At 39.2% G+C, this 121896-nt stretch overlaps 2 protein-coding genes and 1 long non-coding RNA gene across 4 annotated transcripts; 1 reads left to right on the top strand and 2 right to left on the bottom strand.

The window, feature by feature from the left end:
• Positions 1-540: 540 nt before the first annotated feature.
• Positions 541-6743, bottom strand: trim47 (tripartite motif containing 47). Its single transcript, XM_066699798.1, has 8 exons — positions 6532-6743; positions 6131-6342; positions 5655-5700; positions 4981-5076; positions 4626-4850; positions 4488-4510; positions 4288-4403; positions 541-4067 (listed from the first exon to the last, which is right to left on the bottom strand). The coding sequence occupies exons 1-8, from the start codon at positions 6709-6711 to the stop codon at positions 3541-3543; spliced, it is 1425 nt and encodes a 474-aa protein (XP_066555895.1). The 5' UTR covers positions 6712-6743; the 3' UTR covers positions 541-3540.
• A 930-nt stretch (positions 6744-7673) lies between these two features.
• On the bottom strand, positions 7674-97105 carry LOC136746922 (FRAS1-related extracellular matrix protein 2). Its single transcript, XM_066699797.1, has 24 exons — positions 91932-97105; positions 89205-89294; positions 54633-54779; positions 50434-50664; positions 44422-44547; positions 42156-42407; positions 27100-27249; positions 24208-24417; positions 23012-23209; positions 22450-22614; positions 21433-21615; positions 20955-21085; positions 19547-19705; positions 19156-19459; positions 18857-18988; positions 18131-18462; positions 13802-13994; positions 13285-13389; positions 12992-13119; positions 12514-12648; positions 12277-12403; positions 11815-12002; positions 11273-11419; positions 7674-10949 (listed from the first exon to the last, which is right to left on the bottom strand). The coding sequence occupies exons 1-24, from the start codon at positions 96961-96963 to the stop codon at positions 10440-10442; spliced, it is 9375 nt and encodes a 3124-aa protein (XP_066555894.1). The 5' UTR covers positions 96964-97105; the 3' UTR covers positions 7674-10439.
• A 107-nt stretch (positions 97106-97212) lies between these two features.
• LOC136746923 (uncharacterized) lies at positions 97213-102222 on the top strand. Of its 2 annotated transcripts, none has more exons than XR_010816446.1 (3): positions 97213-97301; positions 98034-98234; positions 98442-102222. It is a non-coding gene; the product is annotated as an uncharacterized LOC136746923 (long non-coding RNA). The 2 variants fall into 2 exon arrangements; XR_010816445.1 differs by having other exon boundaries at positions 98034-98238.
• The last annotated feature ends 19674 nt before the right edge of the window (positions 102223-121896 follow it).

Genomic DNA, 121896 nt, shown 5'->3' with positions numbered 1-121896 from the left:
TCTCCGGACAAGCAACATGTATGGGCTCTGCAAGTCAATGCAAAGGCACCTTCTGATGACTCAGATCACATATCTAATAGCACATCTAATAAACAACTCTATTTCTTTTAATAGACAATGTGACTGCAGTCAACTCTGGCTTCTCTTCAGGTCGTATAAGCCTTTCACCTTTTACTACATGCGCCCTGGACCCTCTCCCAGCTCGCCTCCTCCAAGCGGCTGCTCCTGATGTGCTGTCCTTCATCTCACTGCTCTCTGGCTGTTTCCTCCGTTTCAATCAAGCAGCTGTGATCCCACTCTTCAAAAAAAAAAATCTAGTATGGTGTCCATTTGAGGATGTCCTAAAATGGACACCGTACCCTTGAACCAACCTCTCCTCAGAACTACCACGAGAGCACGTCAATTCGTCCCCACGATAATTCATCCCCATGATACGTTCTGTGCATGAACATTTGTGACCACGTGGGCATTACTTTTTGTAGAGCCATAGAACATGGCTCACTGGTGAGCTGATACATCAAGCAGTAAGGACAAAAGACAAACTTTTAAAGTCTTTATTAGCAAGAAATTTGTCTTGATTGCAAAAAATCCACTTAAAAAAAATAATAATTATGAACAAACAATATTCTGGCCTCTGTGTAATTGCTGGGTATTCACAGATTTGCACAAAGGTTACAATGCACATGGGTTCTAAAGCATGGGTTTTTCTACTTAGGAAAATACATTTTACAGCAAGCTAACAAGCATACAATGTCTTTGTAAAGTCCTAGTGTCAAAGCAGACCATTTAATAAGTTAAAGATCATTTAAAACACTCAAGACTAGCACCTTTACAAAACAAATTTATACATGATACAATTACATAGCAAAATACTAAAATAATAATAATACAGTGCCAGCACTTCAGGTTTCAGTGTGTTCACAACCTCCTAAAACTAAAACAAAAAAAGTCAAAAAGGTTTGCTTGAAAATCATATACATAAATTATAGGATTAAAAGAACGTACTGTTTGTTCTCACACTATCTTGCACCAAAAACACAGTATTGGAGCACTTCACAGCTCATGTACTAATATTGTTAAGAAATAAACATTTAACATTTAAGTCTACAGTGATTATTTACATGGCACATTTTTAAAGAACATTTCAACCAGGCTTTAATTTCATGGTAATATAGCCAAGTTTTTAATCACTTGACTACAATTTCCTTTACTCTGCCTTGTGTCCGATGGGTTAGGTGGACAAAACAGTTTTTCAGCGTGGTCAGCACTGAACAAAGCGGTAATTGAAAATGGACAGAAGTCATTTTATTTTTGGTGTGGTTCACGGTCAAAAATGTTTCATACTAATTTAGATGTTTTCTCCATGGTCTATTACAATAGTTGTTTACAGTAGAGAACTTAATTTTATCATTTATATTAATCTGGGGGGAAAAATAGAAGTCATATCACTGCATTAATTTTCTGATTTCTGTATTCCCCCCTCCCCCATCTCTTAAAAACACTATTAAAAAAAGCAAACCTCAATATGAGGGATGTTCAATAAGTAGCATTCAGAGGAGCCTATAGTGGCCTCTTGGGGATGGAGGACTGAAAACAGATTAAAAATCCAAAAGCTGAGTAAAACACAACACCCAAGCTATATTGTAACGCAAAAGTACAAAAAAATGCTGTGCAAAAAGCAATGTAACAATTTTTTTTATTTAGATTCAATGAAAAATGTATTGGTAAAACTAAAAAAAAAAAAGATGCCATAAAAATCTCATAGAAATGGGTCTCCATAAAAATAATAATAATAATTAAAAAAAAAAAACATTCTGTAAGACTTCAGAAATACAGATCCTTATAACAAAAAGGTAATTTTAAACCAAATTCAAAGCTGAGGTTTTAAAGTTGGTAATGCGGTTTTAATATACACTCACCTAAAGGATTATTAGGAACACCTGTTCAATTTCTCACTAATGCAATTATCTAACCAACCAATCACATGGCAGTTGCTTCAATGCATTTAGGGGTGTGGTCCTGGTCAAGACAATCTCCTGAACTCCAAACTGAATGTCTGAATGGGAAAGAAAGGTGATTTAAGCAATTTTGAGCGTGGCATGGTTGTTGGTGCCAGACGGGCCGGTCTGAGTATTTCACAATCTGCTCAGTTACTGGGATTTTCACGCACAACCATTTCTAGGGTTTACAAAGAATGGTGTGAAAAGGGAAAAACATCCAGTATGCGGCAGTCCTGTGGGCAAAAATGCCTTGTTGATGCTAGAGGTCAGAGGAGAATGGGCCAACTGATTCAAGCTGATAGAAGAGCAACTTTGACTGAAATAACCACTCGTTACAACCGAGGTATGCAGCAAAGCATTTGTGAAGCCACAACACGTACAACCTTGAGGCGGATGGGCTACAACAGCAGAAGACCCCACCGGGTACCACTCATCTCCACTACAAATAGGAAAAGAGGCTACAATTTGCACAAGCTCACCAAAATTGGACAGTTGAAGACTGGAAAAATGTTGCCTGGTCTGATGAGTCTCGATTTCTGTTGAGACCTTCAGATGGTAGAGTCAGAATTTGGCGTAAACAGAATGAGAACATGGATCCATCATGCCTTGTTACCACTGTGCAGGCTGGTGGTGGTGGTGTAATGGTGTGGAGGATGTTTTCTTGGCACACTTTAGGCCCCTTAGTGCCAATTGGGCATCGTTTAAATGCCACAGCCTACCTGAGCATTGTTTCTGACCATGTCCATCCCTTTATGACCACCATGTACCCATCCTCTGATGGCTACTTCCAGCAGGATAATGCACCATGTCACAAAGGTCGAATCATTTCAAATTGGTTTCTTGAACATGACAATGAGTTCACTGTACTAAACTGGCCCCCACAGTCACCAGATCTCAACCCAATAGAGCATCTTTGGGATGTGGTGGAACGGGAGCTTTGTGCCCTGGATGTGCATCCCACAAATCTCCATCAACTGCAAGATGCTATCCTATCAATATGGGCCAACATTTCTAAAGAATGCTTTCAGCACCTTGTTGAATCAATGCCACGTAGAATTAAGGCAGTTCTGAATGCGAAAGGGGGTCAAACACAGTATTAGTATGGTGTTCCTAATAATCCTTTAGGTGAGTGTATAGGCAACCTGACCAAATACCACCACCCCCCTCTACTTTCCTACAAGTAAAGCATTTACTTCAAGATGTAGTTGGTTATCCAATTGAAAACCATGAAATGGTTCTGTAATGATTTGCGAGATCTGTTAAAAAATAAAAATATGACCAGCTGGATTTGATGGATTCTGCATCAAATTTAAGATTTTTAAAAGTCAGGTTATACTGTTAAAAGGGTATGTTTAAGGTATTCTAAACAGAAGACCACACAGATACAGTATGGCAATAATCAAATTTCATCCTTCATCTAGTTTGACGATCCAAGAGGAATGACTTCACCAGGAATGGTTCAGAGGTTGGAGATCTTTTGAGAACAAATCTTGACCTTGCTAAAATGGTGCATTTATTTCTCTCTTGCCTGATCCATTAGTTAATAATAATGGCAAATTTGCAGGCGACTTCCAGGGTCGTTTTTCCCTGGGCTGAAAAAGGGGCAAACAGGGCCGTCAAAGTAGGCATCAAATGTGTACAGGCGCTTCATGTTGGTGGCATTGTAAAACGTCACCAGCCCCTTCTCATAGTCGATGTAAATGCCCACTCTCGGGGAGCTCCAGCCCTCGTCGATCAGGACGCGGTCCTCCTCGTTGGCATACAGCCGGTCTTGCAGACAGAGGCTCCAGTAGCCGGCACTTGGACACAGGTTGACGAAACCCTTTCGGTTGCTGTCGAGGTCAGTGATACCCAGATACCACACACCTTTGTCCCTCACATCCACCTCCCAGTAGTGCCGCCCGGCGCTGTACTGTGTGGTGGACAGCACGCCGAAAAAGCGAGTGAATTTCTGAGGCAAGTCCGGCTCCAGGACCCGGCCTCGACCCTCCTCCACCGTAGTGCAGAAATCCGAGATGATCAGGTTAGGGTGGGCCGTATCCAAGTCCAGGATTAGATTTTCGGGGCCTGCAAAAGATTAAATTTAAAATAAGGTACTCGATGACAAGCAAGCCGGCATATGAAAACTAGGTAAGAGTTTTTGCACATATCTGTATTCATAACCTCAGTCAACTGATTTAGGTTTTGTAGAATTATTCCAAAAGAGAAACAGCTTGGAATGGGCTAACCCTGCAGAAAAGCTTTTTTAAAAAGGTGTTCCTTTGGTCTTGTTTCAGTCAGTCAGTACCTGGCCTTAACATGTTTAGCATTTTCTTCCAGAATATGACTTGAAGAGGCCCAGTAAACTCATCCCACTCAGGGTCACAGGGAGAATTGGACACAGAGCTATTAATCTGAAAGGGGCTAAAAAAAATTGCATAAAGTTAGAAAAATAACCCACACATGCAATAATGATCTTTAAAATAACATCTCAACAACAAAAATTACCTTGAAATTGTCCGGCTGATTTCCTAGAAGGAAAGAAACGAAAAGTTACTCAGATATTCATACTTATTGAAATGTTACTGATAAATACCCATAATAACTAGGTCATGAATCAAAATATGATTATAGAAATGTACATACCTCAAAAGACGACTTATTTTTCAGAAGGTTCTCAAGATCAGTGATTGCTTTTTCCACACTGGTGAGCTCTTTCTCCACATTCTTGATGTTGTTCTCAATGGCATGGACCACGGACTGCTCTTCAGCTTCCAGATTCCCTAGCAGTTCATCTTTTTCATCCAGCAGGAACTGGACAAGCTCTCCTACTTCAATTTCAATTCTATCTCTCAGATGTTCTTTCTTCATCTGTTGAACACAAGGAAAACATTCAGGAATAAGTAATCTCAGCTGCCGTTACATCCAATTTTTGAATTGTTCCTGCAGTAGATGTAGTTTGGAACCTGATTATTTTGCAGGATTTCCGAGGATCAGGTACCTTAATTTGTGTTCTGGCATCATCTTCCTCAGTTTTCACCCTGCTACACAGTGATCTGTGCCATTTTAACTTGACGAGTCTCTGTCGAAGCTCCGTCTACAAGAAATAGAAGAAACAAAAACACCTTTAAAGTTGAATTTCAACATTACAGTTGACGATGCACGGTACACCCCATTGTGTGAAACTTTTCATACCAACGACCCCAATATTACCATTTGAATCTTCAGCAAGGGTGACAGTCTGTAGAAGGCACTTCTTAAAGGCACAAGATGGCAAACCGCATAAGTCCGACACAGAATGTCTTTCAAACTTTAACAAAGACTGTTTTCAGCAAGCGGGCCCGGTGTTATCTCAAGGTTGTCTGCAATTGCAGAACAATATTAACAATACATTTCCTACAGACTCTCAAGGATTCTTGTAAGGTTGGGTTATGAAAAAATAAAGCCTTTTTCATTTGGGTACTGAGACTTGAGAACATGTTAGGAGCCACAGAAAATGAATCTGTATTAGCCTATGATTGACTGGATATGGATGATCTAGTAATAATGAAATACAATTTGGTGAGCAGATGTTTCAAACTGAATATAGGGGGGGAAATGCAACACTTCAATATATAATTATATATATATATATAAAACCATTGATGTATTTAATTTACATAGCAATGCACTCACCTTCATATCCTCAATAACCTCTGGTATAGGAGCAACATCGTGATACCTGAAGAAGTGAAAAAGACACGTTTAACATAACCTCTCTCAATATATGATCCTAACCTGAAATATGTTGCATAAACTCAATCGTTTTACAAAGGCAACACTGTGTGAACTCTACTGCTCGGCAATTGTCTATTTCATCATCCCATCCACTGTGCAAAAGACTGATCTATTGACTTGGGCAAGAAAATCAGTTTTTTGAATTGCACACCTCTAGGGGCGCAACTAGAACCACAACCCCCTACAAACACACCTCTACCACGTGTTTGACATGCTACACGCCCCATGAAATGTAACGATAAACAACAACATAGCAGATACAGTTACACAACCATAAAAAGACCAACTGTGCCGACTAAAATGCATTTGCATAAAGCTATAGGGTCAACATACACATTTTAATAATATGCCTCAATTAGAAATGGTAACATTACCGGTGAGCTCTGGATTCCCTGCAGATCACACAGATGGGCTTATTGTCGGTCGTGCAAAACAATTTCAGATCTTCGTGGTGTTTCTCACACGTCCCCTCTGGGACCTGCTTAGCTGGCTTGGCTGGCCTCGACCGCAGAAAGTCCAGCTCGTCCAATTTATCCACCAAGTTTTTCACCAGGTAGTTCTTGGTCAAACTTATTTCCCAAAAGAGCTGCGGAAAGGATTGAGGATGCATTTGTTTAGACACGGCATGCATGATATTTTACGCCAGCTTGGTAATTATGAACGAATTACACAGATCGTGTTCGGTTTACGTGCATTGATTTCATAGTAATACTAGTTCAGACCATCCGCACTTTTGCGTTAACTTTGTAGGATCACGGAAGCGTTTTGCACATACCTGCCTGCATTCAGGGCACCGATAACCAAACTCGTCGCTGCCGTTCTCCTCCCAGTGCATCAGGATGCAGTCTCGGCAGAAATTGTGCCCGCATTTTAAAATCACAGGATCCTGGAAGAAATCCAGGCAAATGGCACACACCAGCTCCTTTTGCAGCTCTCCCGCGTCCGCCGCAGCCATGTTTCCAGCCTGTGCAGCGCTCTGAACGCGGCGGAAGCGCAGCCGCGAATGGCATCATGGGAGTGAGGGGGCGGGCTTATTGCGCGCCTGCGCTGTGAGACGCGTTATTTGCGGAAGAAACGTGAAGTACAGCCGCAGCATAATTACATCATTCAAATTCAGCATGGGAGAAATAAAGACGTCTGCACCGGCATAGTAATGGTGTAACGGGGGCAGTATTGTTGAAATACTTTTTTTTTTTTTCAGTCAGTGTTGTTAAATCAAGAGTTTTAAAGTTTAATACTGCCATTTGAAGGTAGAGCATCTGAACATTTTACACATACATGTGTGTGCATCTGTGAATTATACTATTTGAGCCATTTTTATTATACTAGTATCTCCATTAAGCCCACTTCCATCACCTGAAGTTTTTATGTAGTTTTAAATAAATTAAGAACACATTATTTTTCACTGTTTCATGATATTATTCTGAATAATGGGTAACAAATAATGTCCATCAGTATTAATTCTAATAATTGTTCAAGTATTCTTCAATTAAATGTATTTACAAGTAGAACATATCACTGAAGTCGAAAACGCATTATGAAAGTTGCATGTAATTATCTACAAATGCATGTATGTGTTTATATAAAGATAGAAATTAACACATTGGAAAAACAAATCTTTATTTTGCAGACCACATATAGTTTGTGCTTCAGAGGTCTATGTTACAAATAATTACAGTACATAACCAATATTTTAACACTGACCACTCCCAAAACATCCAAGCTATACTATATATATATATATATATATATATATATATATATATATATATATATATATATATATATATATATATATATATATATAAGTGTAATAGATTTCAGTCTCTTACTGAAATTAACATATCACCGAGTTAGGGCTGTAGGAGATATGTGGATACAAATGACATAACAAATGAAGCTGTAACAAAATACATATGAGGAGGAAACACTTAAGATTATAAGGATGCAATACTATGAATAAATTGTGTTACACTATAGATTGCATAGCATTCCTATTTTTTACATGAAATGTGGCATAATATAAAGACACACAGCACCAGAAAAATACAAGATAAACAAAACAAAAAACAAAAAACCTTGTTTGAGTTGTGTTCAAAAGTGCAGCGGTTAAACATGGTGTTAAAAAATGAATCAATATCAATAATAAATGTTATCTACTACCAGTCTTAAAAAAAAAAAAATCTTCAAAACACTGAGCTGAAGTACTTGTCATGGTAAGGTAATGGTGTAATACAGAAGCTTTTAAAAAGGAGTGATCTCTTCTGATTTTACATAAGAATTATTTTAGTTCAGATTAATGGAGTCAATTCTGACACTGCAGTACGCCTACAGTATTTTATCACACTGATATATCTATTGGAGTTTTCATAACTGACAGAAAAACTGTCAAGACATTGCAAACCTTCTATCTTTGATATATATATTCCTGTTTATTCTATTTACTCCTGTTGGGAGTGTATTGCTTACTGTCTCTTTATTGAACCTTCAGACTAATATCATGGGACCCAGTTTAAAAAATTTGAAGAGAACACTTACTAAAAACGAGAAGGTCTTCTGCAAAGTGTGATGTTATCTGTCATTCTCTCTCTCAATCGCTTAGTTTTTCTGTAAAGTAGGTTACTTGATATGCAGTAGGTAAATGTGTAATAAGCCTGACTTTATGGTGAAACAATTTAAGAAACAAATTTAAAAATGGTGGGTGTATAACTATATAACATATATTGACCTACCTCTGTAGATAAATGAATGTGCAGCGATAATACTTGTAATACCATTTGCACCACTAATCCAGTACAATAATTGCTGTCAGTTTTAAAAGGACAGTGCTTTGTGTATATACAATCAACTTCTTTTTTTTCCCTTTAACAGATTCACACAAAATTTCCTTGAAGCAAAACCTCTTCAGAATAATCCTTTTCAGTGACTTTTAGGTTACAACAGTGTCAAAGACCTTGACAAACAACGTGACGAAAAAACAGTGAATTACACCGAATGTGTGGCTCTGAGTCAAAATTAACTTTAATATCCATGTCAAAACAATGGTCGTCTGATGGTTTTTGGAAGTAACAACATGAGAAACTACATGCAAAATTAAATGGCTCCTACAAAGATGCATTAGATTGCTTAAAAAATAACAAACAAAAATAGTGGTTTATACACAATAGTGGTTTTTCAAAGGGCACAATTATTATGCCTTTTTTAATCCCCAAAACTAGGGGTTTAAGTGAAGCTGCTCCTACTGGATCTGAAACTGCAATGCAGCAGCCCAGCTGTCTTGATTGCTATCCTTCAGCAGCGATTGATCACCGCTCTTGGCATTCTAAAATCAGTGCGTAATTCTCAAAACCAGAATGGAACAAATCACAGTCTTCTCAAAATATGAACTGTATAATTTAATAATAATAATAATAATAATAATAATAATAATAATAATGTAATGAAAGCAGTGTTTCCTCAACTAGTTACTAGGTAAATAAAAACATGTTTAAAAGTGTAGATCGCTGCAGATGCAAGGTGTGTTCATTCAAATCAGACACAGAGAGGTTTTGTCTAGATGGACCATTTCTCCTTTGACAAACCAAAAGCAGCAAACATGCAGAAACCATACACAGTTAGCACATTGGCAGTGGCAGATGTGAGAATATTTAACAGTACATAGACATCACCTCTGGTGGGGTTTGGTAAACATTACAGCGAAGATGGAGTTCTTGTTCCCGAGTTACAGCGCCCATAGCACACCGTTAACACCCATTCGTTAAAAAAAACAGCCAACTATTGTTTTCAGGAAATGTGTCATTCTCCCATTTAACAGCATTCAAATAAATATAGGATGCATTACCTCTGTTTAAGTAAGAGATAATGTGATATAGCCATACGTTACATGATAACCCCTGATACATAAGAAAACATCTTCCAAATTAAAACATCCTGATCTCTCTCACTTTAAAAGGTACCGTGTTCCTCCCCCACTATCCCTCTTTAGCAGATTTGCCTTTTAATCAAGTATCTTCTCTCCCAGAAGCTGCAACTGACTGTTAAACGTGACACAATCATACATCAATGTTAAAGTTGTGTTATAATGGAATAACATTGACCAGGTCTCATAATACTTAAAGGAGAGCAGGTTACTGAATCCTAAAACCTGAAAACACAGATTTCTATTTTTGTTTTTAAAGACAAACACTCAAGCAAACAGACTACAGAACTCATTTACAATTATAAATGGCCACTTTTACAACTAATTCTTCTGTTTTATTGACCCATGTGTATAATCTTTGTTCCTCCAACATTAACACTACTCTAATCATCTGTTGTCCCCTGTCCAATTTGAAAAGGAGATCTTTAGCACCTTTGTATAACTTAAAAACATTATATTTCTGGGGAAAGGAGGGGTAGAGAAATCAAGTGCCTCTTGTTGTAAGGGATGACCTTGCATACCGAGGGAGATGCTTTTATGTTGTTGTTGTTGTTGTTGTTGTTGTTGAAACAGCCAAAGCAGCATAACTGTAGCTGCAGTTTGTCAAGTATACCTTGACGACATCTGATTTTCATTGTAGGAGGTTAGAGATGGCAACAAAACTTGTAGTGTTGGCATTTTATAAAGATGCTCCCAATCTGTCCCAACATACTTGTTTGAGGCACTTGTGAAAGTTGAAATCTCCAGTAGCCTGCGGTGACCCATCAAACCTCTGAGTTGTCTTGACTATGATAACCGTGAGACATCATTGGTTCTGTGCTGGAGGACCCCTGGGGGGCTTCCTTCTTGGACTTCTGCTTGGATCTGACCAGCAGAACGATGATGACGATAAGGCAGATGGTGAGCACCAAGCCTGCCAGCCCCCCCACGATGGTCACCAGGTTATCCTCGTCGTCTTTGCTATTCAGCTCTCGGGGGATTATGCCATTGGCGAATACCTCCCTGTCAGGGTTTTGCTTCTTGCTGCTGTGATCGAGCGCAATGTGTAGGATGTTGGTTCCCCTGCTGTTCTCCAGTCCAATCTCCTCCGCCACCTCTTGGACGCCCCTGGCTGCCCTCTTAGAGCGAGACCTGGCCACTGAACTGAGCTCACTGCTGTGCACCAGTGAGCTATACTGGTACTCAAGACTTCTCTTGCCAATGCCCCTGTTGGCATTTTCTCTTGAGCGCACTGTGTAGATGGTGTGGATATACCACTCCCTGCCAGTTGACACCTACAAGAGAAATGAGTTTGTCAGAGGTGACATCAATGAGCTTTTGTCAGACACAGTCAGCTACTTAAAAATGATTACATTATGTGTTAGGGTTATTATGAGCTTTGCTTGAGATATTACATTCAAATCATAAAGTGGTGTTAAGCTAATTAGTTATGAAGTGCCACTGAGTCAGGAAAAAATATGTATATTGGAGAATTTGTATTTCCTGCTACAGAATTAAAATAATGAACACACATTTTGAATACCTGTGTGCTATTATTATTATTATTAGTCAAAGAGAAGAGCATTCAAAAGTATATTTTGCTTAGCACGGCACAAACCTGGAACATGGCTGTGGAGTCAATCCTGAAGCCATCTGAGCCAGGTTGTCTGACCAGAGGCAGTGCTTCTGGGTCATCCACAGCCAGGCGTGCATTGAATTCCACATTGCCGAAATGTCTGGCTTGTGTCTCCGGCTGAGCTTTGTCCTGCACACAGGGAGAAGACGGGAGGTTTAGCTGTGAAAAGGATTTCAGCAGGTACACAGCTCTTTACAGAGTTGGAAATCTCTTACAGATGATGTGGCCTGTTTTGCTAATGGGTCAAAAAGCTACAGAACAAAATGAGTCTTATTTCCCACCAGGTCTAATATTGTTCCTTCCTATCTCCACACCAGAGTCTGTTCTGAGTTTTTGTAGGATGTAGGTGTTGTTTTTCTTCACAAAATGAGGTGGACAATTTAAATTTAAATTTCAATCTAATGGTACATTGCACTGATTGTACATTCCTCTTTGTTTCAACTGTCAAATGATGTCTGCTGTGTCAAAATAATAATACATTAACGGTATTTATAAAGCAGTACGCCTCGATTGTGGTCACTTACAATGATCTTAAATCTGTACAGCAGAGAAGGGGAATCTGCCAGACAGCCAAATTCAAAGTTGGTGGGGTTGTACTTGGGGACGTATCCATCGGCTCCGGTACACAGGAAGACTTTCTCAATGTTACAGATGAAGGAATCTCCTAGGTTCTGCACAGGGTCAACCATCACACGGCCATAGATGATATCTCCTGTGGAAAGAAAAACCCAGCTGGTAAAAAAAAAGAAAAAGAGAAAACAGACCACTGCTAGTATAAGTTTAATAGTCAATTTTCCCACTAAGCAAAGTACAAAAAATATTTTTTATTATTATTGACGGAAAGAGAAAACGATCTGACACTGGAGCAGAGAACATCTAAACTGTTGTTTGATTTTTTTGATGTGTGGTAACACTCTGACCGTTGATTTCATTAAGGTCTCTAATTTCCAGTGAGCTATCGTATCTAGCTATCTTAAGAACAATACCTTCTGTGAAAGCTGTGTCACTCTCTTGTCCAAAGCCCATGGAACCATCAGATAGCCAGAGGGCTTTCTTGGACAGCAGGAACATCTGTGTGTTCAAGCTGAATTCAGCGGCCACTGGGTCACTGACCTTCAAATAATGAAAACAAATATGTTAGGCCATCTGCTCAGAAAATCCACCATTAACATTATCCATTTAAAAACAGAAGTTACGAACAACAACAATACTGAAGTTGGTACCTGTTGGAATCGGATGTCAATATCGAAGGTGATGGGCTCTCTGGGGTTGCAGACTGGAGGGATGCTGTACTCCAAAGAGGGAGAGGAAGTGCAAGGAATGAGCTTCACGGTGTACGTGCCAGAGTAATCTCGCACCTATGGAGATCAGAGGGGAAAGGAGAGGTTAGCATGACATGACCCAGGACAGTAGAGGTAGCTAAGGAAACTGAGTCAAGCTGTAGGTGAAACTAAAGACAAGCAAGTTCACCCATCTCTAAACCCAATGCATATCTTCACCTAGGGTTGACCTCCACTTCCAGTGAGCTACACAAGGAACTACACAACCAAATGGAAGTAGGATAGAGAGCCAAGTTGGGAGGGGTAAAAATCTGGCTTCCAATAACAAGATCAAGTATGAACACTCCCCATCCCTAAGGTTTAGGTCAGTGCTGGATGCTTCTGAATAAGTTATCTATTATTGAAGACTGAGTGATCTTACAGCAAAATCGGAGACAAAGGTCCACTGCTGCGTGGGCTGGTTGTAGGTGGGCTCGCTGCGGACCAAACTCAAGGTGAAGGTGAGTCCCGGGTGGTCGGCACACATGACCATTGAGGACAGAGACGAGGCTAGAGCAAAGAGAGTTACAGCCGGTATCAAATAGAGGAAAACAGTTGAGCCCAATATATTTATTTAAAAAAAAATCTACAGCCACAAAATAAAAACTTGTTTTTGGAGCACATTAGGCATTTCCTACTAAAGAATGTGGTATGTAAAGCTGCAGGTTTACTCACCAGAGTGTGTCGTGACAAACAGACCCCGGAACCGAGCTTCTGTTTTGAAGTTGACTACGAGGCGTCCCTGCTCGTTGATGCGCATACTGGTGGGATACAGTGCACCTACAGCACACAACAGGAGAATTATAGAAATCATCCTGATAACAGAATATAGGAGTTCTGATGCTTTGAGTCACATTTGTTTTCAAGAGTGAAAAGGCACAAAAGACTACATACTCTTAATTTGCAAAATAATTAACTTAAAGCACTTAGAATGTGCTGAAACCACTTAAATTGTTGCCTAAACATTTTATTTATGAACTTATTTGTGTGCCACATTCACTGTTTCCCTCCGTTTGGCTGTCCTTTGGCTTTTTATATGAGCCTTCATAAGGCACATCACATCCTCGACAGAAAGTATGATAATACATCAGAATTATGATTTTTCAGAATGGGATTAGCAATCAAGATCCCAGCTTGGGCTCTGCTGTGTCTCTCCAGCAGGATCCTCAAGACTCAGTCCGATTTCACTTGCCTTGCAGTTCAGCTTCAGGAGGGCTCCCGATGCCGTCTTTCCACAAGATGGCGGTGTCGTACACGAATGTGAGACGGAGCTCTGACTGCAGGTCAAAGTGCTGCCAGCCGCCCGCGCCCACGGGGGAATGGAACACGTAGGACACGTGGAGGGGCACCCGCAGAGTCACGTATGACTGGACCAGGTTGAGCACCTGAGGTCAAAGACACAAGAAAAGTCCCTTTAACAGTGAGGCACTCCCTCAAGGAAAAAAACACAACAGTGCCTGCCTCATCAGAAAGAAACTTGTGCTAGCCCAGCTCCCGGTGTGGCATTTCAGCAGTATTTCCAACTCCGTTTACATGCCAAATTCACAGAAGCTGTCAGTCAGTGCAGTCTACTTCTAAATTCTCCATCCAAGCTTTGTCAAAAACAAAGCTGCAGCTATCTGAGTATTAGCAGCTCAGTCAAAGGATTAATAAAATAAAACAAAATAATAATAAGTACACTCAAAAAATATCGAACATAAAATATTGCATTGTTTAATATATATATTTACTGTCAGAATGCTTCAGTAAATGTTTGGCCAATCTCTCTCACTACCATTTCACTCAGAAAGGCTCTCTTTCTTTACTGAAGTTCCTGTTACATTTGTGAACACATTTAATGGGAGAAAATTGTTGCCAAGCTAAAAAGCAACAATACTAGTAAAGAAAAAACTGAAAAACACTGAAAAACATTCCTTTTAAATTAGGTATGTTATTTGTATCACCTTTGAACTAAAACCTCTCACAAAAAAGCTACCCCTCGAGCATCACATTTAAAAACAAAAGAACCTTCTCCCAATTGTCCTGTGGTGTGTTGCGACCCTTTCACATGGTTCTCACTGAGGATTTATAGCTAAGGGAACACAAATCCTGCCAGCCCTCATCCACATCTTGCAAAACATCACCAAATCAAACAAATGCAAAAATAAACAAACTCCTATTGTAACTTCAGATTCAAATAACTCAAATGAATGAAACCAGCTTTTACTAAGGATTCATGGCCATGTTTAAGTTGAAGTTGCACTATTCATTTATTTAGTTAGTTTGTTTTTGCAGTGAAACACAGAAAATCTATTGGTGTTTCAATGCAAGATGGTGGACAGTGGACTTTAGGACTATTTAGGACAAAAGTTTGCATTGGGGAGAACCAAAGCAGGTTTTATTTTGTCTCAATACAAAATAATTTGATGTACTCCTCAAAACAATGTGTCCGACTCTCAAGGATATATTTGCTTGTACCGGTGCAACGGTCATGCAAAGACCTGTTCTGTCTTGAGTCGAGATAACTTAGGTAATAAATGATTTGCTACAGGGCCTCTGACACCAGATGCTTTACCTAAATGGATTCCTGCAACTCTCTCAAGCTGTGAACAAAACATTTAACCCCAGCCAAGTCCTGTAGGCTGATTCCATACACCTTATGTCTGACAAGGAAAAAGCCTAGCGTTACAGGTCACTGACTTGAGCTTAATCTGCTTAGAAAATTACTGGCAGCAAAGAATACATTAACATAACAAGATTTACAGGGGGAACTCTTTGAGAGAAACAGTTGTAATGGCAACAAATCAAGGTAGAAAGCTTGTAAAAGAAGAAATGAAATACAGCAGTAGAAAGATTAAGTAAAAAGTCTTCTACAACATATATTTTCACATAGATAGTCGGCACAACCAAAGAATGCTAAATGTGAATGTAAATTATATACACTGACTGCTTTCTTGGTTTAAACACAAAATTATAAGATTACAGTTCATAAATGAGTTAAACGTCTTCTCCAATGTTGTGGAAATTATGAGATGTATCTGTAAAACACAGAATCATTGTTCAATATGACTATGTAAAGGACAAAAAAATAAGTGATTTACGTCTACAAATAATACGTGTGAAAAAGCCACAAAAGCAACAAAACATTGACACACAATCCAGGTTTCTACACTTCTTGCTGTTAATATTCAACAGACACATTCCTGACGACGCAAAAAAACGTGTACCTTGCAGTCTCTAAAATGAACGCCTTCTACCAAGGGAGTCTGTTTGTACAACACAGATATTTCACAGCAAAGACCCAAACCGAGCACGTCTGGCAGGCCAAAGGTGGAGTGTGGGGCAAAGCTTTTTGTGTAAAAAGAATTTAATCTGCGAGGAGTAAAAAAAAAATGAAAGTTTTGAGGGGGTAGGGCAGGTGGGTTTTGGAAACAGGGGGGACTAAGTGTCTTTCTTAAGGTTACAACATTTAGGAATGGTGAACCTTTAACCTGTTTTATACACAGCAATGCACCTAATAATTCTTTGAAATAGTGACAGTGAAACAAAACACCCTTTTTTGTTTTGACAAATAAGCCTTTGGGCTCCCGCAACAGCAATGTTACGTTTTCTGCAAGTCTTGTTTATTCAGCACACTCCCTTTCCTCTATTTAAACAAGGGCCATGAAATTGAAATCCAAATTCTACAAGATGAACACTTCCATATGTTGAAGATTCCTTGGGAACCATTGTTTACATCAACAACAAAAAGCACTAACCTGGTTGTCAAAACATTTCACTATTACTGGGCTTGTGTGTTATTAGCATCCTAATGGGAAATATTTGAAGGAGGTTGAGTTTATTTAAACAGGAAGAGGTTCAAATGAGCACCGCCAACCACAGTGGCAATGTCCAGTTTTCCCACAACACGCAAATAGTATAAAATCCCTGTCTGTGTCAGGGCTTACTAAGGGCTGGATAACACTTAGTGGGGTGTTTGTGTCTGCTCTGCTTTGTTCTATCACCTACATATAACCTCATTTTAATAGTGTGGGGTAAGAACCAAACCAAAAACATAATGATCAAACTCTGGTGAACTTGATGCAGAGTAATCTTCAATATTATGTTCTGTAAACATTTTCAGTAATGACAGAATTACACTAAAAGCTCCACTAGAGACCACTCTTTGCCTTCAAACTAGTCTGCAGTGTATGGCTACAGGATCTGTCATGGCAGACATCCACAACCATCCTGTAGTTTGTCACAGAAATTAATGACATGTGTGCTTGGCAATAATTACTTCACACTATTTTTTGAGGGAGGTTTGTTAGTTTGGGAATTAATGATCAACGCAGAGAAGAAAGGATAATCTGTAAAAACAGGCCATTAACCAAGACATTGCCAGTACTGCAATCGTAAAAAGTAATCCTTCAACAATTCTGCAATAAAAAGAAGAAACTGTCTTCAAAAGTGAATTATGTTCCATTGTTTAACCGCTTTGTCCTCTATGAATTAATTAAGTACTGATCCCAATCTGTTTTTAGTATATTTACAGGATTCAACTGTTATGGTTGGTTAATGATAACAAACATAAACATAACATTAAAAACAACATTAAATCTACTCAGAAGTCATAGATAAATAACACACGTCATTACTCCAAATAAAACCACGGGTATCTAAAGAAATAGACATCCTATTGTGTTGGGACATTTAGGAGCAAGGCTTTATAGTTAAGTCAACTGCTGAAAAATAATAAAGTCTCCAGGGTTCGGCAGTAAATATTTTACAAACAGTCCGCACACTCAAACAACTGCGAGAGGAAAGAGCTCCTCGGCAGACAATGTGCAGCAGGGTGCCTCACATGTACTAATGTGTTTGGCTTTTATGTGCTTCAGTCTTATTTTAAGTACTTTTAAATTAAATTAAAGTACTTTTAATGAACTTTTAAATCCGCTCTAATTGCTAGAGGGAAGAGTTTCCAAGGTGACCATTTGACTTGCTTGTGCACTGAGGCAGCTACAGGAGGAGACAAAAAAAAACTATGAAGCAAGAACCCCTAGTTAAGTAGAATGGACACAAAGTATTTTAACTGCTGTTACGGTGTTTGATTGACCTTTTTTTCCAATGCATTGTAGATCATTCTGCGTTTTTGCATCCCCATGTTGGTAAATAAAACAGGTCCCTGCCATAAACTTCTGTCAGTGTACACTGTTGTGAAAAATATATAAAATACACACTAGCATTCATTGTGCCTTTAAAAAACACCCAACAACTACAACAACCCTTTCTGGCATATAACAACAATCTGCTATTTGTTCTTGTGAACTCTAAACTTTCACAGACTAGGAAGAGGACAGTCTAATTCCCCTTGTGTGGATGGATGTGAGTGACTGTAAATAACTGCACTGCGACAAACATTAACTGATAACTTATCTAGAAAAAAACTGCAGTCAAGCATCTGTGGAAAAACAAACTTCAGAGTTAGAAGCTCTGGAGTTTTTTTGTTGAGCTGTCTGCCCAGAAGAGATAACGCCACCGCGGGGTGGGGGGGAGTCTCTACCTGTCCATCCGTGCCGATGGTGCCCCCGCAGTCAGTGAGGAGTTCGGACATGTCGTAGTAGCTGACGAACTCCCACAGGCAAGCCTCTAGGTTGAGGTTTCTGTAGAAGCGGAGCGTGCTGGAACCCCTGAGCCCTGGGCTGTACTGGTACGGCGAGGTCTCTCCGATCACTTCCGGGTTCTTGGTGGCGTCCGTCAGGAAGCCGTAGCGGGTCTTCACCTCGTTGAAGTCCAGCAAGTTGGAGCACCTGTGGTTCCCCACCCGGGTGCCGTCTGGGCTCAGTGTCAGCTCGAAGTTGGACAGAGGTCGGGTGGACACCACTGGCAGCATGCCTGAGGGGACGAGGCAAAAGCTGAGCGTGTGAGAGAGAGGACTGGAAGATTGCTGCTGCAGTGCGGTAGGAATTTAAACGATTTGAGCTACTTGATTTATTTACCTGTAAAAGCCTGTACAAATCTCTATAGCAGTGTGACAAATTGGGCTGCACTGTACAGTGACCATACGAACATATACATCTAAAAAAGCAATTTTATTGAATGTTTTTATTGGTTGCTGGGAGCTTAATGATGCAATGTTTTGCTGAAGACTCGTCATTAAGAAGCAAGGATTTCTAGGCAGCTGTGTTGCTCCAAACACTTGAGATCCTTTGGGGAATACAAGGCATTAAGATAAGAGCTTTGCAGGCAAGCGGTAGACATCTTATGAGCGGGTGTCTCAGTGTCTCACCATCAATGTGAGGCATGGTGACCGTGAGCTTGATGAGGTTGGGGTGGTCCGGGTCTTCAGCCCCCGTGTAGCGCAACTTGGCTGAAAAAGGCTCGGCCCCGACCGTTCCCACCACACGGGGCTGGCACATACCTGTCAGGGAACAACGGAAACATCCCGTCTGAATATGAACAACAAGAACAACAATTATTTTTGCTCCAGTATCGTCTCAACCGAGATTTGAACTTGCAAACCATCGTGTTACACGTCCAGGGCCCTCTCCAGAGCTCTCCACTGCTGTTCCTCATAGCTAGCCTTACCCTCCTCAATGCTGATGGTCACGATGCTGCTCGTCAACTCCAGGCCCTCATCCCCATTGGAGTTGACGGCCCGGGCGGAGCACTGCACCCGAGAGCCCGCCTGGAAGTAGATGGAGTCCAGCGTGATGAGCTTGGAGGAGGTGAAGAAGGTGTTGAAGTCCACCTCCCTCATGGGGCTGGTGACGCCATCAGGGCCTGTGGGGGCGCTCACCATCCAGCGGTAGCGCGTCAGGGTGTCGTTGATGTGTTCGCTGGAGCAGATGGAGCCCGTCTTATCGTAGTCGGAGTACTTTGGGTTGCAGGCCTATCCGGGAGAAAAAAGCGAGTGAGAAAGGAAGCTCGTCCCACTAAGCCTCACCGCTCTCAATGGAGATCTCCGGCGCTCACTTACTGTTACGCAGACGACAGGATATCCAGCAGTTGGGAGCTGGCTGTCCTTGGTCCGGGCTGTGTCATCATACAGCAGCAAGGACACCACTTGTGGTATAGATGGGAAAGTCACGTCAGCCATGCTGTTGGTCTCTTCAATGTAGATGATAGCTTTGTTTATCTGCGCAATAGTTCAGAATGAAAAAATACATACATTCAAGAGTTGACAAAATCACTATTGTTAATTCTTTTGAGTAAATACCAGAGGCCGGTTGCATAAAATAATATTAGACTTGTCTCATCCATTAGACTGGTCTTAATTTGACAGTAAGACTAGTCTAATGCAAGTTAGTCAGTTGCATAAAAATTAAGATGGATTAAGATTAGCCTGAAAAAGTAGCATCCTCACCGCCAGGCTAACTAGAATTTAAGCCTATCTTCCCATTCAAACTGCTTGTCTGATACTACGGCGAGACTGTCACTGATGCTGATTGACAGAGTCTCCCATTGGTTCACACACACTCTACTGTTCTCCCACTGGCAATCCCCCAAAACATCAGTTCCCCCAAGTTATATATATTTTGGTAATATATTTCAATAACTAGCATATATTTTCAGTTAACTGGAAGTGTTGCTGTTTTTTTTCTTCAAGTGTCTTACAATTCCCAGAATGCCTTGCGTGATTGACTAAGTAACACCAGTCTAAGGAAAGACTGTTTTATGCAACGGTTTTAACTGTCTATCGTTAGTATGACTTATAATTATACTTACTAATTATACTTTGTCTATGTATATGCAACCGGCCCCAGGCTAGAATGGCATAAGCTTTGGTTTAGGGTGTATATACTGGCTGAGGTCAGTCTTGATTACTTTGTGTAGTTGAGCTGATAACTCAGCAAATAAAGTTGTCCTAAACTCCTCCAAATGAGCAAGCTGTTGTGAAATGACTGCTTTAAAGGAACTACCTTGTGAAATGACAACAAACAAAGCATGAAGAGAGAAAAAAAAAGGCAAAAGGCAGATGTATTTTTTTTAACTCAAGAATGAACCATTCCCTTGAGTTCCCAGGACGGGAATATCAACATTGTTAGCGCTGAATAGAAAACTACAAATTAAAAGGAAAAGGCCGACATTGTGTTTACACAGAATATTGGACTAAGCAGTTTCACAATTTTTTATTTTACTGTTGGCTTAACGTATTTTCATTCAAGGTGCAGTTCTTGTAACATCATTTGCAGTCGCTAGAGAACTATTACATTCATTCAGTTAATCAATTATTCATCCAGAATTCAGAGACACAGACCAATTAAGTAACTAGGAACTTGGCTGTAACAAAAGCCTGTGGACCTCCAAGAATTCAATTAATCACCGTTCTCTCTGCTAGGACATTCCACTATTGGTCCCAAATGTAAATATTCTTCCATACAAACCTGAGTCTCAGCTACCATGTTCTCATCAGGCTTCAGATGGACGGTAAAGGCCTCCCTCATCTCTCGGATGCCGTCAAACAGAATCTCTACCTCTACAAAGTGCTGTGTTTCCCCTTCCTTGAATTCAATATCTATGAAGGATGAAAAGTCAGGCACGTGTTTAAGCGCATTTCAATGCTTTCCTGGAATACAGAGCTGTGTAAATGCTAAACTCACAGTGTACACTGACACAACGGAAGTCCATACCCAATGAACACTACTATGAAACCCATTTGGGTCACTTGACTAGACTGTGGGCTGATATTTTTTTGCTTTAGGCCAAAGCCTGTAAAGAAGACATTTGTAATGTAATACAAAACAAAACAAACAAACAAAAAACACTGGCAATAAATCAAGTCATTACATTGCAACAAACAAAATACTTAAGGGTCTGAAACATGCTCAATAGAATATAGATATAAATAGAATCTCCTCAGACCTTCAGATACTGGGTGGTAGTCCTCCCCAGAAGTTGCGGAGCCGTCCTTGGTGTGAACCCTCACTACTGACACTTTGGAAGTGTCTCCAACACGCAGGACTGGGATTTTCACCACTGTGATCTGGCCAATTTCCTTTGGCTCGCTGACGCTGAACTTTGTCTCTCCGAACTTGATGATGGCCTCTGTGATGAAGAGAATGTAGCTATTATTGTTTAAAACCGCATTCTCAGCAACCAGTGTGAAGTTTTACTGCTTTTGTTCTGTGATTGGGGAAATGTCTTTCAAACAGAATCATTCTTTGACTCCAGCGCTCAATGCATCTGGTCATTTATTATAATTTTAGATGCATTTAAAAGGCATTTAGAAGATCTTTTGAAACTAATTTGTGACTATAAAGTTTGATTGCCTTTTTGAAAGCACTGCAGTTAATTCTGCTAACGACTGGGAGAAGTTTGAAATCTGCCGTTTCAGTGGAGGTCTGGGAAAACAGCTGAGATTTACACAAGTATTATGTAATTGTCCTGAATTGTCCTGAACACAAGTGCCCAGCTGATAATGTATCCTTCAATGATGTAATATAAATGAGTGAGGAGTGTTAAGATGATTATTGGAAGCTTACAGATTCCTTTGATGGTTCCCTCTCTCATTCAGAAATATATTATCCATTATAAAGATAAGCCCATTGAGGCACCTATTATATTTAAAACAATTGATGAAAGCAGTTGACATTGTTTAAAAACGGTTTCATTATGTCAAGCACAGTGAAAGTGCAGCTTAAATCCGTTAATTGATGCAACTGGCTGGCTTTAGACGTCCTATATAGAACCCATGGCTTCTCATCCTTCTTTTCGATACACAATACTTAACGTCTGTATACTCAGTCTTTCCTGTCCATCATCCCAGTGTTTGGCAACTTAATCATACTTAATTCAGAGAGATTGTTCTGTTATGAAGCAAAGTACCAGGCCAGCACTGAGCCGAGCTGGTGGCTTTATGGAGGGAGTGGCATCTCTTACTGTCTCCGTTGTCTTTGATCTTGATGAGGGTCTCATTCTGCTCCCCAATGGAGGCACCAAAGGGGGACTCGCTCTTGGGGTTTCCCAGGACCAGCCTCAGCTCTTCATCTTCCTCATGGACTGTGTCATCCACCAGGCTCAGGACGCATGGTTTCTCAATCTCTCCTACACACAGAAAAGTGTAAAAAGTAAAAAGTAAAGTAATATAAAAAGTGAAAAATTCCCCAAGGCAAACAATTATCCACCACTGATACACAGACAGACAGGTCATGGTATTGCAGAAATGTGAATAATATCACAGTGTGCAGTAACAACTATTGAACTAAATCACTTTCCCTCGTCAGTGTTTTTGACCCAAGGACACACATTTCTGTGACTGTGGTGCCAATGGATTTCCAAGCTGCTGCCCAGGACTATAACTAAATAACATCTAAAGTCCACAATTAAGGTTTACAGAACCTTGAATACATTCTAAATTATGATAAATAACAAACAAACAAACAAAAAAACAAGGCCCACCAACAGTAGTCTCCACTACCATCTCTGTACAGCTGGTGCTTACCGGGTAAGAAGGTAATAATAGAAGCATCAGTGTTGGGCCGTTCATCAAAATCCATCATGACCTGTGCGGATCCTTGTCTGCTGTAGCAGCGCACGGTGGATTTGTAGCTGATGTCTCCGCTGCGGTACACTATCGCCAATATCTGGCCATCCGCCTCATTCCCCATGAACATCGGCTCTCTGAACTGGACTTTGGGCACTTAACAGGCCAAAGAAAGAAAACAGAAAAACATTAAACTGCTGCACTCATTATGACTGCAAAGTAAGAACCATTTTCAAGTAAAGGAAGTTAAGGAAATATACTGGGAGGTAGACTGCCTATGTCATGACATCATTTTAAATTGCTACACAGCTCAAAATCATGCCCTTTTAATGTTGCATGCTTCTAGGTGAACTGCCTTACATTTGAAATGTGTGACACTTCATTTCACCAGAGTAAATACTAACTTTTACCAATGTACTCTCTGGCTGTCTGCTAACAGCCTTCTCTAGTTATCTGACAGGCATAAATATGTGTGGTCTGAACCTGACAAGGCTAAAACCTCCAAAGCTAATGTTTACAAGTTTAAGAACATAACTGCGATGAAACGGCGGCAAACCACTTGGCACACGCTTGTATGTGTGTGTTTATAAAAAGTCAAATTAACAGTTTAAACTTTGGGAGCTTATGTTAAGTATAACCTTCCTTCACAAGAGAAGTTTCCATAAACACATCCTAGACAATGTACCCTACGCTACGCATTAATTGCAGCTCTTTGAAGCCAGATCCAAATGGTTCTCTGTTGTTAACAGATGTCCAAGACAGCAGGTGATGCCACATTTCTGTTGTCAAAATGTAATAACATTTAACTGCATTTCAAGGGGGAAAAAGAAACAACTGGCCATATTGTAAACACTTGGGTGGGGGTGGGGGTAGTACTTTCATTTACAGCAGAGAAAAATGTGATTGTTTTAATGTGTAAAGCAGCTAATGGGTAATTTTCACATGAAAATGAACATGAACAGGCTTACATGCATTCTGTATTCCCTATGTACAAACGGGAAGATTGTGTATTCTTACTGCCTATTCTTATAGATAAACTTCTACAGGATGCAGAAAAAGAGCAGAACTGACCAGAATTGCCTTCCATAAGCTCTTTTGCCACTGTGACACCTTTGACTACTTTCTACAGATCTACTTTCCACAGGACTACTTACAGTCAGAGACAGAGTCGTTGATGAAGATGGTGGCTTTGCCCGGTTCGCCAAGGATAGCATTCATGGGCATCCGCAGCACCAGCTCGAACCTCTCGGTGCCTTCCAGGACCGGTTGCCCAAGGTCGTCCAGGATGGTGACGCGGAAGGTCTGCATGTTCACTCCGGGGGCGAAGTCCAGGTTACGGCTAATCCCCACATAGTCTATACCAGCTGGAAAGAAAATAAGTGATGTTGGGACTGGAATTGGCTGCCTAAAATGTACATAATTCATAAAGAAGGAGGAAAGGCCATTCTGTCATTGTCCTTCAGTTCAACTGGAGAAGAACCGATAGAAGTTAAAACGCACATGAAATCCAGAACATCCACTTGTGTTACATTTTCGTAATTACCTAAAATTTTACTTACAACCTTATTTATTGAATTCCTCAGGTCAACACCTTCTTCCAAGGCAGCTAAAATTCAAAAACCAATGTATAACTATAAAATAATTATTTCAAAAAACATTTAAAAACTACATTCTTAACAGCATGTTTTGAACCTCACTGCTAAGGCACTGACTAATGTTTAGTGGAGGGCCACATATCAAATTGCCAGGGTCCATTTATCATCCAAAAACATATTTTCAAAAATAAATAGAAGGCTACTGAATACTGAAGCACCTATTCTGTTACCGTAGAGTACTAAGCAGTTCAGGAATGTTTTAGAATTGGAAATCACTTTCAGTCACAGTGAGTTCCGCATCCCAAATTCCATTAGACATTTCTCAATTAACCCTATTGGCCTTATTTTGTATATTACCTTAACTTAGGACACAACATTGCGCATGGGGCAGAAGGAATTGCTGTTTTAGTGTTCATGTTCAATGGAGAATAATGTACCAAGGCACATGCAGGAAAATGAGCAAAAACCATTGATAAATGCTGAATGCACAAAAAAGATCACAGAGTTAGGTGTGTAAAGTGCTGTTCTCAGTGTCTGGCTTTAAAAAATGGAAGCACAAAAGATATTTTCATTCTAAACCTATACTATGTGCTTAAGACTCAGTAATGTGAATTGGCTTATGTCTACAGATTCAGTACATTTCTAGAGATAAGGCAATGCTGAGAAAATATATTTTTTAAATGCTAAAAGCAGAGAAAAAAAGAGTGAGGTTAAAAACAAAAATGGAGGGAGCAAGTGCAGAGCTTTTCAGAGGTTGCAGATATACAGGGGGTTAAAGAAGCAGACTCCTGACTTTCCGTGAAGGCTGTCTTTTGAAGATAAGAGTGTGCAAACTACAGCGGGGATAGAACTTTACATTCCATTGACTTGGCATTCATTCAAAACAGGACACACCCACCAGCACCCTGTCCCATGCCTTTCCACAGCACAGACAGACTGCACTGACTCCAAGGTGCTTGCATTCCTGGGCTTCTGTGATTCCCCACAACTATACCACTAATTTATTTTCCCGCTACTTGAAAGAAAACACAGAACAGTCTCCAGACTACTGCAGCCAGCGACAACTATTATTCAACATAAGCCCCACCTTGACAGAATATCTTTTCATGTATAAAGTCAGCTTTGCCTTAAATCCCCCTAACGCGCTGCCAAGCTTTGCTTAACAAATACGGTCATAATGAAACCCCTGTGACTAGGCCTGAAATACTCCCAAAACAACCTGGGGTAACTTACAATTTCCCTGCAGAGTGATGCTTGTGACAGCTGCAAAATGCCTGCTGGAAACGTTATAATAGTAAAATAAAAACTCTACAAATCTGAGGTCAGGTGATTTCAAGAAATAACACTTTGAATGTACAACAAACTAAAATGACCTCAGGAATTCTTGTAAGAAGCTTTTATCCCTTGGTAGAGCACATAGGATCCCCCCAGAATGAAACAAAAGAGACCAATAAGAATTATTTAGAGATACATTTCACTGGTGAAATGATCCAGATGTTAACCTTGCCTCCAAATTTGAAAGGCTAAAGGGAATGTAGTGACATGAACTGCTAGGCTGAAACTCATGTAACTCATTCCAGTCTTACATTAACTTGAATTTTATATCATCTAGCTGTTTTAGAAAAACACTTTCTGTAGTTACCAGACCAAACTGCACCTGTTCAATTTTTGCCTGGACTCTTCGTAGGCAGCTGTCGTGGGGAAACTTGCAAACTTTCCCGGGACAATTCATGTTTTATTGTGCCATTTCTCTGCATCGCTCAGAACAATACATTTATATGTTCCTTATCTGCCTCGGTGAGATATTCCACTGCCCATGATATATAGCATGCCTTATTATTAATATTAATTACCATACAATATTACATTCTCACCTTTTATTGGCTAGCTACACAACAGCAAGAGCAAATTAACTTTGCCGAACAATCACAGTCAAGTGTTACCTTGCCTCTTACCTTACACTGTCGAGTACGGAGAGACGAATTTTGAGGACTTATCTACCTTGATCAGAATTGCAATGGTTGGCGAAAAAAGATGTGTAAGTGGTTTACTTGATCACAAACGTCCATATCTATGGAGTTGGCATAGTAATACACGAGCAGTTTATGTACACAGTTTATGTTGCATGTTGTTTTTGTTATGAATTGACTTTGGTGTCATGTTGTACATCAGAGATGGCAAGCTTATCAACAGCAGGCGTTTTGACCATGAAAATTCCCACAAAAGACGATGCCATAGCTCTACTCAAGTCTCATAGCTCACTTCCTTCTGCGTTTTATTTTGGTGTATACAGAGAGTGGTCTTCAATCAACTGGATTTTGCTTAAAGACCACACTTTAAATCAATCCATTCAATGGGCTTGGGCTTCTAGTGATTTTAGAACAGGATGGTGCTAGTGAGGAACTATACATCTGCATGGTGTTGTGTTACCTTTGTGGGTTATAGTCTTACCTTCAGCAGACACTGGGTCAGTTTTTCGGGAGCGCACGGTGACGGTGGCGGTCCTCGAGAGGTCTGTTCCAGTCCTCCACACCCGCACCTCCACGTAGCCGTCGCTCTCATCGACATGGTACTCGGTGTCTCCAAAGTAAAAGACAGGTGCTGGAAGAAGAGAAGAAAGAAGACTGGATTAATGCCAGGAATATGCCACCAGGACCCTGTTGCCCACTGCAAAGAGCAAAGTACTGATGATTAGGCCATGTTATTGATTGAGCAAAAAGATAGAGGCATTTAGGCAATCAATTACAATGATCAGCTTTTACAGATACACAAAATCACAAATTGTCAGCCACTCTTTCTACTGCAGGACTCTTCTGTTTGAGGAATATATACTGCATGTATACTAATAGTGATATTTTAAGGAGACGACAATGATATCAGCATTTTTCTTTGGAGTTGTTTTCCATTTCATCTTTTTTGTTCGCGTTTTGGGCACTGTGAGTAATCACTTGCTGTCTCTTCAGTTTATTTCCCATTCTCCTGAACCTTGCCAGCAGAAAACATTCCTAAAAGGACTTCTGACAGATTAAAAAAAAAAGTAGAGGGAAGTACAGTCGTGTCACTCTATTATTCTTTAGAAAGGTCTAAAAATGGCAAGCAGATGTACTTCCATGGAACATCTTCACCAAAGACGCTCTGACGACAATTTTCAAAAGCCAGACTGAATGGTAACTCTGCACAGGAAAAAATAAAACTACCGAGACAGAATAGAAAAAAAAAAAAAAAAGAATAAAAGGATGCAGAAAATGAATAAGTACCACACGCTTGATAAGAACAGTGCCTTTAGTTATCCAAGTTCAAGGCTGTGAAGCATTGCTTATGCTTTAATTGCTGGCCTTCCTCAAAATTGACAGTAATCAATGGTAATTATATTCCTCCAGCAAAACGACTTGAAAATACATTGACGTTATTCAAAATTAAATGGCTGTCTAGGCTGTCCTTTCGAAATAATTCTGTGACACAAAGGTTGCCATTTTAGGAAGTAATTGGAGAAGGCAGAGCGGCAAATGGACAGCGAATACACATCTCTTTTCCTTTTCATGTAAACACACACACACACACACACACACACACACACACACACAATCCAAGTGACACACACTCCTGGCAGACTGGGCACGGGCACCTCTGGAGCGCTGTGGATATCCTGTGCAACTTGAGAGCAGCTGAAGGAAGCCACGCTAATGGATCTGTCAGCCCCGGCCTGACCTCAATTAGCAAAAACCACATGTCATATTCCTGCTATCCGAAACGCACCGCTCTTCAAGACAGCGGAGACGATGTGCAAACACAACAGGAATTAAGTAAATGTGAGACTGTTTGAAGGAGCTTTGCTTTGGAAAGTATTCAAACCCTTCTTTTGAAACAATGTTAGTCAGTGATTGATTTAGTTCACTGTTTTTATTCTTATATTTCTTAGCAGACACCCTTATCCAGGGCAACTTGCAATTGTTACAATACATACAATGACCTATTTATACAGCTGTGTTTTTAGTGGAGCAATCTAGGTAAAGTGCCTTGCTAAAGGGTACAACAGCAGCGTCCCCCACCTGCGATTGAACCCACAACCCTCCACACAAGAGTCCAGAGCCCTAACCACTACTCCACACTGCTGCCATATTTATCAATGATATTGTGATAGCATTTGATAGCATTTATTGAACACCTATTTTTGAAACCCTAGATTCCAGTCACTTGAACAGATATATGGAAATAATGGCAGTGAAAAGTTTACACTTCCCGAGATTCAGTTCAATATGATAAATCAGACCCAGGAGCCTTTGAGGCTGTGAGGTGAAGTTGTTGGTTTTTGTATACACTTTTCAGAGCTGCCCCCTTAACATTGTTTGGTGTGGTCTATTTTCAGGGTGTTGCTAATATATTTACACATATTCTTCCATTGCCCCAAAGAAATACATCCTTGATGTAACATTTTCACTACTACAGTGAAGAGCTGTATGAGTGTCAGGTGCTGAGTTTGGACAAGTCAATGCTTCTGGAGGTGGGGGAGGTCTGGGTGATGAAAGAACTTAAAGTCCTAATAAGGGGCGATCAGGGAGTCATGGAGAATAAATAGAATGATTCTAAATTGATTTGAATAAATATAGACTGGGACACATAAAACTTTGATACTCATGGCAACTCATCCACGCTTCCTATGATATTCACCAAGGGTCATATGATTCATTTTGCTGGACTTGCCTCAACAGCATCACCCCACAACTCTCAACACTGAGCCTACCACAATGGCACACACCAACTGTGGTGAGGCTTTCATCTGGTAACAAGCCTATATTATGTTTCTACCACAATGAACATGACAGGTTGTATTTAGTTTATGTTGTTGTAGTTGCCTAAATAGCCCATTACTCAAAAAAAGGACTTTGTTATGTATTCTATTAATGACTCACTTAAGCAAAGAGTTTTACATCTTACTGCACAGCCACCTAACAAGCATTAGAGCATCAAACAACACTTTGGATCTTTTTTAATGGCCTGAGCTATGAGAAACCTAATGGGATATATGTACACGACAAATTAAACACCAGCAATGAAAGCTTTAATGTTTGCATTAGCAAGAATGAAAGGCAAAAATCCATTGAGATCCGTTTTCAAAAGGGTCTGTGACTGTCATCTAACTGTAATGGATGTCTAAGACTATCATGTAAAAGCCTATAGTATTATACAATGATTTATATAATGTATATATAGAAGAATAATAGTTGTCTCTCTTATACATTTCATATTTAGAAGTGCATTTTTTTACTTTTAAGGATTCAAACAATGTAAACATCTGCATGTAACAGACCATGGGAAAGTTAACATTGGTCTTTTTTCTTTTATACACTAACACAATAAGATATTATTTTAATCTTATAGTAACATTCATACAGGACAGCATATGTGAATTAGCCCAGGCAAACATATTTTTCTCCCCTTATCACACTTGTAGTGACATTTATGAAGAGTGTGCAAAAGGAAACGAGCAAGCACTTGAAAGCCACGCAATCAGACTGTGGTGTCGGCCGTCGCAGACAAATTAAACAACACTGGGAGCGGGAAAGCCATAAGGTGACCTCACATGCTTCTGAAATAATAAGACCTGAAAACCCTCTGGTTGGCGACAGGAGCCTAGCTGCAGTCACACCGGACTGCTATCAGATAAGGATCATTTTTAAAACAGACAAATAACAGGCTTCAAAGGGGTATGGTCCATTAGCTAGATGATAAACCACTGGCTCCTTCAACTCCTTCAACTCTCAGCCCCACCCTGATAATCTTGATGATGACAGTTAACTTCTAACTTGACATTTCCTCAGAGAAAAATCTCCCGTGTTTGGAGAACACGTTTATTTCTTGAGGTCAGATGTCCAAAACCCTGCTCTTGGAGAGTCTTCTGGTTTTCAGTCATGGTTTTCAAGATTTTTAATTACTTAATTGTATCCATAGTTGGTTAATTACTGCAGTTGAGCATGATTTCCCTGTCTCTACTCATTGACCATTTGAATTCACCTATTAAACCTGAAGGACTATGGGTGGCCAAGTCAGGTTCTAGTAGTAAATTCCTGTGAAAAGAAAGCCCCCAACAGATACAAGAAGTTTGTGATCAACCGTGCTTCTGATTCGAATTATGCACAGGAAATGTGCCCATACCTATGCCGAACAACTTTATACACCATCTGTGTTTCGGAGCAGTGGACCAAATCGGGAGTGGTTAACCGCAATAAAACTGTTCTCAATGAACAAAAGGTTAGTTCTACATAACTTTATCAACAGTAGATTTAACAACATGCCAATGCTGAGGAAATACAAAAGGATTATTAAATGTGAGAAGATTGTTAAAATGTTTTGTCTTGAATACCCTGCACTGACTTCACCACTAGTGCAGCAGCAGGTGTTTAACTGAAGATAGTCATTTGTGTCAGTGCATTGGGCAACCACAGGCAGTTAGAAGCAACTAGAAAGGTTTACATCCATTAAGCCATTTTAAACACAGCTAACTCCAGACGGATAGAATTACTTATCTCTTAAATGTTAGTAATTTGATGGTCCCTAAAAATAGGACGTCTCAATAAAAAATCAACTATAATTGCATCCAGCATACACAAACACACTCCCAAACACACCATAACTAGAAATAAATGCCCAATTCAGTGGAAAATGTCAGTAATGAATGAGAAAGGAAAAAAAAAACAGAGAACCATGAAGTTTAAATCTGTAAAAAGGCATCCAAAATTATTATAATTAAAGCATTTGATTCTGTCAGTGGCAGAAGGGATCATTTCAAAATCCACACTGCTATCCTTTTGAAATGTCACAAATCCCTAGCATTTTATTAAAACTTATTTTCTGAGAGCTATATTAGAGGATATGCATTCACGGAAATGAAAGAGATGTCAAGCTGTTTTCATAGAGTTGCCATGAAATTACTTTTGGCCCAACTTAGCAGTGAAAACGATGTGCTACGATAGTAAACCCAGGAGCCATATTCTAAAGACGCTGAGCATATCAGAATCAGCGTAGTCTTATAACTTAATTAAAGATAATATGTCACCAACACTGACAAGAGAAGACACCGAGTGGGAAGAGGCAAATGGGAGGGGAGGGGGGGACACATCGGCATGACGAAAATACGATGAATTATTGTTTTATCTGGATTGTTTTTCCTTATCTGCCACATGATTTTATTCATCCGAGAAAAATATGTTTTTGCCTGTTCACTTGTTTAACAAGGTGACTCACAGAGCCCGGCTGACAATTTTATGACAGCCACGTACAAGATAGAAAAAAGCACATTAGATCATCATGTTCTAATGTGATATTTTAATAATTTGATATATTGTAAGAGTTGTCACCCTGGATAAGGGTGTCTGCTAAAATATATGACAATAATAATAATAATAATAATAATAATAATAATAATAATAATAATAATAATCATCATCATCATCATCATCATGTTTTACAATCCAATCCATCTATATCTATATATATTGCCCATTTACAACACTTTTTCTTGTTAGAAGAGATTAAGCTGATGATGATAATTTGTATTATTATCCCCCAAGGTTTATCTAATTTTCCATTATACTGTTTAGGACTTCTTCAGAGTTCAACACTCAATCATCTTGTATTCTCTTGCAGTTTTCAATTTTGCATGTTGTATAATAACCTGTACTCAGAAGGTTTTGAAAAGAGGGATTATGCATTTTTTTGTATTGAAATATTTGTTTTTAAGTCCAAATAGTCTAAACCCAAAAGCGGTAAGCAATTAATTAAAAGCAGGCCGGGATACCGACAGCAGATAAGTGCATGTTGGGATATCTCAGCCAAATGCTCTTGTTTTATCTGGGCACAAAGAAGAGATGTGATGGCTGTAAAGTGACGCTCCATGTGATTAATTATTGTCAGATAGCTATGTAATATGTCTGTAAATCCACAAGGCATGACAAAGTGGAAACAGCACACAACTGATCTGGCCTTGTTTGTATTTTTCCTCTGAAGATATATCACCTATTCTCAACAAGTGGTCCTCCAAACAGAATAAACTGCATTTTAGGATCATAAGAAAAACTATTCTCCATCCTGCGACTTTATAATTATCACAAGGATATGAAGTAGCAAATATTGTAATAGTTAAAAAACACACAACTGACTTAATTGTATTGTATATCAAAAGCTTAAAAGCATAATTTAGCTCCAAAAGGCAATTTGTTTAAATAAATAGTTGAATATAGGACAGATCTTACCTATTGTCTCTAAAGCATCGCTAAACTGAATTTGCTAGCTGCAATGGCATGTTCCAGGCAATGAAGCTCTCCATCTTTACATATTTCATAACAGAGCCAATTCATTACACTGACTGAAACCTGGGTTTCAAGCTGTGACCAAAGCACCTCCAGGTTTCCATGCACTTGTTGCTGGCAAATTAAGCTGTTTGGCCACAGACTGCAGTCTCTACATCTGGGATTGATATAAAAGAGCACAGCAGCAGTCACAGAGCAGGTCTCTGCCAATAGCACTTACCCTTGGCGTAGATTAAGGAGAGTGAAATATGAGTTTCCACACTTCAAACACTCTGCCTCTTGGCCTGGAGCAGATTTTGGAAATGCTCGGAAAACAAACAAAAAAACAAGACCACGGTACCATTGCTAATCCGAAAACAAAAGCCAAGAGCCATAAAACTTAATTATCACAGGGGAGAAATTATACTCCTTTGAACCTTTTAATTAGTTTTAGGTGTGTCGCTCTTTATTACCTATAATGCAATATCCACCTTATCACTGAGGTTCTTTTTAGGAGTGGAAAAATACCATCAATATTTCAGCATTCAGCTTACAATAAGGGAATTGCCTTTACGCAAACCAAAATTTACCAGTTTACCGCTTGACAAGGTTCAGATAATTATCTGCATTGGTCCTTTTGAGTGATCCATAAAGTTTCTTCTTGGTAATTGGCCTGTCCATTTCATTAACAGCCCCCGTTTATGATTTCATAGGTTACATAAAGTCAGTAGAGTGGAAAACAGACATTTTCAAATGAGGTTCTTTTACATCTCCTTGTGTCCAGCATCTGTTAAACTGGGCAGCCACCACCCAGGTAATCACTCTAGAGCCACCCTACCATCATATTTCCTCTCTAAATAAACTGAAATGTAATGTAAAATGTAATGAAAAGCGGCAGGGCCCTTCATATCGGCCCTGTTTATAGATCCCCCTGATCCTAGTCTTCGCAGACCCACGCATCTGCTATTTTAAGTGAGTAATCATATGGTGTGCTAGAACACAGATTATATGTGAATGACGTGATACCGCCAATACAAGATTCTTATCCTGCTCTACATGCATTCTCATGTTTAACAGCCCTTTTGGTACTCTGGTACTTTCAATCACAGGCAATTTATTTTATATTACACCGCTGATATGGGTGCATGAGTGTATATGTCTCTCAATGTCAGCAAAGGACGTGCTACACTTTGGTGCAGGAGATCCTGAGGTGAAGCACAGCATGGCATTGTGGTAACTACCAAAGTCATCTTCAGGGGCTGCAATAGCTGAAAAGGTACCCTGGTAAAATTCAGTTGTAGTGGAAAGTATCTGAATATTCAGTGATTCCTTTAGTTTTAGTAAAAATAAGCATCCATACAGGATACCCAACTCTGTTCAGTTTTCTCTAGGCCGACTCACTGTTCAACAAACTCCGGAAAGCTATCACTGCTAGATAAGTATAGTTTATTGGACATTATTTAGTAAACGAAATGGATTACAGTGTTTCAAACGAATGGCGAGAACACTTTCATTAACAGCTTCCAATCTGGTTGTTTTGAATTCATGATGCACCAGAAAAGGCTTTGCGAAATCCCAGCAGCCTCTGCAATTCATAGAACAGCAGAAGGCATTCCAAAGACAGCTGACTTGGCAACTGGAAAGACCATATGATGACGGGCAAATCTGTGCCCTCTATGTCTGAATACAGCACTTCACCAGCATTCCTCGACTAACTTCGCTTCATGAAAAGCCAACTCTGGAGACGGTGGTGGTGGAGAAAACCCTTTGATCACGTCTTTGCTTGGCCAGACCACAACTCCCGATAATTGCAAATCTTTCATACATCTGCCTAAATACAAGGGATGTAACAACCAACCCTTTCACATAACTGTAAGATTAATTTAATTTAATTTGGCAATATTTGAGAACATTCAGGATTGCTGCATGATCTTGAAAAAAGATTGCATTGATAATTAAAAGAAAAAAATAACATTAAAATATTAACATTATTAGTAGTAGTTGTAATACTACTAGTGCTACTACTGATAAGTCAGTTGAGTAAATTAACTACATATTTGTAAATATGGGGGGTAGAAATATTCACATTGGCGAGTTTTGAAAGATCAAAATGTAAGTAAGATTCAATTCTGCATCAATCGAAGAGTCTTGAATATTCTTCTGTTCAGTAGGGGGCAGTATCCTCCTTCTGTTTCACACAGGCCGTCAATGGGCAGACTGTACAGCTGCTTAAATACAACACGCCAGACAGGAAACGGCGGCAGTCCTCAGTGGCAGTAACAGGTGCTGTAAAAAATATCCCCTGGAGTAATAAATGAGACGTGGAATAAATCCTTTTTATATTATCTCCTGTTGCTGAAGGTACACCGGTAAAATGACTTCCACAAGGCATAAAAGAAGGAATCAAGGATTACATTTGCCTTGTTCTGGTCTGAAATGAATAAAGGGACAGCAATAAATAATTAATTCACAATTATTATTATTGGGTAGGGAGTCTTTTCTCTAAAGAAAGGTCACAACTCCTCAGTTGGCTGTGGTTCAGTCTCATCATCTCTTTGCAGTGAGACATACTTGAACGTTAAACTAAAGTTAAATGGAGAAATGATGTTCACAAAACACAACTGACATCGCAAAGTATGGTCGATATATACATTGCTGCTCCCTTTAAACAAGATCACAATTATTGCATGCTTGACAACAACATGCGCTGTACAGGTCTGTTCAATAATAATAATGGCAAACAAAAATTAACTGTGCATTGGATATTGCACCTACAATTAAGATTCGAGATTTTCTCTGCAACACGGGCCCTAACAAAAATAAGATATGGAAAAAATAATAATAATAACTTAGCCAGGGTTCTTTAAACCAGTGTTGTCAATGTTTGTACCAATCTCTCAAGCAAGGTCACTGAGTTCAGTACACTGGGATCCTTCAAGAACTTGATAGATGAGGAAAGGGCCTCAAATCTGATCCTGGAGGGCTTACTAGGTTGACTAGGTTTTATAGATCATTACCTGATTTATTAGACCTAGCAAGGGAAAAGGGTTAAACAGGTTCAAGCAAAGTGAACAATTAGATCCATTCAGAATAACTAGAGGAACCTAGCTGTCAAAGACAAGGACTGAGGATCACCATGTTGTATAAATGTGATATTGTGAAATTGCCATTTGGTTTTCACCTGATGAAATCTAATGGCGCTGTGGTGATGAGTCAACACTTCTGCGAAATGACACCCTGTATGTTCAGAAAATAGTAGAGTCTGATTTAGTAATTGTCTGCCTCTTCTATTAACATAACAGGGCGCCTCAGACACAGTTTCGTTTAGAAGACAAATGGTAAACATTTATTGAATTGAAGGCTATCACACTGAGCAGATTATACCTCTCTACCTTGTCAAGGCAAATGATTCCTGGGCTTCAAAAAAATAAAAACATTGAACAATTTGAACTAAATTCTCAAAGTGATTTTAATTGTATAGGTGCCTCAACAAACCAAGGCCTCCCTAGTGAGACCTGCACATCACACCCGAATCAGCTTACAGACCTGTTTGTTTTTAAACAGTTGATCAGGTTACACATGCCCCAACAACTAGATCATGGAAACAAAGTAAAAAAAAAAGCTTTCAGACACTAGCCTCAGGATATTTTTTTTTCTTCAAAGTTCTTGACATGAGATGGAATCTGTATTTTTTCTTTCCACAGGTAACAATAAAACAGTAGAAGATGCGTCTTTCCACAATGGATCTCTGTTTCCTGTCCTTTCGCTAAACTCTCCTTTTAATCTCCTACGCTAAGGCTGGCATGTTATTTCAAATTATACTTTAATACAGCTATTCTGGACTAATGAGATTTATGTCATTCAAACAGACTTATCTCGAAAGGAGGGCATTAAATAACCATCTTTGTTTCTTTTAAGTTTGCCCTGGAAGAACATGATTAAGGATTAGCTTAGTGCTCATTATGGGACAAATGATGGGTTTGATACAAATACATGCTGCTCTTGTTTTTTTAATTGCAACATGTCAACCTAGAACATAGCAAGCTAGAGGAGATGTATCTACACACTAATAAAACTGACTCAACCAATCCTTTACTGAGGCTATTTACATGGAACGGTTTGTAAAGGAGAAAATGAGGAAACGAACGATACACAGTGTAATTATTCTTAGGACTGACACACAATTTAGATGCTATTACGTGGGAGAAAATATTAGAAGTGGGCATTCACGACCTAAACACGTCCAATAACCGGTACGAGCTGAGGGTTTCCAGTTATTACCTTTATACAATCTAGAACTCATTTCCTCTCCTTTCCTGGGACTTTTCGGATTAAGAAAAGAGTGCAGACGCAAGCCTTTTCAAATAAACAAGGAACACTCTGACATGCAGTCCCAAGTGGGAACACAGAAGTGCAGAGAAGCTGAATACTTCCCTTTTGCTTTTTTCACGGAGCCCTCCCGTTGAGAACTGATAATGCAGCGCTTTTTGAGGGGTCCCGGGTCTTACAGGAAGGGCCTGTTGTAATGTTATTAAACGCCTGACCTTTGTTGCTGTTAGACTCCCCTGTGATCACACATTGATTAATCCACTCTCCTCAGCCCTTATGAGAAACTACGCCATACGGTGCTGGTTCACACCCCAGCACTGGCAGTGTTTTTATGTGTTATAGGAATGCTTAGCGGTAATATAACGAGCACTTTCTGAATGACAACTGCCAACAGAAAGGAGAGTGAGTCAGAGGTAACTGTGCAAGCTTTACCCATAAACCCCGACCCCCTTTCTGTCAAAGAGGAAAAGGAAGGGTGGATGGCGGTGGCTGACGAGAAACAATACGTTTCTTCATTCCCCAAACTGGGAAGCCAAGTCGCATTTGCATAAAGGGTGAACGGAAGGTCAAATCATCTTCTGGAAACTCGAAAAGAAGAAAAATAAATAGATATTTGAAACATGATAACTTTAGTGACGCGGCTGTCACACAAGTCTTCCATTTACTGTAATCTCTCAGCGAACCGTGCTCCTCATAATGGCAGCGATTATCTGTCAGAAGGCAGCTTCGGAGACATTAATGCCCCCAATTAAGATATGTATGACAACTTACAATTAGGTTCCAATCTGGTTTTGTGGTCCGGGGTATTCTATCTTGAACTAATCTGTGGCATTTGTGCTCCAACCATTAGGGTTGGCATTGGATCATGTGAAGAAGCAAAGATCTACTACCAATTTTTTTTTTTTTTTTACCAACACAAGGCAGCTGTCATGCCACTCTGAATGGATTATTAGGTCAAGGGCTAATGCATACCATGTTCAGTCTCCCAATAAGCCAGTAACTGTACAGCAAAGTGAGAATTTCAAGGAACTCTCTTTTCCCCTATGAGTGCAGTAAAAGGCCCCAATTAATCCACATTTGTCATGCTTTTAAGGTTTGACCGCTTCTTTGCTAAAAGGTCCCAGAAGTGTAAAGGGAAGTAAACAGACCTACCACAGCACAAGCCTGGGAATTGAATGGACTGAACTCTTCTATAATCCGAGACTTACTGCACATTATTCTTATCAATTCCAAAGAAAAATTATGTTGTATGTTGTAATGTCGCCCTGGATAAGGGCGTCTGCCAAGAAATAAAAATAATAATACAAAATAATGACAGAAAAATGAAATACACAATTGTCCGCAATTTTAAGCAGGAATACTAGTGAGATATTAAGTGTGGTATGAGGCACTGTATTGGTCAACTGACGTTGAAGTTTATAAAAAAATTAAATAAAGTAGAGGCCTTTATGTACAGAGTATCTTCATTTATAGGACCTCTAGCGAATAGAACATCCTTTTGTCGGTTTTATGTTCAAACGGATGAATTGATATATATATAACTGACAATTCCTTTATCTTCCTACAAGTGATTTTCTTGACAGTGTGTTGAGGTTAAGGCCATATGAAGCCCAATTGAAATCTATAATTTATTGTACCATGTTTTATTGTCATTTTAGCTAGAGTGGCACAAGCAAATCATTTCACAGTCCATAGAAAGGTGCCTACTTCAGACAGGTTACTGTTTAAAGGTGAGGGAGAGAGGAGACGATTTGGATGGGGAGGGGAAGAGGGGGAAAAGGAGTGAGAGGGGGAGGGGGAGGGAGAGAGAGAGGAAAGGGAAGGAGTAGGAAGGTGAGAAAGAGAGAGAGAGAGAGAGATGGCATAAAAAAATACCTGCATTACTTGTAAAATGTTTGAAAAAATTATTAAACAGAAAATAGAGGCGCATTTTAATGAAAACCATATTCTTGGAGATAGTCAACATGGGTTTAGATGAGGCAGATCATGTCTTACTAATTTATTTGAATTTTTTGAACATGCAACTGCAGCTGTAGATCATGTGAAAGCATATGATATGATATACTTAGATTTCCAAAAAGCTTTTGATAAGGTTCCACACCAAAGACTGATCCTCAAATTGGAGGCTGTAGGCATTCAGGGTAAGTAGATGGATTATGAACTGGTTGATGTATAGGAAGCAGAGGGTGTCGATTAGAGGAGTTGCCTCTAACTGGAGTGAGGTTGTTGGTGGAGTTCCACAGGGATCAGTACTAGGGCCTTTGCTTTTTCTAATCTATATTAATGATCTGGACTCTGGGATAGTTAGCAAACTTGTCAAATTTGCAGATGATACTAAAATAGGTGGCTCAGCAGATACAATCTCGGCAGCACAGGTTATTCAAAGAGACTTAGATAATATTCAGTTGTGGGACGACACCTGGCAGATGAAATTCAATGTGGACAAGTGCAAGGGAATTAAATGCAGGTAACAAAAATGTCCACTATAATTACATTATGGGAGGAATAGAACTAGATGAAGTAACACATGAGAAAGAACAAATAGTCTATGTGGACTCCTCACTTTCTCCATCCAAACAATGTGGGGAAACACTAAAAAAGGCAAACAGGATGTTAGGGTATATTGTCAAAACTGTAGAATTGAGAACAAGGGCAGTAATGTTCAGACTGTACAATGCACTAGTTAGAGCTCATCTGGATACTGTGGACAGTTCTGGGCTCCACACTTCAAGAAAGATATCGCTGCTCTAGAGGCAGTTCAGAGGAGAGCAACCAGACTTATTCCAGGTCTGAAGGGAATGTCCTACTGAGAGACTGAGGGAACTGAACCTTTTCACCCTGGAACAGAGGAGACTACGTGGGGACTTGATCCAAGTCTTCAAAATCATGAAGGGCATCGATCACATCAAACCAGAGGAGCTTTTCCAGATCAGCAGGGACACACGCACCCGGGGACACAAATGGAAATTGGGCTTCAAGGCATTCAAGACAGAAAACAGGAGACACTTCTTCACACAGAGAGTCGTCACAATCTGGAACAAACTCCCCAATGATGTGGTTGAAGAGACAATTTGGGAACATTTAAAAATAAACTGGACAGGATCCTTGGATCACTTAGTTATTAATGGAGACCAAACGAGCACAATGGGTCGAATCGCCTCCTCTCGTTTGTAAACTTTCTAATGTTCTTATGTTCTTATATTGGTCTGAGCCCGAGAGATCCCTTTGAAATGCATCTTTGCGTATCAGTTTGGTTTTGTTCACAGATCTCTGAACACATCTAAAACACAGTCAGTTGGGAGGATGGGGAGAAAATGCCAGGGAAAGTACGCCTGCGTGACAAGCAATCTCCTACTTGAAAAGCTCCGGGTTTTGCTTTTAAGAAGAAAGAATTAGATTTGGTGCCTTTTTGGTGTTTTTTTTTTTTTAAGACTGGGTTCTTAAGCTGGTTCTTGTCTGCAATGGAAGAAATAGATTACACGATATGCACAACACATTTCCTTGTTCAGGCAGAGCTGCTGTGAGGAGTGTTTTTTTCCCTTTTCACTGAAAAACACGGCATAATCATTATTCATCAAGGGGGCTGCTCTTCAGAAATGTGAAGTATGCAGGGAGTTTCACACCCATTTTTATTTTCCCTTACTTTCAGTTTTATATCTCTTCTTTCTAAATGCAATGAAAGCTGTTACCCATGGTCTGTCTTTGTTCTTCATGTTTTATCACAATGTTTTCTGTCTATAAAGAAATATTATAAAGCGTCTATCAGATCCTGTGTCAAGAAAGGTAGAAAAAGATGAGGTGGACCATTCTTAGGCATCTTCATTCCTTCCAAAGCTTGCCCTCCAAACGAATCACTTACATTCAGAACCAACATGTCCGCTGACAACCAGCTGTGTTTGTATATTGACCCGAGAAGCGTACCTACATAAACAAAGCAGAAACGTAACACCTCCCAAAGATGGCATTTAAGGAGTTATTTGTGTTATACTCCACTTCAAAGGGTATGTACAACTTCCTTTCTTCTTTATAAAAAATTCAATAATAAATTACCAGGGAATCAGATCAGATTTACACTCCTTCTTTCCCACCTTTTGCTCTTTGAATATTTTACACAGCAGTCGTTCCTGAGATAGCTGAAAAGACATACCCCGGAGGTGCTGACGAACAAAGAGCTAAAGCAGGGAGATAAAACCAGATTGCTCAGTGCCTCTGCCTGGAGATGCATGATAAGGGGCTCCTTGAAGGCATATGGAAAATTAAAAGTGCATGCCACAACAGGGGCAGAATCACTCTTTTATAGCTCTCCAGGTTTTTCACATCCTGTCACCTTCATCTCCTACAGAGCTTCTTCAGAGCTGCAAACTTCACTCTTATTTAGTCTGAGAAAATGCACAGGAATTGTTACTTCAGGAATTGTTACATCACTCGTCAATGTTCTCTAAAATGTTGTATTTCTTTTATTTAATCCAGAAATAGATGGTGCTACCTTTGCCCAAAACAGAATTTACGGTTCAAGTCTCATGTAGAACTGTGTAGCTCAACACTTCTCTATCACTTCAACACATTCCAGAGACACAGAAGAATGGGTCCTTGCCCTTTCTTTCAGCACAGGAGTTAAGACCAATCTAAGCCTCAGCATTAGAACGATGATTTGAGGAATGACAGCTTCGCATGAACAGAAAAAAAAAAAAGTAAACATGACAAATATGCTTGTTGACATGACGGGAACAGAACCCTGCCAGAAGCCTGTGAGATAATGAGAGAAGAATTTCTTCAATGTGGAAAAACATTGACTAACTCTGCTTCTGTTCTGGATTCTATTGGCTTCCTTCATGGGATGATGAAAGCCTAGCATTTTTTTGACCGGCGATTAATGAAAGCAAGTCGCCTTACCGTCATCCAGGTCTGCCAGGATGGTGACTTTGGTGGAAGGGTACTCCTGGCCCACGCGGCCCCCCATGGGCATGCTCAGGGTTACGTTGAAGGACTCCTCCTCTTCATACAGTGAGTCGTCGATGATGACCAAGCGGCAGAACTTCTCCGTCTCGTCCTTGTCGAAGCGCAGCACGCTGGTGTGGTCCTCGGGCCGGGAGATGTAGTCAGAGTACGACAGGACTGTGGAGGGAATGGTGCCTGTCGCCGTGCCTTTACAAAAAGAACAACAGATACCAATAAATAATAATTGTGCTGCATACATCCATTTCAATTCTGTGTACAGTATATTATTTTATGAAGGGCTTCAGCCATGACCTGGGAACTTGAAGATTTTGCATTTGATTCTTTATCTTGACCAAACATCTTGATAATACAACAGGTACATAGAAAATGACACGAGTCGTTTCTGGTTTGGTTTCATATCAGTGATCTTCTTTCTTTGCCTGCTCAACCCTTATCTCATGTCCCTCAGTAATACAGGATCGATGTACTGAATACATAACAACAAAACACTTTCTATGGAGAATGTCGATACCAAATGTGCAGACAGAAGAGTGCATTTACTTTCTTTTCATCACTTCATACTTCAAAATGATAGTGAAAGAGTCAGGTTTATGTAATCAACGTATCTCTTTACTCACTCACTTTGACTGGATACACATTTTCAAGGCCAAGTTTCCAGGTTTTATAAAATATTTATCCAACAGGACCATTTCAGAATCCTCACAGGATTAATACATTAATAGATGTTGTCTTCTTGGGACAATTCAGGAGACCCTAATGAATTAAAAAAAGGCCCATACACCTTTTTTATAGATATTATTTATATAGATATTTACTTTTCTTTTAGATTGTAGTTTTATTTAGCAGAAGCTATGTAATCCGTCTTAAAATTCCAGTGGGATTAATAAGTAACATAACAGCAGGATCACTTAAACACTTAGATAAGCCTTACGATCATGAAGGGTGCTTCATCGGGTTTAAATAAAGCAAGACATGTAATCAAAAACACTTCAATCAATCAAATGGTGTCTGCTAGCGTTTAAATCACATCTGCAGGATACACTGGCCTTTGCAATCCTGCTTGAGCTTTCAACACTGTTCAATGACTAAGTCGTGGTTAGGGAAGGCAACTGGAATCAGAACTGCATCTCAGCAGAAATCTTCCCTGTTCTAGTTTCTTAAGAATGTCTATAAATACACCTCCTTAATGCCGATTAATAATTGAATTAAAGGTATCTTCTATATGATTTATGGGGGTACCTCCTTCAGTATTCCACAGAACATATGTAGGGTGGAAATGGTATCTGCTTGGAGAGGCAAAGGTATTTTTCGAACCTAATCATGACAGCTCAATCTGGAAACAAGCTATTACTTTTGCTGCCCTCCAAAGGGAAAATAAATCTTTCTAAAAATACATATGAAGATTTAAAGGCTGTACTACACGTATTTTCCAGTTTTGGCCTAAACCATTTTGTTTCATATTCAGAGTATCCTCTGCGCTCACTAACCAAGGTTTCTCAAAACTGGAGAAAAGTATTACAGGTGTCAAAAATAAATCTTTGCTTTGTAAGCCATGATACTATACCTGAATACATGTTTCTTGTACTAAAATAACACATTTCCTGCACTGCGTATGGAAAGTAGTTTCTCAAATTTAACATTTTTAGATTAATTCAAAACTTCGACTGACCTATCAATTACCAAACCCAGTACTTAGAAAGTTTACAAATGAGAGGAGGCCATTCAACCCCATTGTGGTCGTTCGGTATCCATTCAAAATAATGGATCAAGTCCATTACTTGACAAGTGTCCTTTTGTTTACCAGTGGTTTATTGCTTCTAGCTTACAGATACCTGACCCCAATTATGGATGGGTGAGAATTATGGACTACTGTGGGCCTAAATTAAAAAATAGATTGAACAACCCAAACCCCAGTAATCCAGCAATACTACAGTGTGTATGGGTTGAGTTCTTGTGGGATGAAACTAAAAAGGACAGTGAATTGTCTAACTACGTCATCCATTTGTTTTCTCCAAACGTGAGGATAATTCATTTGAAACTGAAACTGAAGCATCTGAGAATTTCTTCAGTACACAAACCATGAAATTACACAACAACGCAGAAACAGTAGGAAAGTGCAGATGGTTTTTGACTTATGTTCAATATTAAACTTGCTGTGTCCTGACAAGGCAAAGAGGAGTAAATTCTGGTCCCACATTACCTTGCTGAGTGTAACAGATAACCATGAGCTCTTGACTGGCATCTCCACTTCTCTTCACTGGGATCAGTAGCTCTCCGATATCCTCCTCAATGGTGTAACTGGACTGCGGGATATAGACTGTCGACTCTGTGGGAAAACAAGCCATAACGTTTAACCAGAAAACAGCAGGGTACCCTAGCATTCTTGAGGAGTGTGCGGTAATAATGGGAAAGCCCCAAAGGGTTGAGTTATGTTTTGTTGTATCAGGCCCATATGTTGAAAGTTATGTATTGTGTTTGCTTAAAAAATAGTATTTTTATTTTCCTTAGTTTTGTTTTTGCCTCCTGGGTGCCAGCTATCTATATAGATATATTATAGATGCTAAGTATTTCAATACACTGCATATCAAAAATATGCCTTCAGAAAATCTGAAGAGTTTGTGTTTCATATGGAAAGCTCATTTCAGATGTACAGAGGTAATATATACCTGCTGTCAAAGTCAAAGACACATCGGCTCCTAACAACTTTCTTTTCAGCTCGCTTGATTCAATCTCCTTAAAAGATACTGCTTTGTGCTCACTTTAAAAATATGGCCCTGTAATTGTTAAGTGAGAAACTTAAATTCCTACTCCCTTAAGTTTTTCAAACAAAAGGCTCCAATCTGTTGTGTGGGAGAAAAAGGGAGATCTGTATAAAATTTTACACAGAGGATAATTCTCATTCTTGACAAGGCAAACTGTGCTTATCAAAGTGATTTTCTTTTTAGACACTCTGAACTAAATTATTTCTTGCCATCTGGTACTGCATTAAGCTATCTCGATTTCAACCAGGCCTCGTGGACCCCTGCAAGCATGAAGGAGATTTCTGCAGTAAACTTGTAAATTTGTACTTGAGTTTAGGGATGTTATTGATTTCTCTTTGCTATGACTAACAATTCATTTAGAATAGCACATGAACATTAGCCTACTCGAGTTCAGTAATTCCACACTTATGCTTTGCCAAATGCTTTGCTATGGTTTTTCAATGTTTGTGAAACGTCTCCTCACAATGATTTCTGCTTTATCATTATGTCAATGGGCTTTATTAGATCTTGCCTTTTTCTGTGATATACCACATTTGGTTTTTATAAAGAACTTGACCAAGCTTCTATGGAATAACATTACAGCACTGCTAAAAATACATATTGTCTTCCCACCTGTACTCCTTAGTATACTTTTGTTGGCATTTTCCTTTTGGTCTGACCCTAATTAACTGGAAGAAAGTACTGTACTTTTGTGATATCCCAGTGACTAGTAAAAATAATTGAATAAGATGCTTTTTTATAGGACATAAGACATTTTTGGGGTAATTCAATCTAAGTTGTCTCTTGAATGGGAAAGATTTAAAAACAAGGGACCCACGCTGGTGTCTATAAACGTTCCTCCAGACATGGCTGTTAAAAATGTGTTGAAAAATGACAGCTTGGGGAACATAAAAGTCGTTCTTCCATTGGGAGTTCTGGTACCAGGAAAACAAGACTCTTCATTCTGCCTCCTTGTTCCAGATTTCCGTTTCTCAATTTATTTGTCGTCTTTGATCTGATCCATTGTCACTGTATGCTATTTCTCTAAATATATCCTGCCGTTCCCCAGAACAAAACCTAAATCAATTACTAGGAGACTTTGCTAACTTTAAGAAGCGATGTGACTGAATTGTGTATGAGAGAGAAGGAGAGGAAAGCTTCTTTATAATTGGAGAGGAGGGAGAGGGATGCTTAAAAAGAGCTCTAATTATTTAAACATCTATCTCAGGCATGGTCGATGATTACTGACGAAAACCACTTTCTTTAATGTGAACACCTACGCAACGTGTGGGCAAATGTGTCGTCTCCTGTGCCATCTCTGTGCCGTTCTTCTCTCAAAACAATAACATCCGCACAGAAGTCAACTGCTCTGCCCCACTTACCGAGATAAAAGTAATCTTAAGCTTGTCTCTGTGGTGAAATCCCAAGAATAACCCCCGCACCTATATTTTATATATTCTAGGCATGCATGCTTGCAAGTTAAAACATGCATTAAAACTGATGCTGAAAGTAAGTTCTCAAGTCAAGTGGATACTTAATATAGAAACATATCAATAAACATTGATCTGCTGCTCTCGTCAGTTGACAGACCATCATTGTCAGAAGTGAAATATGCTTTGAGAGGCTTTTAAACATTAATGGTCCCATAAAACATCAGTAATACAATATTGAATTAGTGTGTGTAGCATGCATCTGTACCTGCAAAAGGTATTTTGATAGAAAACCATAAATGAATATACCACGCTCCCATTTTTTATAGTCAAGATGCGCATGCCTCTGAATATAATTAACCTCAATATTTCTAAGCACATTTTTGTTGTAATATACATAGGCTACTAAAAATGCACAGTATGGTATTACTGTTACATTATGGACTGTATTAGCCTCCTATTTCTTTCCGTGTTTCTAGATGCATTGCTGCCCTGTTTATAATTTCAGAGGCCTGCAATAAAACTAAAGCTTTGTTTGGTGTCTCGGTATATTGTGTCCCTCAAAATATCACGTCTTTTTATGGGACCCCAACACCAGCTATATAAAGAGGCGGTGGTGCAGTTCTATTTCAACATATTTTAAGCATTCAAAATAAATAAATAATTCTGCTAACTGTTTTAACTGTTGTACTAGTCCCGTTTTATTTTTAAATCCCCATTCTTCTGCTGCATAGGCTAGGCTGCATGCAGGAATACAAAAAAAAGGTCAAGACACACGGGGGTAAGCTGTCAAAACCCCATCTAACGGCTGGCGTACAAAATGAGGCTGTAATTTTCGGGCCACGTCTCTAACAAGCCTGTAGCCGCACACCTCATCTGTAAATCCCCAGGGCCCTTTCAAACGAATTGCAGGGTACGATCCAGAAAATCAACTGCAGATGTTGGCTAGGCAGACATAATGCAGTGGCTGCTCTTATCTGGAGCCCTCCTGCCACAATGCCAATGTATTTCCCGACCACTCTTGGCATCGACGCCTATTGATTTTTTTTCCTCCCCTTTCATTTATTTTTATCACACTGAACATGAAACATATGGAGAATAATTTTATTTCTCTGTGGTACTCTTCATTCCAGCTGAAACTCAGTTGATTCTGACAGTTATTGCATTTCTCTCCCTCTCCCCTCTCTCTTTCTCTCCCTTTCCTTCTCCTTCTCCCTCTCTCTCTCTTCTCTCTCTCTCTCTCTCTCTCTCTCTCTCTCTCTCTCTCTCTCTCTCTCTCTCTCTCTCTCTCTCAAATCAAACACACACACAGTAAACTTTCACCCAGACTGTGCTTGCATGTGGAGAGCAAGATGGGGAGAAAGCATTAAGTGGTGTCATGGGGGCTTTTATAAGCATTTATACATGCATCATACATTATATATAAAACTTGATATATCTTGAAAAGAACAGGAGCAGCCATAAAAATCTCTATATTAATAATAATTCGGAAAGTGTAAATAGAGTATACAATCTAATGTCAATTCCAAATCTGCCCTTGTGTTTTAACCAATCAGAACACATATTAATAAGTAAACCAATCATCTGAAAAACAGAAATGTTCACTGTCCAATGTAATCCATTTTTTAATATCAATTTAGATATCATAATAGGGTTTTGAAACAGTATTTTCTATTGAATGTTCTGACACTTTATATGCGTCAAACTTTACAATTATTTCCAAATCATTTAGTGTGTGTTCAGATTGTGTTGCACTTTCAGGACAAATCCTATTGCTTGGCTAGAAAGCCTTCTTACTTTACACTTACTTTCCCTGACTTTTGGAATAAACCTGGATCCCGAATGCATTTTTTTTCCTCAAGATCTCATTCATGTTGTTTAACTGAAACATAAAAAGCTATTTTGTATCCTGGAAAATGAAAAAGATAAAAAATATACATCTTTCAACATCTGTTGTACCAGCAGTAGTTCAAGGCTAAATACAATTAGATCATTTGGCCAAGAGTAAAACAATTTTTTTTTTAAACTAAAAGAGTAATTAATTTATGAAGTTCAAACATTGCAATGGCACCTTTACACAGAGAACAGAAAAAAAGACTCCTCCACTCTTAACGCAATTTGAAAGATAACAGGTTCTTGCTGTTACTTTGGCAGGTTAAATAGAAGGTAAAATCAGCCTTTTAATCCCAGGAAAGACTCCCTTTTATATTCTTTAATTAGCTAATGCAGTTATTGTGATATAGTTTATTTTGTAGCCAGAGCTAATTGAACACAAGAGGGTAGGGCTTCTTTAAATGTTCCTTTTTTATGGGTGGGTATTAGCATTAAAGGTCACAAAATTTAGCAAAATGGGAAAGCTCCCTGAGGTACTTTGTTGCTTCTCTCTCTCTCTATCTCTCTTTCTCTCTCTCTCTCCCCCCATCATATATCTATTTATTATTATATCTGCTGTGAGATTGTATTTGTTGAAACTGTCTTTTTTTTATTCACTGTTTTGGTACAGTTGCATGGAATACAGCAAATAAATAAAGAAATGAGTTGATGCCTTGCTGAACTGTATCACTTTCATATTTATTCATGCATTCATTTTACGCTGTGCCCAGATTCGAGCTTGCCATCCCTGCTGGGAATGTTCCCTCAGTTCAGACATTCACAGTTCAAGAATCCTGGAGGGACTCCAACTAGGTGAAGCTTAAGCCTCATTTTAAAATATCTGTTTACTTATTTAAGCCTCGAGTGTGGAAACACAGGCCATGTGAAGGTTTGCTTTTTTATCGAGGATGTCTGTGAATCCTAGACTAGCACCAATTCCGGGACCGATTTCTGAGCACACAACAAAGTCAAGACACATTGGCTGTAACAGAAATGTAAATGTAAATGTAATGTAACATAATGTAAATGTGCTGTAAAGGTATTGCTTGTCTGACGCAACAGGGAAACTGCTTTTCTTTATTTGAGCACCACAGCATGTAGACCCACAAGGGATTTTCAATATGGAATTGCTTCAGCCAGAACATCTGAAGCCTCTTTTTGAACACAACACAACAGACAGAATAGAAAAGAGGAACGCTAGTGTTTAACTAACAGTCTAAGAGGCACTGTCTCCCTCATGCTTCCTGACAGAATATCAACCTGCCCATCTTCCAGCAACTCTTGCTGACAGTATAATAAATCTGTTGTTGCATCGAGCTTCTCCCCACTTGCAGGATACACTTTCCAACACTAAAATTAAATGGGGAAAGCACCAGAAAATAGGTATCTGCTTCAGGTTTCATGCTGCAGGTTTGCTCCCCTTCCTCAAAGTGCCCTCACATGAGCCTCCCTTTGGTGAAATCGCTTGTAGGGATTATTTGCTTAAACCTGGCAGGAACCGTTTCAAAATGCAACCCCTCAGATGAAGAGAGCAGTACAAAAGACGAGCTGCAGTAAACTTAGATGGTTGGACTCTAAACTGCTATGCCCCCCTCAAGCTGTCACCTTCAATCGTTTATCTCCTCCTCTGTCCTCTATAAGTTTACATTTATACATTTACCAGATGTAGATTTTTGCACTTTCAACACATTTTGAAGTTTTGCAGGTTCTGACAATGCCAAACATATCTGCTAGTTTACCTTGGTAACTCTAACATATGATGCTGTGCACTTTAAACATAGTTATACAGCGGCTTCCTATGGATCAACATGTCTTCAATTTGCTGCCTTAGAGATATTAATTATGGTATATCACTGTATTCCCACAGTGAAGGTATATGGAATCAACTGGAAACTAATGTAAAACGATTCCAAAATCATATGTTACATTTAACAAGGTAAACTAGCTAATATGGATCAGAACAAGATCAAAATTCATGTTTAAGACTGGCCTCATGTCATAATGTATATATGTTGTATTATTTATCTCATAATGTGCTATTTTAAACTGATGATGGAGACAGTTATGTTTATGGAGAAATTCAGCAGTATTGGGTCCGATGCTTTTTAATTAAGCTCCCCCCCCCCCCCCAAGATAAAGAAGGATATAATTAAGAAAATGGCATTTTACCATCGCCTGGATCCAGGATCTCAACTGTGGCAACTTCGGGGAACTCCAGAGCGCCCATCACTGGCTCGGACAGGACGATCTGAAAGGTCTCCGACTGCTCAAACTCCTGGTCGGTGAGGATGCGCACTTTCCAGGTGGCTGTGGTTTGGCCAGGGTTGAACTGCACTTGCTTCTGCGACTTCCCCCTGAAGTCTTTGTCTTTCTCGGCTGTGCCATCTTTGGTGCCAATGCCTATGGGAAAGAATCGAAAAGGGAGGAGCCCATTAACATAGCTACAGCACCCAATTAGAGAAAACTCTAAGATTCTATGTCCGACTCTATGGCAGATTCTATGGCAGCCAACCTGTGGTCAGATTCTGTGCCACTCACACCATCAAGCAGAAGAAGATAAGTTACTTATGAGGAGATAGAAAGCCAAGTATACAGTACCTGTGGGAAATCATAGCGACTATTAATTAGGCTCACCTCCAGCTCCAAACTTGTATTATTATTATCAGTTTTTCTCATTTTCATTTTGAAAATGTCTGGCTTCTAACTTCGTGTTCTCCTGTTACAATGTTCTATCAAAAGATGACAAGATTCTTTCTTCTCTTTTTGTGTCAAAAAGGTTATGTCTACCAATGAGATGTGATAATCAATATCCTGTCAGCATGGACAGAAAAGGCCATTTGTAACACTGTCAATCCGGTCACTCGCTACAACAGCACTGTTCTTGCATCCCCTTTTCCAAGGTGCTCCCCTGCTCAGCTGGGGTCCTGCCATGCCTGCTGATTGCGGTTTGATCACAAACAACTTCAAGCTGGGGAGCTGGCAGTGTACCTTCTGTCTGGGCTGTTATGACAGATGCTGTGCGGTACACGAACTCTGCTCGGCTCGGGCTGTGTTTGATTGCAGCACACCACACAGCAGGGCTCTGCCTATTAATAAAACATTAAACCTCAGGCCCTTAGCTATCTCTAAGGTCAGTACAATGGTGGCTGTTTTGATGAAGCTAAAGTGTGTCGCAAGACTGGGAGCACATCTGCAGCACCGACCGCACTGATTTACTGAAAGACAGATAATGCATTTTTCCCCCATTGGAATACATAGACTGGTGTGTAAATCCATTTAAATATATATGTTTGTGTGTGAGTGTGTATGTATATATTTACACTGACACGTATATGAATATATAGTGAGTGTGTGAGAGAATGTAAACGATGGAAGGTTAATGCTGACAGACCTAGTCAAAAAGCAGCTTTGATACGCAAAAGATTTCTACATCTGAGGAAGACATGCGAGTGCCTGGCAGGGCGTACACATCAATAAAAAGAATTAAACACAAATCTTCAAAGTGAAGCCTTGAGTAAGAAGAACAATTTTAACATCCACACTTGTTCTCACAGTAGGGATCGGATTCCCCAGGGTGAGAGAAGTTCAGGAAAACTTTGCTAAGGCACGGCAAGTCAAAGAGATAGCAATTATGGGGGAAAGCAGCAGTGGAGGGAGCGTCTTGTGATATCAAACACAGTGAAGTTGCACCTCTTGAGAGATCTATGGCGAATGCATCACTTTCTCTAGTGTGATGTTTTCCAGTGTCTTCAAACCAAGTTTCAACACATGGAAAAGTCTTGTTTTCTTCCCAGCAATTTGCGTTACAACAAATCCACCAAATCTTGTAAGTAACATAGGATGTCTTCTTGTTCTTGCAGTAATTCCATATGCATTTCAGGAGTCTTACTTCAAATGTATGATGCTCTCATTTGACATATCGTTTTTTTAGTATTTTACCTGAAACTTCTTAGACTCTGCCTGGCCTACAGAAACAAAGTGGAGCAGTTGAAATACGTGAGTGGGAACACAGCTGGCTGTTTAGAAGATCCAGACCAACCTTTCCCACTGAAATACACAGGGGCTCTCCAAGCAGACATGCAGATTGCATTAGGTAGGGTAAAATAAATAAATACATTAAAGCTTCTTAGTCACTAATGATAAAAGGGAGATTTATTGCACGGATTGACTGACTGTTCTGCTTAATCAGCACTGGTGAAGATGGATCATTAATTTGCGAAGGACTCCCCTCTGTGACATGAGGCCTACTCATTTGTTTTCATTACCAAAAGTCTACACTTCAGCAAAGATCGCCGTACCCTGTGAGTAACAAACGCAAGCTAAGAACCTAACAGCACATTAGTAACCATCTACAAGCTAAAGGACTGATTTAAAGAGTTACAGAGTGAGTATATAGTCAAAAATAAGCTCTCCCTTTGCATTGCCCCTTGAGGAAACTAAGCGGCCTCCCTGAAGGGTTCATGAGAGGCGATTCAATGTCAAGATGCAGACAAGAGAGGTTAAATTACACTGAAACCACACACACAATTGGGAAATTACCAGATTAACGTCCCGCCTGCAATTATTGTTGTAATTGAATTGAAAACATCGCAGATCAGAGACCAAAACCTAAAGTTACTGAGCCTACCCAACTATGGAATTAAAAGAAAACATGCTTCACTCAAGCTCTAACAGGCCTGTCTGAAACGGCATTTGTAATCCCCTGCCTAACGTTTAGCTTTTTAACTGCCCTTTATTTATCATCATTCTGAAGTGCAAAAAGAAATTTCACAGAACCTTGCAGCCCATTAATCTTCATAAGATATATATAAAAATATAGTACTTTTTGTAGTAATAAACAAAGCTTGTAATTTATGACACTTCACTCTAATTGGATTCTTTAGCAGAACTTTTATAATGAAAATTAAACGCTTTTAATCACAGGATGAAACATTCCCTTGAAATATTGCATCAGTTAATAGCTACTTTTCCAAACTTAATGAACAATATTCACCTTGATAAGAGACCCAGTGTATGTAATGGTGATTTTTGTGGGTCAAATGTAAGTATTCCATTGAGGTACAACTCCTGTTTTGATCTACACTGCTTCTACAAGTGTAATTTTACTTTAACAGCGGAGTACTTTTAGCTGTGTCACATGACTGATATGGGTTAATCAAGGCAACACTCTGTGGACCTGCCAAAATGAACATCAAACTTCAATTGGAGAACAGCCCCTGGCCATCAGTCCAACTGGTGATTAAACATGAGCAGTGAAATCAATGGCGAGTTTGAGATTCAGTTCACTTTTGAAAAAAGTAAAGGTTTTTATGGAGAGGAATTAAATGGGAGTTTAAAGTGGCTTTCTTACAAACCACTTAGGTGCACATTTGAATTAGCTTATTAGTCTTTCTATAAGGTAACAGTTCATGTAGTTTATTTTACTAGTGTTATTATTAGTATTTCACTTTGCATAAGCCTTTGAAGAGATACAATTTATTTTCATCATTCCATTAGATTATGTTACTGCCAAAGAGGTTGATAATTTGCAATCTGAATTAACAAAGCGGCATGTATAATGACAGAAGGATATCACATGTTTTGGAATGCTAACACTCTTTCTTAGCTGACATGAAATACTTGGATACAACAATAACACAGATGGTGGAACACTGGACTTCAAAAGCATTTTAAGACATCGCTAATGTCGTCCTTTACTTCAGTTGCCCTAGACACACCAGCCAAGTTCAAATATGTAAATAAAGAGCTTCTATTGTCTACATCTTATGTGATGACTGGAAAAAAAGATGATTTGTTGCTCTCAGTATTTTAAGATGGGTGTGACCGACCAAAATGTGGCTCCTATAATGGGTCCAATGTCAACAGGAAGAAAAGCATATGAAACATTAACTGCAGTTATGTCAACATAGCCAGAGAATTAGATGTAAATGTGGATCTTAGGTTGTTTACATTTCAACTAGACATCCTGGTTGCAATGTTTTCAAATGGTTGATCAGTAGTCAAATGGTAAGCTTGAACAGGTAGATATTTTGTAGAATAAGCTCTTATAACCAAATAAACACACAAATATAACTAATAAGAATATGAATAAGGAATTATCTGATGTCCTCTTTCTTATAATAATGAAGAAAACTCCATTTAAAATAAATACATATTGTTTTAATGATTAATGTACATTCAGACAAGACAGCCTCCCAGACAGGAAGATCATTAAAAAGGTCTATCTAATTGTTGCATGCACAGGTTCTAAAAGTGCATATATTCTTTAAAAACATATATAAAAAATGAATGTAGTATTTTGTTGCTTCATTTTGTGTGAAAAGTAGGCTTTGTGAAGATTAGGTCAGAACCCTGGTTATTGTACTTACTGACAAACGAAGTCTCCCCTAGGTACCCCCTGCGCTTCAGCACAACCTCCAGATACTTGGTCTCTTCGTCCACCACATAATACTCCTTCTCCAGAGAGATCCAGGCCCAGTTCAGACGGAACAGCTGGTTCTTCAGCTTGTTTCCCCCTGCAGGAGAGAAACACAAAATGCAGCATTCAGACACGTCCCAAGGGAATCTGGGATACCGTTTGTTAGAATGTGTTGGTATCCAGAGGTGGAAATCCAAACCCACACATATAATTCTGTCACCAGTTCAAATTGTACTTCACATGATGTTGTACAGTATTTATTTACATTCTGCGGCTTTCTCTGGGAGACCCAACTAGCGTTTTGCTGAAAGAAAGTTGACTGTCTTGCAATTTACCTACGAAAATTCTACAGATCATCTAACCTCTAGCCTCCATGGTGATCTCTGACAGCTTGCCAGGTAAGCCCGATTCTTACCTCAGCACTTATTTCAAACGAATGATATGCTTTGTACTTCCCAGCACCGCTCTCGAATATCATTACAGTTTCAGCTTCACTGCCGTGCTTCCAATTGAGTCAAAAAGGTGACTCTTTCCACTGTTGGAATTATTTTTCTCTTCCTCCTTTGAAGTTTCAATTCAAAGCAAATGCTTCTTGTATTCCTTCAGGGCTGAACTCAGCACCATAAGGGAGATATATATATATATATATATATATATATATATGTAAGTACTCTTTCTAAGAGTTAGGGAAGATTACATCTGCAAAACTTAACGGAAGAAACTATGGAGAGAATATCTAAACCACTGCAGATGGAGATAAATAAGAGTAATTATAATGAAACAGCACATTAGGGGGTTTACAAAGAGAGTAGGAGGGTGTAAGTTGAACTTAATTCAGCCTCTTAATTTATTAATGATTAAAGAACAGGTACCTTCCCAGGCAATGGAGCTGGTGAATAGAAATAAATGTAGAATGAATGTACTTTGAGGTGTGCAAAAAGGAAACATATGAAGTTTGTGGAATTATTACAGGAGGTAAAGCCATCTTTCCTTTAGTTGCAACATCTAGTGAAGCTGGAAAGTGAACTCAGTGCTCATTTTCTAATAAAATTCCAGCTTGGTGAAAAGAACATGCTGGCTCAAAGTCATACTAGCGAACAAAAACCATGCGAACGGTGCTGCACACATACAGACCCTATAGCTATGTTTCGGAACGGCCCCATTTTGTTTCTGCTCATGGAACAGAGCAGATGGTTAACAGAACTCCAATCAATGTCTGGACACGAAGTGTGAAAAGGATTGAAAACAATAATCAATATTACACGGAAGCCCCTTACACACCTCCCCAGCAGAAACAGGAGGACATTTCAATTACTAGAACAGAACATGTCTGGTTCGCTCAAATAAGTCATATTTCAAGATTCTGTAACTTTGAAAGATCAGTTCCACAAAAAGCATGATAGCTTCAACTGGGCTTTGGTCTAATTCCTTCATAACTCACATCCAGGCAGCCGACTGTAACGGAAGGGTTTTTTCAGCGCGTTCCGCTTGGTTCCCTTGAACAAATGCGCTGACTTTAAATTTGCTCCTCGTTCAGCTCCCCTGATAAGAGACTGTGGGTAAGCTGACAGAGAGTCACAGGTAAACAACGTGTGTGATCTCTGGAACGCGACGGCTACTGTTCGGCACGTATGACAGACTGAAGGCCTTTAATGTATCCTGCAGGCTGCTTTGCTGAGCTATTTCTTTTTTTTTTCTAGTTTATATATGAAATGAATGAGCAAGATGTTTGCATTGTGTATTTGGCAGCCAGATCTCCTGCAAATAAAACTGTTATCTATTTGTACTGAAACATTGTAACAATGTGGTACATCAGCATGTACGGGGGGGGGAAGTTTTAGCGCATTTGCACTCAGTGAATAAATCAGCTTAAATGCGCTACCACTATGACTACACAATGGCTTACAAAAGACTTTAGTGCTGCTACAAGAGTTCTTAATTGAAAGATACTAGAGGTCTCATTGTGGTTGGTAAATGCGTTCTAACACAAATGACATTGGGCCAAACGCACATTGCACAAACGATACCAACATTGCTGACTTGGGGATATTTCGCTGCCCTGTTTTGAGGCCTCTGTTCAATTATGTTTTCAATCTTGATTGCAACACAATAGGAGTCCTGACTGCTCCAAGTGAAAAAAGGAGACAGACTCATCATTTCTGAGGCTCATAAAGAAAAGCCATTCCTCCCTAGGATTTGAATCACCCACATGAATACAGTTCCAGGCAGAATTAAATCAATCTGGATCAAACAGCCTAGACTTAGCTTATAAAACAAACCACTGACAAATTACCTAACAGGCTTTTTCGCTCCCCTTTATGGAGACGTTGCTCTGCTCTATGTAGATAATATTTCATCATAAACATTAGAAACATAGCTGCTCAAATTATTTACACTGCTGCCGAACGGCTCCTGAAGATAAAACGATTCAACACAAGCTGCCCTCTGCATGAATTGCATGAAGCAAGAAACCCATCTCAGTTTGTGCTTTATGTATTTTCTGAGGATTATAATTACAGTAACAGCTTAGAGGAGTCCAATCTAACCTGATCAATACCTGGCAATAACACAATTTGCAACCTGCCACCATGAATGCGTAACATATATATAAAAAAATAAAGTTTAAATGCTAACCACTGCAATGCATCAATATGAAATTATTCAGACCACAAAAAGACATGAATTTGTATGTTTGTAATTTTTTTTAAACAAAGATATACTAATGAGATAAGTCTACAAGATGCATTTGATACGGTAACTCATAAAAAGGCGAAAACATAAAATGTAGTATTCAGTCATCTGATGTGTATGATGAAAGTGATTTAGAAGATTATAAAAAAAACGTTACGGCCGGGGGGCAGGGTATGCTTTTTGATCAAAAGGAATCCTTGATTAACTATGTAAATCTACATCAATATATAAATGTGCTGATACACCGTAATGCCACGGATAGTTTTGTTCTTATTTAAATGGTGTCTGGGTGTATGAACACCAAGATGGCTTTACACAACTATACAAAAACAATAATATTAACAATTTTGTTTTCAGTAAGTGGAGCTTTTAATAATATATGTTTCATTTGATTTTCCTCCAGCAGCTTGCAGACTTAAATAGGAACTTATATGCATAATTAGGAAGAAATCCATGTTGTTTCTCCTTCAGTGGAGTCAAGGAAACAACCATCAACAATCGTACTGATAAATAATTTCCCCGTTTATAAGCAAGGACGTTGTTCTGGGCTGAATGACCCAATAGGAAGCTTGATACTCTGTCTCACTGGTTAAGCATTGAGGACATGGATGACAGAACCTCCTAAGGAAACAAGCCTCAACCTGTGAGTACTTTAGGTTAGTTAATTATCATATATGAAATGCATACCTAGTGGGGCACTGCTGTACGTTTGTTTTGTGCTTGTTGTGTTGGGAGTTCACTTTCAATGTAACAATTCTGGATTTTAACAGACCAGAAGTAGACATCTCCTGCAAACCCAATGGGAAGTTCTCGGGGAGCTGTTCACACTCACCAATACATTAAAATCTGTGTCCTAGGTTTAGATGGATACAAGTTATGGAGCTGGTATGATAATATGATGTAGTAAGGTTTTTTTAAATCGGGTTGGAAGTGAAAAAGGTTTTTTAAAGCAATGTCAGATCTGTTGCCATGTAAATACATGTTTTACCGAGAGACAGCATTCACTTTGAGCTTTACACAAACCTCAAAATATGTCTTCTGTGTGCTAAGCTACTATAATTTAATGGGTTTAATGTTATCCTTTATCCATGGCTTGTAGGACATGTTCTGCTCAATTAATATGGTGTGAGGACTTTGTCTGCACTGTTTCGTTCAGAGAATTACACCAGAAGTGTTGCTGTAACTGTATTGTTATTGTTTAGTGCTGTTAACATACACTTTCCTCCCATATAAGTTAGGTTTCAGTCCAAAAAAAAGCTATGGAAGATGTTTCGCTGGTCAAGGGAAAGGTAAGCAAAATCACGCTAGGGTTAATAAGGGCTTGAGGTACGAAGAGACTGAAAGAAATTGGCAGGTGCAACAGAAATCTTTGAAAGTGTTAAAGGGGTAGAAAAGAAAGAACATAGAAATACATATTTGTACATTTTTATGCATTGGTCAATTTTTTGGGTATGTCTTTCTAATTTTTAAGTTTTGTAAATCGCCCTGGTTCCAATTAAGTAAGCCTTTTTCTTTTTAAGGGGGCACTCACTCACCCAGCACTCCTGGGTTTTCACATTGAATAAACAAAGTTGTTCAATCCAGGTGGTATTTCAAACTTAGTTCACCCAACACAAAGTGAAGGACAAGTGGAAACATAACAAACATAACTGGATTTAGTACTGATGGAAGGCAATGTGCCAGTGGCTAATATTTGGAATACTTCACCAAGTGACATCATTCAATTATTTAGACTGTGATCCGTCAGGAATATACAAGACATTGGGTCCACATCTCTTACTTTGTAGCCCAGTAAACAGGCTCTCATTGGTTTAAAGGCCCATTCTCCTTATTGTCTTCAAGATGCATTTACCAGATGACAATGCAAATCAAGTGCTGGTAAAATTCAATTGTATATTATTTAAAATCACAACTTTAAGGGGAGAAGATGAGAGGAGGACTTTGACACTGTTCACAATAGTGGTAGTAAACGATTATGTTTCTTGTACTCAATGATAAAGACTAGATGACATGTGCGTTACATCTGGACTTTCTCAACTCATGGACCACAACCTCAGTAGACACATTCAGTTATTTTTTTTAAATAGCTGAGGGTACTTATAGTACTAGGCACACACAGCTCCACAGACATCCCCTGCAAACATGATGACCCCTTGATTTGGCAAACAATTACTATGGTTCTGTAATAGCTAAGCCATCAAACTCCAAATTGTGGAAAAGGATGGTCCCCCTGCATATTATTTAAGCCTACATTCCAAAAGCATTCCTGGAAAAATATAAGGATCCTATTATTTAGCCAATGAGTGAAATTAGAGCCCACAAAATCCTGTTTGACTGGTCATAAATTCAACCTTTCCACTGGAAGACTCTTGACTTATTTTATGAATGTCATGTCTGCAGATGTCTGCAGTATTCCAAGGTTAAGCTCGCTCTCATTCTTTGGCTTAAAGAAGATTTCACGTAAGACAAGATGCCAGCTAACGTTAAATCCGGGGTGTTAAATACAGACTTTTTGACATCCAAGTGTTAGCAGAGCCAATGAAAGCTTTGCCAAATATTAAGCATCAGTGCAGAACAACAACAACAACAAAAAAGTCGGATTACTCTAATGCCTAGCCTTTAGATTATCATTCAATCAAAGCTCATTTTTCTGTGCCTTCATATGCTTCCAGCCTCATTACACTTGGCATCTCTGTTAGACGTTCGTTAGTCAAAGAGAACCAGTTGATCAATGGTAGTAAATGACCTGTGTACACAAAAAAGCCATTGCTTTAATTAAGATAAGAAATGGACTGGGGAGAGTACACTTCAAAAGGACACAGGAAAAAGGAGTGTTAAATTTTAACTCACACAGAGTTGCTCAGCAAGTTTGAATTAACATCATAGGTATTTGAGCTGTCCGTTTCCTATTGAAACATCGGGCCTGAGCTGGGCTTACTCCACAGGTTTGCTGTTTTACCAGTGTTTAGTGCAGTAGGATATGATGGGATTGAATTATGAAAGGAAGTTAAGTCTACATCAATACACACCAAATTCTTTGTTCTTACTTGATCTAAGAGTTTTTCACCTAGGCTCTAAAACATTACATATTGCAAACATTACTCAACAGTGGACTCCACACATCCACTTCTAAAAAAAGCTTTTTCATCACAAAAGGTACATTTATTCAACATCAGCAACCGGAAACCAATTATAATCCACTTTTGTGTGATTGTGACTGGATCGGCCAAAGTCAATATAAGTGACTTTTTTAACTGAAAGGCCTATAAAAAGCAGAATAATACAAACAGGTAAGTAACATGACAGACTAAGAGTTTGCTCTTGTGTAAAAGGTATACTTGAGAATGATATCTAAGTAAATAAACATTTACCTTATGGCTGTTTAAGTTTAAATCAAGAAAAGACCGAATAATTGTGACATCACTCTGGCCGAAACTGAACTATCTCATGCCTCAGAGCTATAGCTAAATATATTCATTCTCAGGCTACACGTTCTTGCAGAACAGACCTTATTATTCTCAAGGTACAAACAGTGGCTTAGCATGCTCAGCAGGCGCCAGATCTCTCTTCTGAAGGATCGGTCTTTATTAAGAAGAGACTGTGTTAAACAGGGAAATTGCAATACTTCCAATTAGTGATGCTGACACAGTCAGGCCAAGAGCGCCTTTCAGAGTAAAACAACAGGGCTTTTGTAAAAAGGTATGCACTCTTTTAACTTCAGTTACTTTTATTATAGAAGTAGCATTAACGGTATTTGTATTCTGGAGAAAACTGTAATAATATATATATTTTATTACATTTTGAATGGAAGTTTGTCCTTTCAGTCCAAACAGCATATTTACATAATGATAGTTCTGCAGGGGAAACTCTGTAGGTATATTAATATATATTGGTCTGTTCTTCTTGCCCGACTCAAAAGCCATTTTCAAATTTTCACTCTTTGAATGATGTTCCATACTTTTGTTTGTTTTCAGATCTGTTTCTTTCTTTCTTTTCCTCGTTATTTCAAGCATACATCTTTTCATGCTTCTTTCAATTCTTGACAGTTTCTGCATCAAACAACCCCTCATTATCTGTGTATATATATGTGTGGGATAACTTTGCAGTCTAATTCATAAAACCTCCCTCATAAGTATAGTCATCCTACCCCAGCCGCACACAGTTGTGATGTACTTTACAGGAAACCTTTTATTATTTTTCTCCTGTTCCACAAAAAACATCCAGCTAAAAGTCTTCCCTGAGACGATTTACCAATTCCCTACTGTTTTGGCAGTGTAGCGCATACACTCTGGGATACGTCTTGGCGTTTGTTTCACAGTGTGCACACTGCAAATGTTGCTGAACCATTTAATCTTAATGATAATTTATTTCAGATTACTCTTTTAGTAATGATTTACCTTTTTTTAGAGCTTTTGTTATGTGATGTCAAAGGAACAAAAGTCTAAATGTCTGGCTGCAGTACTGCAAAAACACAAACGCTGAAATAAAACAAACCAAAAAGTAGTACCTTTTAAAAAGAAATACAAAACAGCAGATATTCATTATAATCATTAAATCAAATCTGATGACTTTAACTAAAGGTTTAATTAATACTTATTGTTATCAATACTTATTGTAGGTTTACATTTTTTTGTTTTTATGGAATACTTATGGAATAAAAATGATTGTTTTTAAAGCTATAGCATTGAAGATTTCAAACCATTCCAGCAAAATACATTTCACTTGGCATTGCAAGTGTCAAATCACAATAGTCTCCTTCTCGACTATGTCTCAGACTTTCAAAAACATACAGACCTTGTGCAACTGTCAGTACAATGTGCTTTTAAAGCAGCTGAATGAGAAATCCCTCTTCCAAAGGATAAAGCACATCCACATATAGGCTCTGGCTTGGCTGGTGACTAAGAAATGTTTCAATTCAACCTCAAAACTGACAAGCAAGCCATGCTATAACATACTTTGCCATGTACTACAAAAGGAGGTGGTAAAACAAACAAACAAACACAAATGACAATGTAGGCGCAAAGCATGAAATCTTGACAAAATACGTTATCACTCCAGCCCCTCTGTATTGAATTAAACAGTATTACAAGTCTACGTCATACTGAACAACAGTTATTGTCACATATGTCATTAGCATATACAATTACAGGCTGAATGAGCACAGAAGCAAACTAATTCATTGTCTGCAGTTGTACTTTCATTCACGGCTCAAGCAGGCTTCTCTGTTAATGAGGCCAGCTGGTAAAACTGTGCGGTGCACTGACAGCTTCTTGCCCTTGTATTGCTGTGTAATACTTAGACTGCCCTTATTTGGTTACCCAAGGGATTCCATACGCCTGAAACTACTGGTGTTCCAGCTCCCTGTCTGTCTTAACCCTGTTCCGACAAGTTCAGTGAGAAGAAATATGTTCTCTGCAAGGTGACTAGTGCATGACCTCCCACTGGTGGTTAGGTTCACTTTAAATGTGTTAATTTAAAAATAATAATGATAAGTATATATAATACTTGAATAAATAAAAGTAATTACCTGAAGATTTAGTTTCATTTTAAAGCAAGCACAGGCGTAACAACGAGAGCAACAATAAGAGAACACAAGTCTTGCTCATCAAAAGATAACGGCTGGAAACCAAAGACTTTTCTTTTTTTTAAGACCATAAACAAAACAGAAAATGGGCCCACATTTCTCATGCAGCTAAAAACAGAACAGACTGTAAAACAAGCTCTGACTAAAAACTTATTTATTTTCTTTTTCTTTATTATTTTTTATTATTTTTTATTTTATAGTGTGCATGACCTACATTGGGGTAGTTGCCAGCTGCCAGAACTATAGCACGCACATAACTATGATACATGTCTATTCAGCCCAGGCAAACGTGTATCATGTTCTCATATCAGTAAAATAAGAATGCACCACTTTGTTGGAAGAGTGAGAAAACAAGATAGTGACATTATTATATCCTAACATTTATGTTACATGTATTCCTCATTGTTAACTCAAGCTTATAGTATGTACTTTCATAAATGAAATAAAGCATACATATTTACAATCATCCACTCTTTTACAGCTCCTAAAACTGCAGTGATACATACAATGTATAAAACATGGCAATGATTTTGGATCCTATTACATCCTATATTTTACTGTATAACTTGTGCTTTCTTTTTGAAGGAATAGCACATAAGCAAATAAATGTACCAACAAGGTTTTACCAGGAAAATGACTAATTATTTGGGTTTGTGTGTTAATGGGTGATTCATAAGAGTTCATAATCACCCACAAAGAGTTCAACCATCAAACACTGGAAGGAAGCCAAGCTACCAGATATGGTGTTTGTGCTCTGTTTTGTGCTTGGTATTGTGTTGTATTTGAGTTATCTCTGTGTCAAAGGCTGCTCACTTAAATGAACCAAGGCATTGTGCTCTATTAATAATAGTAACAGTAGGGCTTTTTTATTTTATTATTATTATTATTATTATATTTTTTTTTACATGAAATCTAAATAAAACAGATCTGTGTCCACTACACAGATGTTTTTCATCTTTGGAAGAAATGAAGGGAAACAAGATGAGGAATATTCACCCATGGTTACAAACTGTCTGTGTAAGTTCAGTTCAATTCAGATTTATAAAATAAAACATTTGAGGAAAGGACTTGCTGTCACAGCTCCTAAAGATAATTGAGTCAGCCTTGACCCCTGGCCACGGAGCCTTCTATAGCTCCAGAACAGGGCATAACTCTAACTCACATGTCAGCTCTTTGCTGCTCCATGGCACCGCTTTCTGTTCCACGACATTGCCCTGAAGGAGACTGGACACTTTCAGAGTACTTTAAAGAGCAAAAAGCTCCCCATAACAAATCACCGTGGAATCAAACTGCTTCTCTCCTTGAAGACTCACCATTGTTCTCTGACTGAATACATCCACACTACCGCCTTAGATTGAAACTATATGTGATATCACCTTTTCTATGCCCCGTTTTATATTGCATTCCATCTGAATTATGAATATATAAAATCAGACATGGCTATGAAACCAGCATATCTTCGGTTACATGTTGTGCAGTTCAAAAGGAGGGGTGCACTTTACACTTCTACAAAGGGAAGTAGCTACATGAAACAAGATCCAAATTGCACTTCTGGTTCACTTTCATGTCCAACTTAGTGACTTACTAATGTGAGGGTTATCTGAACTGTATTGCCTCGAGGAGCACTGTTGTACATGGAATACAGTTTTGTTTTTCAAATACAGGTAATGTCTTCAAATTGTGGCAAAACCGTATTATATTTTTATTATAGCAGGGTATAAGGCCGTATTCAGCAAATGTGACAGAAATAGTCAATATTATTAGTATTATAAACAGAATTATTGAAAGTTGCATTATCATGGTGATATCCAACGTTAGGTGATATTGACATTTAGAGAGATAAAATTGTGTATATATATATATATATATATATATATATATATATATATATATATATATATATATATATATATCAATACACACACGCACTCTTTGAGTGTCTTATCATGTCAGTAAAAATTACATGCAGACATGAACATTTCTACTCCTCGACAACAAAAGCCACTTCTTCTTTGATGCCGATATTAACCGCAAAGGTTGTTGTGGAAACCATTTAAAGGCATCCTTTATGGGTCACAAAAGCCGCAGCCCTGCACTTTTCAGGAGAGGGAGTTTGGAATTCCCAAGCATTCTATTCAGACCTTGTTCTTTTACGGCTGTTGTTGGAGTGAGAAAAAAAAAGTACAGTTTTGTGACTAAAGGTCGTCCGGCTATAATTTTGTACCGCGCTCCACTTCTCGGCCTCAGAAAGACGAATGATGCCAATTTTCATCTATTGTTCAAACCCAGTAGCCTTTGAGAAGGGAAAACTGGATGATAGTGACTTGGTGTCTCAACACAATGTTCAAAATCAAAGCACTAAATGGAAAGTATGTTATCCTGCCTTGAAGAGGAAAGCACTTACATCTCCCATATTTTGTGTCTAGGATGAAAGACAGCCAATTATGTGACTCATCTTAGTTAAAACAAACCGCTACAATTTAATTCAGTTATATTTTAAATGAGACGGGCATTTTCGCTCATTAAAAGACCTTGCTTAGAGCCGTACATGTTGCATTTGATCCCAGACATACACAAGCTTTTTATTACAGCTCTCATGTTCAGCAGTTGGCTTTCATTATTTTTTAATTAGGAGCTAATCTTGATCTTCTTGTTCCCCTTGTATTTAACCTGGACTCTGTGTCGCTAATTTATATCAGTTTTATGTTAAGTGACCCAATTACAATTCAAACTAAAGATGATTTTAAAGCATGTACTGTACATGTTGACGGAATGATACAGTGCAGAGAGGAACGTTCAAATCGAGAAGACAGAGCAGGGTATTTGCACCACATCAATTATCTTGACTTCTGCATTAGAGGCTGATGTAAGAGGCCCCCAGATGAGTGACATACAGTTCTGCCAAATCTCCAAGGTCATGTCTTCCTCAGCAGATTAGGCTGCATCACTAAATCTGAAGATTATAGTTCAGCCTTGGATGGGCACAAGTTATTCAACAATGTTTTCTTTCTTTCTCACACCGCATTAATCTCAATGTGGTTAGGGCTTCGAGCTGTAGGGTTCATATACTAGCATCCCACTGTTTTACAAATGTAAAGTTCAGATTGAAATGACTACTGAATAAGCTACTGCTTGACACTACCACTTGGCTAACCAACATCTTTAAACAGGTATTGTAGTAGCAACCAATAAGCAAGAGCAACACTACGAGCGACACAGCCTGAGTGGAGAGGACTTTGTGTCTGTTTTATTATGTGTGCTTTACATGATTGTAAACAGCGTAATAAATACACGTTTCTGTTCAGAGATATCAGGGAGAGCTAAACGTGTAGACAACATTATATTGAGACAAGCACGTCCTCCTAAGAATACGTTTCCATGCGCAACAATAAAATAAACAGCAAATACGTACTGTTATTATTATCATCATTTGTGCTAGTCTATATGTATTTTAAACGGCATAGCCTGACTCCCTTAATGTATTACTTACTACAGATTTCTAACTGCAAACGATACTCTTTGCCGTATTATTTATAATGTACTTATCAGTCGTCTTAACCCGGGCAAGTTACAGTTGAAACACAATACACGCGTTTCACGATGAACCATCCGGATACAATATAGCAGTTTATTAAACCTGTCCTTAATGTTTTAGAGGGAAACCCAGATCTGCTGTGTTTATGTATTCATTAATTTCACTTGTAAATGGACACGTTAACTGAATCGTGTTGTCTTCACACCGACTGTCTGTGCGGACTGTCCTGCACACATTCACACAACACAGCCTGAACCCCGGCCAGCTGTCATACAATATTAATACCATCGGCTGCTGCGATGCGATTATTATCCTTCAGTTTATTGGAACTAGTCAGCGCTGCACCGGTCTGTGAATCACAGTGTTTAATGCACTCGGATATTAACTGTAAGCAGTAAAACATGTCATTGTTTCTGTACGTGGATTTCACTCCATCTTCGTGATCGCACACGCACTTGAGATGATATCTTCCGACACAATGTGTGTGATGTCCTCCTGTGTCTCAGTCAAACACACTCCGCTCTGATAGTGACTCGTGTCCTCAGTGGACGGACGTCACGGACGCGTCCAGCAGCGGCCAGTTAACCGGCTCTAAACCCGGCGCGTCCGGACGCTCAGCCGGTGGAAACACCCGTTTAAGCGCCCGGGGCCGCCAGTGGAAACGGGGCATAAACGATTGCACTAAACTAAAACCTATTGAAAGCAAGACTATGAGACAGGAACTGAACCATGCAACTTTGAGGACCGGGCCTGGGATTCACTACATGGTTTACCCTGTTGCGATTAATGTACTGCCTTTATTTTCTCACCAACTGAAATGGCAAAGGGTTAAAGTCACACTAGGGATTTGCCTTGCAGAATTCAAACTCAAAGCAAGCCGTGCAGTGTTGTGTAAATGTCATAATATAGATTTAGGTTTGTTTCTGGTCGCCACTACAATGTTACCCAATGTCACGCTGTAGTGACCGTATGTGCTGCTCTAAACCGGGAACCAGATTATCGGGAATGGCTAATGTTACAAGTTAACAGTCATGTTAGAGACATGTGATCGAGAACACATTTTTTACTAGAACTTATACCTAAACAAGCCTTTAAGAATTATTCTCCTTTTTTAATATTATTTTTTCTTTCTTTTATCTGCTTCATAGTAGCATGAGGAAAAAGGAAAAAAGAAAAACCTCTCTACAGCATTACAATTAACAATTAAAAAAACTGGCAGCTGCCGAACCGTTCCTTCTTAACTCGAACGTAAAGGTCATCAGAGATTAAATATTGAAAGCCTTGGGCTCATTACAAGGCAATTATGCATGACCATTTTGTAAACTGCAGACCCAAACAGCCAAAGTCAAATTAAAAAATCCTGTCTTCACAGCTGAAAAAAAGATGCAGTCTGCACATAGGCAGCATTAAATTAATGAGTACTGGCAAAAATATATATATATATATTATAAAGTCTTAAGCAGCTCCTTTATATTTGCACAGGACAAGCACACAGGTGGAAGATTCTAATTCTTCAATTTAGCATCTGTACTGTATGTCCCATGGACCTCATTAAAATGTCATCTCCATTTACTCAATGTGTTTGTCTGTGTACATTATTAGGTGCCTAAGTTCCTCATGTGAATCTTTAAATCATCTTCACTGTCTCTCCAATTAATATATGCCCACCTGCTGTAGAAATGTTGTCGGGCCCACCGTGTGTTAGGCTTCACACTGAGAGAAACCGTACACGCAATCTCAGAGGTCATTTCGAATGTTTTTATCATGCTAGCAAGCCAGAAAACAAGTCTTGTTCTTATCATCACATTGGTCAGCCAGAAAAAATGCAATTTTAGGCTCCAGAGGAGACAATGCTCAGTGCAGTTGAAGCATAAAGAGTCAGTGATGCTGTTTCGTCCACTGAAAGTTGGATAAAACTTTACATAAAAAAGGCTGGGATGTTAAGATGAGATAAGAGTGTAAAGAAAGTAAAGAAACGGAGGCTACATAATGACCTGGTAGATGGGACTATCACCATGGGGAAAGGGCAAGCTTTTTCTTGACCTCTGAATGAACAGTGTTTGCTCTCTTGTCACAAGTAACAATGCCTGGCTGTTTGCTGAATGCCTTAGTGGAGCACAACAAAACGCTGATCCACTGGTGACTCATGAGGTCCATGCTAATAGGTTAGGATGTTTTGTCGATACTTTTCGGCAGCCCCACTTGCTTCATTTATATCCCATGTTTAAACTGAAGTAATAGAGTCCAGGGCTTCTTTTGTCCTGACAGCCACTGTCTATGGTGGGACCAAAGGGATTAAGCAGAATGATACATGAAAACAACACAAAGTGTGATTCATTTGTGCGGAGAACAATGAAGCCACGAAACAGACTTTGGTAATGATATAAACTGTTTGACCTACAAAACTGCCAACTTTAACTCGCATACCAAAGCACTCGTACAAAATATTGTAAACAGAGTAATGAATAGCTAATGTCTCTCTTTCTTCCCTTAAACACAAAGCACACAGGGCTGTCAGAGAGGTTTGAAATGTGTATTTTCACAGCAGTGACTGATTGGGAAAAACAAAGACCCTGCATCTGCAATGACAGAATTATCTACACTTTGATAACCGAAGAACACACAGAAGAAGAAGAAAAATGATTTTAGTACTTCCTTTATTTCCTCTTCTGATTGCTGGTAATGCCCTTGCTGATAGTATGTAGAAAGTAGTGGAATAGTACGTCACATTCTCCCATTTTTACTTATGCTTAATTGCAAAAATGTGGTTGTACTCAAGTCCCCAAGGTACAGCCGCTCTTAGGAACAGGTGCAGGCCTTTTAGATCTAAATCACAGCACCCTGGGAGCAAAAAATGATTGTTGGCAGGTTCAAGATAAATGTACAACAATCCCAGCATGGAGTCTTTTCCTTTCTAGTTTAATGTCACCGAAATATGTGTGTAAAAAATGCATTCTGACAACATGGGGTGAACCTTTCTTATCCCATTCGCTTTGGGCCCTCGAGCTTCAAAATCTTTCTACTCTCAAAAGCTGTTGTAGGATTTCCAATTTATACCAAACCCGTATAGAGAGATAGATAAATATTAACTTTCAGAGCTGTTTATTTTATCCCCATGTACTAACAATTCAAATTCAGCAGCTCCCGTCTGCTCAGAGTAATCTTTAATAAACATCCCTCCCCTGTTAATATAACGGTTTTGAGCTGTGTGGCTTAACGATGAGAAATTCTGAGGGTGTGCAGGATAATGTAATATTTAAATAGAAAGACATTTAAATAGAAAGAAAGAAAGAATGAATTAATGAATGGAGACTGAAAAGCAGGAAACTTTGAAGATTTTCCTGTGAATTCCACTTCATAAGCGTCTTTTGACCATTGTTATTGAATGGATTTATTTTCCAGTCAGCCCCAACACCTACATTTGTGACAACCTGCTGTTACATAAACCATCATTCCTCAGTTTCTTTAGTAAGAGAAAATACAAAAGGGATACTGTATGGAAAAATGATGATGCAACAGATTAACCAAAACTCAACAAAGTGGCTACAATTAAGTCATCCACAGAGGGTAACTGGCAGATGAATAAGATAGGAGTCTGGTCTGTCACATCTTGCCAACCCATTTCCCCCTGGGAGAGGAAGTAAGGTTTTTATAGACTCTTCAATGCAGTCCAGTTGCTTGCTTTGAGACTAACATGAATTTTTCAACAGAGAATGGGCTATTTTTGTGTATTATTTACCTCAAGGGCCCTCTAATTGCATCTTGGTTACCCTTAGACCCCTTATGCCATTAATCTCCAGGCCTACCCCCCCCACTCCAACTGTAGTGATAGGGAGGTCCCAAAGACATATGTCCTGTCAGAGATGTGCATTCTTAAAGCACTGGCAACATGACATGGATGTTAGTGGGAGTTCAGTGCAGACACTTGCACTAGTTTAATAATGAACTCATACTGTGAGCACATTAACTCCAACTTACAGAAATAACAGTCCCCCCCTAAAAAAAGGTATGTCAGCATTCTATTAATGCACCTCAAGCCAGCTCTCATTAGTTAGGAGTAGTGGTAGTGGACTGCATTGTATGGATCTGGTTCTGTGGAGTTGCCACATTTATCACTTGGTGTTTCAAGGGAAAACATCAGACCAAGAAAAGAAACCCTACTGTCGATAATCTTACAGACCACGTTTTGAGGATTTTTTTTTTTTACTACAATGATGCCATCTAAAGGGTAAGACACTGGAGACAATATTCAAGTTAAGCATACATAGCTTTTTTGGTTTAATAGATTGCAGGAACAAACCATGTGCTCAAGTTTATTTTTAGGTATCGCTAACCTTTTCACTACTGACTTGGTATGTGAGAATCCGCTCTTAAAAGACACAAACACACCACATTCGGCGCACAAAGCTTTTAATAGGGAGCCAAGAGCTTGCTAATGAATATTCAGAGCACAATACTTTTTGGGCACTGCCGCTTTTCTTCCACTTCAAAACCGGCATCCAAATCTCCACATTCCCCTTGCTGTTCTTTGTGTCAGTATTAGGAGACAAAACAAGGCATGAAGTGGTGTTTAAAAGCAGAAGGCTGTTAGTAAAATCATTATAATCTCCATTGTATTTGGGTACTGTTGTAGATTTCGTATCCCAAATAAAGCATCAATTCAGTTTGAAGTCATTTTTATTGTTGAAAGAAATATGGAGTTTGTGGGAACATCTTCACATTTGATCTGTACCACCTGACCTCTGACTTATTCTCTTTCTTAGTCCCTCAGGGCTTTTCTTAAGAGAACTGTATGTCTAATCGTAGAGCCCAGTATTTGGAAGCCTGTTGGGCAAAGGTCACCACTGTGAATACACATGTAGGAAGCTATAACGGAACAAGGAACGCTGAATAGTGAACAGCACTTGATTCTTTGCTAATGTGCAACTCTTCAACTTTGTGCCCACTAATAAGCACTGAAATCTGCAGAGATTTAGCACCTCAGAGATTTACTTCCCTGCTATGAATGTCTTTAGTCATCTTTTTTTTCTTTTTAATCATGCTGCCTTCTTCAATGTATCTCTCAATGATCAAGGATCAAGTTTTTTTGAAGGATTATACCCCTCCGAAAAAGAAATTAATATGTTCTGTACAGGTGTACCAAATGAATGTCTATCTTTAAAAAGAATCCCTACATATATCAGACTAACTTTAATGGCCTTTTCAAAAGGTGTAGGGACAGCAGAAACTTAATATATTGACCTCGTGTCATGTAAAAGTACTCTTTTACAGCAACATATACTCAATGTTGTCCAAGCATGGTCTCATAAAAGCCAAGCGACTGACCACATTTTGACACAGGTGAACTTGTAACACAATATGACTGGCAAATTCCTTGAGGCCGATTTACTAGCTGTAAACCATTTCTTAAGGAGAGCCCCCCACCACTAGTGTATATAGGGACAGATGGGACTGGTCTAAATAACGCTCATTCGCTGAGAGTTGTGTTTTAGCTCCTCTCACAAGCCTGGCTCACATTAGCAGCTTGTAAAATACCATGAACTCGTAAACATCAGGAAGAAGCGATAAGTGAGAAGCAGACAGTAACACAAGTAAGCATGACACTTCTTGGATCAGAGTGACAACCTGCGCTACAGCTGCAGAAAACGTGTTAGTACACAGGTGAGGCAATATTGTATTCACATGCAGAGGTCTCTATAGAGAATAAAATACATATTACACTTTAATAAAATCGTGCCAAGGAAGTGTAATATATATGTATGCTATTTCATGCCAAAAAGATGTTCTTTGTTTTCTTCTCATCATTATAATATGGATTTGTATTTAATGAAAGCCAGCAAGAAAGACAATAATATTTAGCCTAACTCTAACTGCATAACACCTGACATGGGTTATATGCTTGGAGATTATGTAAAAATGAAAGTCCTGTTTCACGTACTCAACTCATGTACTTAACAGGTGGCAGACACCAAATGAAGAAAAAAACAGGCTTTTACAGCTGAACATCACAAATGATAAATAACAGCGGTGTGCAGCTCCAAAAGTAGATCAGGTGCTAAGCCAGACAACTGCCCTCGTTTGAACCGTGCGTGAAAGCCAAAGCATGTATTGGCAGGTAGGTTAATTGAGAATTTGAAGTGAAATACATTTCCGCCAGCGCTCAGGGCTGTTGGGTTCATCATATCGAGATATACAGTTTTCTGGTAGCTTTAGGGAATCAAACTGCACCCCTCATCACTCCAGTATTATGTTTTCATCATAGTGTCGGATGTATCCTTTCACTCATTTTCATGAGCTCATTTATTCTCATTTGCCCATCACTGGCTATAGCAGGAGGCACAACTGACAGGCTTGGCTGCTTAAGAGTCCCACGCGATGTCTAGGTGTTCCCTTCCGAAAGCGTGAGGAGGGGACTGGAGCCAGGGAGTGAAAGATGAATGGCATGTTATAGGCTTCCATGTCAATCTGTCTGGCTCCCTTCAGGGAAATACAACACTTACAATTACTGTTTATGTTTTTGGCAGATAATTATCCTTTTTATTTTAATTTAATTTTTTAGTACACTCCATGAAATTAAACCCAGTAAAAAATACTTCTAATGTGAGCCAGTGATCATAAACACTGTACTTTTGTGTAGTTTTATGACTGTAGGGCATATAAAAGTACTAGACAAATATATATATATACATACATATACATTGTTTAGAATAAAATTAGAATGTTTTCATTTTTTTTTATATGCTTGAATAGAAAACTAAACTAAAAATTAAGTAAGTAATCGTATACACTATTTTTCTGTAGTGTTTTGGACATAAGCCAAGCAACACATAAAAAAAGTGTTCAGTTTATGATCCAAGAAATATTTAGATTATGTTACAGCTAGTTTTTAAACAATTGGATTCTCAAGGTACACTGAGGAGATCCAAATACAGGATTCAAGTTCAGGATAATACATGTTTAATATATTGTCCAGGTTCCATTAAACATATTGAAGATGAAGCACTGACCATGAGATTACTGTGAAAGGCAATATTCGATTTATAAAGAGTAAATCATGTTCGGAGTAAGCATACCCCATATGGAGGTCATGACATGCATATTGCAAGAACCCATAAATAACAATACCATATTAAGGTTCTGTCTAACAGTCTATCTAGTAGTTCCATTGGCATTTTATAATACAAAAGCTTCAGACAAAGCTTTGTTGATTATGTGCTGTACATTTTACTTGAAAAGGGAATGAAAAAAAAAAAAAAAAAAAAAAATCGATCCGTGTCAGTGACTTTAAATTCAATGAGTTGAAACAAAATGAAAATGATAAACTGCAGTTACATAATTTTGAAGCCCACAGAATCAATAATAATTTTCACACAAGATCACAAGAGAACTGCACTCACTCGATTCCAATCTTCTCATCATGTTATCGGTATGGTTGATAGTAGCCACAGCCAGATATAATTTCAACCAGTCATATGGACAAAGAATTTCAGTTACCAAACCAATTTCCCAACTGAAAATCGTACAAATTAAAATCGGTGGCATAGGCCGGTGTTATTGAAGGTGAACACGTCCCTGTTGGGTAATCGCACACAAAAACTTTACTGACAACCCCAGAGACTTCCAAGCCGTGGGGAGTCTTCCCTTAACATGAACCCATTTGTTAAAAACCACCTTTTGAATTTTTTCCTTTCACCTCCCTAAGTGTTAGTTCTTCTGGGAGTTAAGTTGGAGAACAGCAGGATGCTTTGGCTTACTAACCCAGGAATAGAAAGTGCCAATGTTGACAACTATTCTTGCTCTTGCCCCCAGGCCTGCTAAATTTATCTGCAGGTAGTTAGTCAACAAGAGCTAAAGTGAGAAGCTGTAGATTAGACTTTTCCTGGGAAACAAGCTGGTATCTTAGACTCATGCCAAACTCATTGCTTTGGCCCCAGCAGGAAGCACCTGAAAGACCAAAGCTCATTTAAAGCTGTCAACGAGTTTTCAAGGAGCAGGGAAAAGTAATGGAGTTTCTGAACCTTAAACTGAGTAAGATCAAACAACATTGTGATTGTTAGAAGAGTTTCAGAAGGTTTCTTAGCAAACGATGGATGAAAATCCCCTTGAATTTCCAAACGGAATTGGACAATCCTCAATCTGCCAGTAATAGATTCAACCAGAAGTCATTGCAAATCACTTCTAGATCATGTGGGCTGTCCATAAATTATGTCACACAAAAATATCCTTGGTCTCCCGTGTCAAGTTATGACTGACACCGTTTCCTTAAGATAGGTGCCATGGGCAATAAAATAAAATCAAATATTTTTGTTAGAAATAATAAAGACTTCTATACTGTTACGTAACTGAATTCAGGAATAAGAGGACATTGATGAAGACATAGGACTATTATATTCTGTCTCCATACCAATTAGTTCGATGGTTCCATAGCCAGATTTATTCTAAAAAGCAGCTAAATAGCATGTACTTTATCTACACCGTGTTTTCTTTTTACTCTTTGGTTGCTTCCAAGAGCATGTGTAGATGAAATGCAAATCAATACATGCACATCAACCAGGACTTGGTGTACAAAAGGTTGAGCGGGCAAAGACGCCCTAGCAGTGTGTCCAATGAGGCGGCTGCAGCTTCCACTATGATCCCTGCAGGCAACAATGAGACAAAGGTCCCGGCTAGTAACGAATCCGAGGAATAGCGGAGCTAAAGCGTTGACATCTCTGCAGTGAAGTGGCTCGCTTGTGTGACTCATATCCCAACAGCCTCTGGTATTGTTTTGGGATGGGTACACCGTACTCCAGAGGAGCTGCGTCTCAGTTTTAGCAGAAAGCAAACGCGAAAGCAAAGCAGCACAATCCGATGCCTGTTTGGCTGCAGGATTAGGGGGGCACCGCCATCATGGAATGCTTTGGGAAGCCAGACGGGAGGGTCCTGTTAAGGGGTGCTCCAGAACAATCCGTAACAGCTCAGGAGCCGTGCCGAAATGTAGGTCAAATGTTGACCGTACCACCCAAGTTCAGTGATGTATTGTTCTCACTGTCAGATCCCATACTTAACCCTAGTTAGCATGTTTCACACACTGCAATTTTACACCACTGAATGGCGCAGGAATTTGGGCCCACGAGAATTTGATTAATGAACTCAGACAAATGACACCAATGGAAATTGATTTCATGAGCAGAGACAAATTGCTCCAGTAGGAATTGATTGAGATGGGGTATACTCAGTATGACAGTGCAAGCAAGTGAGCCACATCGTTCTTATTAGTGAGTTGACAGGAAATGTTAAAATTATTGGCAAACCACAAAAACAAAGTTATTTGAGGCATCATAAATGTCACTCAAGTCTAAAATGAGATTCGCTCCACACAGACATTCTCTGTAGCGAATCCGAACGCAGGAACGTGTTTTTATCAACTTAAAATATATTACTATATAACATCCAGGTATCTGCCTCATTTGTGTCAATCATGCAGAGATCACCTATGCAATGAGGAAAAAATTGTCTGCAATCTGGAAAGTCAAGCAGATACAAAAAATTGGACAGATTTTCCTTTCACAAAAAGAAAAAAGAAAAAAGAAAAGAAAAGAAGACACTTCTATTGTAGCTTTGTCAGGGGAGAATGTGCACAGATTGCCTCTGAGTGCTTTGAACACTGCAAAGTTACACACTGCTGAGCTTTCCTTCCGTTTTATAGTTCACTGAGTGCTTAAAGCATCTAAATCAATGTCACCGTTTACAGAGTCGTGTGGAGTCAGACTGTGCTTGTGTACCCATTCTCCACATGTCTGTTCTTCTTGACCGGCAGCAAGTCCACGTGTGGCCTCTCTCAATGACCAGAAGCTTTTATAGTTCTCTCCGTGGACAGTCCCCCCCATTCTGCAAATCGGACCTAGCTGCTCATTTCAAAAAGAACAAATATCTGTGGCACCCTGGCGTTTGGAAAAGCTCAAGCCCATCCACAGCAAAAGTCATGTGTTCTTTCAAAGTTACAGGAACCTATTCTTGGAGTATCAATGGTATATGGGACTTGGGGGCAATACCTCAAAGAAGCTGTACTTTTTTTGGTCATGAGAAGCAGTCCAGAATTTTCAACATTTTATCTTTCATCTTCCTCCAAAGTAACGTCGCTTGGGTCATATTTACAGTTTCTACCAATCACTTTTTCAAAACGGTTCTGTTTTTCTCATTTTGTTTTATTTTTTGCACAAATGATATGCTGCTTTTTCTTGAAACAGATCATGCAAAGGAACAGACTGCTGGACAGTAAAAATAAATAAATAAAGAAGCATTGCACGTGCCCAAATTACTATCATAACTATGAGTGTGGAATTAACACTTCTTTTGATGAATTATGCTTATAGGATTAGTATCAAGTTCTATCCTTGGCTGCTCTTAAGTTTCAGTGCGGCCGCTGCCATTGCGATAAGCCTACTTTGACATTCTTTCTGAATTATTTTCATGGCATCACAGCATTACTAAGAACATTGGATGCTTGTGAGTTACGACCACATGGGTTGTTCTCATGCCTTGACCTCCCTAATGCCCATTTTCATAAGCATTGTCCTTACAAACTTCTTTACATTTCCTGTTTTCAACCGGTGACGTCCTGTCGATTTAAGATAATGTTCAGAACACAACACTATTTCATTTCCAATATACACACTCCCAATCAATAGCGGAATCTCTATTTTAGAATGGTACATTTGAATTCAACAACAATGCAAAAAGCCCAGATGAAGTTGGAACTTTAATGAAGTCCTTAGAGACCAATTTTACACTGCCGTCCCCACATGAGACCCACATCGGTACCAACCGAGAATTCGAGAAATAGGAAAGTCTTTTTTAAGTGCTGTGAGCTGGTGTACAGAGGCTTAAACAGAAAAGCTGGATGTAGGCTGACAGGCCAGCTACAGCCTTTGCATAACCTTTCATCTGTTACAGGAAGTCCCTGTAGGTCTCACAATCACACTGCATCCTATTCTTTCAAAGCAGGGCAATGGAAAACACAGGATAATAATGCACTCTACAGAGAGGCAGAGATGTCCCCCCGTGGAACAAACACTGAAGAAAATAAATCAAGAAGGGAAAGACAGCCACTTTCTTTGACTGCTCTGAATGCAATCACAACATCGTACTGACACCGGCAAGGTGCTGACAGAGGCAAGAAATGGCTGACAATTTGTTTGACTTTTACAGATCCGCCAACAATTACATTGCTTCACTGAACTGTTTCCATCTTCTCTCTCCTCCCTTGTTACCATTGCTGTTTACTTTTAAAGCATCGTCTTAGTTTCCCCCCCTCATTCGGAAAGGCGGAGACCACTGCAGACACCCACAGACTGGCAAGACCCCAGACAACTGCAATTGACCAGTGTGGTAATGAGTTATGCCGACTCAGTAATTACTTTTATATATCCACTCTCAATCTCTGTGTTTATTTCAACCTATTGCATTTACCCTCTCTCCAGAAAGACAGAAAGAAAGAAAGAATGAAAGAAAAAAAATAGACCAAACCATATTAAAGCCATACAAATAAAACCAAGTTAAACTCCTGACCATCAAGGCACACATTTCATCCTTTTATGCTATGTTCTCTCAACATGTGCCAGCACTCCACTCAAGATTCAACACCCTGTGGTATGATAGGGATAATGAGGCGTCTTTGTGAGTTTACAGTGGCAAAGGCAAACCTCCAGAAATGCACACAATTACAGAAAGGCCTAGTCTTGGAAAGCTGTTTACTCAGGTGTGCAATAAAAATAATAATAAAAAAAATCGGAAGGAAAACAAAAATCACAATATTCAGCAAAACATTATAAACACCTAAACAAGTGTCTTGAACCACAAATATAGCTAGCAGCTCGGCCTGGACTGCTTTGTGTTAAATGTTCAAAGAATGTTTCATCTATAATTCAGGACACAAAGCCGTTGTTCTGTTGGTATTTTCTCTGTGTCCTACAGAGAATGGTGCATTTTTTTGCATGGTGGTTAAGTCCTCCTTGCTGGCAGTCACACAGAGGTATATGTAGGGTTTTTGGCAGGCAACCTAGACCTCTCTTATTTGCACTTTTTTGTGTTGGTCTTTCTTCTTTTCAGAATTGTGTGCTCCACTGTAATTAAAAGGTCTTAAAGCAACACAGAACAGAAACGCTGACATGACACATACGCATTCCAACAAGTAAAACACATGTTAAACAGCCAAATAATTAAATCCCACCGCACTCTCCGTTCTCATCTCTGACCAGCTGTTACCTGCGCAGTCTATAATCGTCTCCTGCACTCTGTATTGAAAATGGACCTTCTGTGGGAGAACGAAATACAAAATCACCACCCTCACCAAATATTTGTATTAGGTGTCAGCGGTGGTGGGAGTGAAAAGGGACGTTTGGCTCCTTTCACAACTTCACAGAAGTCCAAGGACCCCTTTCAAAATACTCAGGCTACAATTAACCTTCTGTCTTCTGACAGGAAGACTAAATGATGCACTTAATTACAAACAAGACGCAACTGAAAATGAGAAAAAATATTAGGCTTAACAAATATGCTCCTATCCCTTAATGTGGTGCTTTGCACTCCAAAATATAGGGTAACCAAGTTAACAAAAGAGAAGCTGGTATACTTTGCTTGGACGACTCAAGTGCTTTATTGTTACTGACTGAAAGCCTAACTGGCACGTGCTTGTCTTATTCACATCATCAAATGTAATCTTAAAATAAATGTAATTAAAAAAACTGTTCAGCAAATTTCTTCTTTGACTTCTGTCTTTGTAAAAATGAAGCACCTCTCCCCCACAAGACATAGATTTATGATTATTAAGTTAATTAGCAAGGTGCTTTATCCAAGGCGGTTTAACAATAACTAATTTACAATGTATTACCAGGCTTTTTACAAGTGGTTGTGTGAAGATAAGCAAAGGAACTAAGGTGGGCCTGCAATCAGTGGTGTCCACCTACAGGAGATTAGGCCCAGCCGTGTCTGCTGGAAGGCACAGAGAAAGGCCTGGCATTACTAGGAAGCAGGGCGCTTATATCCAGAGGTTAAGAAGGACAGGCTTGGTAATTAAACTCTGACAGGCTGAATAGAGGAAGAAGAAAAAAAAAGTTCTAAACATCACTTGGAGAAGCGATTGTGCAAATGTTGGAAGAAGTTCTCCACCTTCTCCTCCTGCGTGCGAGTGTTTGTTTTCAGAGGCTGTGTTTTACTGCTGCTGTGGGCACCAAGTGAAACCGAGTGAAACCCAATCGCCCCCTAGGCATGAATTAGGAGGTGGGGGTGCTCAAATATGTCTTTACTGTAATTTACAATCAACACAAACAACTCCCCTTCATTTTGTGCTGCCTGACAAATTGTTTTGATAGTTCCACCGTGTGAATATTCAAGGGAATTGAATTTGCCCGTGACCCTAGCTTATGCCTTTTAATGGTGCAGAAACCTGCGATATTCCAGCAGTAACACTCACGTACAATGCATGGAGCCCGCACAGGTTGCAGCCACTAAACAAAATCACTTATCACAGTACATGGGTCACTTCTTTCTATTTTTGAAGCTTGCATGACCACAAGGATTTGTATTCACTTCAGCTCCAGTGGAGTTGTAGACACTCTATATTACTTGTAATGGGGAAAGACCAGCAAAGGATTGTACTGGTATTACCTACCAATGCAATAACACTGGGAACTAATACAGTAGTGAATAGCAATGCAAACATTTGATAGCCTTCTCAGATTGCCTGCATCTTAATCCCATTGAACACGTGTGGGATAAACTGGAAATTCAGGAAGGGAGCAACTTTTGTCACTGCACTAGCAACTGCACTCCAGAGGAATGGGAAAGACTTCCTCTAGTCTCTGATTACCCATCATTAAGGTGAAGGTTGAGCCTAGACCCTATTAAATACATTGAGCCGAGTGCATAAGGCGTGTTAATAGGCATAAAGGGGTTACAGCTGCAGCACGGCCAATTCCTGACACCGCGTTCCAAGATCTTAGTGACATCCTGGCTAATTTCTGTCGATAACACTGTGGGACTGATTGGAAAATGCACAATTTAATTAAATGCCTTACTCCCCCAAAAACGTTTCTACATAATTAAAAGACTTCTACAGAACTGGGATAAAAAAAACAATGCCTTCGGATAGAAAAAATATATTTCTTATACAACTGACATTGACACGCATGAGATTTTGCAATGCCTTAAAAGAAAAATGCGCATCCACACTGTTAGGTGTCAGATTTAGACTCCAAACTGTCTATGTTCTTTAATTAATAATAATAACTTCTACACTAGGAAAAAAAAGAAGTTGATTTATTTATAAAGATCTACCAAATGAAGACCAATCCATGCTGTTAGGGCGGCTATGGCTAATTGAATACTTAAAACTTAATACGCCTCTCATCATTTATTTAGCCATTACAGAATCAAGGTCCAATGGAGGCGACTTAACAATGTCACTTAGAGTCTTTACGGCAGATCTGTCAGACGTATCTAATCAGAAGGGAGAAACCTGCAGCACAGTGTGTCACCAAAGGTTCCCTTAAAGAAACGGAGTGAACTCTGGGAGAAGAGCCCGAGACAAAGGCCACTGCATCTCCACCTGTCAGGGGGCATATTCTTCTGCTGACTGAATGGACTTTAGAAGCTGGGGGCAGGAAGAGGGGGCTGTGAAAACAGAGAGTGTGAAATAACCAGCATTGCCACAGGTAAACTACCTCCCCTGGCATGCCAAGAATGTGAATGTGGAAAAGATTGAAAAATAAAAACCAAAACAACATCCAACGGCACAAAACTGAAGAAAAGCTCCCAATACACTTGTAGTCAAATACATTTTTAACTATTCTTTGTCTGAGTTAAACAGCTGGTACAATGGATTGCATAAGTAATTCATCCCCAAGGACTTATGGGTATTTTGTAGTGTTACAATTTGGAACTAAAATGGATTTAATTGGGATTTTCTGTCACTGATCTAAACAAAGTATTACATAATGTCGATGTTGGAAAATAATGATATTATCTTTTTTAAAATACCTTCAAATAAAGAAATGAAAAGTCTTAATTTCATAAGTATACACGCCCTTTGCTATGACACACTTAAGCATGCTGTGGTGCAGCAATTGCTTTCAGAAGTCACATAATTAATTGAGTCCATCTGTCTACACCTGTTTCTGGAAGGCCCCAGAGTATGTCAGAGTGCATATCCAAACAACTACATCATGAACACCAAGGAGCTTTCAAAATACAGTGGGGGAAAAAAGTATTTGATCCCCTGCTGATTTTATACGTTTGCCCACTGACAAAGAAATGATCAGTCTATAATTTTAATGGTAGGTGTATTTTAACAGTGAGAGACAGAATAACAGCAAAAAAATCCAGAAAAACGCATTTCAAAAAAGTTATACATTGATTTGCATGTTAAAGAGGGAAATAAGTATTTGATCCCCTATCAATCAGCAAGATTTCTGGCTCCCAGGTGTCTTTTATACAGGTAACGAGCTGTAACTCTCTTAAAGGGAGTGCTCCTAATCTCAGCTCATTACCTGTATAAAAGACAGCTGTCCACAGAAGCAATCAATCAATCAGATTCCAAACTCTCCACCATGGCCAAGACCAAAGAGCTGTCCAAGGTTGTCAGGGACAAGATTGTAGACCTACACAAGGCTGGAATGGGCTACAAGACCATCGCCAAGCAGCTTGGTGAGAAGGTGACAACAGTTGGTGCGATTATTCACAAATGGAAGAAACACAAAATAACTGTCAGTCTCCCTCGGTCTGGTGCTCCATGCAAGATCTCACCTCGTGGAGTTTCAATGATCATGAGAACGGTGAGGAATCAGCCCAGAACTACACGGGAGGATCTTGTTAATGATCTCAAGGCAGATGGGACCATAGTCACCAAGAAAACAACTGGTAACACATTACGCCGTGAAGGACTGAAATCCTGCAGCGCCCGCAAGGTACCCCTGCTCAAGAAAGCACATGTACAGGCCCGTCTGAAGTTTGCCAATGAACATCTGAATGATTCAGAGGAGAACTGGGTGAAAGTCTTGTGGTCAGATGTGACCAAAATCAAGCTCTTTGGCATCAACACAACTCACCATGTTTGGAGGAGGAGGAATGACCCCAAGAACACCATCCCCACCGTCAATCATGGAGGTGGAAACATTATGCTTTGGGGGTGTTTTTCTGCTAAAGGGACAGGACAACTGCACCGCATCAAAGGGACGATGGACGGGGCCATGTACCGTCAAATCTTGGGTGAGAACCTCCTTCCCTCAGCCAGGGCATTGAAAATGGGTCGTGGATGGGTATTCCAGCATGACAATGACCCAAGACACACAGCCAAGGCAACAAAGGAGTGGCTCAAGAAGAAGCACATTAAGGTCCTGGAGTGGCCTAGCCAGTCTCCAGACCTTAATCCCATAGAAAATCTGTGGAGGGAGCTGAAGGTTCGAGTTGCCAAACGTCAGCCTCGAAACCTTAATGACTTGGAGAGGATCTGCAAAGAGGAGTGGGACAAAATCCCTCCTGAGATGTGTGCAAACCTGGTGGCCAACTACAAGAAACGTCTGACCTCTGTGATTGCCAACAAGGGTTTTGCCACCAAGTACTAAGTCGAAGGGGTCAAATACTTATTTCCCTCATTAACATGCAAATCAATTTATAACTTTTTTGAAATGCGTTTTTCAGGATTTCTTTGCTGTTATTCTGTCTCTCACTGTTAAAATACACCTACCATTAAAATGATAGACTGATAATTTCTTTGTCAGTGTGCAAACGTACAAAATCAGCAGGGGATCAAATACTTTTTTCCCTCGCTGTAAGTCAGAGAAAAAGTTCTGGAAAAGGACCAGTCAGGGTTGGGCAATAAAAACATATCCCAAACTTTGAACATCCCCCAGAACACAGTTAAATCCACAAAAATTGAAAGAATATGGTCCAACCACGATGCTGCCTAGAGAAGGTTATTCTACGAAACTAAGCGACTGGGCAAGGAGGTTGTGGTCAGGAAAGCCACCATTAAGCCAATGCTAACTGAAGGAGCTACAGAGTTCAGGGCCAGGGATGTGGCATGTGGAAGACACAGCAAAGATGTTGCAAAAGGTTCTCTAGTCAGATGAGACCAAAATTTTACTTAAATGCAAAATGCTATGTATGGTGCACAGTCAACTCTACTCATCTACCTGAGACCATCCCCACAGTAATGCATGGTGGTTGCAGCATCATAATATGGGGATACTTTTCATCAGAAGGGACTGGGAAATTTGTCAGGATTGAGGACAAGATGGATAGAGCCAAAATTTTAGAGAAAAACCTGCTTCAGTCTGCAAGACACCTTGGACTGGGGCAGAGGTTCACCTTTCAGTAAGACAATGATCCTAAACACACAGCCAAGACTAAACTGGAGTGGTTTAAAAACAAGAAGCTGAGTGTCCTAGAATGGCCCAGTCAAAGCCCAGACCTCAGTCCAGTTGAGAATCCGTGGCAAGACTTAAAAGTTGTTGTTAACCAATGGTGCCCATCCAACTTGAGAGCTTGAGCAATTTTGCCATGAAGAATGGTCAAACATTACAGTAACCAGATGAGCAAAGCTAGTAGAGACTTACCCAAAAGACTCACAGCTGTAATTTCTGCCAAATGTGGTTCTGGCAAGTATTGACTTATGCAACTGACATATATAATTTATGTTTCATTAACTTTTGATTCACAATATACAAATATTGTGCACATTCAAGGTGTTGTGAATGTGGTGTAAGTCAAAGGGAGAGAATCCTAATCGAATCAATTTTCATTCCAGATTGTAACATAACAAAATGAGAAAAAGTGCTTGTGGGGTGAATATCCAGAACAAGAACATATAAACTCTGAAGTTCATAAACTGTCTCTTCAGGAAATGTGGAAATACAAATAACTTCAAGTAGAATTTAAACTGATTTCCAAATATGTATTCCCCCCTATCACACTGGAAAAAAATGTATTGTAAAAGTTTTTGTGATGTTGGAATACATGTACCGTTTTAATAAGTAATTCATCAACTAGGGCCTAGGATGTATTTTCAGGTTTCCTGTCATTTGTATTAACTTTCACTTGAGAATCTGTTGTCTGTGTTTTTACTAGTTACCCTGCTTTAAAATTAATTAACTACCTACACAGGGTAACTCAGCTTCAATACTACATTTCTTTAGCACACTGTTTGCTAACAGAATGCAAAAGCAATAGATTATCCTGAGGACGACAGGATTTCAAAGCCTGTGTTATCTTAAAATTTATGGTTTGCTGAATATCTGCTCGGGAAACGATGGATTGCATAGAAGATATTTGCATACAACCACAAAAAAAATAGTTCACATGGTCTCTTTGTGCTAATAATCCTTTATAAACCCAATTTTATTACAGACCCTATGAAAGGTTTTAGCCTGCATGTCATTTATCTGCCCTTGCCATTCAGCTAGGCCATGTCCAACACCCCACCCCCTCCCTGTGGGTTTCAATATGGTCTATTTGGAGGACACTGTATGGAGAAAGAATTTAGTGCTGTTCAAGGTCACTAGCTTTGAAATCAAAAGCATTTCAGATTGACTGGCATTCAACCAGACTTGCTGAGGTCAAGGGTCATTGCCAAGCTTCCCCGCTGTACAGTACAGGAGTCAACAGACTGTGCCAACACTCTCAGTGCCATGGGATTCTGGTTATTTGTCCAGGCAAACCTATGCACACTTCAAAATATATCAGGTAATCTGTCTGTAGCTGCAGTAATGCAGCCAGGACTGAGCTTAGAAAGTCCAAAATCTGTAAGGCTAAAAGAAAAAAAGATTACTTTTACTTTGTAATTCCCCTCGATAAATGTACCTGCCAAATGAATAAATAATAAATAATAATAATAATAATTTATGTTGAGATAAATAAGCTTCCTTGGTGTTAAAATGCCCATAGCCATCCGTCTACAGTTAAAAACAGTATACATAATTCAGTGTTTCTCTTTTACACATCAATTCAAATTGAGAAAAAAGGGAAAATGTATTTAGCAATGCAGGGCAAATTAACTCATTTTTCAATTCTTCTTGGTCACTTCCATCAAACTTGAAATTACCTAATTCCCACCAGATGAAGTGCGTTTGCTTAGGCGAAGAAACTACCAAGACATTTGCTTCCTTTTTGGCTGGTTTCGCACTCGAAGTGTTCTGGCTTGATTCGCAAGTGTGAGTACGACCCAAGACAAACAGTTTTCCTGCACGCCTTGCCCCTGTACAGCAGCGGTGAGGCAAAATAACATTACAGTGAACAATCAGAAAGAAAGAAAACAAAAATCTCCCCGGATGAGGCATTCACACTGCTGGCAGTTGATCTGCATGCCCTGGGAGACCACACACACAGCGGGAGAAAGTCACTGCCAGTCCTAATTCTCAAAGCAGTGCAAGTCATTCGCAAAGGTCGTTTAAGCTATCCTATTAATTCACAAGAGAAGATATGTCTTATATAATGAGAGACACCCTTTTATATTCACTTTTACATTAGCTTCACTCTTGGAGAAAAGGAGATCAGGTAAACAACAAAATGTAACTACAATAACACAACTAGCACCTGTACATCTTTGTTGCATTACAAGCCTGCTCAACTCTGACATCTCCAAGTAGGTTAAATGAATAAGAAGAACAGAGCCACAGTTGGCTTGCATTTGTCTCTGACCTCACAAAGAATTAAAACTCCCCAGCTTTCCTGCAAGTAGCTCAGATACACACAGCTGAGATGTTACTGCAAGCTGGGGGGTTTGGGGGCCAAAGGGGGTTAAACATAACCTTGTGGTGTGGAGTACTCAAGGGCTAAGCTTTAAAAAAATGAAAGGAGAAAAAAGTGTCAGAAAGCCATCAGATAAGTGGGCAGCAGAGACTGTTAGACACTTGTGTGTGGTCATATTTAGACGTGCCAACTAGTAGCGTCACTGCACAGATTCGGCTGCTGAAAAAAATCATGACGTTCAGTCTGCAGGAACTTGCCACTTACTGTTTCCGTAGGTAGATGGTGAGAAGGTTGATGCATATTTCAGAAACTTGACACTGTAAGTGCTGAATATTAAGTTGTAATGATTAATCCAAGGGGACACGGGAGTCTTATGGACTTCCTGGGATGGTTAACGCTTGATGTATACAACTCTTAATGGCACATTTCGTGCTTTATGAACACAGTCAAGAGACAAACACAGGCCCCTATTCCCTGTTTAAACTAGAGCCAATACACTATAAACAAAACATTACAGCTATCCTAAAATCTGGGGGGTAACTTAATGCAATTTGAATTGCCAAAGCAACACCGATAATTGTTTTAGGATGTGCAGTGTACAGTAAAGAGAGTAGAAAACAGAAACAGATACATGATATTAACCTCCAATCTAATGCAACTCACCTGACCAACACTGCCTAAAATGTCAGGTGTTCTTCAAGACACAGGCATATAAATCCTCTAATTAGGCATCCCTTTTTAGTCTAAAAGCACTACAGATTTTCCTTACCTTTAAATTACAGTGCTGAACCAGCACAGAGATTATCAGGCCTTGGCTTTAAATCCCCTGTATTTAAAACTGGACTCTGTTGTACAACTTAGGGGGAAAGAAGTACGCCACAAATGTATTTTGTATTTGATTACCACTATGGAAAAAAGAAAGGCTTCACTACCAGGGTTCTTTCTTTTTTTCCCCCTCTCCTTTATTTTTTAAGGAACTGCATCATCGTTCACTGTGCACAAAAACAAAAAAAAACAGCTTACATACCTAAAAGCCAGGCCCTATTAATGTCTGTAAATTCCAGTGACCTATACCTGACAAAGATAAATGGTTTCAGCCCAGTGAGCGATGATGGATTATTGCACAATTGGACAGTGGGGATGGAAAACAAGGCCGTGAGAGGAGCACTCAATTTAGAAAAGGTACAAGATTCCTTGTATGCATATGCAGTATATATATATATATATATATATATTTTTTTTTTTTTAATGTTTTCATGGCATCTCCAAAGGACATGAATTGAGCAAAGCCCTTACAGCATCTGAGAAATCAATTCATCACTAAAAACAAGTATGAGCATCCAGATGTATTTTCCCCAGAGAGCCTGAATGGAGGTGAAGCTCCCCTATAGAAGAGAACTTGAAATACTATGGCGCTGCTGCCCCTGTGATGGCTGCATGAGTTACTTTTCTTTTCACATCCAGTTGAATCTAAAGAGCCTTATAATAAACCACTTAATTATAATTATGGCCCTAAGAAATGCTGCTATAGATGGCCTAGGGGTTTCATTTAGCTTTCTTGCAGTATGTCATATAACAATTATTTTTAAGAGGGAGGGGCTTTCAACTTTTTAGCCTTACTGTAGTCCTCGTTTCTTGTTTGTGCCTTCAAGTGGACTCTTTAAAGCTATGTAGGGCTTCCTGGCAGGAGGTAGAGGTCCTGACACAAGAGGCTAATTGGGGCACTTCTATTCAACCTCTAGACCATAAGAAGCCTTCAAAAGCACACACACACACAAGTGCTTTAGCAGTAAACCAAACTACTGCAATGTGTTGGTGGGAAAAATAAAAGCTTTCCAAGCACAAATCTACTGCTTTACACGATTGATTGAGTCCAAAGAATATGCATCATCGGCAACATCTTTTTGTTTGACATCCAAGCAATATGTTCTACAACACTCTGCATTACCTTTCTTATCTGCCGTGATAAGAGTTGTATTAATATGGCTTTCAGAAAGTGATTCGAATTGCACTGACATGAAGCATATTAGAGAAACCTTTCAGAATTGCACAACGCATGAATAAGACCTCAGGATGTTAAGTAATACAAATATTATGAATATAAAGCACAAACCTCCTGTAGAAACGGAGGTCTAACACAAACTAGAGAAATTAGGAAGGAATTGCATAGTGTTACAGTACTTTTAAAGGCACAAATGATAGGCACTCCTACACAAAGCTTTTGGAATCCATGTCCTTCATTTAAATAATGAGCAACAGAACAGAAATATTTTCCCTGATATCCAGAATAGAAATACAATAAATTACTTAACTGTCTTCTTGGGGCAAAAAACAAGACACTAAAGATGATAAACAGCAGTTATGACATTAAATGCAGTAGGAACCAGACATTCAAAATGCCTAACTATCAATGCAAACCCTTTGTGAGCACTTCATGTTTGAACTAGTATAAAGACCTGAAGATCCCTAAATGATAACAAGTGGTTACTGCCCGTGTTAGTACTGCAAGTTTGATTCAGACCCCCAGACTAAACTATCTTTTTTGATATATCAGTTTTTTTGTTGTCTGCTTGGTTATCAACGTGAGCCATCTAGTATAGACAAGTTTTTACACTTTAAAACATCTTCAATAAGCATTGGGGAGAACAACTACCTCTACAAAACGCCTTTCATGTTTAATATTTGGGATTTCTGGATGTCAGTGACTGTGCATGAAATCTAGGTATCTGCTATCATGATCGCCTGTCAGTTTTATAGACAAGATCGATTTACTTTTCTACCCTTAAAAGCCAGTCAGGCTTATATTTTATGAGCTCAGCGGAGATTTTATGATTTCCCCTGTAAAAATCCATCCGCATAAAGTGTGAAAGCCGACCCAGCTTCAATGACAAACAAAAGGTACCTTCAAACACTCGGTTTCCAAGCCTACATCTGGAAACCTGTACTGCACTTGACAGGAGGGGGTTTATGAAGCGAAAAGGACTTACCTTTGTCTTCAATGGAGAAGTAGAAGATGTCACTGGTGGCATTGTCTCCTTCCGTTAGGACATAGCAGATCTTCATGTCATCAATGTCCGCTTAAAAGATCAAATACATGTACTTTATTTGTGTTTCAAACTAAAGTGGATGTTTCTTTAAAACGCAGCAACACATTTTTCAAATATTTTCAGACACGGTGTTTGATTATGGGAAATTGTATTTTCGTCTTACAAACATTTTATTTTAGAAAATATAGTACATCACCCCTTCTACCATCTAATTGCATGCTTGTTTACAAATATGCACAGTATGATATGAGACAAGAATAGGTAACTAACACCATTAAAATATTGCTCTCAGCAACCCCTTTGCAGAATTTTGAAATGCATAATTTCCTTTATTTTTATTTCCCTCTGTTTTTTTTTTTTGCTTTTTTTGCTGTGTGCAGTTTCACTGAAGTGGCTACTGTACTGTGCAGAAAAGCAATGATGAAAGACATGCTTCTAGGCATGCTTCTCACCTACAGAAGGTATTATGGATATGGAATAATAATACTTCAAAAATAAATAAAGAAAACACAGGGATAGGCAAGGGCAAGTGTTCAGGAGTGTTCGGGCTCCAGCACTCAGGTTCACACTCGCCTGACCCAATTATCAAGTATTTAGACACACTTTGGCAAAAAGGAGCAAATTAACAATTAAAAAAATATATTATAAAATGGATATGGTCAGACAACTTAGGGCTCCAGATCAACTGGCAATAGCTTAATGAGAGACAGGATGGAGTGTCTTCAAAACAGATAATATTTCTCAGCTGACAAAAAGGGCGCATCTCTTTTGTTTCCAGACTGCCGCCCTCGCCTCACTCCCTAGCTGGTTTTACAATACGTTAAAGAGACGCCTGCATGGTTACAGGCAGGTTTCCTCCCCAGACACACTTGTTTAAAATCATAAACATGGCATGCTGATGCAAAGTTTAATTGGTACATTTCCAAGATTCAAAGAGGGTTTACATAGGACCCCCCCCTCCATGCATATGTTGCGCTCAGATATTTAGCAGGCATCTTTTGAGAAGAGATTGCATGGAAAGATTCTGCTAATCAAGTTGAGTGTTTGTGCCTTCTAGTAATTTTCTCCTAGGTTGGTGAATGCCTGCCAAAGTTACTTTGTCACTTGGAGGTTTTCATGCTTTGCTGTTCAGTCTGACATACTCCATAAGCCTTAAGTTCCTATATTAATTAATTCTTCCATTATTAATTGAGCCCTTGCTAACCATTTAATGACACATTTCGATATATCTTCTTTACACTATTAATACTGCAGTGGTGTTCATGTGAAGGATAACCCAAGGGAGGCCAATTTTTAAAATATGTGCTTATATCACCCTATTGTGCATTGTCTTCAAATCCTCATGTATCGAGAATCTGCAGGCAGGTCATATGAAAATTCATGATTTACAACAAATATTCAAAGGCTAAATATTCGATGACTATTATTGATTTTACAACTACCAGTATATAAAAAAGTTATAATAATAATAATAATAATAAATTGTTCTTTCTATGAATAAATATATAGGCTACATACATATACATACATATACATACATAGATATATACATAACTTCAATGGCAATACTGCAAACAAGTATAGGCATCATATCTGGATAATAGAGGAATGCCATTCTAGTAATATTTCATCCCATGTTACTCTATTTGCAAACATTTTGATCCTGTTAATGTTGCATATTGTACTTTATTGTACTGTTGTACCTGTGGTGTAAGGCTGTGATTATGAGACCTGTGATTACATTTGGAAACCTGTTCTATTTTTCTGAAAACAAGTAATTGCCAGGTTATTACACCGCAAAGACAGCTACTGTGGAATTTCCCACTGTCATAAATTGAACACCAATTGGATTTATTTTAAAGAAGAAACAGAATACACTTGCATTACTGCAGACCAAATTAAAGGCTAACAATAGAGAGCAGAAACTATTTGAGCATTATAATACAAGGCAAACCTCAACATATTTTTCGGTAGATACTCACTGATCTTTTAACAGAAAGAGGAAATTGTTACCACTCAACCTTGATGAAATCCAACATACATTTAGCTGGTGTTCATGATGTCTTACACAAAGTCAAATATTCTATGGATATTTCAAAACATTAAAGTTAAAATATTTTAGCTGAAAGCTACAGGGAATCATTTTCAATTACTAATTTAAAACTAAATTAGTTTTATTTTGTTTTGTTAACTTTGAATGAAGATCCTTGATATCCTTACGTTATAACCATGAAATATTACTTGTTTTAATGTAATTAATTATCACAAGTCTTATTAGTTTAATCTTCAAATGCCATTCAGTCACATGTGAATGTATATATTCATTTCCATTTTCAGTTATTCATTAAAAAAGGTTAATTCACTCCCTATATAGTTTTCCAAGAAGGAATGTTTTTTAGAACAATTATTAGCAAGCAAAACATGCAGCTCCAGAAAACAGCAAATGTTGCATTCTGCTGTTTCATGCAAGCCCCATTCAAGCTGACACTGTTTCAAGCAAATGTTCACACTGTAGTACTGATCTTTTAATGATCTGAAATTAATACAGCACAAAAAATAAGAAAAAAGTGTTTAATATTATTTTCTGAAAAAAAATGTGCTGTCCTTCTGCTGTTTTTCTTTATAACACATGACTTAAGAGCCTCAGGTATTCAAAACGTTTCTTACCTTGACTGAAAGTGGTGATGGAGTCATTCCCTTTGCCCAGGTTGATGAGGTAGCCGTGTTCAGGTCCCACAGTTACTTTGAAGGTCAAGGAAACTTGAGAACTGTCTCTGTCCTCAGATCTCAGTGCCTTACTGGTGATGGTGAACCCCAGGTGCCCTGTGCTCAGGATCCTCAGGGTCGGGGCGCCTTTGTTGACCACAATTTGAGGCACACCGTTGTCCACCGACACAATCGTGATGTGCATCGTTTGTGGCTTGCGGGTTTCGAAAACAGTGTCAGGGAAGACATAGAAGTCAGTGTGAGTGCCGTCAGTGACAGTGAAGGAGAAGCTGTCTTCTGGGGACTCCGTGCCATCGTGCTTGTAGCTGATCATGTTCTCGTTCAAGTCCTGCTTGGTGAAGGAGGTCACTGGTCGGGTGTGGTTGAACAGTAGCTGCCCGTGTACTGGCACCTGCGTGATGGTGAACTTCAAGAGAAGGTCAACTGTATCTCTGTCTTCTACCGTGAGCTCAAAAGGGGTGATGAGTTTGGTATCGCCTTCGGTCACCACCAGGCCATGCACAGTGAGGACCGGTTTCTTGTTGTCCACATCTGAAATGGACACCCGAAAAGTGCGGAAAACCGGGTTGTAGCCATCAGTGACCTCAAACTCAAAGCTGTCCATCTTCACTTCATCGTCGGATGTGTGAATGTAGTAGATTTTGTTCCCTGCCAGCTGCAGCTGTGTGAAGGAAGTGATGGGCACGCCGGGCGAATCTGTGCATTCCAGGTGCCCCCGCACAGGGGCCCGGGTGATTGTGAACATCAGGTTCTCATCTGGGCTGTTCAAGTCGCTTGTGCTGAGCAAGTCCGTCGTCAGCGTCACCCTCCCGCCTTCTTTCAAAGAAACCCCTTTGCTGACAACATCAGGGAAAACCATGTCAATGCTGCCGATGGTGATATAAAAGTACCTGTCTATGAGGGGATTGATGCCATCGGTGACGTCAAACTTGATGAGGTCACGGACACCTTCTTGTCCATTATGAATGTATATGATAATATTCCTGTCTACTTCATTTTGGGTAAAGTTCATTCCTACAGTAATGTTTTCCACACCAAAAGGGGTTTTTCTCTGTAGGAAGCCCTGGCCAGGCCCATAGCGAATGACATAGGTCAGTGTACTGTCCTCAGAGTCCAGGTCAGTTGCTTTTAAGACTTTATTGTTCACTATTTTTGTTTCGCCTATTTCAATTTCCAGACCATCATTAATTGCCATTCTTGGCGTTTCATCATCCACTGGAATAACCATAACGATAACTGTTTTCTCCACTGTGTGTTTCCCATCAGTCAGGATGACATTAAAGCTGTCTTCTGTGGTTTCCGAGTCATCGTGCTCATACACAATGCTGGAGGCCTCCTTTATCTGGTCCAGGGTGAAGTTGGTTACTGGCACTGTACCTGTGGTTAGCTGGTTAACGATGAAACCATGCTTTGGTGGCTTCGTGATTATGAATGTTAAATCATCGGTGGGTATGTCAGCATCAGCACCATTCAGAATGGGAGTGTCAATCACAATGTTCATGCCCTCCATCACCACAAACTCTCTCATAAAGATCTCGGGTTTCTCGTCATTTGCGGGAATTATCACAATGGGGAAGAAGTGTCTCTCTGAAAAGTTGATTCCATCAGAGCACCTGAACGTGAACCTGTCCTCCACTGGCTCAACTCCTTTGTGAATGCTCTGTACATAATACACGTGGCCGAGTCTTAGGTCCTTCATGGTGAAAGCACTGATGGCTGTGCCTGACCGTGATTTCTCAGACCCGGGAGCAGGGGAGATGTTCTCAACGTAGCCAGAGGTAGGCTGGACAATGATGGTGCAGAGGAGGTCATCGTTAGGGCTGTCGTTGTCCACAGCACTCATGTGCTCAAAACCAATGACGTTTTTCTCCCCTTCCACAACAACAAACTGCTGACCCACTGTGACCTCTGGAGCTTGGCTGTCCACTGGGAGGATGGTGACCTGAACTCGGACCCCCGTGACTGTATTGCCCCCAACAGTCCATTCGTCAGACATGTCCGTCAGGGTCAAATTGAAATAGTCTTCTTTCTTATTGAGGCCAATCTCTCCACTTGTGTGGGCGTACACCACCAGCCCGTTGATGATGTCAGCCTGTGTAAATCGTGCAGACGGCACACCGTTCACTAAGATTTCACCCAAGACCGGCACATCTTCAACGATGAACGTTAACATAAGGTCGTCGGTGTCCTCATCCCTTCCCTGAATGACATTGGTCGTGATCTCGGTGGCACCATTTTCCAGGACATCCATGTAGGAACCAATGGTGCCAGCGGGGAGCATAATGGTTGGCACTTCATCATCTATGGGTTGTATAGTGACCCTGATAGTTATGGTTACTACATGAACCCCGTCTGTGACATCCAGCTGAAACGAATCACTGGTGGACTCATCCCCATTGTTGACGTAAGCGATTCTGCCATTGAGAATGTCATCTAGGTTAAATGCATCTCCCGCAGTCATGTCAGTGAATGTATATTGGACCTGGCCATGCAGTGGAGGCTGAGTGAGCGTAAATGATATTAGCCCGTTGTCTGTGTCAGCATCAGTGGTGTCCAGTTCTGCGCTTGTGATTATGTGTGTGCCCCTTTCTGAGAGCGTGAAGCCAGTATTCATTATCTGAGGAGGCTTGTTATTCACTGGCTGCAGAAAGATGGTAAAGGTGCCCACCACGCTGTTTCCTGCTGTGTCTTCAACAGTGTACTGAAACTGAACCACATGTGCAGTGATTCCAAGTTCCAGATCTGGGGGTTTGTATGCAATTTTATGATGGTTGATTTGTGCTTGAGTAAATTCAGTGACGACAGTGTCAGGGCTTTCCGTTAAAATAATAAATCCCAGCTCGACGGGATTGTTTTCGTCAGTGTCAGTCGGTGGCTTGACAATAGTGTACTTCAAGTCTCTGTCTTCCGAGTCTAAATCAGTGTAGCGCAGGTATTTCTTCCGGAAATGAGTTATGTCATACTCCTGTACTGTCATCAGCAGAGTAGTCCCAGGGTAGAGCTCAGGGGGAATGTCATCGACAGGAAGAACTTTGATGATGAAAGCACTCTCTCCTGATTGGTTCGGTGGATCATTGTCATCTTGAACCCGAAACACAAACTGATCCATGACTGTACTGGTGCTGTGAGGTCCTGTGTGCCTATAAAACACTTTCCCCTCTGTAATATCCTGCTGCAGCCATTCAGTCACTACTTTTTCATACACCTCATCTTCTGCTATAAATTTCCAGGAACTGGGGTCTTCTGGGGCCTCAACCTGGCGCAGCAAAACCTCCCCAATGGTCGAGAATGGAGGCTCAATTGTGAACTTAATGGTGGAATCTTCTGAATCAATGTCAGCTGCACTGAGAATTAAGGCAGAAATGGACATCATTTCATTCTTAAACAACACAAGTCCAGTATTCGCATTTATAATCGGTGGCTCGTCGTCAGTTGGCACTATAGTGATGGGAAAGAGAAATTCAACTTCATTCTTCCCATCTGTCATCCTGAAGATAATGTTATCACTGTAGGTGTCACTCCCATCATGCTGGTAAATAACAGTTCCAGTGTTGAGATCTGTGGGGGTGAAAAATTTCTTCCTGGAGCCCAGAATGGTGAGCTCTCCATGCCTCAGTCCATCAATAACAGTGACCCTGACATTGTCCAAGTTGTCCTCGTCACTGATTTCTAGATTGTGAGAGCTGGACAAGGGCCGGGACTGCCCTTCGTATAAAAGCTGACCTGTGTTCCTGGTCACAACAGGTGCTAGAGTGTTCATCGGTTTGACTACAATCAAGAAAGCAAAGGGGTCAGAGACAGCCCCCTCTGTGTCCACCACTTCAAACTTGATCTGGAAAATTCTCTCGGTGTTAGCGTCCACAGAGGGGGGCTTATAAGCTATTTTTAGATCTTTGAGGTCCCCCTGATGAAAAGAAGTGATTGGCAAATTGCGATCGTCAGTGCTCACAATGTAGCCCTCCTCAAAGGACAGCGGGGAGGTGATGTTAAAGATTAAATCGTCAGGATTTGACTCTGTGTCTTCTGCAGCCAGCATGTCTGGGGTAATAGCTGTCATGACAAACTGATCCACTTCCATCATCATCATAGCTACAAAACTGGGCTTGGGGGCAGTGTTTTCCTCTCCTTCTCTTATGCGCACCATAATTTGGAAATACTCCTGTTTCAGCAGGTTGCCTTCTTTATCTTGTAGTTCCACAGCCATGGGAATATAGTCCCTGTTTGGCGATCTGTTTGCAGATGTGTGTTGATAGCGTATATCTAATTTGATGAATTCATCACAGTCTACCAGCTTTCCCACTTTGGCATTATTAGTGAGTTTGCCATATTGTGGTAGTCCACTGCCACCTGCTAAAGTAGAGATCTTGCAGACCTGCGAGTTTCTATCAAAAGTGAACTCCAGGATCTTCCTGTCAATCGGATTGCTGGTGCCCAGCAGCTTTTCTACAGTAAGTGGCATGTTTCTCGTTAAAACCTCCAGCTGCGTGAAAACGACCTCTACCTCCATCATAAACGGTATGATTATAGTATCAGTTTGAGTGTCATACCTGAGCTGCAGTCTCACCCTGTCCTTGGAGGGGCTCCGTGACCCGAAATGCGAGTACTTCACGTCGTTGGGTCCAAAGTCGCAGGCAAACTTTTTCGGCGACAGCTGTCCCGGTCTCTGCGATAAAGGATCATTATCCAAAACTGTAATGCTGCATCTGTCTCCCGGTTGGACCTGGATGACCAAGTCATTGATGGGATCTATAAACACCGATCTCCCGAAGGGCACTCGTATGCCATTGTTAGCCACCAGGATGGCATCTTCTGTCGGTCCCGAAGTCAAGGCGTAGGATAATCCAAAACTGTCAAAGACTTGGGCATAGGTGCTACCTGTCAGAGTCCCCGCAATGAGCAGCAGTGTGCAGGACATGACCGCAGCTGTGCATGCAGTCCTTTGCCGCCGCTGCACATGCATCTTTGCAGGCATCTGTAAAATAAGAGTCACGGTGCAGGTGGAGATCCACGAAGGGGGTGGGGGGGGGAAATTAAAAGAAGATTGAAGGAAACTTGCAAAATCGCGCACAGGCTGCAGCGCGCAGACACTGCATTCTCCTCCAGCAGCTGCACTGTGTTATAAACTTCAGGCACTTGGGATCCCGGAGTAAGGAAATCACGCCCTCTTCTCCCAGCCATTGGGTGCTATTTACGGGGTTTGCCAGGTTGTAAATGGTTGCGGTTGATGTCAGTCTCAGGAGGAGGGGGTTGAAGGCGACAGTCTGAGAGTGGCTTGGAGCAGCAGCGGGTTGAATGATGTGACCCAGAGAAGTGAGTTGGGTTTTGTGGTTTTGTGGTTCATGCAAAAAATGACTTGTGTAGGTTTTGGAGAGAGTATGCATACAACAACTACAACAACGATAGTAATAATAATATAGCCTAACATATTACTTATGTTACTGGTGTATTTGTAGTGCATATATGTTTTAAGTGTTTTGCATGCCGATAAATTACAAGTGAAAGCGTTATAATTCCAGTCAACTGAAAATATGCATACCTGCTTAAATATACAAATAATAAAATACAAAAATACAGAGCATTTTAACATGTATAGATAGCAACATTAGAGAAAATACGGATGTTCTAAATATATATCTTTAGAAAGGGTTATATCGTTCTTATAGACTTTTTATTTCCATATACTGATGATTGGTTTGTACTTTTCGTCTGGTGCAGAACGAATTAAGTAGATCCTTTTGCGCCCTCTTGTGTTTCAGTTGTTTCTATAGGCTATCCTTTTCATGCTTCACGTTTTCAACTTGGGATTTAGTTCATAGACTACCATATTACCAACATATGTTGTGTATCATGCATCCATTTATATCATTAAAACAATGTTATCCCAGCTATCTCAATATAATGAAAGTGTCCTGATGCATTTGACCTGAGAACATAAACCGACTTTCACATGTAATCTGTTGGCCTCTTTCCAAGGAGGCCCTGAATTTCAGTCAAATTAATAAAACTGCTTTAACTGTAGCTTTTGATCTCGTTACTGTCAAGGGTTGCCACGGATGGGCAATTTCTTTCTCTGCGACTCTGCAGCCTGGAACATCTATTCCTTACTTGAACACTGGGGCTAAGAAAAATGCAAGAATGATCATACAATGGTGCTGTAAAGTGTATTTAACCAAACATGGCATTTGCTTGATGTCGAAGGTCAGGTGGGCTTGTTATATATTGGACTTTGACATTTCTAATCTTGTAGGTAAGCTTGGTAGTCTTCATTGAGTTTGCTGCCTTTAAAAATAAAGATAATCTGTGTTTCGCTTTAGATATACAGTACTATTTATTTTAAGAAGATGCTTACAAGCAAAATACTACAGTGTTCTCAAATGCAACCCTACACTTTATTGCAGTATATCCATGCACCAGACTCCAGTCAGTGATTTGAGGATTTTCGTCCCACAGAAATGTAGCTGAGCACTCCACTGCTGCACGGGAGACTTTGGGGTGGGGGGGCAGCGAGACATGTAGCACCTGCCTCCTGATAGAGACATGAGAAAGACAAGCTTGGAGCCACTGCCACAGCAAGATCCAGGGAGCAGCAGAGGAGACTGCAAAAGTTGGGAGGTCATCATTAGACAACAGCTGCTTCATTCTGTTCTCTTATCAGCTGCTGCTTTCTGAGTAGACACATGTGTAGTTGTCCTCTGGAGACTTTTCGGCAGAATATGGCTAAAAATAATCGCATTCGGAACATGTGAAGTGGTGAAAAAAAAGACGTTGAAAAGTGCTTACCGTTCCTCCGAGTTCTGTAATGGAGCAATGATCTCTACTGGTTATGAAAGACAATGCGTCCCATATCTCAACACAATCATTCCATCTTTTGGACTACATAACTCTAGGAAATTGAAATTGGACAAGCCGTTTTTGGTGTTTGGTTTTGCATTGGAAATGCCAAGAAATCTCACTTCAAATCCATTTAGCACTATCCCAAACTGTCCAGCAGTTTCCTACAGTAGATTGCAATCCAGCACACAAGGTTCCCTCCCTGTTTATAAGTGGTATTTCATTTAGGCATCCACACTAGTATTGATATTTCATCAGTACATTTCACATTCTTCTGTTTAACATTAGCTTGTAATGAACTCTCCCCAGCAGCTGGCCTTGCTGAATAATAAATATGCTTGTCAAGCTGTTCACACTAAGGGAAACTTGCTCTTAAAGCTGGTCTCTGAGGGGTTAGTCAAAAGACATTCACTGCTTTTCAAAGTTCCGATTAACTATTTATTTTCTCTACTTAATACTAAAACAAACTATCACAGGACTCTTTCTAATCACCAGAGACAGAGAGGAAAGTCAATAATAATGTTTACAAAAATAATGAAACAAATTTTTACAAATTCTTTTTCATTTGGCTCCTAGAAAAGGCAAGCGAAGAAAAGCTGGTGTTAAAATAGTGCCATGGGTCTAGTGACGGGTGTTTAGGCTGTAGACTTTGAATTTGAATTTCCTCCAGAGACTCTCAGTTTAAGGTTAAACAGTCTGTTGTCATGTGTCAATCTTCTTTGATTACTTTAAAGCTCCCCCCACCCCCCCGATGAAAGTACCCTCCTGACTTATTTATGTCTTTCTAGAAAGTCAACATACCACTGCATTGCTCTAATGTGGACTTGGAATTTATGCATAATTTGTTTTTCATTTCTATTGCTTCATTGATATTTCTTTGCCTATTCACAGATCCACACTGTATTTCATAAAAAAAGTTAAATAAATAAGTTGTTGTTTCAATCTAATTGATCCTATCAAGATAACCATTTTAAACTAAAATTTAACTATTACTTATCATTAAGTAATCAGCCGATGCTGTTGGGACCAGTTTCTTGTTTTTCTGCTTCAGATATGATATGAGTTCATAAACAATTGTTTATTCATATTTTTTTTCTGTTCTTATCATTTTGGAGATCCCAGCAGCCTTTCTGTTATCTCATTCTCTTTGCTCTCCAGACTTTTTGTGAGACAGTGGTGATTAATTTCCTGAAATATTGTCTTTTATTTAATTCCTAAAACCAATGGTAGTCATGGGTTCTGGAAAAAGACAAAACCTTGGCTCCAATATGAGACAAGGTGGGGGAGAGAGTTAGGTGCAATTTTAGCATGTAATGTCTTTCACAGCCCTTCAATACAAAACAAACGGTTTATCATTTTACTTTTATCTTATAAGCCACACCATTGCTGTAGATAGCCATTGTCAAAACATCCCATATATCACAGTAAACAACGAAATTACATCACACTTCATTCAGAAAAAAATATAATTTAGCAAATTTGAAGATAAAATTGTAGGTTTCAAAGATTTGTAATGCAATTCTTTGAAAATTACATATTAAAATACTGTAAGTTAAAAAAACTGGCATTCATCAGCAACTAATACTTCGAATCAATGGGGAACTACACAATGAAAGATGTTATTTAAATAACAGAGAAAGAAAAACTGAGAAAATAGCTTTGATTTTATATATTTTTGTTTACAGTTTAAGAATATAGCTGACATGATATTCCACCATAAAAATGTGCAATTTCCTTTGCAAAAGTGCTGAGTAAGGAAATGTCAAAGCTATTTAATTTCTTACCTACTACATATTTTGTGGCACCGGTTTGTATTATGAGTGAAGGCCCATAGTTGTTCCTGCTTCAGTTATTGATTGTAATACTCATTACCTGTTTTGAAAGACAGTGTTTGAAAATACTGTCTGAGGGGAGCTAATTCAATTTGCACCATGCTGGAATGATCTCTGGAGGCCAATTACGTGTTACAGCAGTTTGATTCCCCCAATATTTGAATTGCCAGTTCAAAAGCTTTGTTTGATTTTTGAATGCAGATACATACAATTATACAGTATAAACTGTGTATAATTACAATATATGGGCAACTGAGGTTTTCCATTCACCAACACCAAATGGGATGTATCGTAAACATTGCACTGTTCCAAATATTAAATTGCAGAGTTGGGAAAAAAATAATTATGAACAGATAATATACATATTATAGCTCCAAAATACATATTTCAACATGTTATACACATTAAATTGTGCATTATAAAATAAACAAGCAAGAAGCTTTGCATAGCTTATAAAAATAAAAATGGTATTCCCAAGGACTGTTGGAGAAGTAACAGATTAGTAAATAATTAATAATTAAGGCATATAATTTTAAAATACATAAACTGCTGAATATTTACGATTAATTTCTGTTGATGAAAAATGCAATTACCAATTCTCTTAATCTTAGAATAAATATGAACGACTGCCCATATGAAATGTTTTCTGTTATTTGGCAGGCAGAGTAATTCAGTGACAGTTTATCTGCTCCATGTAGGGAAAGGCTGATGCAAGATTGATATTTTAAGCATATTGAAAAGCAGAGACTTCTCTCAAGGAGGGAAGATGCTGTCTAACATACAAAGGCCTGAGTTAGATTGGCCCCACCCCACCCTCTCCCCTCAAGACTTTATCTCATCTTCGTTACATCCCAACAATATTGTTTCTTTCTGTAACTTTGGGAGACCTAATTGCATTGACTGTGAAATTCTTAATTAGGTTTAACTATAAACAGAATTCCATTGCAAATTCCTTCTGTGGCACCATTTTTTTTTGTACAGGCCCAGGCAATGGCAGATTAGATATTGGAGAAAATTATACTCCAATTCTGAGACGCCCCGAGGAGGAAATACCATCTTAATTAACTCTTCAGCACCCTTGATTTAATGGATGTATGGCGGTTGTCTTTTTCTTAGGATTTATCATAGGTGTTTAAATACGTAGAGAGAAGGGCAGTCTGTCTGACAAAACCTGTATCACAGAGGTTGTTTAACAATAATAATCCATATCCGTGCATATGTTTACCTTCAGTTCACTTTACTGGTCACATTTTAGTTTTATTTGTTTTTTGTTTTGTTTTTTGTCAGGAGATAGGCCTAAATATTGGTGAATTCCATCTTGGAAGACAACATGTAGCACAAACCTGTGATTGTATATCATAAATTCATCAATATGATGATTGAAAGTCTCACCACATTTTTTTATTTTCAGATCACGAAGATTGAGTTGGCTGGAAAAATACTTCAGAAGGTTTTTGTTACTGTGAATTAATGTATGTGTCAGGGAAACTGAACTGAACTACTGCTACCCTGTATTTTGGTAAAACATTAATAAAAAAAACATAATTATAGTTCTTCCTGATGATCTTCCCCATGTTTTTTTTTTTTTCTTTTACATTTTTGTATAGTCAAGTATAAAATCCATCTGTGGGAAAAAAATATAATTCATTCAAAAAAAGCTGAACTGAAACTGTACAAGCCTGTTCCTCTTCATGACTAACAAATGCAAACCTAATTTTAGACAAATGTTCCAAGAAATGCACTTATAATACAATCACACCACATCACACCATCAAAATAAAATAAAAACTAAAAGATAAAAGGTTGTAAAATACAATGGTTTGTTCTTTAGAAAGCAACACAAAAGTAAAAGCCTAGCTAGATATTTCCTCAACTGAAGGATTATAAATGCCTTTGATGATATACTTAGTTGCTTTCATTGCAGTCAAACTACACTATTAAAGCTAAGTAATAACTAACATTTCTGCTTCTGTCTCCCCCAGTTGAGCTCACAATAAATTACTATCAAATGTCTCTTAGATGTTCAGAAGTTATCCTCAGAAAATAAGCTTAAACTTACAAAAAAAAAAAAAATATATATATATATATATATATATATATATATATATATGAGAGCAGGGGTAGCCAGGACTACAAACAGACTCAGACTAGGGAAAGCAATACTGAGAAAGTTGACAGCCCACTGTGCCATCACAGTTGTGCATGGATTTGGGAAAGCAGCATGCTGACTTATGAAAGCTTTCACGGAAGCTTTCATGTTGAGAGGCTTTAAGACACAATTACCATTTGCAATTTCTGCTACCCAACACAACTCCAATGACACGTGTTGGTTCTGAAAATGGACACATACAAACCAACAGGTAACATGTTATAAGGTTACATCCATATAATATCAGTAGATGGTGAATAATTAATATCTTATTAAACACATTAAAAGGATTATTCATGTAATTAGTTCCACTGCAATATTTAAATACTGGAAAATCGGGACAGCTTTGTTGTTAAATTATAATAACATCTGCTATACGTGCTATAGATACAAAAAGCGTTGCCAACCAGTGTAACATGGGTAGTTCTCTTTCGGTGGAATCTCCAGCTTTAGTAACTTCATGAAGGTTAACAACATTTTTAGTAGTTTGCACATCTGTATATAACATTAAAAACTACATTCACTACATCTGGAAATGTAAGCAGCACCCATGAAGTTCAAGTATGGACGCTTGCCACAGAAGTTGACCACCAACTCCTCAAGGGCAATTCGTTAGAAAAACAAAATTGAAAGAGTAAGTAATAAAGTTTTACAGAAATACAGATATTCATTCTAAGCCTTAGCTATCTGTTGCCTGTGAGGCATTCAGGTCAGATACACTACAAGATTCTTAATTTAGATGCATGATCTATATTGCTTTAGAACACAAGTTATACATGGTGTTTTATTGAGCGATGTCTTGTTCCGAATATAGGAAACAGCTGCTGTATGTGAGAGAGGATGCACAAAATGAGCACATGTCAGGGCCAATAATTCTCATATGGCTGTAATGTTTTCCACCTCCAAACTAATGTAAGCTGTACTTTGAAAGCCTCTATTAAAACAGCATAGCCCACGAGCATATACATAATCATACGTTGGCTCACCAGCTTTGTAAGGACTTTGATTTTGCTCTCGGCTTTAACTGTTACGGAGATGGGAAAATGAAACAGAATGTAACATCCACCCTGTCCGATCAAGTCCACTTGTTTTATTATAAAGGCAAATATGATAAAGGAATGGCGGCAAGAAAACGCCAAGGCGTATTTAAAGCACAACAACACTGCATTCAAAGGAAAACAGGATTACTGGTCAGAAAGACGACCATTTAAACAGCTGAAGTAATATACTGTGTTATTGTTTAGGATCTACATTAGCAGATTTGTACTCTATTGAAAATCTAGGCTCTTTATATACATTCAGCCCTGTTGTCCTCTCCTCCTACATATATTATTATTATTATTAATAATAATATTATTTCTTGACAGGGTGATTTACAGTTTACACAAGCATTAAAAAAGTGCAGCAATACAATTCAATACAAAGTTCAAATTAAGCATAAATACAAAGTACAACTCAAGCATGACAAAAGTGCATAAATACAGTTAATAAAAAATACAAAGCATACATCCTAGTTCAAAGAGGTAACAAGTTCAGACATGAGGCAGTCGTGTCCTAGAAAAGAACTAAGGGAGGGGGCAAAGGAAAAATCACAGTAAATAACAATGCATAATAAAGTAGGAGCATGAACCGCTCAGAAGAAAACCCTGCTGTATTGAAAGAACAGTCTGAACTGATGTGTCTTGAGTAATCGCCAGAAGGTGGTCAGGGACTGTGCGATACTGACCTCAGGGGGAAGGATGTTCCACCACTTAGGGGGCAGGGTGGAAAAGGAACGGGCTCTTGAGGAAGGGGAGCAGAGAGGAGGCAAAGATAGTCTTTGGATGATGATGTTGATGATACCAGACCATTACATGATTCAAGTCAGATCAAATACCAGGCTTATACCACCTTCTCAGGCAGGCACACTGACAAGCACCCAGTCTGTAGCACTCAAACTAGCAACCCTCTCTGCCGAAACACCAGCTCCTGGGTGCAAGGGGATTTCTACACAATACTACCCAATTGCTTTCCTACTCAGCCTCCTCTTCAATACATTGCTCCTGAACTGCACATTAGATATGAATAGCCCTTATTCAAGACGGCAAATCGCACTGGATCTGATTTGTTCCTTTTTTCAAATATTGCCAATTCACCTTTCCTCTGAAGTCAAAAAAGATAACTATGTGTAAAATTATTTCCTGGCCTAAATCTGTTATTATCCTTTTTTTTTTTTGACAGCGTGTACTGCATTTCTGTTTTTTGTCTGGCAGATGCTTTCCTCTACCCTGTTATTTTATCAGACAGTACTTTAAACTGTCAATTTTCGAGCAGTCTCTTCAAACCTCTGACATGCCCTGTCTTGAAACCTTCCCTTGCGTTCGCCTCACCTGACAGCAAATACAATCTTTATAATACAGATAGGCATCTTTTCCCAATCTTTGCTTCCTTCCCCAGGCTACAGCTGCCAACATGAAGTGCAGTCTCTTAAAAACTAGCAAAGGAAGGTAAGAGAGGCCTTATCCATCGAAATTGCAATTCAGAAGTATTGCTATTACATATCTGCCCAACAGGTTTAGCTTAGTTTTTTTCCCTGCAGCTCAGTTTCAAACAAAAAAATGAAGCTTGTATGTGGCAAGAAAGCAGGGAATCTGTCTGCTTTGAGTGGGTAACAGAAAACGTTTCCGGCTACCCCAAAAGACCAAAGGTTGTTAATAGCCCCTTATTAGTGAAAGAAAGACTTCAAATATCGCTATCTTTGTATGCTGGGAAATTCTTCTAATGGGATTCCCACGAAAAACTAAATTATGCTTTGCACACACAGCTGTTGTCTTTATTGATACAGTTAGTTGTGTTTAAAAGTCGCCTGATTTTAAATCTGCCATCTTGACAAGGTATCTCAGAACTGGCACTTCCACATTTTTAGTGTTAACTTTGTAAAATGTAGACAAAGCCCTGCTATTTTTGGATTGCACAATCCTAATTCACACCATACTATTTATTCATTTTGACAAAGGCAGAGTTTACATTTTTGGCATTGTATTTTCATGTATTTTTATAGTGCATATTTATTAATTTCTTGTTTGGAGGTGGCACTTCACCAGTAAATATGTTTTGTTGTTCTGTTAGATAGAAGGATTTCAGTGCCTATTTACAAATAACCTTGGTCAGTTTAAAATACATTTCATAGTATACAACTATCAACTGAAATTCTTGCATACTAATTCTATGTTTAACTTTGTATTTGTTGTGTGTGTGTCTGTGTGTGTTTGTAATGTACAGTAATGTACTTCTAAGCTCCTAATGGGCACAAAAGCACATTAATGCTGACTTTGGCTGCATACATTTTTTTATTTATTCCAGCTGAGGAGAATTCAGCCAGCTAGCCACTTTATAACAGCATTTGTGAGTGCATATATCTCCATTTCAACAATGTGAATAAATTACTTAATAGAAAGGCTCAATGCGTTAAAAAATGACAGAATGGCTGTTTCAAGTTTTAAACACTATACAATATGGCATACCTTTGACTGTGCTAATGCAAAAGGACTTAACACCAACCAAAGTAATTGAAGAGAAGAAAGAAAGTATAACTTTCATAAAAATCCTGCTGGGAAAATAACAAAATGAAAATGTATTTAGGTATCCTCTTCGAAAGAAAAATAGGATCTGTCTTGGAGACACTTAGCAGCTCTTTTCAGTCTGCCAATTGTAGGCTTTTCAATGATTATGTATGAGGACACATCCTAACATAATAAAAACGACAATTACAGAAAGTCAGAAGACTTTTTAAAACAAGACCAGACACAGCGCACAGATCTGGCTGAAGACATACTGCCATGTTTACCAGTAAACAAAGGTAAAAAAAAGAAAAGGCATCTCCACAAACCACAACAGAACTTAAAGGTGGGACTATGGCCAACAGGGTCTGATAGTACCAGGACTCTTTGTGTTATTTATCAGGTACTATTAAAACTCCATTGCAACTATTATGAAAAAAATACTTAATCATAGAAAGCCCTGTTTGCCCCATCATGCTCAGCCTGTTTGTTTTTGTAGACCCTTATTGACTGTTATTGAACTGTTCAATGGGAATTTAGCTCTAACCCTGAACCAAGAGCAGGGTTTTAAAAGTTGGAAAACTTACTGGAGTGTTTGATACAATGTAAATGTGTCCGTACATCTTTATGCTGTAAACTTGTGAGAATTTCAAAACTCATGACTTTTATCACATCCGGTCAATGAAATATGTACGGGCGGTCATAAAACACCTTTAAAAGACTGAAATAATGCAGAATAATATACAGTTTATATAAAGCTACCCAGATTAACACTAGTCTTGGAATATCCAATGTTATTTTAGGTAGAGCAGTCCAAATTAGTGCTCTTCAAGGTCTGTGAAACCACCTGTGATCTTCAAAGCCTGTGACAGAAAGCTCGATTTGAATCTATTTTGTATGATGTACTGCAAACATGCTTTCACATAGTCCAGGAAGAATCTTCTTTAAATATAACAAATAGCTCAGTACTCCAGTGCACGCACTAAGAAACGTCAGGCATGATATGCATGAAGCAGTTATTAATAACCCTATCATGTGCTTATTAAAAATAACACGTACGGCCAGACTATCTGAAGAGCGACCGGAAGTTCTGATGTGATGCAAGAGCCGTGCAATGGCTGCGTACATGCGTGGGGGGGTAACATAGGTAGAATTCTGACATTTCTACAACTCTGTGGGTGACTTCAGTAATATCAGTTATAGAGTGCGTTGTTTTAAGCAATACTGACTTCACATTATCGTTCTAGACTGTTACATTTGCTCATCTTTTTTTTGACAGGTCTGTGTGTCTCATAATTCATTCAATATTACCCAAGTAGCAGTACCTACATCTTAATCGACTCAGAGAAGGCAGTGGCATCAGACTATCGGTTAAGCTGTCATGAAGGAAAGCTCTGTTAGTGGGACATGTCTTCTTTTGGGATTAGGCAGGTTGGGATGTAGTATGGCTGATACTATTAATGGCATATCAGAACCTACTTGATAGTGTGTATACAAATTTCTAATTTGGGATAACCTACTGTAAATGAAAGCTATGTTTGTAAAATGTTTGTAATGGCCGGAATGCCCCAGCTAAGCTGACTGCTTCTCTGTCCCTGACATACCAGTTTGCGTCCGGAGTTTGTCTCCTGACCTGCAATTCCTGTCCTCCAGCCGCCTAGCTCTGAAGTGGGATTCCTCAATGCATCCCAGGGTTCAGGGGCAGCCCTCGGGCCTACAGCTGCTGAAATATTCACACCAACAGTTGTTGCATTATTTATACCTAGACAAATAAACACACAGGCTGCCTGGGGACTGTCTATCATGAGCCAGTTTTAACACAGACAAGCAGCTAAATGTGCGAGTCTGAAACTCTGCCTGTAAATGCGAACCAAAAACGTACACATTCAGAGAAAATGACAGGAACACCACCACTTTTCCATTCTTTGTCTTTTTATTTGCCTTTTTTACAGTATTTTCATATGCCACACTCTTTTTTAAATCATGTTTGCAAAGTTTTGCCAGAGTTGTCTCTCAGTGAAGTTGTCCCTAAAAGTTTGAGTATATTTGCATGCAACAATCTGCATCAACCACTGCCAGTTATATCAAACCATATGTCAATTTACTCAATAAATCAAAATTTAATCAAACTGGAAGCCAACAGACAGTGTATGCATAGTTGACAAACTATTAAACACTCTTACATATATGTTACAAATAGTGAAAACTCTGGAAATGTGTTAGTTTAACACAAAATGTAGATGAAAAGATAAAATGTACCTCAAATAGACAAACACACTGAATACGGAACAACTGGAATACACTGGAGGTGAAATGAAAAAAATACATCACATTATTTACAGTGTGAAAAAGTTTCTCCACAAAGCACACATCCCATATAGCCAATATATCTGTTATCTACTATGTATTATATTGAATTCTGGATTTTCACAACTATTTATGAGCAGAAACCTAACATGCTTCAGTTAAGTCACCTCTTGAGGACAATTAAAAAAATGTTCATTAAAATGCATGAATGCTAAACAGCAACACATTACAAATTGCAGTGCTAATACAAGATCGCAATTACGCATATAATTATAATCCATCCTTCAGAGCCGCTTGGAATTAAATTTGAATATGACAAACTGTATTGCATGTTGAATATGATCAGGCATTACAACAAAAAGGCTTCAGAAGCATTAACCTGTGTTTTAATGTATAAATTATGTATACCGAAAACATGTTCACAGATTTGATCCCTTATGATTCAATATGTAGAGCAATGGCTAAAAGGAATTAAATGATCAGTAATTAAGCAATAGTGCCAGGGTACTGATTTGATTGGAAGTCATCAAATTGGTATAAATGGGGTCGTTAATGGTCACCTAAGTGCACCTGATAATATAATTGGCAAGTGTATGAGAAATGTTAACATTTACAGAACCAGCCAATGATTTCCATGCATTCGCTTTGCATTTTACAGTGTAGCCTAAATAAATCAAGTGTGATCGTGAGTTAAGTATTTCCTACCTCGTTGCTGTGAAGCATATTCTACTGTTCTCATACACAACCCTAGCCCTATCCAGGGTACCCTTATTGTATATGCATTTCCTTCAAAATAGGATCCAAATAAGATACGGGTGGCAAACAGACCAGACACACAGACACTTTGCCTCCTATTTTCAGTGTTTAATGGATCATCCCTAGACTGAGATATTTAGCAATTGTTTCCATCACGTATATACAATCAACAGCCTGCAAACATTTCCTGTCTCTTTTAGAATCATGAAAACAGTAAGTTTGGTTCCTTTGCAAAAGTATGCATCCTACATATTGCCAGTGGAATTAGAGTGAAGCCAGAATGGGAAGACCATATCTAACATATGATTGGCCTTTCAGCTTGGCCAATAGCAAGCCAGTTCCTGGAAGGGTGCTGTTTCTTTTGGCTTTTGGTGAGAACCAAGTTATTGACTGGTTTCAAGTGCAGAACCAACTTGGAGACACATTATCTCCAGGCCTTGACAAGTTTTATTGCCACATTACCTTGAATCCAATATACCATTGAAACCATCCTCCAAAAGATCTTGAAAAAAGTAATTGTATTTAGTGGCACCACATACATAAGCAATTATTTTAATTACATCTGAATAATGATCAGAAGTCACATCAGCCCTCGAAGACTGTGGTTTGACACACCTGAGTGTGTCTGTTTCTGTTCCAGTTTTGTAGTTGGAAACAAGGAATTTACTTAAGATGCCATATTCATTTTCTAGACAGGTGGAGATACAGCTGGTTAAAGCAAATCAATTAAACTGGAAAGAGGGATTCCCCAGCTAAATTACAACTCTATAGAATGCTAAGTATGTTCAGAAGAGTTTATGCTCATTAACTTAATGACATTGGATTTTTATCATTAAAAAATAATGGTAGTGGTTTCATTTTTGAGTCTCATAAATAATATAATTAACTCAGTTATTGCTTTTATTGACATTCTTTGACATGATTCATTAAAGTTGACAGATGTGCCTTAGATTAGTCACCAAAATAACAAAGTTCAGATATGAGACTTTAGTTGATTAAAAAAACAAACACAAACAATACAATACTCCAAATAAATTACACAAGGGAAATCATTCCTCACTCGAGTCTTCCTAAAAGCCTGCTGGAATGATCACACTGCTGTTGAAAGATGCTGTTGCTTGACAAATACATTTGAATGGACAAACATAATAAAATAAGGAAAGGACGTACTTTTTATAGACTAAGCACACAAGAGAGAACTTGTCTGGAATCCTATACCTCCTAAAGCTATTCAAAGGCCCCTGTTGAATGATCGGTTATAACAATCTGAATGAAATCTTTCTCGTCCTTTACATGACGTAGTTATAGCCCGGGCCAACAGGATGCTAAATGGTTTGTATTTTGTATCCAGTGCTAATGGTCCCATGTGAGTCAGAGCTATTTGAGTGCTGGAGATTGTTACATTGCCAATACTTCACACAGAACTGTACTTGTTATCTGGAGTTTTGGTGAGCTATAATTTCAATATTTTCTTTAGCTGGGGCTGGCAATGGATGAGCCCAATAGAATATTGCAAGGTGACCTCAATTAAAGGTTATGTACTGATGTATTATCCAAGCGTTTTGAAAATCAGATGTGAACCAATCTAAGATTGCGGCGGAACTCCGCAACTCATCATTTGCTTCCACCTCCCCCCCTCTGCTTTTGTTGTAGCTTCCTTGCACAGGTGTTTGAATAAACTTTATTTGCTATACTGCAGCGTGTACGTAGACCTTTACATCTGTTTCTGTACTCTTGGATGCTAATGTATGAGTTTACTGGGGATATGTCCAACTAATAATGCACTATAAACAAAACCAGTGGATTCAGAAACAGCACCTACCCTGCAATTATCGGGTCTGATTCAGTGCTTATTGGCATTTGCAAAGTTCCACGTTTCGCAAATCTCACCGTGTACAACTGTTTCGCTCTGGATATTAAATCATACTTGACAGCTTGTAATTCTCGGATCTTTCGGGTGTCATTAGCATCAACACACACCATTGATAAGATTACAACTTCTGGACCGATCAAAGAAAAAGCCATCTGACAGATATTCCAGTTCAGTCTTTTACGATCTGTTGTCAATCACATAAAAATACTCACTAATTAGTTCTATAAATAATCTGTGACATATTATGCACATGAAGACACATTTTTGGGAATAAATGTGATTAAATATTCAGTTTTATTTTTAATATACTTCTTAAACAACTCTTATATTGTACAAACTGCACATTCAACCAAATCGTATATACATTAAACATTAAAACACTTATCTGCATTACAAACAAATCGAATAATTCTGATTACAACATTTATTTTACGGGAAGAGTAACATTCTGAAATATCAATTGTAATGTTACAAATTTAATGCTGCTAAAGGATAGCTTGAAGCAAGTATTGGAATTGGACAACTTTGTTACTAGGGAATCACACAACGTTTCCTAGTTATTGATTACTCTTAAACACCTGCATTTATAGGATTCATTAAACCAAGGGTGTCTCTAAAACTAAAAGCCCACCTAATACCAGACACTGTCTCATACTTTCCATTTTCTCTTTGCTGAAATCAGTTTCCTATATATAGCATATACACTACCACAAGTACTTTATCTGTGCGAATGACACGACATCATTAGAGGGGTCAGTTACATTACTACACAAGCACTGCTTCACCATAGGCATTGTAAGAGCTCAATCTATTCGACAACTGGCTTTCACAGAATGTAACTTCTGAAGATCAGAATAAACTGCGATTTATCTTCATCAGCTAATATCCTTAGCAACCCATTGCCATCATTTAAGTCTGGTGTAGAGCTCAAAGTTAACTACGAGATATTGCACATCCTAGAATGGACATAGATGCCATTTATAATCCTGGCAGATTACATTACAATTACATTCAATTAGATTCATTCTGGGCACCTGCTGTCACTAAAAGACCCCAACTGATTAAACTCCAAGTCTTAGGACTGCTGAATTGAATATATGCTGTGCGTCCCAACTGACAGTGCAACTGACTCTTGGTGGTCCCTTGTCATTTATCATTGACCTGGAATTGATTTTGCGCTGTAACTTCTCCAGCTCTTCTGCCAGCATTAAAGGTCTGTTTCGTCATATTAATATGAAACACAAACAACAATAGCAACCACCTCCAGAAATATTGTTAGACCAAAAGGGGGAACAGGAGATTTGAAATTAAAACTCATACTTAGTTGTCTGCACATCCAACCAATAAAACAACATGAAACTACAGGAGTTAAGACATGCTAGTCTGTAAAATACTGGTAAATAGTATGACCTGGTGCTGTAATTATTTTGCCTACTTCTCTCTTACCAATCAATGCTGATCTTTTTTTAAATTATTTTATTTTAATATTAAAGAGGGATTTACGTTCAAGTTAATTGCATATCAAAGTTGAAAAAATGTATTTCCCTGTATGGAATACCTCTTGTATTTTGGAAATTTAAGGATTTTGAATGTGGATTGGTGGGAAAACACCCTATAGGGATACTTCTTCCACTCAGCTCAAGACAAAGATTGCTTGTTCCAACACTTGGAGCTGCTTGAATCCTAGTTTAAAGTTGGTATTTTTAAGCAATGACATTGCTGATATTAGAGGGTTTTACCTGACATTCGGAACGCTCAGATATTGAAATGTCCTAGAGAAGAATTTCCACAGCATTCCGAGGTTCTGACACCAGCTTTAGTCACAAGTTGATGAAGTTCAGAGGTCTAGGGTCAATATGTCACAAAGTCGGCAGAATCAATTGTTGACAATGCACCATGTCCAGGCCTGCTGTGGAATGTGACTATTCTGTACACGGCAAATCGCACAATACATTTTGTTGCCAACACCGATTCAAAGCACTACACTGGGCCTAAACATCAAAACCTCAGGGCGGTGGGGGTGGGGTATGGGGGTGCGGTTCTTTCCCAAGGATGGCTAAAAAGACTTTTCTATTTCTTGATCTGATTTGTCAGTCAAGTGTGAAATATTGTCTGTTGAAGTCAGTCATGAGACAGAGATAAGGTTTTTGTTACAGGCACACAAATGAAATCTCAGGCAAAAGACCTGTTGGGAAAGGGCAACCATGTCCCCTGAGTTAGTTATTTCAGACCTACTAGACTGTAAAACAATAGCTTGTCACAAACTGTCAAATCGTTCAAAGCAGATGAGTGGTACACCAGTCTTCATCAATGGTATACAGATTCAAAAACCCCAGAAGAAATAGTAACCTATTTCTGTTTTTCCCATCTCGTTGTCCTTCCAGTCTCTTTCCAGTTCCTGTCTTTAATACCTACTGACAACATGTAACATGGCTTCTATATGAGCTAATCCCTTCCTGTGACATTAAACCTATGTTCCTTTCTAACTTTAATCTCCTGGATATGTAAGGTGCTGCCAGTAACTACAAACAAAAACAAGAGTAGTCATCAGATAGATAGATAGATAGACACAAAAATATGAAAACAAATATGACCAGCTATGTTTTTATTTCATCAGTGTCTCAATGTCTGGACTTTGTGTGGCTTAAAAAAAAACTAAAAAAAAACGTTGGAATACGTCTTTGGTTTCTAGCTGTTCTTGTTCAGTTACAGTCCTCCTACTGTTTCAGTGAGAACACCGAAAAAGGAATGACACATTCCACCATTAATAATAAACACTAGACAATTGCTAGCGCTTATCAGGTCTATTTTTACTTTTTTATTTTAATGAGAGAAAAAATAGTAGCCCTGGACACCACTGATCTCATTGTTGCTATTTTAGTGAATTACCAGAGTCCTCCTTTGATTATATTTATAAAAATATATATAAATATATATATATACAGTGAGGGAAAAAAGTATTTGATCCCCTGCTGATTTTGTACGTTTGCCCACTGACAAAGAAATGATTAGTTTATAATTTTAATGGTAGGTGTATTTTAAAAGTGAGAGACAGAATAACAACAAAAAAATCCTGAAAAATGCATTTCAAAAAAGTTATACATTGATTTGCATGTTAATGAGGGAAATAAGTATTTGACCCCTTCGACTTAGTACTTGGTGGCAAAACCCTTGTTGGCAATCACAGAGGTCAGACGTTTCTTGTAGTTGGCCACCAGGTTTGCACACATCTCAGGAGGGATTTTGTCCCACTCCTCTTTGCAGATCCTCTCCAAGTCATTAAGGTTTCGAGGCTGACGTTTGGCAACTCGAACCTTCAGCTCCCTCCACAGATTTTCTATGGGATTAAGGTCTGGAGACTGGCTAGGCCACTCCAGGACCTTAATGTGCTTCTTCTTGAGCCACTCCTTTGTTGCCTTGGCTGTGTGTTTTGGGTCATTGTCATGCTGGAATACCCATCCACGACCCATTTTCAATGCCCTGGCTGAGGGAAGGAGGTTCTCACCCAAGATTTGGCGGTACATGGCCCCGTCCATCGTCCCTTTGATGCGGTGCAGTTGTCCTGTCCCTTTAGCAGAAAAACACCCCCAAAGCATAATGTTTCCACCTCCATGTTTGACGGTGGGGATGGTGTTCTTGGGGTCATAGGCAGCATTCCTCCTCCTCCAAACACGGCGAGTTGAGTTGATGCCAAAGAGTTCAATTTTGGTCTCATCTGACTACAACACTTTTACCCAGTTCTTCTTTGAATCATTCAGATGTTCATTGGCAAACTTCAGACGGGCCTGTACATGTGCTTTCTTGAGCAGGGGTACCTTGCGGGCGCTGCAGGATTTCAGTCCTTCACGGCATAGTGTGTTACCAATTATTTTATTGGTGACTATGGTCCCAGCTACCTTGAGATCATTAACAAGATCCTCCCGTGTAGTTCTGGGCTGATTCCTCACCGTTCTCATGATCATTGAAACTCCACGAGGTGAGATCTTGCATGGAGCCCCAGACCGAGGGAGACTGACAGTTATTTTGTGTTTCTTCCATTTGCGAATAATCGCACCAACTGTTGTCACCTTCTCACCCAGCTGCTTGGCGATGGTCTTGTAGCCCATTCCAGCCTTGTGTAGGTCTACAATCTTGTCCCTGACATCCTTGGACAGCTCTTTGGTCTTGGCCATGGTGGAGAGTTTGGAATCTGATTGATTGATTGCTTCTGTGGACAGGTGTCTTTTATACAGGTAACGAGCTGAGATTAGGAGCACTCCCTTTAAGAGAGTGCTCCTAATCTCAGCTCGATACCTGTATAAAAGACACCTGGGAGCCAGAAATGTTGCTGATTGATAGGGGATCAAATACTTATTTCCGTCAATTAACATGCAAATCAATGTATAACTTTTTTGAAATGCGTTTTTCTGGATTTTTTTGTTGTTATTCTGTCTCTCACTGTTAAAATACACCTACCATTAAAATTATAGACTGATCATTTCTTTGTCAGTGGGCAAATGTACAAAATCAGCAGGGGATCAAATACTTTTTTCCCTCACTGTATATATACACCGATCAGCCATAAAATTATGACCACCTGCCTAATATCGTGTAGGTCCCAAAACAGCCCTGACCTGTCGAGGCATGGACTGCACTAGACCTTTTTCAGCAATTTGAGCTACAGTAGCTCATCTGTTGGATCGGACTACACGGGCCAGCCTTCGCTCCCCACGTGCATCAGTGAGCCTTGGCCGCCCATGACCGAGAACACCCCACAAGAGCTGCAGTTTTGGAGATGCTCTGACCCAGTCGTCTAGCCATAACAATTTGGCCCTTGTCAAAGTCGCTTAGATCCTTACGCTTGCCCATTTTTCCTGCTTCTAACACATCAACTTTGAGGACAAAATGTTCACTTGCTGCCTAATATATCCCACCCACTGACAGGTGCCATGATAATGAGATTATCAGTGTTATTCACTTCACCTGTCAGTGGTCATAATGTTATGGCTGATCGGTGTATATACAGTACTGTGCAAAGGTTTTAGGCAGGTGTGAAAAAATGCTGCAAAATAAGAATGCTTTCAAAAATAGACGTGTTAATAGATTATATGTATCAATTAACTAAATGCAAAGTGAGTGAACAGAAGACAAATCTAAATCAAATCCATATTTGGTGTGACCACCCTGTCTTCAAAACAACATAAATTCTTCTAGGTACACTTGCACAAAGTCAGGGATTTTGTAGGCATATAGTCAGGTGTATGATTAAACAATTATACCAAACAGGTGCGAATGATCATCAATTCAATATGTAGGTAGTTATACTGCATCAGCAAGATCTCTCCCAGACAGAAATTTCAAGGCAGACAGGGGTTTCCAGATGTGCTGTCCAAGCTCTTTTGAAGAAGCACAAAGAAACGGGCAACGTTGAGGACCGTAGACGCAGTGGTCGGCCAAGGAAACTTACTGCAGCAGATGAAAGACACATCATGCTTACTTCCCTTTGCAGTCGGAAGATGTCCAGCAGTGCCATCAGCTCAGAATTGGCAGAAAACAGTGGGACCCTGGTACAGCCATCTACTGTCTGCTCAGAAGTGTCCAAAAAGCCATACCTCTGATGTGGAAACAAGGCCAAGCGACTCAAATATGCATGAAAAAACAGGAACTGGGGTCCAGAAAAATGGCAGCAGGTGCTCTGGACTGATGAGTCAAAGTCAGTTTGATGAGTCTGATGAGTCAGTTTGTTCACCAAAGGGCTGGAGAGCGGTACACAAATGAGTGTCTGCAGGCAACAGTGAAGCATGGTGGAGGTTCCTTGCAAGTTTGGAGCTGCAATTCTGCAAATGGAGTTGGGGATTAAGTTAGAATTAATGGTCTCCTCAATGCTGAGAAGTACTTATCCATCATGCAATACCATCAGGGAGGCATCTGATTGGCCCCAAATTTATTCTGCAGCATGACAATGACCCCAAACATACAGCAACAGTCATTAAGAACTATCTTCAGCGTGAAGAAGAACAAGGAGTCCTGGAAGTGATGGTATGGCCCCCACAGAGCCCTGATCTCAACATCATTGAGTCTGTCTGGGATTACATGAAGAGAGAGAAGCAACTGAGGCTGCCTAAATCCACAGAAGAACTGTGGTTAGTTCTCCCATGTCCGGGTTTTAAGACAGATGTATGTGAATTGTGTACTTCCTATATGCTGTGGTACCTTGTACACTGTAGGTAACCACTCCACTCCCACACCCCTACTGCCTGCATGTACCTGAATCCAGTGACCCATCACAGTTCACCCCAACTGTAGCCCAGCAGTGATGTGTCACTCATTTCCATTTGCTTGACCATTCTGGGTCAGTTGTCGGTCTTCTATAATTGACTGAGAAATGTGAAGTTTGTTGAAACTGGTGGAGTTTTAGAATGAGAGCACTCCAGAATCGATCATATCCTGTCAGCATGAGCAAAGTCATCGTCATTTAAGAAAAATCATCAATTAAGAACAATATGGGAATCTAAATGAATACACAATGAATGTATCCCACACCCGAAATGAATAATGTTCATGCCTGCATACCCTAACATGTCCAAGTCAGGATCAGATGAGATGTTTTCTGCAACTGGAATATTCTATGCCCAGTGACCAAGCAACATTTTCAGAAATGACCTGACAGAGAAATATGTCTCCTTAAAAAGATAAACAACCCTAGGCCACCTCTTTTCTTGGAAATCTTTGCAGGTATTCAGCTTAAAAATACACGTCTTAATGGCCATTGTTCATTGTCAGATAGTTTCAAGACATTTACCTGAGAACAATGGAATGTGCAAGGGAAGTCTGAATTCACCGTCACACACCTCAGAGTCTGTACAATGTAAGGATACTCATTTCAAAGGAAAGACATCCCTAGATAAATAACTATTACTTCCATACTTATATTTCCCAATAGGAACCTCTTTGTAAGATTTCCCTGGTAGTAAATGGACAGTTTGATGTAAGATAATCTGACCTGCTCTTATGCTGTTTTACATTGATCATCATCAACTCTTTTATTTTCTCCCATAACCCTTTGGTAGTCTCCACGATAACCTTTTTTTTTGTTCCATTGTGCATGTGTGAGTGTTGATAAAATCTCCTGCAGATGTTCACAAACTCAATGAACTGTTGAAACTCCAGGTTTTAGATGTCCCTGAAGTACAGAGTTGTTAAAATAACTGCTGAAAAACAGTTGGTAATGGCTAAAACTCAATACCCAAACCTATAAAGAAAATAAAGTTGGCAAAATATCCACCACATCGTCTTAATGGCTCCATCAAAATAAACTGAATTAAAAGGACGCAGCTACGCAAAATTTTCTGACAAGACACTGCTAACAACAAAATGACAGATATAACACCATGGAATGTGATATAAATTCACTCATAATATAGCATTTAATTCATGTTTTTTGCAAATGAGCTTTAAAAAGACACAATGTAACAATTTGGAATCACTTGACCCAGTTAAACTGCTTCTTTAGGTCAGTTTCTTATTAATGTAGCAATACAAATTGTAAACTTGCCTATAAGATTCTAACTAGTCTTTTTCCAGTCTTTGAAATCTAAATTTCCAGAAACATGGATAAGCAGCATGGATTTTATTAAATAATATTGAAGCATGGGTCTGTGGCCCACACTAGAGTGACGTTTTCGATCGGGTTCCTACGGAAGTGCACAGAAACTCCTCCCCCTTGGGCAGTGCTTCCTTTTTCAGATAACCAGGGTTGCATTTGCAACCTAAATTTTTTGCACTTAACCCCTTGGGGGGACGGTGGAGGGATTTCCCATTGTGCTAAACAGGAGATATAAATGATTAATTTAATTAATGTTTCCTGAAAATGAGCTAACACAAGGTAACAATTAAGAAAATCCACTTGACCCAACCTGCATGTCCCATGGTTTCTGACTTGCTGATCAAAGGATCTCAGTAAAGTTACCACATGAATGAACCTAGATCCACATTCACAACATTGTTTGATTATTTTTAGTATTATTAACCCAATAAACTGTGTCAGGAATATCTACTTTTTTAAGTCTCAGATCTCATTGTACTTAATTTCCATGTACTGGTTTTGTTTTCCATTCAAATATCTAAGAGTAAGTGGAATACTGTAGATTTTGCAGCATAAAATACAACATACACTCACCTAAAGGATTATTAGGAACACCTGTTCAGTTTCTCATTAATGCAATTATCTAACCAACCAATCACATGGCAGTTGCTTCAATGCATTTAGGGGTGTGGTCCTGGTCAAGACAATCTCCTGAACTCCAAACTGAATGTCTGAATGGGAAAGAAAGGTGATTTAAGCAATTTTGAGTGTGGCATGGTTGTTGGTGCCAGACCGGCTGGTCTGAGTATTTCACAATCTGCTCAGTTACTGGGATTTTCACGCACAACCATTTCTAGGGTTTACAAAGAATGGTGTGAAAAGGGAAAAGCATCCAGTATGCGGCAGTCCTGTGGGCGAAAATGCCTTGTTGATGCTAGAGGTCAGAGGAGAATGGGCTGACTGATTCAAGCTGATAGAAGAGCAACTTTGACTGAAATAACCACTCGTTACAACCGAGGTATGCAGCAAAGCATTTGTGAAGCCACAACACGTACAACCTTGAGGCGGATGGGCTACAACAGCAGAAGACCCCACCGGGTACCACTCATCTCCACTACAAATAGGAAAAAGAGGCTACAATTTGCACAAGCTCACCAAAATTGGAAAGTTGAAGACTGGAAAAATGTTGCCTGGTCTGATGAGTCTCCATTTCTGTTGAGACATTCAGATGGTAGAGTCAGAATTTGGCGTAAAGAGAATGAGAACATGGATCCATCATGCCTTGTTACCACTGTGCAGGCTGGTGGTGGTGGTGTAATGGTGTGGGGGATGTTTTCTTGGCACACTTTAGGCCTCTTAGTGCCAATTGGGCATCGTTTAAATGCCACGGCCTACCTGAGCATTGTTTCTGACCATGTCCATCCCTTTATGACCACCATGTACCCATCCTCTGATGGCTACTTCCAGCAGGATAATGCACCATGTCACAAAGGTCGAATCATTTGAAATTGGTTTCTTGAACATGACAATGAGTTCACTGTACTAAACTGGCCCCCACAGTCACCAGATCTCAACCCAATAGAGCATCTTTGGGATGTGGTGGAACGGGAGCTTCGTGCCCTGGATGTGCATCCCACAAATCTCCATCAACTGCAAGATGCTATCCTATCAATATGGGCCAACATTTCTAAAGAATGCTTTCAGCACCTTGTTGAATCAATGCCACGTAGAATTAAGGCAGTTCTGAAGGCGAAAGGGGGTCAAACACAGTATTAGTACGGTGTTCCTAATAATCCTTTAGGTGAGTGTATATAGTAATATAGTTAAAAAGAATCTGTAATGTATCATATGCAAATCTAATTTAAAATACACTTAACATTTGGAGGATATATATGACTCATTTCCGAATGCATCTTTGATGACAGCTTGGATTCAACAATTTTGAAATGTAAATTTTCAGGTGTGAAGTAGGAGAACTCCAAAGAGCCCTTCATTGCTTTTGTGACAGAGATGAATGTTTTTATAGCCACAAAACACTATCTGGAGGTAGAAATAGATCTAATGGATAAAGCACAAGCTACCATTCCTGCTGTCCTAATGACCTACTTTTCAATTTTTCCAGAGGCAGGGGAGAGTTTAGCTCAAAACCTCCCCCTGCTGTTACTGAATATGAATGACAGAATCACAAATAGGACTGGATTGCAATGCAAGTTGTCGAGCAGGTGCGTAGTCTGAAAGAGTAGGTTGACAGTGTCATATTGATTCAGTTGAATTAAATTTCTCTGCCTGATACAAATGGTAGTGCAGTGAAACCAAAATTATTGTGAATTTATTACATAGATTGTTGTCATTGTTCTCTCTTTTATCACATGACTCACTTTACGCCAGTGTGTATAGTATATTATGGAATAAGAAAAAGATTGTCACACAATACAGGAAGATATTATTGATCTTTATTTGTTTACTTTGTTTATGTTTCTGTTTATTTTCAATCTGTAAAGTGCTCTGTGGCTACCCTTTATTACAAAATAAAAATTGATTACATTTTTACTGTAGATTTTCAATTGCATAATGTCAATGTGAGTTTGAAATGTGTAAAATAAGAAATAGACCTTCAATATGTTTTACAATATCGTTGTATTTGTATTTAACTGATACTGATAGAGGGCAACTTGCAAAAAAGTGGCAAAATAAAATAAACATCAACCATTCTTCTCTGAAAAAAAAAACTACAAACATATTGGTTCGTTGTGCAGGCCTCACCGCCTTTTACTTTATCCTCATCATATGAGCACAGCACAGGTTGGGAATTAGAGAAAGTACCAATCAACCCACCCAGCCTTATTCAATCTTCGCTGGCTAATTGAGGCTGGCCACAGCATGCGGTCTGTGTGTGAATTATCCCAATGTATCAGCATTAACCCATACCCACAGAGTCGCTACATTCGATGAATAGAAAACAATTAAGAAGGAAAGAAAAAAAGCAATGAAAAGTATGGTGCAATTCATTAATGGATATGAACAGCTGGGCTCGGGCTCAAACAGACACAGAGC

This window comes from Amia ocellicauda, chromosome 3, assembly GCF_036373705.1.
Source record: "Amia ocellicauda isolate fAmiCal2 chromosome 3, fAmiCal2.hap1, whole genome shotgun sequence".
Taxonomy (NCBI): domain Eukaryota; kingdom Metazoa; phylum Chordata; class Actinopteri; order Amiiformes; family Amiidae; genus Amia; species Amia ocellicauda.
Note: the sequence above shows the minus strand (reverse complement) of the source record. Positions and strands in the feature narration are given on the sequence as shown.

Coding starts and splice junctions, on each gene's coding strand:
- trim47 (XM_066699798.1), bottom strand. CDS start 6,711: ATGGCTGCGGCGGACGCGGGAGAGCTGCAAAAGGAGCTGGTGTGTGCC. Junction 5,701..6,130: donor AGGGAATCCAGAGCTCACCG/GTAATGTTACCA, acceptor TCACTTCTTCAG/GTATCACGATGTTGCTCCTA. Junction 4,404..4,487: donor ATCAGCCGGACAATTTCAAG/GTAATTTTTGTT, acceptor AATTTTTTTTAG/CCCCTTTCAGATTAATAGCT.
- LOC136746922 (XM_066699797.1), bottom strand. CDS start 96,963: ATGCCTGCAAAGATGCATGTGCAGCGGCGGCAAAGGACTGCATGCACA. Junction 50,665..54,632: donor AGGGGAGACTTCGTTTGTCA/GTAAGTACAATA, acceptor TCTTTCCCATAG/GCATTGGCACCAAAGATGGC. Junction 13,995..18,130: donor CCATCGGCACGGATGGACAG/GTAGAGACTCCC, acceptor CTTTGACCTCAG/GTGCTCAACCTGGTCCAGTC.